This window comes from Watersipora subatra, chromosome 6 (assembly GCF_963576615.1).
Source record: "Watersipora subatra chromosome 6, tzWatSuba1.1, whole genome shotgun sequence".
In the NCBI taxonomy this organism is placed as follows: domain Eukaryota; kingdom Metazoa; phylum Bryozoa; class Gymnolaemata; order Cheilostomatida; family Watersiporidae; genus Watersipora; species Watersipora subatra.
In genome coordinates, this window is record NC_088713.1 from 13,344,077 (window position 1) to 13,488,255 (window position 144,179).

The 144,179-nt window shown below is 33.1% G+C and overlaps 1 protein-coding gene across 1 annotated transcript; it reads left to right on the forward strand.

Annotated features, from left to right (window-relative positions):
- Positions 1 to 14,259: 14,259 nt before the first annotated feature.
- Positions 14,260 to 108,247, forward strand: LOC137398052 (leucine-rich repeat protein lrrA-like). Its single transcript, XM_068084153.1, has 20 exons — positions 14,260 to 14,444; positions 20,981 to 21,049; positions 25,783 to 25,858; positions 32,384 to 32,518; positions 35,530 to 35,670; positions 39,256 to 39,396; positions 40,409 to 40,549; positions 46,931 to 47,071; positions 54,131 to 54,271; positions 57,905 to 58,045; positions 67,090 to 67,230; positions 69,029 to 69,169; positions 71,365 to 71,505; positions 74,004 to 74,144; positions 85,281 to 85,421; positions 88,266 to 88,406; positions 90,680 to 90,820; positions 94,973 to 95,113; positions 104,359 to 104,499; positions 108,190 to 108,247. The coding sequence occupies exons 2-20, from the start codon at positions 20,983 to 20,985 to the stop codon at positions 108,245 to 108,247; spliced, it is 2,451 nt and encodes an 816-aa protein (XP_067940254.1). The 5' UTR covers positions 14,260 to 14,444; positions 20,981 to 20,982.
- Positions 108,248 to 144,179: the final 35,932 nt, after the last annotated feature.

Here is a 144,179-nt window from a genome sequence, read left to right on the forward strand (position 1 = left end):
AAAAACCGCACTAAATTTGCATTAGTTATGCGAAAACAATCTGCATACAAGCTGATCATAAAAACTGCAACCTGCTGTACCTCTCTACCATGACAAGATGTTGCGTAAGAGAGATAATTCATTGTGTATCAGCAGCTGTGTAATGCAGGTTGGCATGATGTTTAAGCATAGCCAGTAGAAGCTTATTACAGTTCTTGTAAACTCCACTTACGCAGAAGGAAACAATCATCTGTTTATGATGGCCAACTAGAACTGTTTTTACATACAATGATGAGCTTTTGTTTACCTCGCCAAAACTTCCTCTTTTATTGCATTTTCTACCTCACAATTACCAAACATGATGGACCCTTTACAGTTATTGAGGTTCCGCCATTTGTAGATGAATGGACTTCTGATGATTGTTTATTGAGGGATGGCGTGAAGAAATTTGCTAGACTTTTTTAGGCATAATCTAGAATGTTGCATAAAGAAGTGATAATAAGTATAGTTTGCATTAGCCTTCATTTGGGAAAGAAAATCCATTAATGGAAGAGCTTGCGACCACTGCTCTGCTCCCTTATCAAGTGCGCTCCAGCAATATACAATTATTTACCTGTTTTGGACAATGGAACCGAGTAAAAAAAAACTGACTAAAATTGGCAATAAATAAGATCAATAATGCGTTGACATGGTTATAATGCATTATAACGGCAATAAAACATAAACCAAGGCAAAACATAATAGCGATATAGTATAACAAACAAGTTGTTACCAGTATATTAAAAAGAGCAAAACAACATGCAAGATATATAAATATAGAAATATTTACAAGAATTACAGAGTAATGGCCCACGATCTACCACAGTGGAACTGTAGATGGTGATTATTTATTTTTAGCAGTAATAAATTTACGAGCAATAATATTAGTGTCATCACATATGACTAAAAACAGCCTAAAGTTGTGGTAGCATGGTTATAGCAATGAAGTAAAAATACTAATTATATCAGGCTACTGCTGAATGACCAGCATGACTTGAGTTGTAGTTGTTGGGATTAAGTTAGTTTAATGTAATTTCATTTGAGGGAAACCAGAGTAAGGCACTTGTAAGCTGGAATCCTTAGCTTAGTGTGTTTTTGCGCTTTTAACTTGCCTTATATGCTAGAATCCCCACCATTTTTATTTTAGAACATTTGTTTTGTTTGTTTTATTTCATTAGAAAAGAGCAGTAAAAATAAGTTAGCATGGCATAAACTAGCTGAAATTGTGAATTAAGGCTTTTCTCAAGTAAGAATAATATATTATTTAAAGCAGAGATGGAGAGCAGAAAACTTTCCAAAATATTTATTTTCTCAGGTCAGTGGTTTTTTGCCTGTGCTAGCAAGTTTCCATTGTTTGCTACCAATTGCTGATAGTTAAGTTTAAAACCTAACCAGCCTTACATGTTTGTACTCACTGCCTTCATAATAACTATGCCCTTTTTTGGTAAGATCAGTATCATTAAAAGGAACAGCTTGTGCCTTTTTAGTACTTATTAAGTTTTTTTTACATTTTACTCCCTTAATATGAAGTAATGAAAGTTTATAACAGGACATTTCAACTTACTAATAAACACTAACAAATTTTGCTGTACAACTAAAAATTTGAAATATAACTCAAATCAAAATTTATAAAAGTGTTTTTGCACATTATGAGCTATTTGTAAAAATGGCTAAAACACAAAACACTAAAACACTACCTGCAATTCATGAATTTATAAATTATAATTACACATCGATGAATAATATTTGAGATTTCAAGAATTATGACACTTTGATTGCAGCTGCCATGTCTAAGGTATATATTAAAAAGAAAGCTACTTAAGCAGTTTATGAAAAAACATAACTCTGGCCATCATGACCTGGTCCTGACCAGTACACTAAACCTCTGCTGCCAGCAGTGAAAGTTTTTTTCCAAAATATATCTGATACATGCACTCTTAGTCACTTTTTATCAGTACTTGCAGCCTGACATTTGAACACAGTTTAATATCAATAGTTTGCAGGGTTTAGCCATTACGGATTAATTTTGTTTTTCACTCTAAGAAGGCAGCCTGTCTCGGCTATTCTAGGGAAAGTTAATTTGATTGGCCAACATGACTGTCGCAAGTTAAACAAATACTTTACTACAGCAGCTTTGGTTTGGTGGTTAGTGTGCTGGAATACAATTTATAGCTCAGTAGTTTGAATCATTGAAAAAGCATTGATGGGGTAAAGAAGGCTACTTCCCGACAACTGCTCCTGCTCTAGTGGACAAGACCGTGGCGCTGTATAAAAAACTCTCAACCTGCTTTTGCTGATCAAGTGTTTTTATTCTTTAAACCATAGCAAAGGGAAAAATTCGAAATGATTTGGGCCATTTCGTTTTCAGCATTTGCATTGATACTGCTAATGGGTGTCAGAGGAACATTCACTGTAGGTCAATTCTAGTTGATAATTAGAATCATTATATGTAAAATCCCTCTTAAGCTCTCCCATTAGAGATGAAAAAACTCAGAGCATTTTATCACACTACAATGTGGGCATATTCTAACTACACTGCCAATATATTTCCAAAGAAAAGTTGATTCTACCACTATGAAGATAATGTTTTTTTATTATTTATTTTATCTTCTTTTTATTCATTACATAACTGAATCTCCCAATTATACAGATTTCTGCTGTACTGGTGCTGACCAGTTTCTAGGATCAACTCTTTTAGTATAGAAAGTATAGTATCATTCATGAGACCTTAAAAATAATCATTGTGAAGTGAGTAGTATATTCAGTTATTGTTTTTAATGCAAAAGTCAACAATAAGAAAAATTTAAGACTAAATTCTGACCGGTTATTCTTACTGAGTTAGTGTGACAAGGGTACATAGAATAAATTAAAGAGTGACCGTGACTCGTGGGCGAGCTTACATGTATTTCACCAAGCTCTGTTTCAAGGAGTACATTGATGGTCAAAGTTGAGTGGTTGAAACTCTAGAGAGAAAACTTGTCTGCAGATCAAAATCTGAATTCATTTGAAGCATGGAAACCCGCTAAATATAAATGTTTACTAAAATATGCAGCGGTGACTCCACAAATGGGAAATGCAAAAAAAGAAAGTGCTTCAATTTCCTGAAAAAGTGAGTTTTCATATATCAACTAATTTGTACCATAGCTTTACACTATATATGTCATGAAAATGTGCTCAGTTGACGTTGTCACACTTTTATGTTATGTTTATATTTTGATGAAAAAGATCAGAAATAGGATGATAAATCCTTTAGAAATTTTTTTTCGTTGTGACAAAGAAGTTACCTAAAAAGTTGTAAACTTGGTTATTGGTAAAGATAGGCAACGTCAAGAACTCTCTTTTTTAAACTTATTTCTATGTGTTTTGAAATCTGTAGTGAATTATGATATATGTTAAACCTGTATCATGATCCATTTCAGGCATCATTACCATGCTTTTTTTACATAAGTGTTTGTGTTATTTGACAAAACGTTGGCTGTGTGCTTATTTGTTTGATTCTTGTTTGATATTTTATTTTTGTATCAGGTTTTGGTTTTCAATGTATCTATTTTGTCTTAATAGTTGTCTCATTATTACTTTTTTGTTTAAAAACCATTGATTTATGCCGGGCAATCATTTCCAAATTTTAGGGTTTTCTTTATACTGAAATCAGACATGTGAATGGATAAAAAAACTATTTTTTGCTGGTCAAATTTTATTTGCGAGCAACATAACTGGTGTTATCTGGGAGCTCCATGATTTCAGTCCTAGCAAGGAAAAATAAATGAGTGGAGCGAAGTATTTCAATGTAGAAGTGATGGTTATTAACTAAAATACTATCTCTCTACACATATAAATACAAACACAAATAACATGCAAAATTACTAAATAATGCACCAGCAAAATAGTGTTTTGAAAGATTAGCTAGCCAAACACAAATCCTATCTTACTGTGTCTCATGAATGTTGGAAAACATTTTTTTGTAAAACAACTGCACTTTTTTTGCGCCCATTAGAACAGCCCACCATTGACATAAAGCATTTAAAAATATTTTCAACAAAAAATAATAGCTTTGGTGATTTTAAGAATAAGGTCATGGCCCTTCAACAGTCATTAAACATAATAAGTCATGTTCAACCACAGGACTAAAGTTTTCTGATTATTTCAATCAACTTGTAAAAATTTAACAAGTTTCTTACTTCTTTGACATTGCTACTTAAAATTGAGCTTGCACAAAATTTTAGCAGGTTTTATCAAAATTCTTATTTTGTTTCTATCATTTGCCATTGTTTTTGATGTTTGGGGGCCTCAGGCTGTCAATATGTTTCAAAACTAATATGAACAAAACTTGATCCCCCTTGAAAATGTTGAGAAGAAAAATGTGTGCAAATTTACTGCATTAGTTGCTATCATTGCTGTAGCTAATGCTATAGTTTATAGCTATAAACTATAACATTAGCTATAGTTTATAGCTATTGCATTTAAGTTGCATCACTCAGAACCCCTATACCGACAATTGTTTAGCAAATATACGCATCATAATTGCAGTTTTGCTTGATCTGAGCAGTTTAAGCAAAAAACAATTTAATGATGTTAATACTAAGATATCCTTGTAGTCAGACATGAAAACATCAAACATCAAAAACAATTGCAAATGGTAGAAAAATGCAGATACGGTCTGTTAAATTCTGATAAAATCTCATTTCATGACAGTCAATTTTTAGGTTGGTGTGATCAAACATTTTTAACAAACTATATCAATAAAATAATATTTTTTGTTGCATAACGTCAGCAAATGCCAAATGCCGCACAACTAAATTTTAGCACCTTAATAAATAAGGAACTAAAAATGAGAAACTAGAGATTTAATAAGCAAATAGGAAAACGGAATCAACTACTCAAATATACAGAAAATGAGCAGACAGAACTTTCTTCAGCAAATCTTAACTACTAATATTTATGGTTTTGAAATGAGTTGCTATTAGGATGGATATCTTTTAAATACTTAAGATGGTAAAACCATGGTATTAAGATGACCCGATATGGAAGCTTCCGGGCCAAATGAGCAACAATTGTGAGCTGCTATGAGCAGATTCTGCAGCAAAAATTTTAAAACTTGTTAAGAATACTTTGAAACTATGCGAAGTGTCTGTTAAATTCAACCATCAATTCGTGTTTAAGTTCTTTTTGGGTTTTTTAATAGTTGCATCACTTTGCATTACCTGAAATGGTCTTTCTAACATTTTTGTCTTTTAGCTTGTAATCAAATAGCGTTTATGCAATCATGTATATTGATTATTTAAAATTGTTATTACTGGAGTTAAATTAATACAGCTAGTGTGTGTCTTTTTATTTATTGCAGGCTGGTAGATTTAAAGCGCCTCATTTTTGTAGATCATGAATTATAACTAGGGCAAATTTTTTACTGACCTCAAAATTAGAAAAATTGACCTCATTGTTTTGGGAAATTGACTTTTTTGACTTTAAACTTAAGATACATAGTTTTCTAATAAATTAACAAATCGAGCTGTGCAAGTGTAGTTTGAAAAAATAACATTAATACATGTAACTACATATTAGATGCATTGCATGCTGCTGGTAGGAACTTTTGCATTGACTGGTTTGGCTGTTCCACTTGGTTCTTATGCTTGGCAGTTTTTTATGGCTTTCCACCAAAAATCGTTTAGAAGAATTTACCACACAACTGCATAGTTTACAATACAGCTCATTGCCTGGTGTCTTGGTGAACTCGGTAGAAAACTCTCGTATAATCTGAAGAACCTTCCTGATTGCCTAGTTTTTGGCATCTTTGCTAGTGTGAAACTGACTAGTCATATAATTGGGCAGCGCATGCTATAATTTTCAACCAGTGGCTTGCACAGATTTTAACTTGCCATGCTGACTCATCCCATAGGCCTATTTAACAAAAAAAGCACAAGGAAAAAACACACTAAATTTCCATTAGGGAAGTGAATTAACAAAATACTTTAGTAAGGGCAAAATCTGAATTCCCAGTATGCATAAAGAATGAAAATTGACTCAAAAATATAAAAAATGACCAAAAAAATAAAAATTGACCTAAAAGCTAAAAATTGACAATTTATTGACCTTATAGCTTGCCTATTAATGTACCTAGGGTGCTCATATGTGGGATTTCTGTGTTTTAAAGTGACCTAAACATGTAAAAAAATTGACTTTATTGACATAAGTTTGCCCTAATTATAACATAGGCTCGTTGACTTGTCACAAAATAGTTTATGTTTCAAATTCTCTCTAGCATCTTCCACTTTATGGGGGAATCTGAGTAGGTTACTTTTTAACTGTGGTTTTTGAGTAGATCAGTTATCTTCAGTCAGCTAAAAATAAAATATGCTTTTGTAATTTGAACCTGTATCAACTTCTAACTATCGCTCATTTTCTCCAGTTTAGGTTTTGAGTTTTCAAGCTTTGTAGCAAATTAGTATAAAAAACCGCAGCATTTCGTAAATTTAATTAATTATATTTTACTGAACTGCAATTTTTCAACGGCTAAGCTTTTGTCATTCATCGGTTTTGGGTCTTGTTTTCACAATGGCTAATAATGAACAACGTTGAACTTGTTCCATAACTTAGCAGTCATACGATTTCTTTAAATTTTAGTATGCTCAGCCTCCTCGTGTAGTTTGTTAACAGTTAAATGGAAGTTTGGGTTGCGACGTCTTCATTTTCTTTTAAATTAACTATGCCACCAGTAATGTTCAGTAAAGTAACTATAATATTATTTATGCATTTGTTTATATGTTGGCGTTGCCCTCTTTTTATGGTGACATGATTGTGACTAATGACCTCTGTTATAGTTTTTATTGCCTGCGCTTGAATTTAGAATTAAAAATGTATCTGTCAGCAATCGAACTTAAATCTGAAACTGTCGATCATTAAGATCAACTAGATTCTACACATTCAAACATATCTACTGAAATGACTAGCATGCCCGCTATACTCTCTTGTTAACCTTTTTGACGTGCCCTTTTTTATATTTTTATATATAAAACATGTAAATGCTTATGTTTGCCAAAGCATGTTGAGGACACCCACCATTGCTAAACCCACCATGATGAAACCCGCCTTGGCAAAAACACAAACACTCACTCAACTTGTGTTTATAGACAGGAGTTGTAAAGCCTTGCTGCTGGCGCATCACTGTCATCAGCCAAGACCCATATATCTCAAGCTTTCTAACACAGCCTAGTCCAATCAGCTATCTCTGTAGTTCTGCTAGTAGCCTTAGTGACTAAAGCTCTATTTTCCTTCATGAAAAATATTAGTAGCAGTTTTTAAGGTAACAGGTATGTACTCTCAGGACAGGAGCTGAGTTACTTCAATACTTTGAGAAGTGAATTGGTCATAAATCAGACATAAGGCATAAGGCAATGCGAGGATAAAGTTCCTTTTTAATGTGGTTGTCTACCGGTAGGTATTTAAAAATTTGATTCTCAGGAACCAGACAGAGTCCTAAATCTAAAAACATGTTAAGACCTGACGGAAAACATGAACCATATGCTTGTGAAGTCACAATAAAATTGGCCAAAAAAATGGGGGCTCATAACATTTATGCAGACCACCTCAACCCCCACACATCAGACCACACATCCCACGTACTAGAACTCACATCCCGCATGTCATGTGTCACACGCCACAAACAGACCACATATCCTACATGCCATGTGTCACACGCCGCAGACACCAAAATGTAAAAAAGTAGGATTAATTATTACGGATTATTGTGTCTAGGCAATACCCTACAGGATGAAAATATTCGCTGGTCATAAAAATTCGCGGTTTCGCGAACAGTCAATCCCGCGAATTATTAAATTCAGTGAATAATTAGTTCTATTTTTAATCACAAGACCAAATAACTAGTGCATCAAATTGAAAACCAGTCGCTAGCCTAGTTTTTAATGTAAATACTGAAGGTAATTGAGTTCCAAAACATTTTTAAAATCATTGCCTGAGCTTTGAGCTAACACCATTGGCAATGCATCACATTTATTTACAAAATTATTCGAGGTTGTCACAAGATATGCAGAATGGCGTCATCGCAAAAACAGCCGCGAGGCAGAAGTACTAGACGTAGCCAAGTTCCAAAACTTCTTTAAAATCATCGCCAGGCTTCAAGCTTTATTGCCATTGCATCAAACTTTATAAAATTATTCAAGGTTTTTAAAAGTTATTCGGCATGGCTTCAACATAGCAAAAAAAAGCTCTCCTTGTCTTTTCACATTAGAATCAACTTCATCAATCTTTAATACCGAGGTCAAGGACGATAATGATTCTGATCTGGACATTATGGTATGTATTTGATTCGCAGTGCAGATACGTTTTTCCATAATCAACTGCATTAGTTAATTCTTTTGTTTAAAAACTGATCGCTTTCATCAAATACTTCAGCTATTGTTTTTGTACTTCCTCAACACTCGTTAATATTTTTTCTTTTGTTGTGTTTACTGCAGGTTGACTACGAAAACTAGAGACAAGTAGTAATAATATTCATCAAGGCAGGAATATTGGCAGAGAGGCAACCAGTCAACCTAGACCCCCTTCATCGGCAACAACTCCTTGATATCGCTGTAGCAAACATGATTAAATTATATATTTTATTTCATGTACAGCTGTATTATAATTTATTACAAACTTGGGTGTACAAATAAAATATTTCAAATACAAATAAAATTCTACAAACGATGAATGGAGTAAATATAAACAGTTTAGTCCATATGGCGGTTGTCTAGCTATAAAATTAAACTGGTACTCTTGATATGTGAATACTAGCGTGTAATGGTGCTTTCTGACTAGTTATTTTGGTAATAGCAGCTCGGTCGCTGTCACTGTCTTGGGTAGGTGTTGAAGGCGATTCTCTCGCTACTACATGGCTAGTAGGAAAGTTATCATCAGAACTCTCCTCGTGGCTTACTATTGCAAAGTTCTGCCGGTTGGCCAAAGATTTTTGCTCGTAAAGGCGTTTTTGTTCCTCTTTTAAAACAGATATATTCTTCTCGTAAGTAGCTGCGGTCACTTCAACCTCAATTTCCAGACCTCCCTGAATGATTGGTGACCTTCTAAGAATGACATCTACCACCCTTGCAATCATTGTTCTTCGGGGTATGATGAAAAATCTCTCTCTCACACTAAGACAAATAATGAAGCAGTAGGGAAAAAAAAATAATATTGCGTTTTACCGAAGAACCAAAGTAAAATTCAACCAATATAGTAAATGTAAAAAACTCATTACTTACCACAAGTTATTGGCTTATCAAAGGCCACCAAAGCAATGAATATTCGTGAAACCTCTGGATGCAGCAAAAATTGTTTACCGTAGAATAGCATGATCGCCACGCAGTTGTAAGCTAAATATAGACCGGAAAACGTGGTGTGCGCATGCGTAGGAATAACTATTACTAGCCGCAATAGAGTTAACTTTACCTAGAGAGTGGCAGTTTTCAGCCGCGAATAAATTCATCCGCGAATATGCATGAAAAGACAATTTTTGCGAAATATAACTCCGCGAATAAATTCATCCTGTAGGGTATGTTGAATTGCACTTATACTTTTATTGTGTGTCATTATAGGTCTCTTGGACTATACTAATTGCAAAAGCTGCTGGAATCGTGCTCGCTAACACAATTCTAGCAGCGCAGAATAATTCTGTGCGTTTCAATCATTTCGTGATTTTTGTTAGAACCGACGAAAAGTTTGTTATGTGTAGCCATACCTTTACTAACTTATTATTTGTCCATAAATCAACACGTTCAACAGAAACTTTACTAGTTTGTGTTTGAAGCATCTGGCCCGGCATTTATAGACTGCCATATAATTAAAGTAAACAGCAATGAAACGCTACGACATTGACAGCAAATCCGTTTCCAAGTCTGTGACTGGCAATGATTATGAAAGACAATCTCGGTCTATTTTCAGTAAAGAAATATAGCCCTAAAAACCCAAGACGGCTGTCACTCTTCGTGGAGTAATCAGCAACACTCCCAAACATCACTAATAAGTTTGTGAAGATCGCTGGTTGAGCCATGCTTTTGATTAGCAGAAGTTCAAACTGAGAGAGTTTCAGGTTTTTAATGCAACCCAGTGCTACCAGAATGGATATTTGTATTTAAATAACGAATGTGAAGAAATAGGTTGTTTTGGTTACCAACTTAAAAAAGTGACAGTGATTTTAAGAGTGACAACAGTGATTTTAAAAGTGACGACAGTGATTTTAAAAGTGACTATTCTGATGATAACTTTGTGTGGTAGGACCCTCTATGGTGGTTTTCTAATGTATTCATTAGGACATTTGGTCTGAATCTTATGGTGTTCTAACTTGGGGTTTCTTGATTTGGTGTTCATTTTCTAGGTTGGGTGTTGAGCTGCACTGGTGTTTGCTTGTGCTAATCATCAAAATAAGTTGTATAGGTCATTTCCATTCTTTGCAATTCTTTAAAACCGTGTCACAATACTGATGCTAGGGTTATTTGGTTATTGTTTTGACAAATGTCTAACAGATGTCGCTCTTCTCTGTTCTGCTGGGTTTAATTCATTATGGGAAACCACCTACTTGCTAAGGCACTCAAGGTGGCATAGCATTCAGACTTTTAGACAAAAAACTTTTAGACCAGGGGTACGTAATTGGCAGCCTGCTGACCACATCTGGCCCGCGAACCTATCTTTCGTGCTTGCAACACCATTCTTTCGAGGTGGTAATTGCCGTAGAACTTGCCCGTTTAGGCAAATTCTAAAGATATCCCAAAAGAAGATATTGCAATACGTGCAATACATGCAATAAAGCAGTTTCTGTCGGCTTGCCGGTGTGAAAGGCGCGTGGTGCGTAGAATTAATTCTGTCCAGAACGCTTAATAGTTTTTTTTGTTCCTTAGTTCATAAGATGGCTTCATCTTATAAAAAACGAAAATTTGACTGCAAAAACAGGCAATTGAAAAACGAATTCATGTCTAAGTTTAGTTTTATTTTGTCCGTGAAGTCCGCGCGCCCATTTTGTCTCATCTGCCATAAAGTTGTTGCAGTCATGAAGTCCTCAAACATGAAAAGACATTTTGAGACCGAGCATGGAAGCTTCAACACAAAGTATCCACCAAAAAGTGAAGCGAGGACCGACAAGATAACAGCAATGATAACAGCATCCGAGAAAAGCAAAATTGGTATGAAGAATGCCTTTGCTTTGTGACAGAAAGCATACGTGGCTTCACTTTGTGTATCATGAATTTTATGCAAGAAAATGATCCCGATATCTTATTCGGAAATTGTGAAATATTGTCTTTTTGCTGTCTCCACGGAAATGCTGAAAGATACACAACATGATGGAGTGATCAAGATATTTAAATATATTCCCTTGTCGCATGACACCAATCCACGGCAGTTAGAATATATTGACAACAACCTAAAAGCGCTTATACTTGACGGCGTCAAAAATAGTGAGACTGGATTTTTTAGCTGTAATTGAACCTGATGATATAAACAGTGCTGCTCAACTGAGAATATGTGTTCTCTATTTCAAAGACCGTATAAGTGATGAATTGCTCGATCTTTTACCTAAGCATGCCAACATTAAAGGAAAATATGTTTTTGAATCTTTGGTAAAATTATTTGATCACTATGAAATGTGCATGTCCAATATGGTCTGCATTGTGACTGATGGTTGTCCTATGACAAGCACTCGTGAACGTCTTGTAAATAGACTTTGTTAAATGAATTCGAATTTTCTATCCTATCAATGCATTATTCACTGTTCTGCTTTAGCTGCAAAACTATAGGATGACTTCAGCAATCTTATGGGTAAACTTCTGCTACTGATTAATTTTTATGTTACAGCTTCTCAGGTACAAAGGCGACTGTTACGTGCCATTTTAGAAGAAGTAGTGGCAAAACATACGAATCTCCTCTTACACAATGATGTAAGATGACTCAGTTGCGGAGAGTGCTTCAATCGGTGGTAAACTATTCGTAGTAAATTACTTGCCTATTTGAAGGAATCAACAAAAAAACATGTGACAAATACATATTTATTTTGCTAGAGAAGAGAATAATTCTACAATTTGCATTTTTGATGGATATTTTTCCTCATCTTAATGGTCTGAATGTGAACCTGCAAGGTAAAAACTGCAGTGTTTTTGAAATGTACGGTGTGATTTGTTCTCTTTAAAATAAACTGTTATTATTTCATGATGATCTGAGTGAAGGCGATTTTACACATTTCGATGCCCTCAATGCGTTGAACAAGTCCTCCGATGGAATCAACAGATCGGTCGTACAAGAAGTGTGATGCATATTTATTCAGAAATTAAAACCTGAAATAGAATCTCGCTTCGCTAACTTCGACAGTCAATGCAAGGCTGTCAATTTATTATTCTCTGATCCTTTTACGGTTGAATTCCACGGATTGTGGAAACAATCAATTAAAAAGTTGGTGCCGGATATAGACACAAAGAACATTCAGGTGAAGCTAACATTTTACAGGAATATGAGGAATTGCAACGAAATCACCTGTTACAAACGCTAGAAGTTTTCTATTCTACCATGAATAGGGAAATTTATCCCACTATTCAAAAAATGGGAATTCAATCATTAATTCTTTATGGAACAACAAGGACCTGTGAAAGTGGATTCAGTAAAATGAGTTATATTTAAAGCAGACACCGCTCAAAGCTCGCATAAGGACACTTATCAGCCACATTACGAACTGCAACAATGTCTCAAAAACCAAATTTTGAAAAACTAATTTCATCCAAAATAAGACACTTCTCACATTGATTCCGTATGTTAAAATTATATCGACCCCACTTTGGTTTATGTTAAATATACCTTTAGTGTCATTTCAATGAACATGATTTTTGTATTTTAATGTTCTATTGTTTTCTTCATTTGACTTATCAATTATATGTACTGTCGTGACTGCCCGTGCTATGCCTTGAACCTACAATTTTGGCCAGCCAGTCAAACTAATTGCGAACCTCTGCTTTAGACCATTACTCTTCTCAATAATTTAAATCTACCTAATTTAATATCACATCTGTTACTTGCAATAATTCAGCTATCAAGGTTACAGTCATATGTGTTCTCAATGCTTGACTAACTTTGTGTAGTATTATAGCGTGTGATGAGGCGCCTTCAGTGAAATATTATGATGGTGTCTTTTCCCAAAAATAATGGCAAATGCTGCTGAAGGTGGTTTTCGCTGAAGGAACATTTTAGAAATGTTCTTGTTCTGGTTACATTGCGGCTGCACTTATGTGTAGTTTACTTATCACCTCACTTCATGGATTGTGTGGCTAAATTTGGCTATGTTTGGCTATATTATGAGAAAGCATTCTTATGATTGTATGTTCTGGAGCATTCATTTTGCAGTAAAATACTCTAATTATGTTCTTTCTTTTTGTGCTGCTTTTTGTATCCCTAATTTTCCTCATCGAAACTTTCTTAATTTAATAAGAAGGTTAACTGCTGGTATACTGACTCAAACATTTTTTTTTCAAAAACACAAGTTACCAGTTTGAGGTGGGCAAAATAAATTGTAAATGTTCACAGTTGTCTGAAATAGAGATGTGATGATGTCAAATAGTAATTAATTACGCTTCTGATTATAAACCCTATACAGAAAGGCTGAAAAAAAATTGAAAAACACATAAAATGGCGACAAGGTTTGGTGAAATCACAACCCTGTGAGTAAAACTATATATTATACTGCTTTCTGAGAACAACTGATGGACTAGGACAGTGGGTAACAGTGTAATAATATGTGTATAGCCAAATCAATGGCTGAACCAAGCATGTAGGACGCCATACTTTTATATTGGACAATGTTGGTTTTAGTAGAGTTATATAGTCAAACCCTTTGGTTCATGGGTGGCCGTAGCATCAGGTAGTATGCATTTTAGCGTGGTAGATAACCTAAAATTAGCAATTGTGTGCCCAGAATGGTCTATTTTTGGAGCTTGAGCAACACAAAAAGACAAGTGAATGAGGTGATAAGGTTAAAATCATTGACCTTTTAGTTTTACCACTGGAATGCACTGGGTTGACCTCTGGTGGTCGCGACGGGTGATGAATTGTCATGTTACTTATGCTTATTGAAGCGTCAACATTGCTAGTGCTTCCTTCATATATGCTTCTGCCTGCTTGCTAGTTGGAGTGAGCTACAGCCAATTTTCAAGTATCTAGTTCATCAAATCTTATGATGGCATACGCTTTTTCAATCTCACCTCAGTGTTTATGACTGGATTGTTCTGCACAAACCTCTCTACTAGCACTGTCAACAACGCAGTACTCTTTAACAACTGCTTCCTGAGCTGCCTCAACACTTTCCATGCTCACCCAGATATCCCTTGCCTGCATAATCGGCTTTGTAACTAGAGATACCGCTACCCGTTTAACCACTGCTGCTTTTGGATAACTGACTTCTAAAGGTAATATTTCTACTGTTAATATTTTCTGCTTTTAACTATGGTAATTTCCACACAATATATTGTCATGATGTCATATATGACTGTTCAAATTTCACTTACCTTATTTTATGTTAGAATGTTATTAATAGGGCAAGTGTCGGGGGCTGTTGGTGGCAATGTTGCTGAGGCATATGTAACATGAGGTTTGAAGTTACACGTAGTTGGTTGAGGCAAATGAGTCAAATGTTGTTGAGCTTACAACCAACTTTGAAACCATTGTGACCTTTTTGCATGCCTTTATTTTCATGCCAATTATCAATATGACTAAGATTGAACCTACCTTGTTGAGCATTCTACCCATTAGGTTCACTTCTCAAATGACTTTGGTTTAATACCTCATTTTTCCTACTATATATTGCGAGATGATTTTTGACTAACCAACAAATTAATTAGTAATCATAGGTGCCTAACTAGGCGTGCTATACTGAAAGACAATTTCAATTTTGCAATATAAAGAGCATTGATCATGCGTCAATCAAGCAAATGTGTGCCCCTGGGCCATGATGCCTGGAAATTGAGCTTTCTAATTTTGTGTTTTGACATTCAATTAAAACGCTCCTATCACATGAGTTATGCATTTCCCTGATTGGATAAACTTTGGCAGACATGTCTTGCAAACACGAACCTGAAGTTGCTAACTGTCAATTGGTTCAAAATATGTAGGTGGTTAGTCCCTTGTAGGTGTTTAGGGCTTCAATGGTTGTTTAGACTCATAAATAACCATTAGCAGACCACTACTGCTCAAATTTAATCAGATATTTTTTGTTTCAGCTGTCGCTCTCACTTATAAAATTTTGCTAAAGTAATGTGAAATGTATCAACCATTTCTTTGTAATAATTTGCTCAAATCACAAAGACTTAATCATGAGCAGTTTAGAAAGAGCCAATAAGAGAAAATCTATTTTCCTGTGGCAACTGATACAAACTTTAATTCCTGCTCAACACGTTAATACTGTAACGTTGATATGTTAACTTTTAGCTGAATTTGGACATATAACATTTTACCTTATTCTAAATGGTTCTCCAATCAGAGTAACATAAAACATTTTTTTAGTATCTGTCAAGGTAATTGTAAATTTAGGATATCTTTCAATATTGAAGACCCAAAATCATTTTTTCAAAATTTTAAAACTCCTTTCGAATGAGAATTTTGTATATTGTTGTTCTATCGTCAGATCGATGTGCCTGAAGGCCAGCATAAACACAGTAGGCTCATTTTTTCATGCTAGAACGAATCGTGCCAATTCATAATATTCACTAAAGCAATCCATCTAACTGACTATGTATGCTAAATTTGATAGACTATGTGTTTTCAGATCACTCTATCTAGCCAGCCAAATCCTGTATCAAGTTTACTTTGATCGACTAAATTCATCTGTAGAGGTACGTGTAGTCACGTGTGCAGTAAAATAACTTGGTTTGACATACTGGAGCTTTGTAGATTCCATAAACAAAACTTGTGAGTAATCATATATGACTATTGAGCTATCATTTTTGATCTGGTCAATGTACTGTATTTGAGTTGTTGTTCCTTTCTTGAGTCTGCATCAATGTATACCCAGCCTGCCTGAAGTGATAATCTATCACCTGCACCATCCTGTCCAGTAATGTGACTAGAGAAAAATCAAATGTACATTTGATTTATTAGTGATGGCGTAAGTTTTTGTTACATAAATATAGGCGTTACCTAGGATAACAAATTATTCATGCTAATTTTCTATGATTATCTAGACTCGTTATAATAAAAAGCATATGTTTGAAAGTTCATTATGTAGACTTTTCCAATATTCTCTGATTTATTGTATTTAATAAATGTGTGCTAACCAAGCCTTGCACCATTTTGTTAAGGAAAGTGACTAGGAAATATTCAAAGTTATACTTGATTGGTTAGTGATGCTATCGTGTTTAGCACATAAATACAGAAGTTACCTAGGATACCAAATTGATCATGCTCATTTTTCATCTAGGCTTGTCATGGTTATGTAGACTTGTCATGGTTCCCTGAACTCCTCATAGTTATCTAGACTCTTGATAGTAAAAAAGGGCTGGTTGAAAGTTGAATAGACAACCAGTAATGTTTTCTTTATTGTACCTAATAACTGCTCTAAGCCATTCCATGGCTTAAGAGAAAGATTTATTTGAACCCAGTTGAGGCAGATCATGTTTGTAAAACTGTAATGACAGTTTTGTACCTGTCTCGTTACTATTTATTTTGTTTAATATATAGTTTTTGACATTAAAGCTTTCATTCTACATAGAGCTTGTGACATGTTCTACATAGAGCAAAGTTCTACAGACTCAAATACAGCTTCCACTGCAGCTTCCTTGACAACAGTGGTGTTTAGTACAAATCCTGTTCTGGTTGATCAGATGGCTGCATAACTTGACCTCTTTTTGCTGAAATCACACTTGTCTTCATTAAATATGATTTGATTGTTAATTTAATTGCCTAAACTAAACATTATGTTTTTGAAAAAATCATCCATCATACAAGCTATGGGCGATATGCTCTACAATATTTTTTGCATAGCTCGCAGAAAAAATTTCATGTGCAGAACTTACTTCAAAAGGAAGGCCATTACAGACATATATTTCACGAGGTGTGGTAAAACTTGTGATCTAAGGAGACTGTTTACTAAATTAAACCTGACAATGTGGTTGTTCTTCACCATATGAATTTTACTGGTTTTCGTGTTGGCATTGTAAAGTAAAATGGTTGTATAGAGAGGTATAAGATATTGTAGGGTGAAATGGCTGTATAGAGATGTATAGAAATCCATAATACATGTAAGTATCTAATGCAAGCCCCTCCTTTAAAAACATCAAAGTTTTATAAACACACTGTGCACATTAGGTTTATTTACAAAATATTAAGTTAAAGTTAGTAACTAGCCTAGTGATTAGTAACTAGCCTATAGTTCCTACATTAATTTTAGTGTATTTAATGATCATTTTCAGATACAGATTGTATTAGTACAATATACTATGTGCACTATGTACCATAAAAATCTTTGAGCTTCGACTTTAGTCGACGACTTTCTTACCTTTAAGACATGCATGTAACATAGATGTTGAGTTTAGCCTAAATAAATTCAGCTTACTAAACATATACCTAAAGATAAGTTTTAATGTGTACTTTATTAAACCAAGTCTAACTTTTGTTGACCCCTAAAATTATATTATCATTATCTTTGGTGTCGTTTTACCATAGCTTACAACAAAGGAGGCTGAACTAACCTGTCGTATTCCTTGCAGGCGTTTCATGAAGTAAATTTTTGTCTAATATCTTATCGGTATCTTTGTTATTTTGAGGTATTCAGGACACCAACTGCCAAATTTTAATTTTGATAGTATATTTTGTTGATATTGTATGACAAGAATGTGTTTTATGGTGGAGATCGAAAAACAACTGAAGGCAAAATAATCTTACAACAGAGATATCATATGTAGCTTGAGGGCGCACTGTACTTACCATTGACATTCAGCAGCATGTAGTTGGTGGACTGACCAAGGTCGATGAGCGTATCTTTCCTTGCCAAAAGTGAATGTTATTTGCTGCTGAATTTTTCCACCATAGAGAAATTGGTGTACAAACATGGTTTTGCTTCTTATGCATTTTAATTTTTTGATGTTTCACCAACAATAAATTTTACTCGATTTAAATTTTATTATGGTAATATTATCTACAGTGCCTTGTATTATTGTTATATTACATAATGTTAGCATGCTGACACTTTTCTCACAGCATCACAGCCCATACTATAAATAATGGAAACATAGATATATTTCATCAAACATTAGTGAGGGCCATTTCAGTTAGCTAGGCTTTATTTGGGTTTATAATAGGCATGCTGTTCCCCATTCACCACAAATAGAGCCTAACAAAATTTTAACCAGCTTGCCACTTTCCAAATATTTAGTTGTTGTCGCGGTAGTTGCCATAGGTTTGGTAACGCTGTGCATAAGAAATTAGATCATCATATTTTTCAAAACCATTTGATTTTGAGTCACAAAGTTTTTAATAAGACCCATTTTTTAGCTCAGTCTATAATGAAAGTTGCAATCTTTCTTGAATACTTTAACGTGTTTTGATGAACAATGAAAATATCATTTAGAAGCGCTCTATGGTGAAATAGCATCCATTTTAATGGGATACTGTAACGTGTTTTGTAATTTCAAAGATTTACAGACTTTTCTTTCAAACTTTGAAACCGATATCATTAAAATGATAAATAATGGCATTCAACAAATACGTTTGTACTCAGAATAGTTTCTTGATTAAATTGGTCTGATAATATGATGTGTATAAATTGGTTTAGCGAAAGTTCGGGTGCCAAAGGCAGTAATGCTGTGTCACTAAAAGGAGAATGCCAATAAAGGCAAATTTAGCATGTTTGCATAATTCTGCAGGCTCGTTAAAACACAGGATACACGAATATTCGAATAGTGCCTTTAATTATAAGAAAATACTCAGAAAATACAGCACTATAACGTTCAAATATGAATCTTCCAGTACATATCAGGTTGCGTGAAGTGCTACAAATTAAAAATTTTAAAAGTTTGTGAAATAGCCCAATCATTGTACCATCTAGATTATATTTTTCCTGAGTTATAAATGTATATAACAATGTGTAGTGTGATTTTATAGATGGATACTAGATTGTGTGACTCACTTTCAGCTTAAAGTTTTTGTTGAGTGATTGTTCAGATTGGTGTGTTTGGGTTGATCGCCTGCATAATCATTGTTAAAAACAATAACAGCATCCTGGCAAAACTGTAGCCAGAAAAAAGTGTTAATACCTATACTTAACTATGAATCTCCACAACACCAAAACTTTTTTGTATGTTCAATCTTGACTTTTGGAAATAAATTAGTTTTTGCAAGTAGTTGTTGTAATTCACATGTATAATATAACTCTACATTGAGGCTGTTTTTATTGTACAAAGCCAAACTTGTTCAAATGCAACAGACTAGGCTAAAGAAGTACAACATATTGCTGTGTGATGCCATTTTATGCGAATTTGCATTGGTGTACTTGATGCCAAACGATAACGCTAGACTTGCTCAATCAGCGTTTATCTCACACAATATGCGGTTTGATTAGTGTTTTATCCCATAATGCAATTTTTTGGCTAAAGTTTTTCCAATGTTTACCAATTTCTAAGAACAAAATTTTACTATTTCATTACAATTAAAACATGAAATGAACAATGAACAGGTCATAGGTTTTACAATCAGCCCAGTATGACACCGCACAAATAATTATAAATATAATCAGTTGAACAATGTTGCAGCTACACTGCATCAACCTAAAAATGTTATAAACTTGCACCAAGAAGTGTTTTTTCTTGTAGAAAGAAATTTGTTTAAGTGACTGCAGTTAAACAAAACCAGAAGTTGTTTACATCGTTGTCTAGAAGGCACTATAGTTACTTATACTGGTTATACACAGGCCCGTATTTCCTGGAGCGGTGGGGTGGCTGACCTGCCCCAACTTTTTAGTAATTTTTAATTGCTGCGTACTAAGAATCCCAGTGTAAACTGATTTACTTGAAATTTCCAACTGCTAATTATGAGCGCAAGATGTGTTCTAGCTCAACTAACGATGAGGCTCACTAATTTGGTATTGGTTTTGCCTGCCACTAATGCAGTGAGTGAGAGACCCTTATTTGCATTGAATCAAATGAAAAGCACGAATGTTGAGTACTATATTTTTGGCTCACTACTCATTCTAGCTCTTCAGCATAAGTTTATATTGACTGCACCAAAATATCACACGTACTCATCAAATGAGAAACCAAACCTTTCAACAGCAAAACTGCATAAATTATAAATTGAAAGTCCAAAAATTCAAGCAGTTATTTGGAGAAAAGTAGACAGCTAGTATGCCAATCAGAATGAATAGAGCTTGTGGAAAAATACCATTGTTTTTTCAATAATCTCGCGGGAAGCTCGATTCTTTGACTGCAATAATTTCTGTGTGTCATACCTGCATCAAACTGGTCCAACATGATTGTCACGAGTAAAAAGCTACCTATGCGTGCACAACACCGACTTGCAATCTCTAAATTGTTTATTGCGTTATTATAAAATAACACACTTGTGATAGTGAACAAATCATTGGTTTGTCATGGAACAATAATGTTCCTGCAACACAACAAAATATTTAAATACTTACACGACAGATTACTAACCCTTAATGAACAAACACTAATGTGGCATTTTAGCATTTCCTTCCCACAACAGGATCTATTCGGACTAGATGTTTTGCCACAAAGTTTTATTTTATATTTAAAATGTTTGTATACTTTGAAAACCTTTTGCTATGAGTGGTATACCTTGTGTAATCCATTAAAAAAAATTTGTTGCAAATTATTTTTGATCCAGATTTTACTTATAACAATAGTTTGTCTCAGAGATGTTTACCTAAAATAGGTAGCTCAAACTGTTTACAAAGCATTTATAAAGCATGATTTAATGTTAGGTATGTTTGTAGCTATGGCGAGCAAAGTACCTGACTCAGACTCATCTGATGATTTGAAGAACATTAAAGAGAATTGGTCAGGTATGGTCTATTTTATAGCAGCACTTGTTTTGCCTTTAACCCTTGGAACCCTAGCGGCCGGTACTCTGGCATTATGTAAGAAGCGCCGTGAAGCTTAACAGCTGAAATATCTACATTCAAATGGCCTTGCTTAAAACCTCCGTTTCTAGGTAACAGAGGAAACCAAACCAATTATTTCATGCACAGGGCATTAGACCAGAAATTTCACTTCCGTTTTCAATTGTTTGCAATTATCTATATCTACTTCCTTTGGTACACTAAAAATTATTTATCATGTCATGAAAGATCGATACGACTCATTTGTAGACAGGTCATGAATGATTGCGTTGCAAATGATGAATTATATGATAATAAGTATAAATTTCTAGTTTGTTTTCAGTCATGAACTGATGATAAATGTGCTCTTGTCAGTTATGATGGTACTGTAAAGTTTTTTTAATTTTTTTAGAATCATGCAAAATCTTATCAGTTAAACTGGATAACAGTTACGGTGAAACCCATTTTTTTCTTTTTACTGACATTTGCTGTGTTGTCAAACTTTGTTTACAAGTGTTTTACCAAACATTGTTGTAATACGAACACACTTAATTATATTTAATGAAAGTTTATAAACTTCTGATCGTTGGAATGATTGCCCAGGGTTAGTGATACACGTTGACAAAGATGGTCGTGTTGAAGGTTTATTAATGGTCAGTAAATGCTATGACTCATATTGGGAATCCCTAATATCTGCTGCACCAGCCATATCAGCTATATCAGCCAGCATCTGCCATTGTTAGAATACATATCCAAGCCGCCACTTTAGAAAACATAGATGTTTGTTTGTTTCCTTTTACATTAAATCACAACACAAGAAAATGAGAGAAATAAAATAAGGTGCAATGAGCGCCCATATGCCTAGTATCATGGCTATTTGAGGCGCTGAGCCCGAGTTATCAAAAAAGATAAAAATATATAAATGCTCTCATAATACAATGATATTTTGTAGAACATTAAGAAGAGAGTTTGATAACCCACAAAAAATGCCATCAAACAGAACAAAACAGTACTTAGCCATTATTCGGGATAAAACTATTAAAGTTTGTAAAAATTTAATAAAATTGTAAAAACATTTATAGTGGCATCCTTTCCGGGTTGCACTTGTTCATCTTCAATTCATGACTAAAAATATACTAAGCATTGTCACAGTTATTTTCTCTGTTGTTCTATGTGTCTTGACCAATTCTGTGCACTATCTATATGTACTGTAACACCTAAAAAATTTATGTTATCTGTTTTTGTTTTTTTCTGTTCATGGAAATTTTTGCTAATCGATATTTATTTTTATGGACTGTAAATAACTAGCAAATTAATCTTGTCAACATTCAATGTTAGCTTGTTTTGATCACACCGATTTTATCATGTCTAATTCAAGTGATATTGTTTGACTGCTTCCACCACCATAATTGCTGGTGGAGGCAGTCAAACATTAATACCTGATATGTACATGTACATATACAATGATACAGCTGGACGCAATGATTCACATGCAATTTTATGTTATAAAATCAATAAATAGATTTGTGTAAATTCACAGTTGTACAGCAAAGTTTAAGCAGTGCTATCTTAAATATAGAAAATAAATCTTAAAAGCACCATTTCACTATATTAAGTTTAGATTCATAATTGTATTAATCGCAAAACAATCAACTTGTGACGACTACTTGAAAGCAAAATAAAATTGCAACTTGCAGACCAATTTTATTTTACCATTAATTACACAGTTGATGATTCTAACAAAAATGTTTGCTAAAAAATTGTCTTCTTGATCATTACAAACATGATATGGTAATTATAATTTGTATTTCTCATACAGACATTTTTTATGCACGTTTGATTATTGTCCAAATCCATTCTTGATTCATCTATTTTGGTTTACTGTTATACAACTGATTGTTAAAAAACTACAAACTATGTTTTGTAAAACAATTAGCAAATATTGTACAAAGTCATTTTTACTAAGAGAAGCGGTATAATTGATGTGCCTACCTCCATTATGTTTATAGAATTTAACCAGAAAGCTAAGAAATAGTGTAGCCAGTAGAATAGTCTGACATAAGCAGGAATTAAAATATAATTTAACCTTTATATGATTTAAGTAACCTTGTGATAGGAAAATGTTAATGCTTACATTAATAGACAGCTGGATGTTGACTGGAATTGTTAAGCATTTTTTTCTGAAACTTGTGCCCATGTGCAATTGCACACATAACTTAACTAAGTTACCTAATATTCTGCACAAGCATGCTACCCTATCATAATGTGTCCTATGAATAAATGGCATTTTACAAAGACAAAAGTGGTAATTTTATTAAAATCCACCAACGTTGCTACCGTCACGTCTCCTTTAACAAGACATTTCTTGTTGGAAAGAGAACCTGTCAAGCCGAAAAAAACTTCAGGAAAGAGATGGCTTTGTATTCATCCTTAAATGCTTGTTTGCTTAAATGGAAGAAATTGCTAACTTGGTGATTTGTCTTATGATAGTGCTGTACCATACCACTACATATGCTTTGAATGACTGATGGCTTTAATTTAGAAAGGGTTTCTACTTTACCATCTTGCAGTCAGACGTCTCAAAAATTCATCTATCAAACAAGATTTCATCACAGGTGATTTTCATCCCAGCATAAAGTGGTTATTGAAAACATCAATAAAGTTGTGGTCGCTCACATAGTTTCCACTCATATAATAAGACAAAATGCTCAACTGTAATAAACTAAAACCAAACATATCATGGTTTGTGCAGTACACATTCACGTCTCTTTTTCCCATGTATGGCAGTTTCCACACTGACACCACTTCCCTGCTGGTGGTCTGACATAAACATATTTTAATCAATAAAACAAGTGTAATAAGAGTGTGTCATTCACATATATGTCACTCTAACGGCGTATCTACATGTACACAAAGCTTTCTTTTTAGGAATTTGATTGTGAGTGTAAATGTACAAAATGAGCGAATGTTTAATTAAAGCATGAGTATAGCAAACCATCAATTTGAAGCTTGGTTTCTGGTAATAGAAAATAAGCATTGATCTATCATTTTTTTTCATATTTTACAAATGAGAAGTGAACCAAAATTCTCATCATGAATCTAATCTACTAGCTAAAACGACCAAAGAAACTTTGAAGTGAATATTATAGCTAGGTGAAAGGATAAAATAGTTATGATACAATGATTAGTAATAGCAAAAACTTTTAATTTCATTAGTTATTAAATGTATTCATGAGTACTATAATTATTACCTTTAGTTTAGTAAATATATAATAGACCAATATTTAAAGATAAATTTACCTCCACTCTCCTATCTTCCTCCGAAGCATGGTGCTGCTGACACTTGTCAGCTCTAACCATAAGCTATTTGCCTAAAACTTTAATCACTTGTTGCTCAGCAAACTCTGAGTCATCTTTGCTGAAACTGGAAGCATTATTACATTTCTGTTTTTCGTCAATAAAAGGTGTCGATGCAGTAATTTAGTAAATTAAGGATGCCAAATAATTCAATAAAATTATTAATTATCGTATTTTGATGTGCAAACTAGTAATTGAGTAAAATTGCTAACGACAAGAATTTTCAAGATCACCGACAATGTGTTTTAGAAGCGATAGTTTTTAATATGACTTATATAAACAAATTCATGTTAGTGATTGGCTAAAGAAGAGATGCGATATTTATCACTTCTAGACACTTTTTATATGTATCACTATACCTGTATATGACACAAATGAAGCACCCGCTCGAAACTGAGCGTTTCAAAATATGATCTCCTTGAAATGCTTATATCTCTGTACAGGGTTATTCTACAATGACAAAAATGACATCAAAATAAAGGTGATGTTTTAGCCTTTTATATTTCTTAACTTAATTTGATAAATTTTTAGATGCACTTGCATCTTTAATGTCATATTAACTTTTCACTTTGTTGTGACTATGTGTTTATTGTACCTATCAAGAAAAAATGATCATACCGACTTAGAGCAGTTCTGTAGCCAGCTTGAAAAAGTTACATGCGTATCAACACCTTCTAACAATTATAAAAAACTAAAATGAGAGTGTGTACAAATACCAGTGTATGTAAATCTGTGTACATGTGTATACATGTATAATAACATACACATGTATATCGAATTGGATGTACCTGTGTGTACATAGATATATATATATATATATATATATTTATATATATATATATATGTCTATATATATATATGTATAAACACCTATATATGTATAGTTTTACGGGTGTGAATACGTTTCCGCTCTCCGCAACAGCGCAGCGTCATGAGGCGGTAGCTTTCTTCTCTCGGTCTGTTATCTTCATGCCCATATTATCCATTGCTTCGTTTGCATATTCTTTTTACTCACAAGTGTTCGAAAACTCCGGTTCAAACACTTTCAAAGAAACAGAAAAAATAAAAGCACCCTGTAGCCATGCTCACTAAATAATCAACTATGTGGCTTTTTCTGAGTTTTTATTAGGGATTAAGTTGCTGAATTTGCTGAATATTTTAGTTTTTGAATTTATAAGATTTTAATGTACATGAAGTTTACAGCTATAAGCAGCCATGTTTTGTTACACCCTATGACTATAACTATCATCACTTTGAGAAGTTAGGAAAATATTAATGGTAAACGGCATCACTGTATACAAGGATTAGTATGTTTGACATAAATTATTACTATTGTATAGTTGAAGGGACTGAGCAGAATTTTGAGGAATACCTTTGCATATCAAGTGAAGCTGAGTTCAGAGAAGACAAAGAAAGGTAAAAAATCACAGTGAAATATTTATTTGAACGTAATGGCCCTCTTTTTTCAACCTTTTTTCTTTAGTGACGTTTTTTAGAGGTGACACTCAAATCAAGGGTGGCATTGTACTTTTCAGGTAGCTCATCAGAGTTTTGGTTAGCTAAATTTATCTTTTTACGGGCAAAACAAATGCCACTTATATTTTGCACTTACCTTCAAAGGTAGCGACAGTAACCCATATGAGTGCAATAAATCGGCTAAAAAGAATTTTGAAATTGTAGTAAGTTTTTTAAGCTGAGAAATATATATATCAGTTAATATTTACCTTCTTTGCAGTTAACCTATGATGATGTTATAGCCTGTATTGCAATGCATGGAAGTTTTTAGTTTCTATTATTTTTCTAAATATCAAAGCACGTTATTATTTTATAACTACGTATATAAATATATGAACTAGCTGTGATACCCGACACTGCCCGAGTAATGAAAACGTCTGGACATAAAAGAAATTTGTATTTAATATGTAACAACATTTCCCAGTCTAACCTTGAAGCTAGATATCATGAGAGTACACACAGTACTCCAGGACGTTGTGCCAGCATTTTTGTCCACCTAGAGTTATTCTAATAATGGCCGTAGCCAGGAATGCAAAAAGATATACGAACCTGATTTGACAAACATATATATATATAAAATTGTTTCCTCACTCCGGATACCCCATATGGGTGGTAAATTATGCTCTAACTCGGGTCTCCTACCAGAGATCTGGGAGTTTGAGCACTCGCCTCAAGATCCTAGCTGTTCCCAATAGCGCACTTTTCTGCAACTCACCTGAGTGGATTGTTGTTGGTATTTGGGCAAGCCACATTTTATGCGCTGGTGCTATTGCGCCCAGTGCCCCAATGACCATTGGGATTACAGTTGTTTTTACATTCCAGCATTTTTCAATCTCTTCTCCAAGAGGGAGATATTTTTCTACCTTTTCTTTTTCTTTGCTGGCTATATTGTAGTCATTGCGTACTGCTATATCTTTTATAGTAGCCCTCTTGTTTTCCTTGTCTACCACCACTATATCTGGTTGGTTTGCTAGAACATGCTTGTCAGTTCGAATGTAAAAGTCTCAGAGGATCTTAGCGCCGTCATTTTCATTGACCTTACCAGGAGCTTCCAACCAGTTTTGTGGTTTATTAAGGACATACTCATCACATAGACTTCTATACACAACACCTGTGACATGATTATGCCGCTCAGTGTATGCGTTTCCTGCTAGCTGCTTGCATCCACTGATGATGTATTGGATGGTCTCAGGTGCATCTTTGCTCAGTCTGCATCTAGGATCGTCTCTAGTGTGATAGACTTTCGTTTGGAGTTGCCTTGTTGGGAGCACTTGCTCCTGGGCTGCCATGATTAGCGACTCTGTATTGGCCGTTAGGTTTCCTTTGTTCAGCCACATATATGTCTGGTGAAGATCGCCAACCTTAAACATTTGTTGGTGGTAACCACCATGAAGAGGTTTTGTGTGCCAGTCAATTTCTTCATTCTCAGGGCGTAGGTCCGTTGTAAGAGCAGCTGTTGAAATTCAGCTAGCAACTTATCTGAAATAGCCAAGGAGGCTGCATATGCTTTGATGCTTTGCTCCTCTTCTTTCACTGTCAGCTGTACACTTTTGAGTCCCCTACCGCCATCTTTCCTATCAAGATACAATCTAGTAGTATCAGATTTCGGGTGAAGTGCTCAATGCATGGTCAGCAGTTTACGAGTTGCTATATCTGTTTCTATGATGGCTTCCTCAGTCCACTTTATTATGCTTGCTAGATATCTTATTACTGGCAGTGCATAGGTATTTATTGCCATGACTTGGTTCTTGGCTTTGAGCTGGCTCCGTAAGACCTACCGAAGGCGTTTCTTGTATTCGGTAACGGTTTTGTGACGTACCTCGGTTTCGTGGTTGATGTTGCTTTGCATAATCCCCAAAGTACTTGTACCCTTCTTCTATATCTTTGATGGTACCATTTGGCATTCTTAGGCCATATGTGAGCATAGAATAGCCTTTCTTAAGAATTAGCCTTCCACATTTCTCAATACCGAAGGTCATTCCGATGTCCTTGCTGCATACCTGAGTGAGGTGTATAAGCGAATCAATGTCCCTTTCTTTGTTAGCGTAAAGTTTGATGTCATCCATGTAGAAGAGGTGGTTTTTTCTTGGTGCCAATTTTAAACTGGTACCCATATTGAGTCTCCTCGAGCATATTGCTTTGAGGGTTAAGGCATATGCAGAAGAGCAGCGGTGATAAGGAGTCACATTGATAGATGCCTCGCTTAATTTTGACACTCGCCAGCTTTTTGCCATTAGCCTCCATAAATATAGATTAGCCTAGTGTATATATATATATATATATATATATATATATTTATATGTATATATATATATATATATTTTGCTGTATTCATCATTTTCAAGTCTGTTTGCTGTTGTATACAACAGCAAATACAATACAGTTTGCTGTTGTATCCACAAGAGTGGATACAACAGCAAACTACCATATGAAACCAACAGGAAAAAACCTAAAAAACGTAACAGACAGAGAAAGATCACATGGTACAACCCACCATTTGGCGCCAATGTTGCAACCAATATCGGACAAAAATTCTTCAGCATATTTACAACATGCTTCCCAAAGAAAACCTCACTCCAAGCAATATTTAATAGACAAACCTTAAAACTGAGCTACTCAGTAATGCCAAACATGAAAACAATCATTGATGGGAGCAACAAAACCCTTAATAAAACCAGTACACTACAAAGAGAAGACAACGAAAAAAGTTGCAACTGCAGACAAAAGAACAACTGCCCTTTGGAAGGAATATGCAGAGCCAAAAATTTGATATATCAAGCAACAGTAAACAACAACACAAACAACCACGTAGCGACCTACATAGGACTTTGCTCAACCAAATTTAAAACTACAGATACAGTTGATACCTGTAGATACAGTAACCATAAAGCCTCGTTTAACCGCAAAAACAAACAACACCACACAGAATTGAGCAAGCACATTTGGAAGTTGAAAGAAACCAACTCAACATACAACATAACATGGAAAGTATTAGCTCAAGCACAACCATACACAAACTAAACAAAACGATGCAAATTATGTTTACTTGAAAAATACTTCATAATACGCAAACCACACTTAGGCACATTAAATAAAAGAAATGAATTGACTTCTAATTGCAGACATGCTAGGAGTTATCTTCTCGGTTACACTTAGCACTGAATTACATGATTACGACAGCGAGCCCATTTCTGATATTTTGGCACATTCGGTAAAGCTTTTCATTTTAGTACAATCGCCTCTGATGAGTGCTTTGCACGAAACAAATTTGTAACGCCAATACTAAAAGTTTACTATTTTCGCAATAATTTTTCAAATATTTTATACTCCACTAATAATCTTTTAGGTTTTTAGTGTAGAGTTCTCTTTTTATATGCTTTTTCACTTGCTTTTAGTTAATATATATATATTTGTCTATATATATATATTTGTATATATATATATATATATATATACATGTATATATATATGTATATATTTATTCAAATATTCATATATATATATATATTTATATATGTATATATATAAGTATGTATTTATTTATATATATATTATATATGTTTATATATATATAGATGCGACATTAAAGTTCATGGTACTCATTGATATGTTGGCTACAGTTTGCAGCCAAAACAGGCTGTTCGTGTTCAATAGAAGGTGAGTCCTAAAAGTTGAAACATAATCCGATCAAATGTTAATGATAACTTTAACCTTACTTTGGCGACTGCCTAAACAGTACATTTTTATTCAAGTAAAACTAATCTAGCTGGCAAAATTAGAGTTTCATAAAAAATCAAACATTGCAAAGAAGTTTTAGTTTGATTTGTGCAGTCTTTCACTGTCTCAAAATTTCTGAATCTGCTTATTTCTTGATTTGAAAAAAGTTGATCACCAATGATAAAACTTCAAATCGGCAAGATTGTTTCCGGCATGGGTTTAGGATTTTGGTTATAACTTTTGCCAGAGATATTATTGAGGCATATTTGTAGATTTTTTTGATTATTCAGGAGTTTTTCTTAATTATTAATCATACAAAATTATATTACATAGAAAAAAACTGTACATAAATTGGGTGAATTTCCAAGGTGGAATAACTCACGGTATTAGTTTAGCTACGATATAAATTTGCTAGTTACTTTGCGATGGTTGCCACGGAGTTAAATGTTTTCAACTTACTAAACACACACTTGAAGCTAAGATGTACTCGGTATTTTTAACAATATATCTGAATTCCTACTTTTTATCAGTAAAATTCTAACACGTTTCAATTTCAGGTTCTATTTTCAATACAACTCTTAGACAGCCAATTGAAAGGTTTTTCAACTCGGTTAACCTTAACTTAACTTGACCTAAAGGTTCTGTTTCATACATAGTTTAATGGAGTTGTTGTTAGCATGTTAAGAGAAGCTGTCTGACAACCGACCTTCTGTTTGGAAGATTGTAGCTCAAACTTATCTGCTAATTTTAAAGACAAAATATTATAGTTATAAACATGGGAAATGCTGAACTGAGAGAAATTGGTCATTGTGTCCGTTTCAAACATTTAAAATTTTTTTTTGGTAAACAGCGATATGGTGTCTTTGTTGTTTTGATGTATGTAATAAGCACGCCAATTGCCAAATTTGAATTTGAGCGAAGATTTTTCAAATAAAATTGTAAAATAAAGTTATTTTTCTGAGTTGAAAAAATTGTCATGTTCCACTTAACAAGGTGAAATAATAGCATAGCGGAGGAATATTATTCTGATTAATCGTGCACTTTATTCAAAGAAAGGTGACATGAACAAGCCATAAGTGTAATATATGCATGAAAGAAATGAACACTTTTGAAACATGAGTGTTTGCCCCATTTCCTCAGCAGAGTGCAATCTTATTGTTGATATTGTTTGGAATCTTTGTATCTTCTTGTTACACAAACTTTTTAGTGTCTACTGACCTCAACTGTTTATATTTAACGCTGGACTGGCTCAATATTATGGTTATTCTCAACACAAGTTTTCAACAAAGCGCAACTTTCATGCTTTGCTTTTAGAGCAAATTTGAGCATAAACAGTGGTTAACATTTAGCGCAAGTTACAGTCAAAATAGTCAGACAGTTTCTAATTTCGTCAATAACAGGTTCCAAACAATTTTTCAGCCAATCAAAATTTTCATGCAATGCTTTCAGCGTGAAAATAGAAATAAAATTTATGCAGAAAATACAGTAAAAATAGTGGTGCAGTTTCTATTGTCATTTTTAACCGTTTTTTTCATACATCAAATTGTTATGAACACTTTAAACAAAAACTACTTTCAGTTTAAGGCAGTTAATAATTATTTTTATGGCCGCTGTTTTAAAATCATCTAAAAACACTGTAAGCTTCAGAGTTAAAAAATCAGACTATGATGCGAACAACGACCACAATAAGAGTCCAATGTTTGTAATGTAACCGAGTCACTATTAGCGCTTTGTATACACTTTTATTGATCACGTGCCATTTTGGGTTTGTAATGATCAAAGAAAGTCAAAGTGTGGATCCGAAAAGGTAGCGCTTAATTAATAGGTGGCGCTCTATTTTTTAATCATTTTTCCTATTGGACCGGTCTAATTGAGGCAACATTCAAATAGAACGGGTGTTCAAATAGAGGTTATTCGGTATGCTAGATGTTTTTTTGAGAATGTCATAACATATTAAGAATTTACTACTATGTGGAAGAGAGTGGTTTCTATGTTAAGCTAATTTATTAATGATATCGGGCTAAATCTTGAAAAGATAGTAAAACAGTAAAAAAGTTTTTTTTGCTGTTAAAATGTCTGTGATACTGGTGTTTGTGAGAAGTTTTTGAAAAGTCTGTTAAGTAAAAAACTCGTCGCTGTAACTTTTTTTTCATTTGAACTTTCTGAAAACCCAAATGTCTGAATTTATACTAGGGTGTTATTAGATGAATTAATGGCCCTGCCCTTGATATGCACAGGCATTGCAGTGTTGATATTATAGATCATCATTCATTCGAGTGTCTTATGACCTGAACTGTTCTTTTTCCTTGGCTCCGAGTTCATCTATGCAGCATATTTTTTTCTTTTTTAAAGATCATCCTGCCCTAAGCAGTCAGTTTCTTTATTGGTCCACTGTAGGAAAGTGTCATAGAAAAGTTCAAGCGCACATAATTTTTTTAGTGTATTATTGTGTCTATTATAATGCACAACATCAACAGCTTAACCAAAAACTTATGGATATCATTAGTGAGTATCCACATAATTTATGAACATTAGAAAAGTAGTGAAGAAATGATGCGATGGTTGTAATACTCTGCATGAAAGGAAATGTTTGCAACAATACCTTATGCAAAGTTTGAGGCTAGTTTTGAAAGTATTTGCTGTTTTGAAATTTGGTTGTTATTATGTTTGTGCACAGTACTGCAACTGAGTCCCAATTGTCTGTTACAGATTTGTGTCACTTACCAGTCTAAAAGAGTTGAATGTCAAGGATACCACATTGGATAACAGTGATGTTGACGTTTTAGAGAGACTCACATCACTAGAGAAGCTCAAACTAGAAAAGTGTAGTTTCCAAAAAATCAGGTCAGTCTATAAAAAGGAAACAATTTCCATTTAATTGGTTTATGGAAAAATATTTTGAAAAGCTTGATGACAATATTTGTTTTACAGGTAATATTGATTAAATATCATTTCTTCTCCAAATCATGTTTTTAGTTCTCACTTCAAAAAATTTGCAACTATTTTTTAGTCTTTCAAACTGTTTTTGTCAGTATTATTTTAAAATACTGCTACTTTGAATTACTGTAGAAATTGGCTAACCTCCAAAAATAATTTCATGATAATATAAAATGAAACCAAAACAATGCTCCAAGTGTCCATAGACCTGCCACTGAAAAAATTCATTTATTTATTTTTGTAATTACAAGGGTAATACATACAGTTACATCCTTAATTTGAACATCGCTACCATTTACTTCTCTGTTCTTCATAAACCAATAATAGACAGTGATCAATGGAAAAGTGCTCAAATATAAGTACTAACAAGAACAAATAATCTTATAGTTATTATATTGTTATATTCAATAATTACAATAATATTAACAATTTTTATCAGTAAAAGTTATATATTTTGGGTCTGTTGTGATGGTTACAAAAATTTTCATGACTGTGTACCTGGGAAGATCCATTGTCACATTAGTCAAACTTAGACCTTTATTCGGAGTTAGTTAGGTCTAGACTCAATTCATTGTCTTAGGTTTTCCCTATAAATAGAAAAGAATCCCACCTAAGAACTTTAAAACAGCCTGATGAACAATGAGACTAATCTTCAAGATTATTCTACAACATTCATGCAACAACAGCAATTGTTATGGCCTATCATAACCGATTTACAAACCTCAAAGCTTTACATTTTTTTAAACTTTGAAAACCACACTATAGAGATATTTATTAACTGTATCTGACTATTTTTTGCTCAAAATATTTTAGGGGAGCATACTAATCTTAGACTCAAGGAAGGCTTAAATACTCATTTTAAGTTTAAATTGTTCACATCTTCATCCATCTTGTTTCAGCTAAACTTTGAATGTCTTTTGAGAATATTTCATTGGAATTTATCTAATTTTACGTTCTTTTTATATACTTATGTAGCATGCTTGTTATATCTGTGTGTTATATTAGCATAGATTTGTAACAAATTTATTTATATTGTAAAATTCAGTCTGATACCTCGACATTAATATAATACATTTTAGAGAATATTTATGAGGTTAACGACATTATCTTTTCTCGGCCTGAAAATAAGTTACAAAGTATTGGCAAAATTATCATTGGTTCGCTAAAACAGCCAACTATATGTTTCCACATTCTAATCAAAATATACTGCACCACACTCTACTTGATCACCATTTCAAGTCAAAATTAAATTTTTAGAAAGGTTGTAAAAGTCAGAGCTAACGTTATTAATGAGTGGGTTTATGGTAGTTTGAAACACTAAACCATGTGTTCCATCCGACAAAGCATGTTTCACGAATATAAGGATGAAAAGTATGAACACATCCAACCTTGGCAATATAATTAACATTAAATTCTATTCGGCTGATGCAAGTTTTATTTTTGTTAGTGTTATACATCACTCAAACACACAAACACAGGCACACAAACGCACATGCACACGCACGCACACACGCACACAGATGAACATGCATGCTCAAACGTAAATGTACACCAAAATGCACATGGTCACCTGGTGACGCGGTAATGCACGTGAAGACACACATGTAGTCCTTTTGCAGTCATTTGGCTGTCCTTTAGCAGTCCTTTGGCAGTCCTTGTGCTGAATGTGTCAGAATAACAAAAAATTGATTGATTATTCACAGTATTTTTTTGTACAAAACAGAAACTTTCACAAAACAGAGATACGATGCTCGCTCTTACTCAGCTCTGTTTCTTTTTCCTTAGCTAAAATAAAATCATAACCAGCAAAAAATATGTTAATGAAGTTTTAACCAATGACAATGATTGATTTTAGCAAATAAATTGCAAAACTTAACTTTTAGTATGTTTTAGTAAGTTAATTTTATTTAAGTGAAGTTCAATGACTATTGTATACGTCTGTCTTAAAGGAAAAAATTGCTATTGTATGTCCTGCACATAGTACATTGCAATATTAAACCTTATTACAGATCATAAACACTAAATAAACTAGACACACTACATATACTGTACATATAAATAATTACTAAAATTAACTTGTGATTTTGTTACTAAAATTTTATAGGTATGGTATTTACATGTATATAAAATTTAGAATATTTTTATTAGACGGTGATTGCATTAGACATATAAGTCATTAGTCAATAAAATATTTTTGTCTCACGATCAAGGCACTGGAATTGGAATTAAAAAATTGTGTGATCAAAATAAACTGTCTCATGATTTTAATGACAAGCATCAAACTGTGTGGTGGTTCTTAATTTTGGTAACACTGATGTTAACAGATTAAAATGCTTGTGAATAATGTTTAAAGTGTGATAAAAGCAGTTTACTTTGCTTAGAAGATCTTTTAGAGTATATTTTTATTTATATAAAGAAAAAATATCAATAAACATTAAATATACAGTACATCCAAACCCGTAACCGTTGTGATCCGATTAGCAAAAAACCGTTAGTTTCAATTTTATTTCAAGTTAATACTCATGTTGTACAGTTCAAAATTAAACAAAATGAGGTGATAAAAATATCTTAGATTAGAAAGATTTTGTATTTAGATTAGATTCTGCTAATCAAAAGATTCTGCGAATCTTTTGATTAGCAGAATTTTTTGTAAAATTACACGTTTAAAAAAGTTTGGTGATTTGAATAAAATTTTTTTACTTATATGTATACTTTGTATAGTTACACCATTTGAGGTACAGCTGCAAATATATTGCACTGAATTCCTTTATGACCAACTAACTCTCTTCAATTTTTATAGTGGTTTTCCTAACAACTAAATGTTATGAGAAAAATAATGAAAAATCTTTACATGAACTACTCAGCACTGGTTGATTAAAGTTAGTTATATTATAGTTACAAATGTATTTTTGTTACAGATTTGATTCACTGACCAATCTGAAAGAACTGGATATCAGCTCGCAGAAACTGGATCCTGATGTACTAGTTGGTTTGGATAAACTGATGTCATTAGAAAAACTGGCTTTGCGTTTATGTGTCCTGAAAAAACTTCCAATTAGGTCACTGTCAATATAAACTCCGTATAACAACTTAGTCGGGTTTATCCTGACCGCAGTTTTCATTTCTTAGCAGTGAGGTTTTTTGATGAGAAACTTGTCTACAATTTGTTGAATCTTTCTTCAGTTTCTCGATTGCTGTAAATTTATAATAAATTTCCAGCATTATATAAGATGTTACATAATGACATACTATGATAGCATGTCATTATATAACTTATTATATATACAATGTATATATATATAAAACATGGGAACTTTAAAATATGCATCATGGTTAATGATAAATTTACAATTTTGCGATCTATCGAGATGATGCAAATTTGTGCGGAAAAAGGACCACATCATAGCCGTGACATACTCATGAACGCATGCTAAAATGCAGCACGATGTGTCATCTTATCGTTAGTGAGGTGCAAGAGTATATAAAGCTGTTGTTTTGAGTACTTAAAAAATCTCAGTTTTCCTTTTATAAGTCAGTTTTTAGTAATAAATACATAACGGGGGAATCTTTGGATTACCTTTAGTTTCTCAACTTTTACTCAAACACTGACTTATGATTTCCAATGCCATTTAACTTTTAAATATGGCTGATGGTTTTTTTAATGACTATTTGAAATGGCATATGGTAGTAGCAGCAGTTGCATATGATGCCAGTTAGCCTACATAGCTGTTGTATTACTTCATTCTTAAACCGCTTAATCTAAAACTCTTATTCCACAGTCGGTATGCAGATATTATCACCATTGGTGCCTGGAAGGCAAAAACTCACTACGGTATGTTTTGCACATAGTAGATTATAATGTTACAAATTATTGCGAATTATAAACACTAAATAAACTAAATACACTAAATTTACTGTAGCTAACCAAACTTACTAAGGTCAACATATATGATGAACAAGGTGAATATTGTTCAAGAATAATTTATGACGTGTAATAGCAGCTATTGGTAACAAAGCCATTTTCAACTTGTATGCTTGATGTAAATAGTTTTAGGTTTAAAGTGACTCCATCAAAATAATTAATACAGTGCGCCCTCAGGATATGACTACCCTGATATACAATATTTTTCACCTTGTGGCGTGTAACACAATGATTTGTTTACTTCCCCATTTGAATGCTATTTAACTTTACGATTTCAGCAAAAAGTTTTCCCGAGTTCAAATTTGGCAGTTGGTGTACTTATAACATACATCAAAATAATGAAGACGCCAAAATTCTATCTGAAACCTTTTCCACAATGGTCGAAAGTGATGTTGTCACCAGTATTATCGCAGTTCAGCAATTATCATGTGTAAAACTATAGTCCTTTCTCTTTACAACAAAGAGCGAATTTTCAGTTGTGATCTTTTTCAATAAACTTATGGTCAGAAAAATTATCTTTACATGTCAACAAAAATCCAATTCATTACAAAAATCACATCGTTCAGAATTTTTTTCAAAATTAGGTTGAAAAGGTTTTAATGAGATTGGTTAAAATTGTATTGAAAACAGAGCCAGAAAATAAGAAGTGATAAATATTAGTAATGAAACGTTTAAGTTTTTAAAAATAATTAGAAAATTAAACTAAAATTTAGCTTTGAATGTCCGTTTAGTAAGCAGAACATATTTAAAGTGTATGCTTATGTTATATGTATATCTGTATTAAAGGTAGAAACTCTCTATGGTACATACTTCACATAGTACGCTGTAACATTATAATTTAATACAGATCAAAATCAGGTAATACACCAAATTTAGTTATGCGGTATACTAAGGCTATTGTAAGTAACTATAGTTTCTAATGTACCCAACCTATTTTATTACTAACTTAGAATTATGCTGTAATTGTGTAAAATTTTGATGATTCTTACCAAAATATGTTTGCATTTTATAGTTATTATGGTTTTTATACTCTGCTATCCGACTTTCCGACCATGCGATGCCAACTGGGAAATGGATTAAAATCATATCCTGAGTGTGCATTTTACACCATATATGTGTTCATGACAAATAATATGAACATGAACATTACTATGTTTTAATGAAAGCCGTTCCTTGTTCAACTTGATATGATACTTGGACTTTAAATGATAAACAGTCAAACATAAGTGTTGATGTCCAGATTATAGGCAATATTAGTATTGCTTTGTCAAAATGGTTTATTTTTATATTTTTCAACATTTTGAAGAGCTGGTCAAATTGTATAATTCTAAACTTTATTTGAACTTCATCTAATAAAACTTCACTGTAGGAGAAAGGTTGAAAAATACAGAATCTACATGTGAATCTCCAAAATGTTCAATTGTTAGTTTTACAGTTATTTGAAGCATTAAAATTTTATCGATTTAACAGAAATTATTTTATTCAGGTAGTGATAAATATTATGAACTCAGCTAAACATAGCCCAATCGTAAACATTAAATTTAACGCAGATGATACATGGTTTATCAGTTTTATTCATCACATATCTTACAATTCAACAATTTGCTTATTCAATTTGACAAGCGTGGTTTCACTAGACAGGTAGTAGAACAAATAAACTCAGCTCGCCAAATATTACGCCACTCACAACTTATGAAGTTTGATGATATATGTAGAACACAAGTTAGCTCTTTCGTTACCACACGCCATATGATACGGCTTGGTCAATTGTTTGTAAGCTACAAATAGAAAGTTGAGTTTATTAAATTTTATACAATTATATTTTTTTGGATATATTTAGTCAATATATAGTACATGTATGTTTACAGTTCATCCTGATTATATATTATTTTATTTAGGTCATCCTAACGCAATATCTTATTAGCAACGACTGGACATGCCACATGCATTAAAGCTGAAAATGTTTAACTAATGTTAAATATATGAACTTTGGGTAATTCCTGTTGACTATGTGGACAACTGAATAATGATAAACTAATTAGTTTTGATAAATCATTGACTTTTGAGATGCTCACGGTTATAATCAAAATGAACAACGAAATAGCTAAGCTCAATCTGTGTCATAATTGTGGCGTTTTCATAGCATCAACTTTGTGGTTTGACAAATAATGCATACCTTTTCCAGGTATTAAATCTTTCAAAATACGGAATTAAGTTCCACAAAAAATTGATTTATTGGCTTAAAAGTAAGGGCAATTGTTAGAAACCTTTATTGTCAACCAGCTTCACACAAAAAGTAAGGATCATATGAAGTAAAGCTATAGAAAATACTGGACTTCATGCTGAAAGTAATTTTAATATGTGACTTGTGCAATTTATCCAAAAAATTGAAGTGTTGTCAGTTGCGCTGGTAAAAATTACTCAAATTTTTCTAAATTTTTTTGTAGCGATTAAAACGTATATAGGCTTGTGAAGGTGTGACTAATTATTGACAGAAAATACTGGTTGAAAAACCACCCCCTTTCATGTTTGTTTTTTTATTGAACATTAACTAACACGTGAAATCCGTAAAAATTATATATGCCCCTTGTTTAATGGTTGACCTGTAGAACCAACAAACAAATTATAATGGAATCTCGTAGAAAGATTTGATTCATCATGCACCAAATAACTTTGAATGCAGAAGTTGAAGTCATTGAATAATTTTGACCGTTTGTTACAGCCTTGCTTCACTGCCCAGCTTGAAAGAGCTGAACCTCACTTACAGTAAAATGGATTCTACCGGTCCAGTTGTCATCGAAAATCTGGATTTCCTAGAAACACTCAGCATGCGTGGTTGGCACTTCTCTGAATTGCCACTGAGGTAGATATAAAATAGTATGACAAAAAATCTCTGGAAGACTCTACCGTGTTTATTAACATTACTGTCTGAGTTTCAAATTTTAATCTCCTTAAAGGTACTATGGTTTATCAGTTTTATGCATTACATATCTTATAACTGAACAAGGAACTCGTTTAAGTTGACCAGAGAGGCTGTGCTAGGCAGATGATATAAACTTAAATGCAATTGACCCAAAATTAGGACACTCAAAATTCTTAGAAGTTTGATGTATTACATTTATTTTTAGCTGTAGCAACTTTGGTAAATGGCTCATTTCGGACATGCTCCCAGTTGTAGCAAAATTGACCAAAGGACTGTTCAAGCTCAACCTGCAACACAGCCATGACATTTTCATGGCATTAGGTTAATACAACAATTATACATAGCCTTTATAAATATTAGATTTTAACATGTATGTACTTAGGTCCTATTAAAAGAATGCATTTGCTAGAGAAAAACATAAGACATGCATTAGACACCCCTACTCTTGTCCTGGTTGCGCCATTGTATGCTGAATCTCATTGTTATTGCGCAAAATTTGCAGTTTTTAAATTGTTGAAACTGTCATTTTACTCAACAGAAGTTGTGAGGAGCAATAGAAAATCAACAAAACATAATTAGTAAGTTCCGATTACTTGAAGTCTTTCTGAAATTAAATATCAGCCTCATAATTTGGTCAAAACTGTGATTGTGTGCCAACTCTGCATTTATGGTACTGTTTTATAGTAGTTTGACAATAAAACTAATGTTCCTTAACATTTACTACTTTGCTCATTTATTTTTATCAATTTAAGATTTAAAATGCTAAATATGACATGATCATTATTTTACGCTGAGTGATTACTCAACATACACATGGTTGGACTGTTGAACTGTAGAACCAACTAACAGAATATGTTGTATTCTTATGAAAGTATTTATTCCAACGTAGAACAAGTAACTTTCCATGCAGAGTTTGAAGTCGTTAGATAACCTTTGGATTTTTTTGTTACAGACTTGTATCACTGGCCAGCTTGAAAGAGCTGAATCTTTCTAACACTACATTCGGTTCTGTTAGTCCTGTTGTCATGAGAAATCTGGGCTCTCTGGAAAGACTCAACATGGGGTTTTGCCAGTTCGGTAAATCCCAAGTAAGGTAAGAACGAAATAGTATCCCAAATAAACTTATGCAATACTTTATTTTGTTAATGAACATTACAGTCTTGTAACTTCTTTGTACGGTTCTAAATATTCAAACTAACGATGTATAAATAGGAATTCTGCTTTCTTTTAAAACCATTTGTCTGTACTGCACTTTAACCCACCTATATTGTAGTAAGAGACTTGTCCCAACATTACAAACCTATGCGAGTCTATGTGGTTTTGTTTTGTGATGCACATTTTTAAAATCAGTTTATTTGATTGTAAATTTGTCTTATGAAAACTCATTTTTGGAATTAGTAGTTACAGTAAACTCTGTACTATTTTTAGTACAACGGTATTTAATTTGTTTTGTTAGGAGTATTGTATTGTTATTTGTTTATTAGTATATATTGGTGTCACATGTTATGTTCTTGTATAGCTTACAAATTGCACCTATAAATTAAATTGTATGTAACTAGATTTTGATTGCACACAAAAAGCCAGCTTTGACTCCTAAATCTAGCAAAGCTAAAAAATTAACTGTAGTTACTATGTGAAAATATGCCTGCAAACTTGGATTGATGAACCGTTTTCCCAGTTTGGTTGTTTCTTACATAGATAGTTTTTCTGGATATGCTACTTGCCATCTTAAACCTTACACTAGAAGAGTTAGGGCCATGCCATTTTTTTCTCGCTTGCTGATCCTGCTTCATCCACTGTGCAGCAGGGATGTTAATAGGTTTAAAGGGCGATATTTCAGTATTGCCACTTCTTTGGCAAAATCTTTCTCACTGGCTCAAACAAAGATCTGCTGGCGTTCTCCAGACCATATCTTGAAAAATCGATGTTAGCCTCAACCGCGCCCGTCAGTGCCGAGGCTGGTAAAAGCAGTAACTATCTAATGTACCTTATACTTACATCATTGTAAAAAACATCTACTCATTACAAGTTTGACGAAAACTCAATTTCCATCAATAAGTCGTGTGGTGTTGATATTATGACAAGAACAACAAAGCATAGTAACTAAGTCACAACTAGTCATAAATTAGCATTAGTAATGTGACCAAAAGAAGAACAATAAAACCAAAATGTCAACTTACTTCTGAGTTAACTTCGACAAAAATAAAATAGGTTTCAAATAATCTCTGTCAGGACTTTTTCCTCTTGCATAACCTACGCTTGAAATTCAATGTTTTGCTACTAAATAGAAAATTAAAATAAATTCTACTTATTTTAGTTACTTCATTGATTAATTACTAGTACATTGAATTTTTGTGTTATTATATAACACGCAACAATACGCTTCAAATTGGTCTGTCCATGCAACCCAAAGTGTGAATGATTGAAATTGTGACCCAAAAATTGACATAGAGTACATATACTTTTTGCATTTCTATAAATATTTGAATTGGCGAGGTACAATCAAATTCATATTGAGATAATTTTTTTATAACCATCTGTGAGAGAATTACAACACTGTCCACCCTTGACCATTTGATTGTGCTAAAATGACTCCGCTAGTAGGGTTGTCACTAAAACCCTTTCAGGCTAGTTCCCGAATATTTCAAGATGAGTTGTGTTCTCTGGGGGCCTCATCTCGAATGTTTTGAGATAAAATTTGAGTCACTCTATTGCTTAGCCTTTTGGCTACATCAGTTTTATTAATTCACCAAACAAGATTTAATAGCCTGTGAATAATTTTGATACCCGATATGTACATGTAATTGGACAATACATTTTTGACGAACAAATTAGGTGATTGATATAAACTGTTCTGAAAGTTTGTTGATACCCGTTTTGGAAAAATTTTATCTGGACGATGGCCAACTTCTTAATGAAATAAGATGTGGTAATCTGCTCAGCTGAACAAAATATCAATGAAAGTGATGTTAAGAAGAAAATGAGCAATTTTGCATTGCAGAGGGTATGTTTTATGTAGCACTGTATAGAATTAAACCTAAAAAAATGAACAAAACCAAAATTTTGGTAATGAATTTCAAACAAACTATATTCTAGCAGATATTCTAACAGTGTAAGATTTGGATTTTTTATTCTTCACATAGTTATAACATTTTAATTAACCGACTTGCAGGCATAGCGACATAATTGTCGTTTTGTGATGCTGACGCTAATGGGCGACTATTTTTATAAATCAAAGTCTGGTTATCTTTATGCCTTCTTTGTTTACTTTTTTATCAAGAGTAAGCTGCAATAGAGGTGTTTCTGTTAGCAACAAAAGCATCAGCTGTTTTGAGAAATAAGAACAACCGTTTTTGCAATGCTAAACAAATGAAAATCCAAAATAAAAATTTTCTAAAATCAAGTTTGGAATTTTGTGGAATGTAGTAAAATGATTTTGGTATATTGTCTAATGTATAATGAATTTGGAAATTTAGCTTGTGTTTGCCTTTTTTTTTGCTTTCTAAATGCTTTCCCAGAGTGCAACAACTTTCTTTTACCATCGTTGTGTTCTCCAAAGGCTATAGGCAAAGGCAAGGCCATAAAGGAACAAAAATAAGCGCTTGGTGTTTGGTAGTGCTGTGACGGAGTATTGGTTAGAAGCTCATAATACATGTTCTATTGCTTGGAATTGAGAAATTTGCATTGATTTGCTGCTGATAAAACTTCCTATCAATCTAACATAGTCTAACAATGTCAGCACTAAATATATGCTTGTGAGCTGCATTTAAACAAAAATAATCAACTTGATCAAACAGATTTTTCAAGGATGTACTATGAATTGCGATTAGTGTGATCTGTAAAGGTACACAGACATTTATCTCAAATTGTAGCCTGGAATAATTCCTTTAAGCTGCAAAAACAAATCTAGATTATTTTGAAAGTTACTCCAGTTATAATCAATTTTGTCCAGCTCCATTATAATTATAAATCTACTAAAAATTAATTAGGCTTGAAGGGCAGACAACTGATAACTAATTAGTACTGAATTGGTTAAATATTTAGATTCATTTAGGAACCTTGACATGCACTGTTACAACTTATTGAAATGATCAATCAGGTAAAAACACATAAGTTTACATTTAAATGGATAATCATTTTTAAAATCTCATGCAAATATATTTATTGATGCTTCATGTTCAGTCAGCCTTCTTAGAGAATAAGTTGTGTATATAAGATAATAACCATACTTGGAGTTTGGTTAATGATTGTTATAAATTATTTCAAAGCTCGATAGAGGTGATAGAATATAGTTCAATCTGTATTTCTAATTCACATCTTGATGGCTAGCAAAGTTTCAAAAATTTGCATTGAATCAGCTTTTAATATTTAGTTTCTATCTATTGAGTGTGAGCAAATAAAAGTCGAATTAGCTCTGAAAATATTTCAGTTATTAAATTTTTGTAAAGTTTAATGGCAAATGTTGAGTGGTTATATAAGAGTAATAGACCTATTAACTTCTTTTGGTAAAATTTTTCAGCATTGGAAAAACTAAAATTTGATTGGTTCTAGGAATGTAAGTGAATAACAATGTAAATTCCTTTAACACTCATGTCAATTTTCAATAAAATCAAACCTATGCTCCAAATGTCTACAGCTACTACAGAATAAACTTTTCATTCATTTTAGTATTTTAATGGAGTTACCTACCGGTTGATGGAGAATACTTCGCCATGGGTTTTATTTATCATACAACTTTTATTTCAATGCCATTTTTGTCTGAAGAATGTCTTTTTTCTGAATGCGTCATCTGATATGATGCCACAGAGATGAGTGGAAAATACGATGCCATTCTTTAACTGTATGACACTGCTAATGAACTTTTTGGATTTTGGGTGTGATTACAAGATACTTCAAAGCAGCACAAATGGCGTGGTAGTGATTACATTATTATTTTCAACATCTGTAATAATACTATTAATATTTAATTACTACTATACCTGTTACTACAACAATTATTATTAATATATACTTTACTATTTATATTTCATGACTGCATGTCTGAGAATATTCAATTCCATGATAGTCCAAACTAGAAACTGGTTTGAAGTTGCCAAAGCCTAAATCTGGTTCAGGTAAAAATATTGTTTCAAGTGTTGCTCTTACTATGAATTAAATCTGGTTAAAAAACTTCTAAGCGTCTGATGAACAATGATAAATATCTTAAAAATCAACGTACAACATCTTATAGCGATCATTGATACTGTTAAACAAAGTATATGTTCTAACTTTCAAAAATGATGTAAATTATTGTAATATTTGAAAGCGACTTCATGGAGACAATTATTAAATGTATTTTACTAGATTTGACTCAACGCGGTTTCTTGTTTAACCAAGACTGATACTTTAACCTAAATGAAAAAAACAGTTTAACAAAATGTAAAATTTCTATTGATTATAATGACCACTGAAGAGTGCTTATTTAGTTTTTAGCTGTAAATATTTGATGAATCTTTTATCTCAGACAAGCTCATGGTTGTAGCAAAAGTGACCCAAAAAACTGTCTTAGCTCAATTTATGTCTTAGTTGTGGTGTCTACATGGTTTCGGTCACTTTAATGGCATCGGTTAATATTATTGAGCTTCAAGTGTCAAAAAGGTACATGTAGTTATAGGAATAGCAAACGAAGCTGTGGAATGAATCGTTAAAATGGATGCCATAATGTTGAAAAGCTCCTCACTTGCATCAGTCTCGTGCTGTGTCATCTAAATCTAAAGGTCTTTTATAGTTATAATTCTATTGTATTATAGACTATGTTTAGCAAGTTTGTAAACTGGCAAATTATACAAACCTTTTTCAAATACTAGATATAACAGCATATGTAATTTTGGTCCGGCTTAAATATTTAATTTGATAGTCATGAGGTTAAGGTAATTGTTAGAATCCTTTCTGCCTGACCAAATTGACATCAAAAGCTGGCAATATATGATGAAGTAAAATTATGGTAACTATTTGACTCCATGCCAAAATTCTATTCTAAAGGATTACAAAAAAATTTACATTGCAGTAATTTGGTATTAAAATGTTTACCATGGCTTAATCTGCTGTGTTGTGGGTCAAAAATATGTAGAAATGTAATTAAAAGCTCTTAAAAGCACAAAACATGAACAGTTTATCACAGCCATCACGGAATTGTCATATGATGGAATCCCTTTATTTCGATGACATACTCATCTCGGCGTAATTATTTTTTCACACATGATGTTATCACATGAAAGAACGGTGAAAAAAATGCTCAAAATAAAATGTCTCGTAACATCAGTTTACAACAAACTTTTCCGCTTCTACCTTAAAGCCTTTATGATTTACAGATGCTCGCTATTTTAGGTTTTGTTTCTGTTTGGTCTAATCATCTAGTCGTAATCTGATCATATGACCCATACTTCCTGCCAAATGGCACGAACATTTTCTGCACCTTTTTCAACAATCAAATGTGACCAACAGGCTGCTCATGCTTATCATAATATAATAGGATCTCTTTCATGCTAAAATTAAAAATTTAAACTTGAAGGTTGTTTTTTTAGATATCAGTGCTCGAAGTGACAGCATTACAATGATAATCAGACATATGCATAAGCGCAATAGACATGGCTTATTGAATGTGTGAATATTGTTGTAAAATATTTCGACAAATGAGGTTGCACAAAAGCGTAGACAGAAGCCATCGGGTTAAGGTATGTCCTTTTTGAACAATTTTGGAAAGGCATTTCAACCCACAGCGTTTTTTGCAATGGCTGCAATTAAATGTTGGTTTTTTAGCTTTAATAGCTTGTAATCCTATTTCTACATATTTTGGATTTACAACTCAGCAGAGTAAGACATGGTGAATCTTTTAATACCAAATAATAGTAATGTGAATTTTGTAAAGTGTCAACCTTTAATATGGGACTCGCGCAGTTTACTAAAGCTTGTAAGTTTGGTTAATGGAGCTGAAAAAAATTCAAGAGTTACTGAAGCTTTTTCAATTGTTTACAGCCATCAAAGCATTTTTGGAACGGTGAAGCTTTGAAAAATAATTATCGGTTTTAGAGGCAACAACTTATGTGCTCATTTTTTATTAAACAACAGAAAATCAACAAAACCCAATTATCAAGTTCTAATTATGCAGAGATTTTGTAAAATTAAGTTTCACCTCATCTTTTTGTCACAGTTTCTAAACCCTGCCAAATCTGCATTTATGTCACTGTCTCTCTATTGTCATTTGGCAACATAAATAATTTTTTTGGCTGTTCAATTATTTATCCTTTAATCTTTTTCACTATTTATATGCAATGCTCAATGTCCTCTACTTGCGCCTGGCTGAATGGTTGACCTGTAGAACTTAAGAACTTAAGAATATGTTGTATCATTGTAAAAAAATTTGCCTCAACTTGCAACAAATAGCTTCGAATGCAGAAGTTGAAGTTTTTGGATAAATTTTTCTTTTTTGTTACAGACTTGCTTCACTGCCCAGATTGAGAGAACTACACCTCTCTCACAGTAAAATGAATTCTGCTGGTTCTGTTGTCATTGAAAATTTGGATTCGCTAGAGAAACTTGTCATGCGATGGTGCAACTTCTCCGAATCGCCACTCAGGTTGGTGGCAAAGAGTATCACAAAATACTTTTGCAAGATCTTGTCATGTTTATAAACATAACTATCTGAGTTTCTCTTCCTAACCTCCTCTCATGAACCTGAATGTGTAAATTGAGGACCAGTTAATAGGAGTTTATATTGCTAAATAAATAATTGAGTATATATCACAGTAAGATTCTCGTCTTAGTGTAATGAATCAAAGTCAGCCCTTGTGGTTTCTCTTTGTTCTCATTTAATAGAAATTATAAAATCATTTTGTAAGTAATCAAATTTTAAATATGCGTTACAGCAACTGACTGTTGATTTTATTAACCCATTCAGTACTAATAAGCTATCAGTTGACTGCCCTCCAAGCCTAATTAATTTTTCAGTAGCCTTATAATTAAGAAGGAGCTGCACAAAGTTGAGTATAGTTGGAATTCTTTTTAAAATAATTTAGATTTGTTTTTTGCAGCTCAAAGGAAACATTTCAGGCTACAATTTGATTTAAATATCTGTATACCTTTACAAATTCTACTAACTGCAAATTATAGTACTTGCGTACAAAATCTTTTTGATCAAAGTGAATGTCTATGTATCAAAGTAGCTCACAAGCAGATTTTGGGTACTGACTTGTTAGACTGTGTTAGATTGATAGGGAGCTTTATCAACAGCAAATCAAAAAAATATATCTCAATTCCCAGCCATTGAACAGATGTTACGAGCTTCTAAACAATACTACGTCTTATCACTACCAAAACTACCAAACACCGTGTGCCTATTATTGTGCCAATATCGTCTTGCCTTTGCCTAAAGCCTGAGAGGTGGCATTATGAAAAAAAATTCAGAAAACAGAAACAAAAGCAGAAACAAGCTACAAACAAAATTCCAAACTTTATCGAGATACGTTTGTATGTCAGATTTTTCGTTTGCCAAGTATTGCAAAAACGATTGTTTTTTATTTCTCAAAATGGCTGATTTTTTGTTGCTAACAAAAATAATTTTTTTTTAATTTGTTGTTGGTATAAAAATTAAACAAAAAAGGCAAAAATATAACCAGAAACCGAGTTATAACAACGTTCGTGTCAAGTCAAATCAATTAATCGCATTCGCCCCATAATGGGGCATTAGAGCGATATCTTTATTAGGTAACATGAGTAGATTACTCTTAGTTTCAGCTTCTTCCTTCCTATTCCTTCACTTTATTTTATCTCAATTTTTTCCTCTTTTTTTGTTATTTTTAATGTGTCTTTTAAGTTTGGTTGGGACAAAGTTGTTGTTAAAGTGGATTGTAGGGATTAGGCGAGGGCAAAAACTTTTAATAATAGTTAAGGCTCTTATTAGGATTGGCGACATACTAGTGGCTGTGCCCATTTGCGTCAGTATCACAAAACTAAATTATGTTGCTATGCCTGCAAAAGAGTTAATTAAAATGTTATAAACATGTGTAGCATAAAAAATTCCATATTTTACACTGTTAGAGTATCTGTTAAAATACTTAGTTTTTGGAAATTCACAACAAAAATTGTATTTCTTTTTCTGTTTTTTTACCGGCTTAATTATATACAGTGCCACGTAAAACTTACCCTCTTCTCTGAGAAAGTTCTAACTTTCTCCTTGAACATTAGTTTTGTTGCTATTTTGTTCACCACATCTGATTCACTTAAGAAATTGGCCAACGTCCAGATAAACTTTTCGCAAAAAGGAAGTCAACGAATTTTCAAAACAGTTTATATCTATCGCATAATTTGTTAGTAAAAGATATATTTTCCAATTACATATTGGGTATCAAAAAGATGCCCAGGCTCTTACATTTCACTTGGTGAATTATTAAAACCAATGTAGCTAGAAGGCAACGCAATGGAGCGACTCAAAAATTATCCCGAAACATTCGGGATCAGGCCTAAGAGAACAGAACTTGTCCCGAAATATTTGAGAACAGGCCTGAAAGGGTTAAATTCTATAAACTACATGCTACTGTTTTAGAGTAAAATATCATTTTACCACGGGTGTGCAAGCTAAATATTCAGGTGAAAGTATATCTTTATATATGCAAAATTATGTATTCTCAATGATTGCTATACAAAAACATTGTCTGAAGCGCACTATCAAATATTTCAGCAGAGCAAAATGGAGTTGAGATCAGAAGCTATGTATTGCATTCAAACAACAGCAACAATCAGATTATAATTAGTCAAGCAATCGGCACACAAATTTTGATCAAAATTATAAATTCAGTTTAATTTTTCTTTTTAAGTATTGCTTTTTATAAACATGGTTTCTGACTCTATATTTAGATCAATTGCTTGTCTATTATTATATAACTTTAGGTTTAAATAACTTTAACACTTATAGATTAAACTATTATATAATATATAACTCTTTTTCTATTGCCACAAAACTTCATTCATAGCTTCAAAACCGAGCAAACATATCAATGAGTTCAATGAATTTTATATGCATTATTATACCAATATAGTTATAAAGTGTAAACATGCCTTGAAATTTAGAATACTGAACCGTTTTCCAATTCAGCTGTGTAATACAAAAACAGTCCCTCGGACGTGCCCCTGGCCTTTGCAAACCCGACACTGAAGAGGTTAGGGCCATGTCGTTATTTTTGCACTGGCTGAACCTGCTTTGTCAGTTGCATTGCTGCCACTGATTAGTAAGCCTTTTCTTTTATGAGCAATGCAGAAAATTGCGGGTATTTTCCAGACCATATCTGAAACATATCTGTGTCAGCTAGAAGCACATCGGTAAGTATAGGAGTTTGTATGAACAGTAACTATCTAATAAAACTCACTTTTAGGCAATGGTAAAAAGACATCCGCTCTCGACAAGTATTGTTTGAACAAGGAATGAATGTTCAAAATAAATATCTCAGTCTGAATAGTACTGAAACCGGCAAAGTGTAGTAATCAAATTGTAGCTCATCATTCGTTGAAAAAATAATAATATGACCAATAGAAAAAGGGTAAAACAGAAATGCTAAATTACTGTTGAATTGACTTTAACAAATTGGATTAGGTTTAACGAAATCTCTCTTGCAAGACTTTTTTCTCTAGCATAGCTAACTTTTGCACTTGAGTGTGTAGTTTAAAAGTTGAAAATCAAATTCATGTAGATTTCTTTTGTTACATTAATAGTAATCGTTAATGTAACAAAATAAATTTACATTAATTTAATTTTCAACTTTGTTGAAAATGTTCAACTTTCAACAAAAAATCAATTTTTGATTTTGGCTTTTGTATGATTTTTTAATATTTTTGTAGTTTTTTGAATAATTTTATTTTGTAGAATTGGTTATTGAGCTTGAAGTGTCAACTTGGGAAATCATTGTACAGGCAACCAAGCTGTTGATATAATCGTTAAAAATAACGCCATTATGTTGAAAGCTCCTCACTTGCATCGGTCTCGTGTTGTGTCAGCTAAATCTAAAGGTCTTTTGAAATTGTATTTTTATTAGATTTTAAACTATGTTTAGCAGGTAAATGTGATATACTTGTTTCACCTATTTTATATTAGCATTAATTTGTTAGCCTAAATATAATTTGAATATAACTAGTTTAGTTGACAATAGCTGTGAATGTCAATAAATAAATTTCTGGCTTTTATTTTCAGTCAGCTTCTTGAGAATAAGCTATGTATTAAACATAATAAGCTTCTAATGTTCGTAATAGTAGTAACAAAATAATAGTAAGCATAATATTTGCTTTAAATTACTTCAAAGCTCAACAGAGGTGATGTAAAATAGTTCATTGTGATTTCTAATGAGGTTTTTAATGGTTCAATGCCGAAGATTCAAAAAATTTGGTATTGAACTTTTGCTTTTACTTGAACTTGAGCTTTTACGGTTTCATCCCTATTTAGCAATTGGGAGCAATCAAATATTGGACCACCTGAAAAATATTTTTATTACTACATTTTGGTTGGATTCCAGAACAAAAAGTAGGATTATTTAGCAGCAAAGAACCAAATAACCCATAATTATAAACTTTTGCGGCATTGAAAAGACTGGATTTCATTGTCATGTACTAATATAAATGAAAATCTAGATTACTCTGTAAAATCAAGTTAATACAAATCAAAATAATCATTTAACAGTCTAGATCTATTACTTAAAAAAGTAGTTCACTGTTGGTGTGATCAAATGGAAATATGTACCGACGGTTTAACTGGCAAATCAGTAAATTTAGATAAACCTTTATTAGATTGTTATATTTATATAAAAAACGTCTTTATCTGAATGACACCTTTATAATGGCACCGCAAAAAAAGGTAAAAAAACTGTGCCATTTTTAAATGGAGTGACACTAGTATTTTACTTTTCTGATATCTAAGAACCCAAAAGAGAATTTGATCAATAGAAAAGAGTCCACAAATTGCCAAAAGAGTTGAAAAATATTATTACAGTGTTTACATTCTTATCTTTTTTAGTTATAATGATACTATTATTGTTTATCATCACCAATTAGTTATTTTTTGATATTCTGTGGTTGCTGCCATAGTTTTAATGCCCATGTATCTGAGAATAATCAATGTCACAATAGTCGCAGCTAGACCATGGTTTGAAGTTGCTAAGGTCTAAATCTGATCCAATGTGTCAACTGTTGTGCAGAATGTGGATTACAATCATACTAAAACACGTAAGATTCAGACGAGCAATCAGAATATTCTCAAAAAACTACACACTACACCCATGTTATAGCACCCATTAGTATGGTGCATCAAAGTTTATTTTCTAACTTGATAGCTTTGAGTATTCTATTTGAAACTTTGAAAGTGACACACTTGTGACACAAAGTGACACAAGATATTTGATAATTGCATCCTTCTATATTATACTAGATAAAAATCTATGCCAAAATTGGACACAATTAGTGTTATGGTGATTACGTTATTTTCAAAAAATATCATAACGCTAATAATATTTATCCATAACAAATAACTATTTTTACATTTGCTGTTGTTGCTGCCATAGTCTTCGTGACCGCCTATCTAAAAACTTTAATAATTAAGATAGTCAAAACTAGAGCCTGGTTTGAAGTTGCCAAATCAGATCCATCCTTTTTACTTCGGTTTACAGTTTAGATTATAAATTGATTAAAACATTTTGAAATGTCTGATGAAGGATGGAAAAGCTCTTCACGATCATCGTACAACATGCATGTAATAGCAGCTATCGGTATGGTGTATCAAAAGCTATTTTCCAACTTGAAAATTTTGGGTTTTGTCTTTGAAACTCTGAAAATCACACCATTAAAATAATTATTAATTATCACTGTAAAAAATAATGAGAAAACAGTTAAGCAAAAGCGCTGAGGTTGACAGCATAAAGAAAAAAGCTATCAAATATAGGCAAAAATGACTTTGCAAAAAGAAAAATTTCTTTTTTCCGAAAGTCTGTTGAGCTTTTTTGAGATATACAGAGCCACCATCTAGTTGACCTTCACCTCTAAAAAAACTTCACCCTGAGAGATGAGTTGAAAAATACAAAACCAAGGTGTTCATATTACGGTTTTATGGTACTTTGGAGCAGTAAAACATTTGTTCGATTCAACAAGCAATATTCCACTAAGGTAGTGGTAGAGTGTGAATATAGCTAAACCTAGCCCAAGAGTAAACATTAAATTTAGCTTAGCTGATGGATGTTTCAATAAAATGTGTGTATCAAAATCTTATAATTTGACAATGTACTTGTTCAATTTGACAAGCAGGATTGTGCAAGGCAGGTGAAGGAAAACATAAACGCAGCTCATCAAAAGTTAAAACACTCACAATTTATAAAAATTGATATTTTGTATAGAAAACAAGTAAGTTAGCTCTTTCGCTACTACAAGCCATATAATACGGCTTGGCAAAGCCGTATTATATGGCTTATACGATGCGCCAAAACAAGCATAGCCAGACCCAAGCAAGTTTCATACAAATACAATAATCTGTTTACGTTTAGCCTATATGAAAGTGTCTAGAGCTCATCCTGATTTTGTTACTTCAGTTAATCAGGTCATTATATTGAAATATTTTATTAGGATGGCCAGACATGTCAGATCGACTACAACTACAAGTGTTTTACTAGTTTTAGATCTGTGAACTATTGGTAACTCCCATTAAAAATTAAGATTACTAAAGTGTGATTATTTGGTTTATAGCTGTAATATTTTTGCTGAATCTTTTATTTCTGACAAGCTCATGGTTGTAGCAACATTTACCCAAAAAACTGTCTTGGCTCAATTTGTGTCATTGTTTTGCCGTCTAGATGGTATCGGCGTATCATGGTATCAGTATAATATTGAAAATTATGCATACCTCCAACAAATATTAAATTTTTTACAAAAAAATGTATTTAAGTTTCGGCAATAAATTTAACTTGATAGTCAAAAAGTTATGTAATCGTTAGAAACCTTGATTTCTGACCAGCTTGTCATAAACATTGAAAAATATATGAAGTAAATATATAGGAAATATTTGACTCCATCCTTAAAGTAAGTTCTAATATGCGACTTGTGCAGCTCATTAAAACTTGAAAGTTTTGTTAGTTTAGCTGAAAAAAATGAAAAATCACAAAATCTTTTCCAGATTCATTCGATAGCTATCAAATCTCTCACACGTCTATGAAGCTGTAAAAAAACTCTTGCTGAAAAAAAAAACAATTTTGTGTTAATTTTCTATTGAACAATACAAAATCAACAAAACATAATTGTCAAGTTCTGATTATGCATAGTTTTTGTAAAATTAAATTTCCCCTTATGTTTTTGTCAGTTTTTTTCTCAGGCCACATCTGCATTATGGTATTGTGCCTCTATTGTAATTTGCAATAAAAATCTTTCTGCTTTGATTTTTGCTGCTTCACATATTTATTTTTGGCATTCTGAATTTACATTGCTCAATATGATGTGATGATTAATTTCCAGTTATGATTATTCCATAGTTGTCTGGTTGAACTGTTGACCTGCAGAACTAAAAAGCGGAATATGTTGTATTCCGTATAAATACTTGCTTCAACATGAAACAAATACATGTAACTTTAAATGCAGAAGTTGAAGTCATTAAGTCATTTTAAAGTTTTTGTTCCAGACTTGCTTCACTACCCAGCTTGAAAGAACTGGACCTCTCTCGCAGTAAGATGAAATCTGGCAGTCCTGTTGTCCTAGAAAATCTTGAGTCACTGGAGAAACTCAACATGGGTTATTGCAACTTTGTCAATTCACCACTCAGGTAAGACAGAAATAGTATAAGCCAATATATTTTTGCAACTCTTTGTCATGTTTATAAACGATACTGTCTGAGTTTTTGTTTAACTTGTTTGCACAATTCTACATAGATGTTCAAGTTAAAGATTTGTAAATAGGAAATTGTAAAATGAATAATACGCCTGTACTGCATTCTAACCAAGTATATATGGTAAAATATCTGTTCCCGCATAACAAGCCCATGTCAGCCTGCGTATTTTAACTTTTAAATATACATTTTTTAAGTTCTTCTATTGGTTTGCCAAAGTGTGTTAAAAGAATCAATTGCTGACTTCAGTAATTACGATAGACTCCATACAACCGTTTCTGTGTTAAATCTTTTTTTAGCACAAATGCACATGCTGTACATGTGACTAAATGTTTTTTTTTATTTACAAGAGACATAAAATGTCCAGGTTCCACGTATGTGCAATGACCATATCAGGAGCAAATCTGTGCCAACCTGAACCACGTCAGTCAGTGTAGGGGTTAGTATGGGCAGTAAATATCCAATGTACTTTATTGTTAGTCGAATGTCAAAATAAATTTACTCCCAAACAGTTTGACAGAAAGTAATTGTCCAAAATAAATATGTTGGTGTTGTTATTACCAACAACACAACAAAAACACAACAGTTAAGTGCTAAATTGTCATTCGTTGACTTTAGACGTTTACTCGTTGACTGAGTTTACTTTGACTAAATTAGATTAACTTTCACAACATATCTTTGCCAAAACTTTTTTTTTCTGCATAATCAATGGTTGCATTTTAATGTTCTGTTAATAAATTGACAATTCAATTCGTTGCAATTTATTTTTGCACCTTTTTGAAAAATGTCATGTCTTCTTATAACTTTTTTCTATTTTCTAATTTCTTCATTTGAAATTATGTAATTTTTTATTAACTCTTTTCCCAAGTTTTAAATGTCAAACGGTTAAATCTTTGAATCAGAAACCAAGCTGGTGAATTACACTCTGTATTTGTTAACTTTCGCGGGCAGTGCGACGTTTTTGTCGCTTTGCAATACGGCTGCTAATGGGCAGTGCGACTTTTTTGTCGTTTCGGTAACGTATTTTATTATTGCCGTTTCTGGTTAGCTAAATGCCGTTTTTTGTTTACTTTTTTTACCAATAGCAAGCTACGATATAGTAGTTTCGGTTAGTCTCAAAAATTGACTTCAAGGTTGAAAAAAACGATCGTTTTTAGCAGTGTTGAATAAATAAACTTTCGAAAAAAATTAGAAAATTGTTCTAAATAATTTATCAACTTTTATTTTTCTTGCTTCGCTTTTAGCTTTTATTTACCAAATTTTTTGAGAGTTTGACTTTAGTTTACCGTCATGGCGACTTCTAAAAGAACCTCCCGAAATTATTCTAATAAAGCAAGTACTAGTACCGAAATTACTAAGAGATTCAGAGATGACAGTGACTTTTTAGATTTAGTAGCAAGAGATGACAGTGAATCAGGTTTGAATTGTGATTGTAATGACTTTACATCTGGAAGTGTCAGTGATGAAAAGGCTGGTAGCAGTAATGATGAGGATGTGAGTAGGAGTGATGCCAGTGCCTGGAAGAATATGACCAACATAAACAGAGATAAATCTCCTACAATTCAGCAGTTTATAGCAGTGACAGGCCCAGTATTTACTCCAGTAGATGCTCAACCAGTAGAGTATTTTGAAAAGTTTTTTGAGCCTGTCAATCCAGGAAGTACATTTTTGTGGGATCTCTTTGTTACACAAATAAGTACATGATGCAAAGACTGTGATGTGGGCCTTTGTAAAGGAGAATGCTTTCGAAAATATCATTCGTAAATAGACAATTATTATGAAAAACATATATTTTATGTTGTACATTTTTATTTGTTTATAATATATATATGCCTATGAACATATACATGTATACATATGCACCTTTAAACATAGATATATGCACATAATAACACACAGAAAATTGTATGAACCTTTTAAAAAAAATTGATTTTTTGGAAAATTAATTCGCCCATGGGAGTCTGATTTAGTTTTGAAAATTCTCCCGCGAAAGGGTTAAAAGCGTCAACACATGAATCAGTCTCATTTAGGTTCAGCTAAATCTAAATGTATTTGAAACTACCTCACAGGTTTTTATTATTATATTCAGACTCTGTTTAATAGATTATCAGAAAATACTGGTTTTATTTGCATTCTATATCAGCCTAAATTTGTAGCGATTAGAACTGGAAGAATACAAGTTTACTAGACATGTACTAGACAAGGAAAGTTAACTTCCTGGCTATTTTATTTTCAGTCAGCTTCTTATGAAAATAAATAATGTGTATAATATAAGTAGGTTATTTGGGGATTTTAATGGTGATTGTAAACTTCTTCAAGGCTAAATAGAGGTGATAGAAAATAATTCACTAGACTTTGTAATTAAGTTTTTGATGGCGACCATTGGTCTTACAAAGATTTGCATTGAGTCTTTTATGATTATGTATATAGGACCATCAAATTTATTAAACTATTTTAGAACTTTTTTCAGAATTGAAAAATTTTTTTTTGGCTATTTTGTTCCAATAAAAGAAATTAACCAATATATTATTTGAAATATTTATGTTAAAAATAACATGAAATCATAACAATGCTCTAATCGTCTAGACTTAATGCTGAAAATTTTGTATTCTTTTTATTTTTTAATTAATAGGGGTTAATAACCAGTTCATCTAAAATATTAAACTCTTGATTTTACTTAAAGTGAAACCACCATGAGACTACGCTACTTGCTGCACAGACATGATAACAAACGCAAATAAAGTTAATTGCGCCTTTATACAATTACAGTTATCTGTGTACATGTATATTTAGCCAATGTAAAATATGTTTAGATCCCATCCTCATTACGTTATTGTATTTATTTATGTCATCTCATCACAATATCATATTAGCAATGACCATTCATGGCAGATCGTTTGTAGCTACAGTTTTTTCACTGATTTTAGTTCTGTGAGAACTGTAGAACTCACATGTCTACACTCTTTTCAAATATTTGACTCCATGCTTAAAATATTGGTTAATATGTGACTTGCACAGATGATTAAAACATGAAGTTTTGTTAGTTGAACTGGAAAAAATGTAAATTTTTTCTAATTTTGTTCAAAGTTTTTTTATTAGGTCAAAGAAGTTTCACTTCTGAGAAGCAATGAAGAATGCTGGTTAAAAAAACCAACAATGCAGTGTTAATTTTCTATCGAACAATATAAAATTATCAAAACCTAATTATCACGTTCTGATTATACAAAGTACTTGTAAAATTAAGTTTTAACTCATCTTTTTGTCACACTTTTTACCCTCTGCGAACTCTGCATTTATTGTACGGTGTTTCTATGGCAACATAAGTCATTTTTCTTTAAATTTGCTGTTCAATTATTTAGTTTTTTCATTATGGATATACGATGCTCAATATGATCAGATTATTGTTTTTCAGTAAGTTATTATTTGATATATGCCTGATTGAATGATTCACTAGTAAAACCAAAAAACAAATACATTGTATTCTCCTAGAAATGTTCATTTCAACATAGAACAAATAACTCTGAATGCAGAAGTTGAAATCATTGGATATTGTTGAACTTATTGTTACAGGATTCCTTCCCTGCCCAGCTTGAATGAGCTGACCCTCTCTTATAGTAAAATGGATTCCGCGAGTTCTGTTGTCATTAAATATGTAAAATCTCTACAAAAATTAAAAGTGAGATGTTGTGGCCTCTCCAAAATGTCCTTCAGGTAGGTGTGAAATAGTATCCAAATAAACCTTCACATAGCTTTGTCGTGTTTAGGAATACTTTTTGTCTGAGTTCCTTTTTTCAACCTTGCTGAATGTTTAAACTCAAAACCTTGAATAGGAACATGGATTGCTGGATAAATAATTGGCCTATACCAATCGAACCATGTAGTAGTAATAGACTCATTCTAGTGTAGCAAACCCCCATCAGCCGGTGTAGTTTCATATGGTGAAGGAAAATTTCAAAATAAGTTTATGGCTCCTTCCATATACAATGTATGTTTCAACAATCAGTCGTTGAGTTTAGTAATTAAGATAGACTCTGTATTACTGCTTTGAAGGTCAAGTATGCATTTATCTTACTTGTAAAAATTTAAACTTGCATTTAAAAATTTTATGTTTTTCTTTGCAAAATATGTAATCTCAATGTTTATGCACAAAAGGTTATGCTCCGCTAAACAATGGTTTGTATCCTAATATCAACTAGTCCAGCCAAAAGTTGTTGACATCAGAAGGTATGGAATAGGTTCAAAGAAGCCACAATCAGAATGCAACTAACCAATCAACTGGCAAATACTTTTGTTCAAAAATTATAAACTTTTGTTTCATCATCTGTCATAAAAATATAACTTAGAAGCTGCACATATAAATTAACTTATGTCCAACTTATTTTTGATTGCAAAAAAACGAATTTCAAAATTGAAAAAGTTACATACCATATTTTACCAAACTTGGTAAAAAGTCTAAATTCAAAGTAATTAGATGATTTTGAGGGTTTTAGACCAATTTTGATGCAAATGAAAAGGTTTGACAGTGAATTCAACCAAATCTGGCTAAAGCGGTTCAATTTGGCGTAATTATATATTTTTGAGCATTTGATACTACATGTAATTTGATGAAAACAAAAAAAGTGGCTGGCCGAAGTTGACCGCACAAGCTAAAAAGCTTCAATTTGGCATAATTAGATTATTTTGACATTTTCAGGCTAATTTAAGGACAATGAAAAAGGTTATGACTCAAACTTTAGCAAACATTTCAATGAGTTCAACCTTTTATGCAATGTTGTTGATTATAGTTACAAAATAAAAAATACAGTATGCCTACAAGTTGAAAATGGTCATCCATTTTTTTTGTTTTGGTGTCTTTTGCTAAAACATACCCTCCGAACAAGCCCGTGGTTTTTGCAAAATCATCAATTGAAAAGTGAAAACCATGTAATCTTTTCCACAAAGGCTGAGCTTTTATGTCAGATGTGGCAACAAAATCCAAGCAAGTGGATGATCTGATTTTGTAACATATCACCTGTTTAGCGAATGCTGTGTTTGTAAAATGGGCAAGAAACTTTTCTCATGTTTCAAATCATATCGAAAGAAAATCTGTGTCAGTCCGATTTGCATTGACCAGGCTAAGACTGGTTTCGCCAGTAATTATGGACTACAAATTATTGTCAGACGATTGTAAACAACGACTGCTCATCACAAATTTGATACAAAGTCATTTTCCAAAACAAATATGTCAGTGTATATTTCAGTGTTATCATTTCAGTCTGTTGTTAACCCTTTCACTGCCGAGCATGTACAAATTTGGGTATCTGCCAAGTGCCAGCCATTTTACCGAAAATTGCCGATATTGTTTCATGATATGTAAACAGTATTTTTTTTCCAATTTCAATCTCTATTCAGAACAATTTAGTTACATATTTTAATTTGCTAACATTTCAGCCATCATTGCTATGCTAAAATCCAACGGATCTATACTTTGTGCGATGATAAAGCTGTGTGATGCTATGATCGATGCGAAGCTAAAACGATCTTCCATGTTTTTTACTCTTACAATATTATTACTTTCACTACTCTCAGAGGCAGTGCTGCTGCTTTAACTATCTGTATAATCACGAAAATTTGAAACTGAAATGGCTATAATGCCATCAACATTACTAATTACCTGTTTTCTGACTCGCGCGTGGTAATTAATGAACTCACACAAAAAATGTTCGTTATTAAATTAGAAATTCTCTAACAAAAGTTTGAAATTGATTCGTTACTTTAGGCTAATTTTATAGACAAATCTTCAGACAACACTGTCAATTTCATAAAAGTCTTAAAGACCGTGGGTTATGCTGTCAACGAATAATAAAATGAGGTAACTACGCAATGGCTTGGAAAGTCGCAATAATGCGTCTACGGCAGTCGTCCCATGAAAACGCATTTATGCGTCTACGGCAGTGAAAGGGTTAATAAACTGACCACTGAAACATGTTTTAATGCTTTTTTGTTACTTCGTTTATTGTTATTATGTTTTCTCGTTTTACATTACAGTGTAAGTTGTAATTATGGGTTTCATTTTGGTTTGACCACAAAATCTTAAAGTAAATTTCATTGGATTTTTGACCTGTGAAACTAACCTAAAGATTACATTTTTTTCAGATAATTTGGTTGTATACTAAAATATACATGTATGTGTTTATGCGTAATAGAATTATGACACTCTATCCTTAAGGTGTGCCATTGTGGTAAAAAACTTCACTGGTCGTTTTGTCTTTAAAAATGAAAAATGATCTGCTCAACTAAAAACTAAACATACATAGTTGGAAAATATTAAATATTTATTCGACAACCTGTAATAAATCACTTTTTGTATATTTTTTTTACATTTGTGAAACTCTGCGTAAAAATTTCTGATATAAACGCACTAACTGAGTTTGGGATGGCAAAATTGTAGTTTTTAATAAGAAACCAACCTGTTGAATTATTCATTTGAAATTTTGCCTTTATGGTTAATAAGTTATTATTTGACTCAGTTTTGTTCAGCTACAGTAATTCTAAAGGTATTTTAAAAATACATGTAGTTCACGGATTGTTGTTGTATTTTAGACTCGGTTTAACACATCGCTAAATAAAAAGTTTAATAAATCAATGTAATGTTCTTGTTTTATAAACATGTGTATGTTTTATATCAGCCTAAATTTGGAGTGAATAGAACTAAAATAAAACAAGTTAACTAGGTGGATAGTTCTGGCTATTCTTTCTCAGCAAGCTTCTTTGGAAAGTTAAAAACTTGTATTAACATTGATTTACAATGTATTAACATTGTTAACATGATTTTTCAGTGATTATTAATGGTCGTCGTAAATTACTGCGTAACTAAACAGATGTCATAAACGATAATTCAAGGCTATGTTTAATTTCTTCATGATTAGCTGAGGCCTTAAAATTTATGCATTGAAGCCGTTTTTATGATGTCAACCCTCTATAATGACTCTAAGCAAATAAAATTCAGATTTACACAGCAAATGATGTAATTAGCAAAGTTTAGTTAGGTTTCATGTTAAAAGTTTAGGAATTATTTAGAGGCGATAAAACCGTTAACCTCTTATCAGCTTTTCCAGCATTGATAAACTTAAAATTAAATTGCTTGTATGCTAATATATGGAGTCAACCAAATATATTATTGTATATATTGTTTTTACATAGAATACAATAAACGCATTGCTTCGCCAAGAATTACCCCTGCAAAAATGCTCAGGTCGACGTCATCAATGTTTCTCAATGTTGCAAAATGTAGGCAGCATTATTATTCCTTTTTGAAAGAGGCTCTATTTTTTTCAAAAAAAATTGACAGGTTAGTCAGAATAAACAGCGGCACCTTTTAATTGAACGTCACCTCAAACAAAATATCACTCAAGGGAAGGTTTTAAAGACACATAACCTAGGTGTTTTAATGGCAGTTTGATGGTGATTTGAAGCAGTAACATTTGTATTCAATCCAACAAGCCATATTTACTAAAGGTAATGATAAAGAATGTGAATACAGCTAAACACAGCCCAATAGTAAACATCAATTTTAACTCAGGTGATGGATATTTAATTACTTTTATATATCACATATTTTATGATTAAACATATTACTTGTTCATATTCACAAGCAAAGGTTTTACTAGGCTGGCGATAAAAAACATAAATTCAACTCACCCAAAATAACTACACTCACCATTCTTAACTTTTAATATTAAATATGGAAAACAAATACGTAATTTATTTTGCTACCACACGCTATATCAGACGGCAGAGCAACGTGTTTGTGTATAGCCACCATTGGCATAGTGGGGATTAGTGCACTTTATAGGAAGCATTTCTGATTAGGAGTAGCTGATTAATTATCCTATTGTATCTGCACTTGAAAACAAATAGAAAACATATTTATGCGTTGAGCCGATGTAAATTAGGTATATTGCCTATCATGTTTTTGGTGTTACATAGATTCTTTTATTGCAATGTCTTGTTTGCAAGGACCTGCCATGTCAGATTTATTTCAGCTACAAATGTTTCCTTAATAAGACTATGAATTCTTTAGAACTTCATTAGTTCAAAATATGACACAATAGTGGTTGTTTTGGTTGTAATAACTCAGATAGTTTTTTGCCTATACAGGCTCATGACAGTAGCAAAAATAACCCAAAAACTGTCCGAGGTGAATTTGCAACGCAGTCTTGGCATTTTCATGGTATCAGCTTTGCGATACATTATGACAAAGTATACACACTTTTTTGCAGTTTATTAAAAAGTTGAAGCTATGTCAGTGTAGATGAAAACAAACATGTCTTCATCTACATAATTTGAAAAAGGTAAAGGTTATTTTAAATTGTGAGTTATGGTTGTTGGAGAGAAGTTAAAGAGACAGAAGTAAATGCCAAAACAGTGTGATGTGTTCTATTGATCATTACAATATGACTGAGAAACCGAGAGATATGAAGTATGCCAAACGTCAAACAGTATAACATATTCTTGCAATTCAGTCTGCACAAGATGTCACATCAAGCTGATTTACTGTGTTTTCATTAGAACATGTATATTATGGCAAATAAAAATGTTAACCCTCTGACTGCTGCATGCACATTTTTGCAGAATCTATGTTTAACTACTGTTTGTGCATTTAAGCAATTTTTATTGCAATCGCGTGGTAATTTCATTTTATTATTGTGTTATTTTTGCCAAAATAACCAACGATCTTCAAAACGTATATCAAAATGACCGGGTTATTTAAAGATTTTCTATGAAAATGACCTTATAGCCAATTTAGATTACATTTTAGTGATTACGCTGAAAATAAAAAGTGGTGAAAGTAGTACTTTGGTATGAGTAAAGAACATGGTTTAGAACCGTTTTAGATTTATAGTAGAGCTGCAAAATGATCGCGTTGATTAAACGATTAACGCCACTAATAGAAATAAACGATTAACTGAGTTGGAGCAACTAATCTTCAATTAAAATGCAACCGAGGCGATGATCTTGGTGTGGTTCCTTTCCTTTGTACTGTTTAGTACCATACGCTAGTAATACTACCGTAGCAGGTTACTACCATTTAATTTACTAGCAAATAAATATTATGACAAGCAACGCTTTCTTACCAATAAATTAAACCACAATTATTCTGCACTCGACTATGAAAACACAGTGAGTCGCTAACATTAAACTTGTTTATACAATATAATGCACAAGCCCATGCGATCTAGCAGCCATGTTGTTAGTTGTTTGAACATGTTTCAAGGTAATAACAACAAAATTTATTTCAGTATTATTTAATATCTTACAGTTTGTTTTTGTTTATTTTTAATAACTTTCTTAAGTAAATTAAACATGTATTTTAATTTTTCAAAAAAATCGCAATCATATTTCAGCTTCAAAATATCAGTAATATAAGATTGACGCCTTAATGGAAAATGAAAGTAGCAAAATGTCTTCCACCCTAAGTAACAAATTTCTGTAAGTTGTTGGAAGCCTAAACAAGAAAGCGAAGGGCAGTATATGCCAGAAAGAATTTGCCTACCACTACAGCACATCACCATTAAAATATATTTTAACTAATTCTCATCCTACCGCACAAAAATCATCACCAGCTGTCGCAGACAATAACTAATACTACTGACTACTGGCACTACTGTCCCCTGTGAGCCGCTATTCTCTATATCAATCACTTTTTGCTATATATCGCTATTCAATATTGTATGTAGGAAGAGGGCATCTTTTTATTCAGATAATGTGAATAAACTGTGCTGCCTCAACTCTTCGCTGACTTAATCATAGACTTTCATAAACAGTTTTCATACTCATAATAATTATTACATTTTAACCTATGTACATTGTACATAACATGTACTACTGCTAACAATTGTTAAAAATATAATTATTCTATATGTAGTTGTCATATTTGTTTTAGAATATGCAGGTTTTTGCTAGGTTAAGTATAAGATTAATCAAAGATTAACTGGTTCAGACCAGTTATTAATCGCGATCACTTTTTATAATCGTGGTGCAGCTCTACTTTATAGTGATAAATTCTTCACGTAGCTTTAGCCATGCACACATCATATACACATTGAATCTTTTGCACAGCAATGTTTGTTAATCTTTTGACAAAATAAATTACATGAAAAAATTGTTCTAGATAGTTTAAACTTGTAAAACAGTTGCATACACCTAGTGAAGAAAAATCGGGACTTTCAGTAAAATCGCTGGCAGTAGGCCAAAATCTTAATTTGTACATTAATGGCTGTGAAGAGCTAGAAACAGATAAAACAAGGATATTACATGAGTCTTTAAAGTACAGTTTAAAGTAAGCAAACTGAGAACCTGGTTTATCAATATGAAGTTGTAGGCATATTTTAATTTGACAATTAGGTTTAAAAATATTTTGTAAAAGAAAATGCACCAATTGATATGTTTGCCCGAGTTTTGAGCCAAAACTTGTTTTCTATGTGCAATTGAGAATTAGTTATATAAAAGTTAATTTATGAGCGCAATATAAAAGCTATGTAATAATAATAACCTAACAAGTGACCAAAATATGTTACAAACCAATTGACATGAGACAGTACATATTACATTGTGCTTCTTTGTGCAATCATATGAAGAAGCAGCAATAACCAATTTTAAACAACATATTTTGTTAATTGCTTGGTCAGTTGCGTGTTGATTGTCGCTTTTAGTTCATTTAAAAGCACATCGTTTCACATCGGGTATCTTTTTACTACTGAACTACTTCAAATAAAATTTCAAAAGTTTTTTTTGTGGAGCAAAACTCAACTCAACTGTTTACGTGTAGCTATTAGGAATATACACTTTTTTGGGAGATGAAGTCAAACTTTCAGCCACATTTCGCACATGCATGCTAAGCATCTACGTAAGCCGTAAAAAATTAGTAGATAGTTTTTGTATTTTTTAATGCCAATAATTATGTAATTGTTGAAACACAAGCTTCAAACTGATAAACTGAGTTTAAAAAAGGTGCATCACAAAATGAATCAACATAGACTGGTTCCCTATGCTGGGACCAGTCTCCAACTGCAATATAGTCAGTTACAGCATGGTCGAAGCTAAGTATTTATCTACATAGCAATCTAATATGTTTTAGACAGTTTTTTGTATTTGAACATTCAATACTGTGCAAGAAGTTTAAAACACAAGCTTGTATGGTAATGCTTATGAGAGTTACCTACATGGTTACCTTTTAGGCTACCTTACATGTAAGTAAAGCTCTCAAGTGTCTTACAACAAATACAAGGAAGTATATAGAGAAATGCATATTTTATTACTTACTTTGACAATAAAATTGTCATATTATATTATAAATAAAATATATATTTTTTATATATAATATGATTCTAAGCTTGTGAAAATGTTTATATCCGCTGAACCTGGACTTTGAAAACAACACAACATACAATGTAATATTCCATTTCCTATGTTGTTTGAGTCCAATAACATAATACAATGGCAAGCAGTGGATAAGTTTACATCATTATTGACTCATAGAATTCTATTGACTGGTCAAATTTTCTTCGCATAACTAAATTTCAAAGTTTTTATATTTTCTCTGTAAATAAAATTTCTGTCACATTTCTGTGCCATGAACTAAACTGTGCAATAACTTTGCCAAGCATTGTACAATTAAAAAAATGTTTGCAGATTGCACCATAGGTTTTTATTTGTTTGAAACTTATTCTGTATTTTTTTTAGTAAAACTTGCTCTATGATGTGTCAAACAATAAGCACTATATATTATTGTTATTAATTAATATTTCTAATGTCAATGGATATTTCTAATGTCTGCTATCTGTGCGATCTGTTTGAGATAAAACAAAACATAAATAACTTTTTACATAAACTTTCTTTCAATTAAATGTTAAAAATTTTGAAAACATTTGTGCTATAGCAACAGATTAGATTTCCATAGCAATTTACAACATTTTCCAGCTTCCAATGAATTATTAAGATAAAATAACTTTGTTATATCAGCCTGCATTCAGAGTTTTTGGTTGTTTCTTTGAATCAACTGATTTGACAGCTCGTTGAGCAACAGTAACTAAGTACTCTTTCTAGTTGATGAAGTCAGGCATTTGTGTTATGTTCTACTTACATAAAAATTAAAAGCTCAGCTCATTGTTAGTTTAAATTAAAATAAAAGTATGCATTCAGAAGTTTCTATTTCGTGTTTTTACTGATATTATAATTACATCTCTTCGATAGATCCTAAATAATATAAACTGATGCGATGGCTCACAACTCTAGACGTTCAGTGTGAAAATAACATAACAACATGATATCTCATGTTTTAACTAAGATAAGCATGACTTACTGACAGTTTTAGAAAATTATAAAATGTGTATCATCAGTGGATTGACTTTTGGTTTACAAGAAGTTTACTTTGTAAATGGTAAGTGTAGCCATACTTGACAAATATGTCATATTATTTTACATATTTGATTGATTGACCAATATTTCATAGTTGAACATTAATTGCAATAAACTCTATATTTCTACATTTGACACACTGACAAGTTGATGTCACCTAAAATGATGAACAAAATAGAAATATTTATTCTTATTGAATAATGCAGTATTGTGGCTATTTATAACTGTTTGTTATGTAATCAATTCACTTACTAGTTTAGGAAAGTCAAATGTCAGTTAATTACAGGTTTAATTAAACTCTGACCAAGTTGACTATGGTTACAAATATTATGGTTGCATATGCCTATTTGTTACAGCCTTAACTCGTTGACCAATCTGAAAGAACTGGATATCAACTTGAATGAACTAGACTTCGATTCGCTTGCCGGTATGGAAAAACTGGTGTTATTAGAGAAGCTCAACTTGAATTCTTGTGACCTGAAAAAACTTCCATTTAGGTCAGTATCTATACACTCGATCAAACATTCTAACAAGGTTTCATGCTAATTATTCAAGCAAAACTTCAATGAACATAAAATGCACTGAGTAGAAAACAAAAGTTAACTATTATTGTGCTATTTTTATATTACCCTAAAGATAATACTACAAATACAGGTAAGTATTATAACCAGCATATCGTAAGTATTATAAACAATATATTATTGTTTCTTCTGAATATATTTCATGATGCTGTGGTACTATCATAAAATTTTAATGTGAATAGTGGTGAATTTTAAACACTGATTATTTTAGTTCTTGAGTCATCAATCAATGGAAACTAAATTAGTGATTAATTTACAGAAACTATTTTGCAAATTAAAGTAACAAAGTTAAACCAAAAAGCATTGAAAAGCACGCTCGCTGACAAATGAATCAAATATCAAAATCGAATTCAAATCAAATCAAAATCCGGCATCAAATAATATTTGAGGTTTTTTATAAAGAAGCAAACTGCGAGTTATGTTTTTTGTTCTACAGTACCTTTGAAAAAATCGGTTTAACTCCATTACAGCAGTCATGTAAATTTATGTTGGAACTTTTCTGACTAAGCTATTATGGCGATAGCTGTCACCTTTCTCAGTTTTATATTGTTAGTCCGATATTTATTTTTGATGCTCTGGTACCCCGATGCTGGTGTCTTTATTGTTTGTAACAATAGCGTATTTTTAAAATGGTTAGTTTTCTTGTTGCTTCACCGTGTATGAACGTAAATGAGTAATTAGCCAATGGAAACACTGTTCCTAAAACCAGGAATCAACTCCATTTAATTTGAATCATTGCCTAATGATACATCTAAAACAGGTAAGAACTGTTTTAGAGGTACCATTAGGCATTGATCACAGTATGTAAGTGATTAGAATATGTAATCAATGCCTAATGGTTAACTGGTAATATGTTGTTTACAGTCTTAAGAGTGTGAACAACAGATTAAGGGGTTTGCATGTTTACAAGGTATACAAGTTGACAATGTGCAGTGTTTACGTGTCTACAACTAGTTTTTTATGTGCGAGCAAAGGAGATATATGATCTCCAATTCAATTTAGGCTATGTTAAGATGGCTGCAAGAATGCTTGCAAAGAATATGACATGAATTAAAAAAAAAATTTAAGGTTCATAATGATAACTGATCAATTGACTCAAATACATGTACATGTATGTTTATTTATGAACAAGTGACATAAATGAACCATACTCAGATGTATATTACATACAAAAACAAAAAATAAAGTTTTTAAAACAAAAACATTCACATCGTTTGCTTGGAAAGCTGCGTTCTGATTGCTGCTTTCAATCAAACAAGCTTTTTATGGCCCAATACCTTCAATAATGGCTTCTAACATTCATTATTTTTCCACATTTCTAAACTAGTCGATTTTAGCCTACAGATACTTATTTGGGAAAACCACTTTTTTAATACTTGACAAGTTGCATTTAGCACAAATTCAATGCATAAAGGTTTTGCTCAATATACAGCAACTTTGATCCTGAAAATAGTGATTCAGCTACCATCCCCAATTTATACTGTTTTTTATAATCATTTACATCCTTTCGAAGTTTCAAGACCATGCTAAACGAGGAACTACTAGCCTGAGGCATTTATTAATTATATCTATGTTGTTGTTTTGATGTTTTTTCTCAACAATATTCCCTGCTATATAATCCATGATAAGTAGAATCAATAATAGTTGCACATAACTCTGGCTTGATTGAACTGCTATTACATATATTATGGTTGCATATGACTGTTTGTTACAGCTTTGATTCACTGACCAATCTTAAAGAGCTGGATATCAGCAGTAATAAAGTGGATTCTGATTCCCTTGTTGGTATGGAAAAGCTGATGTCATTAGAAAAGCTGGATTTGCAATTTTGTGAACCGACAAAGGCTCCATTCAGGTCAGTTTCTATAGAAACTCTGTAGACCGACTTGTTATAGTTTCGTGCTGACGGATGTTTGCTTGCTTGCCGGTGAGACTTTTCATGAGATTTTACGTAGAGTTTACTGCATTTTTCTAAACTTTTCAATACTATAAACATTTAGTAAGTCAATATATCAACTTAGTTATCTAAAACATAAAAAGAGTTTAAAATGGAATATATTCATGCATGATATACTTACAATTTCATTTATTTCTTTTATAATTTTCTTGACAAGCAGGGCTTTGCTAGGCAGATGATCTAAAATTTAAACTCAACTCACTCACACTTTTGCAATTCACCATTTATAAATTTTAATCTTTATATGAAAAAAATTAAAATCAACATATCGCTATCATAAGCCATATAAGGTGGCCCAGCAAAGTGTTTTTTCTGCCAAAAGTAGCAAAGTGCAATTTAAGTAGGCTCATACAATTACAATTATCTGTGTACTTTTAGTCAATATAAACTATGTATACAGCACATCCTGATGTTTTGTTCTATTTATTTAGGTCGTTTTGACGCAATATCCTATTAGTAATGACTAATAATGCCAGATGCATTCCAGCTACAAATGTTTTACTAATTTTAGTTCTTTGATCTACAGGTATGTCCTATGGAATATTAGGACTACTAAAGAACGATTTTTTGGTTTTCATGCAGCTGTAACAAGCTCAATCTAGGTTGTGGTGTCTACATGATATCAGCTTTATGATTGGACTAATTATATATACCTTTTTCAAATATGTGACTTAAAAAGATATGTAAATATTACCCGCTAAATAAAGTTTATGCAGTAACAAAAAGTTAGGGCAATCTTTAAAATACTTTATTGCTGACCAGCTTGATGTGGCAAAAGGGCAATATATGTAATATGTATATGAAATATTTTAATCCAGGCTGAAAATCATTTTTAACCCGTTCACCGCTGTATGTGCATTTATGCAAACATTATGTTCAACTGTCGTATGCAAATTTTTGCGAAATTCCATGCAAATGCATAGCAACCTCATTTTATTATTTGTTGACAAAATAGCCTATGAATTTCTGCACTTATATAGTACTTACAGTGTTGTCCAAAATTTTTTCTATGAAATTAGCCTAAAATAATTCAACAATATCAAATATTTACCAGGGAAATTCTATCTTGAAAATGCCCAAGCTGTTTTGTGTTACAAAGGCTTTCGTAAGTACCTCCCGAGTTAGATAATAGAGAATAACTCATGTTGATGACATCATAGTCAAATCATATTAAACTTTTCGTAATTAGAAAAATAATTTAAGTCGTAGCACTGACGCTGACGGTGATGAAAATAATAGTTTTGTAAGTGTAAGGAACATTGTGGAGGATTGTTTTAGTTTCGTAGCAATCATAGCTTCATATAGTTCTGTTAAAGCATAAAAATAGATACATTGGTCTTTTTTTGCATATCCGTGTTTGTTATCATGTTGCCAAAATAAGATATACAGCATAAGTCTTCTAGATAGAGGTTGAGGGTGAAAAATATTGTATACAAATCATTAAGCAAAATCGGCAATTGTTGAAAAATGGCCTGCACCAGGCTGAAGGCTAAATGTGTACATGGATGGCGGTGGAAGGGATCATATGTGACTTGTCCAGTTTATTCAAAAGTTGAAGTTCTGATAGCTGAGCACAAAAACTAACAAACTATCAGACTTTTTTCAGACCATCTTGATAGTTATTGAAGCATTTCTACGGCTGTAAAAAATTTGTTGAAAAACCAACTAATGTCGTGATAATTTCTTATTGAACAATAAAACATCAACAAAGCATAATTATTAAGTTCTTATTAAACGCTGAATTGCTATAATTATGTTCCATCTCATCTTTTAATTACAGTTTATGTTTTCTGTAAAATTTACATTTATGGTACTGTGTCTCCATTGAAATTTGGCAATAAAACTCATATTTCTTAGATTTTTGCTTCTTCATGCATTTGGTTTTGTCATTTTAGATTAAAAAATCTGAACACAATGTGATGATCAATTTTTATTGAGTGATTACTTTATATACACCTGATTGCACTGTTGACTTGTAGAACCAAAAAAATTTATATGATGTAATCTTGTAGAATGTTTGCACCAATGTTCGACAAAAAAAATTTGAACGCAGAAGTTCAAGTCATTGACCAATATTGAAACTAATGTTACAGAATTGCTTCGCTGTCCAGCTTGAGAGAACTAAGCCTCTATCACAGTAAAATGGATTCTGCTGGTCCTGTTGCCATTGAAAATCTAGATTCACTGGAGAAACTTAACATGAGTTATTGTAACTTTCTCAATTCACCACTCAGGTAGGTGTAAAGTACTATCACAAAAGGCTGCATTCCATACAACCCATACCACTGTCTTAGCGTAAAATTCACATTTAGTACAATTTTTCAAGCAGTACATATGACTAAAATCATCTTTTTATGTACAAGAGAAGTAAAATATGCGTGTAGCATGCAGGTGCAAGACGTGCTATTGGCTGAAAGTTTTTTTCCATCCATGCAAAAATCGGTATTTTCCAAGGCTAGCCGGAAAAGTTTTGCTCAGCTATAAACATTATTTTGAACATAATATCAACTAGTTCAGCAATTTGAAAATGAGTTGAGGTCAGAAAATATAGATTGAGTTTGACAAAAGCAATCATCAGAATGCAACTTTCTCCTAGTAATTTGGAAAATATCTTTGTTCAAATGTTTTTCTTCTCATTTTTTATGAGTTATGAGTGTTGTTTTTTTTCTAATTTTATTTTTAATATATCATGTGTATGTATGTATATGTATATACATATATATGTATACTTCAATTACAGGTTAGATTATTCCTATTATGCAACATGTATGTTTTACTTCGAAATTAACTTATATGTAACTCATTCACAATTTCACAAAGAAAGCCATTTATAGCTCCTAACTTTAGCAAACATCGACGAGTTCAATGAACTTTTACGCAATGCTATTAAATATAGTTATAAAGTAAAAACGTAGCTGCAAATCTACAATGATGAACCTGGCTTTTGAAAACCCAACACTAGAAAATATAAGAACCGCTCGTTTTTGTGAACAAAAAGGTAGGTCAGAAAATATAGAAGGAGTTCAACAAAGTCCACCACTGGAATGCAACTTTCTCCAGGTACTCGGTAAAATATATTTGCTCAAATTATATTCCTACTCATTCCTTCGTGTGTCATGAGTATTGTTTTTTTTAGTTTGTTTTCTATTATATATATTTGGATCACAGGATAGATGATTCTTATACGGCATGTTCTTTTTTAACATGTCCATGAGTTCAATGAACTTTTATGCAATTCTACTAAAGGCAGTTATAAAGTAAAAATAGGATTGAAAATTTAGAGTGCTGGACAGTTTTTCCGGTTCAGTCCTTTCTTGCTAGAACAGATCCTCCAGACAAACAATAACTATCTAATTTAAATTAGTTTTAGTCAATTGTAAAGAAAAACCGCTTCTGTCAGGAGTTTTTTCCTATTTTAAAACCTGCTTTTGCACATTAATTTCTTGTTAATAAACTGACTTTCAAATATGTCCTTATTTGTTGTTGTTAATTTTAATTTTTTAAAATTAATTATGAATATTTGTATGACGTTGTTACATTTGTCGATTTCTTCACATGAAACTATGTATTTGTTTATATAAACTTTTTTTCCAAGTTTTAGTCGTCAAGCTTTTAGATCTGTGAATGAGAAACCGAGCTGTTGAATTAATTGTGAAAGATACTGTCATTATGTTGAACAAGTCAACGCTTGAACCGGTCTCATATAGTTTCAGCTAAATTTAAAGGTCTTCTGAGAATACTGCACTGACAGTCGTTATATTTTAGACTATTTCATAGGTTCATGTTATATTTTTTATCTTATTTGTCATCTATATCAGCCTCAAATTGCCCTGAACAAAACTGGATTTAAACAAATTTACTAGACAATATTTTTGGAATTGAAGGAATGCATTTCGGGCTATTTCATTTTCAGTCAGTTTTCTTGGAGAATAAGTGCTAAATATAAGGGAATAAGCTTGCTTGGCAATTTTTAATGAAATTTCAAAATTACTTTAAAGCTCAACAGAGGTGATAGAAAGTAGCTCACTAGGACATTGATTTAATTTTTTCATGGCGACCAGAAGTCTAAAAAAGTTTTGCATTGAATCTGACTTACAATTTTGTCCTTGTCTAGTGGCTGTGAGCAAATAGAAATCAGATTAACTTTGCAAATAACTTCATTAATAAATTTTGGTTTGATTTTGAGTTAAAAGATTTGGGGTTATATTGGAGCATCGGACCTATTAACATCTTTTCATAATTTGTTTTTTTTATGGTCGGAAACATAGATCAACTTTTCTACCAAAAATATAGAACCACCTAAATTATTGCAAATTTTTATGCTGACATAAAAAAAATCATAACAATGCTCTAACTGTCTAGATGTACTATGAAAAAGCTAGTTTTTTATTTTTGTAATGAAATGGAGTTCTTTGCCAGTTTATGTCATTTTTCCCGCTGTAAAGCTGCCACAAATATTAGTTGAATATCAACCCAAGCTGTGTTGTTCTTGTATTAAACAACAGAAAAGCAGCAACCTCTACATATTAATTTCTGATTATACAATCGGCAAAACTGAGTTATCAGGTTGTCATTGAGTGACTACTCTGTATACCCATTGTTGTATTGTTAACCTGTAGATCCAATGAGCAGAATAGGTTGTGTTATTGTCGAAATATTTGCTTCAACATTGAACAAATAACTGTGCATGCAGATATTTCAGTCATTTGATAAATTTGGCCTTTTGTTACAGACTTGTTTCACTGCCCAGCTTGAAAGAGCTGAACCTTTCTGACAGTAAAATGGACTCTGCTAGTCCTGTTGACATTGGAAATGTGCATTCTTTAGAGAAACTTGACATCAGCCATTGCAGCCTCCCTAAGTTGCCACTCAAGTAGGTTTGCAATAGAATCACAAAATACTTCTGCAATATTTTGTCATGTTTCTGAACATTACTGTCGGTGTTTCTGCTTTTAACCTCCTTCCACGGTCTTGAATGTTTCAATTTAAAACCTGTAAGCTGGAACTTAGATCATTGAATAAATAATAGACCTCTACCTTCCGTCTATAATATTTAAGTCAGTTCAGATTAAGTCAGTTTTATGGTCAGTCCATGTGGTTTCACATAGAGATAGACATTATTAAAATAAGTTTTTTGGTTTTTCGTAATATGTTACTACAACCAATTGTTGGCTTTAGTAATTACAATGACATTTTTAACAATGTTTTCGGTGAAATCTGCAATTAGCACGCATGCGAATGCTTAACATGTAGCTAACAACTTTTTTTTTCTATGCGAGAAGTACAAATGTATGTATTCTCAATGGCTATGTGTGAAATGTCATGTTCAGCAGTTCTAACTAGTGACTAGTAACTAGTGCAGCCGTTCAAAAAAAGCCGAGACCAAAAGATATACATTGAGCTCAAACAAGCAAATGTCAGAATGCAACTATCCAAGCAATTGATAAAAAAAGTCGATCCAAAGTTGTTGATTTTAATTTCTCCATGAGGGATAAGTTAGTAGTTTATAAATTGCACTTATAAATTTACTCATATCTAATCTATTCTCTATTGCACAGAGAAAGGCAAAGTTGCAAAATGAAAAAAGTTAAATACTGATTTCAGGCAAATTTGCTAAAAAGCCTGATTTTGGCGAAAATAGATAATTTTGAGCATTTTATACTAACTTTACAAAAATTAAAAAAGTTTCGTATGAATTCTACTAAGTTTGCTAAAAATACTCATTTCGGTGTAATTAGATAATTTCGAGCGTTTTACACCAACTTGATGAAGATGAAAAAGTTATGACGGAATTTTAAGAAGTTTGCGAAAAAGCCTACATTCGGTGTAATTAGATGCTTTTGAGGCTTTTAGATCTAATTGACAAAAACAGCTAAATTTAATTAAGGTAATTTTAATTAGTTAGCTAAGAAGTGCCAATTTGGTGTAATAACATAAGTTTAAGCGTTGTATAGCAATTTGATAAAAACAAAAAATTACTGATCAAAATTGACCCAACTTGCTATGAAGCCCAAATTTGGCATAATTGTATGATTTAGTTCATTTATATCAATTTGATTGAAAATTAAAAAGTTATGACTCAGAACTTTAGCAAAAAGTTCATGGCGTTCAATGAACTTTTATACAATATTACTGATTAAACTTATAAAGTGAAAATATGCCTAGACGCAAAAAAAAGATGAAGACTTTTTTGTTCCGGCGTTTATTGCTAAAACAGTCACTCCAGTAACGAACCTAGCTTTTGCAAGCTCAACTCTAGTAGGATTAAGGTCATGTTAATTTTTGAACCCTGCTGAGTTTGCTTTTTCAGATATTGCACCAGGTTCCAAGCCGGCTGCCGATCTGGTTTCGTGATATAGCTACCTGTATGGCAAGCACTTTTTTATAGACTGGGCAAGAAGTTGCTCACATTATAAAACAGTATCTGGAGAAAATCTGTGTCAGCCTGAACTGCATCGATCAGTGTAGGGTAGTGTATAGTAGTGTAGTGTAGTGTATAGTAGGTAGTGCAGGGGTTAATAGGGGCAGTAACTATCTGCTACAATCTATTTTCATACGATTTCCAAAAAAATCTGCTCATTACCTTTTTGACAAAAGTCATCGTCCAAAATAAATATGTTCGTGCTGATATTACCAAAAAATAGGAAAATATAGTCCCTAAACCATTAATAGGCATTCATTGAAAAATACTAGCATCACCAATATAAAACATTAAACCAAAAATGCAAGAATGAAGCTCGTTTTACTCTAACAAAGTTAGATTAAGTTTCGTAAAATCTCTTTGTCAGGATTGTTTCCTTTTGCATAACCTACCCTTGCACTTTATTGTCATTTTAATCAATTGACAGTTGAAACAGTTTAATACCTTTTATTACTACCTTGATATATTTTTTGTTTTGGTTTTTTGCATTACCACATAAAATGCAATATAGGCTTCTATTTGGTTTGACCAAACAAATCTAAAAAAATATCATTAGAACTTAGACCTGTGAAACTAAATTACTGAATACATTTGTTCTTTATAACATTTTATTGTATATTAAAATTTGTTTCCCTTTAACAATTTGTTGTAGAATTATAAAACTGTCCATTCTTAGAGTGAACCAATGCAATAGAGGACTCCACCAGTTTTTGTTATTTTACATGTGGTCCAACTAAAAAACTAGACATTCATAGTTGAAAATTATTCAATTAGCCATTCAAGTATGTGTAAAACGATCAATTTTGTAAGATTTGTTTCCATTTGTGAATTTATCTGGATCAACTTATCATATAAACTCACCTCTTGTGCTTTGATTGTAAAAATGGTAGATGTTTGAATAGGAAACCAAGCCAATGAATTGTTCATTGAGGATTCTACCTTTATGTCTAAAATGTTATAACGTGCATTGTTCTTATTTGGCTTCAGCTAACTCTTACGATCTTTGAAAAAACCTCACTGCTTTTTTTCATATTTTAGACTTTTTTAATAAGATTCCTACAATATTGTTGTTTTAAATCTGTTATATATCAATGTAGGTTTAAAGTAAATAAAACTTAAATAAAACTAGTTCACTAATTAATGGTTTGAGATTAAAAAAACGGTTTCTGCTAATTTATTTTCAGCCAGCTTCTTTGGAAAATAAACAATGTATACAAAGTAAAAAAATAGTAAACATGAAATTTAACTCAGCCGATGCATGTTTCATCAGTTTCATGAATCACATATTTTCTAAATTAACGTATTACTTGTTTAATTTCACAAGCGAAGTTTCATTAGGCTGGCAATAAAAAACATGAACTTAACTCGCGCAAAATAACAAGATCCGCAATTCTTGAAATTTAAAAAGGTATACCGAAAACAAATAAATTAGCTCTCTTTTTCTACCACAAGCTATATAAGACGACTCTCAAAAGTGCTTGTGTATGACCAAAATATAAATAGACTGACTCTAGTAGGCTTCGTAGAAGATTTTCCTGAATAATGAGTAGTTAACTAATGAGACTACTGTACCTGTACTTAAACAACAAATTGAAAAAATTATCTCTGTGTATTGAGCCAATCTAAAGGTTGTCTACAGCCCATCATGTTTTGATTTTTTGGTAGATTGTTTTATTTCAATATATTGTTTGCAATGACTGACTATGTCAAATGTATTTCAGCTGTAACCGGTTCACTAATGTTAGGACTAATAACTTATTCAAACTTTATTGGTTTACAGGACTATTATATGGGAGTTGTTTTGTTTTTGCTGTGATGACTTTGATAAACCATGATACGTCTTAAACATGCTCATGGTTGTAGCAACAATAGCCAGAAAACTGTCCGAGCTATATCTGCAACACAGCTGTGACAATTTCATGGCATCAGCTTTATCACTCAACTATTTATACAACTTTTTTAAATATTAAACTTTAACAAATATGTAATAATTTCCTTCTAAGATAAAAGAATTTTGTAAAGAAATAGTTAAGGCAATCATTAGAAACCTCCACTCAGGTCCAGTTGCTACATTCCATGCAAAATGTCCTTGATAATAGGTGACTTGTGCAGTTTGTTAAAATGTTGAAGCTCTGTCATTATAAATGAAAACAGCCATATCTCCATCTATGTAACTAAGTAGATTAGCAGGGGAAGTTTATTGCATATCTTAACATATGAGAGTTGGGTAAAATTTAAAGAGGCAGAAAAAGATGCCAGAAAAACAGTGTGTGGTGTCTTACTTATTATTACAATATGAATGAGAAGAAACAAACTTAGAGATATGCAGTATGAAAAATGCCACAGCGCTTTGTTATATTATTACAAACTAGTAACCATAAGATGTCACTTTAAGGTTTGTTATCATACATATTAATCAGTGGTTATTGCAGTTAGAATTCCTAACCCTTTGGCAGGGGAAACGACCAAAATGTCGTTTACCGGTTGCGTGGGGAAACAACATTTATGTCTATTTTGGTGGACGTATATAAAGCTGTCGCCTAGTAGCGTTAAACAAAGGATATGAACACTGGTAACTTTTAAATATCATTAACAAGATATCGATCGACGATTTGCAATATGAAACGATTATCTGAGAGGCGTTGCTTTGTGCTAAAAGCTAAACAAGTCGCGCCTCCTTGGAAAAGAATAAAAGTTGGAAAACCAGTCATCATCGGCTCAACGTTCAAAACGGTAAAATAAAGGATTACTTGATCCTGCGATCGATAGTGATTTTTTGTCTAATAAGAATAAAAATAATTCAAATGATAAAAATGATGTAAACTTTTTGGATTTTTAGTATGCTTGGAATATACAGAGAAAACGATCGTTATGGTGGCTCGCACGGCTATGTTATAGCGTTTGACTACCAAAAAAAAATGCTTCCAAGCATTTTATACAGGGACAATTGCACATGGTTGTATTTATTTTGAGTAGTAGATATGTGAATGAATGTTTATGTAGAACATTTTTTGTTCATTGTACTAAATTTGAAATTTCAGCTATCTATGTTCATAAAATAATGATTTTATTGAAGTTTCGAGGATCAATTACACGAGTTTCGGTTGTTTTTGGGAGGGCGTGTAATAAAAAGAGTAGATGATAAGTACGACGCTGAGTTTCCACCATTGTCGACGCAGCACAAAATCCTTAAAATGGAAATGGTGGCCCTGAGAAGGGCCGAGGTGGTTGGTGGGACTACTGGCACTCAGAAATCGATTTTGACTGGTGAGTCCAGTAGCCCGAGAGGGTCACAATCGTCCCCGACAGAGCCTACCAATGGGCGAACGATATTGGACTCCATTTCATGCCGTGGAGTAGGGCAAGCATAACGGGCTGGCCTCCAGTACAACCGTCGGTCCTCTTATGGCCTTGTGTAGCGTTGCCCTCGGTGATGGTGTTGGCGACGGGGTGAACACGCCCTGGGTTTCTAGGTTTCAGTTTGGGTAGACTGTGTTCTTCGGTGCTCAGCAGAAACATGCGCTTGCAGGAGAGGCTGAGTGGTAAACACCTCATCACAGAAGGAGCAGCGGTGTCCGTGTACACAACCGTGCCTCTGTAGGTCACGCTCCTTGTTGCAAGAAAATTTGCAAAAAGTAGACAAGCGCTTCATGCTTGTAAAAGCAAATGAACTGTGAATCAGTGTGTACCCGTATTTATAGACAGTCAGCATGCCTAAAAGAGTTGATGACGTCTTTTCTAAGCCTGTAATCCGGCAGCATCAAATTGCTGACTCAATGGATCTATATTACGTTCGTCACGATGCAGACAAATTTGAATAGTCATTTACAAGGTGCAAGCTTAACACTTGTTCAATGTAGTGTATATGTATTTGTTTGACTAGAAATTTTTTTTATGTAAACCATTTAGTACCATATTGTGCTAAGGTTTATATGTTACTGCACAAACACTAAAAAAGTTATTAATACTCGTATTGCGTGATTAGTTAGTGCCGAATGTTATCGTTTTTGTATTCTAACCATGTTATTGTGAATTTGGTTGACCTAATTACTGTGCAGACCATCAATTGTAGATTTTTCCCTTGGATTGTTATATAACCTGTCAGTTTTATCATTGATGGTGTGTTACTGCTTGTTACTGAGAGATATGACGCCAATAAAGATACCGCGTTCTTTACAATAAGCTCTGATAGATTTCCAAAAGCAAATAGGGTATAAAATTCTTGTCACTGTTTCTGAATTGAGCATAGTGATATTAGCCAGGGTATCATAGCTGCTTTAACTATAAGTGCAATTGACCGAAAATCAAGAAATATTGCGCTTGGCTTGCTAGGGTGTAATAGTTGAGAAAAGACACAATCGAGTCTGCTTATCGGCTCACTCTTGAGCCTGTTTATTGGCTCACCCACGAGTCTGTTTATCGGCTCACTGTCGAGTCTGTTTATCGGCTCACTGTCGAGTCTGTTTATCAGCTCACCCACAAGTCTGTTTATCGGCTCACCCACAAGTCTGTTTATCGGCTCATCCTCGAGTCTGTCTATTGGCTCACCATCGAGTCTGTTTATCGGCTCACTCTCGAGTCTGTTTATCGGCTCACTCTCGCGTCTGTTTTTCGGCTCACTCTCGAGTCTGTTTATCGGCTCAACCACGAGTTTGTTTATCGGCATGCCCCGAGTCTGTTTATTAGCTCGCCCACGAGTCGGTTCATCAACTCATCAAGTTGGCGTGAACTCACTCTTGAATTGGAAGTTGTCTATGCTTGTTGAGCAGAACTTACTTCAGGTTTATATCTGGTCAAAGGGTTAAGTTTGTCACTTCGGTATGCACATTAATGCAGAATTCTATGGTTGACTGCCGTTGGCGAATTTTTGCAAATACTATAGCAACTGCGTAGTAATTTATTTTTATTATTTGTTGATAACCAAATCAGCAATCTTAAAGTACTTTTATGGTATTCACAGTGTTGTTCAAAAATTTCTCTATAAAATTAAGCTAAGTTCACGATAGCATGAATACATTGTATTTTTTCGCATAGCGCTTGTTGGCAAGATAAACTATATAACAAAAATGTTCTACATGTAGATAAATAGAATTTGAAAATAAGTTTTATACAAAATCATAAATAAACATTGGCACTTTTCAGTAAAGTGGCTGGCTGTAGGCTGAAAACTAAAGTTATACTTAGATGGCGGTAAAAGGGTTAAACACAGATAAAACAATGATAATACATGAGTCTTTAATGAATAATTAGTTGATATAAATTACTCTGGTCTCGTTGTATAGCAATATTCTGGGCACCTAAGGCTGTTTATTCGTCACCCCATCACTTGATACAGCTTTGAAATTATGAATGAAATTATTTTTTTCACATTCATATCTAAATAAAAAACCCTTATTAACTAAAGCTCTACAGCTTGATATTTGCCAAATAATTATGTAAATACTGGAATCTTTCACTTTTGTTTAGGTTTGATAATGTAGACAACTAATTTTGTCAGAATTATCCATTTAAAGAATTTGCTGCAATCGGCACCATGAAACTCTGAATATTAAAATTGTTAATGAAATCTTTAATCTTCAACAAATGAGCATTATCATGTTTTAGATCTTTAGTCTCTCAAATAAACTGTGATTTTTTGCTACATGTTATCATTAGCCAGCAGTAGTGGGGACACAATTTTCAAAGAAATATGACAATGGTCCAAGGAATGATTGGCTGTTACTATTTTCAAATTAGCATATTTTTTAAAATTTCGAGCCAAGTCATACTTAAATAAGTAAAAAAAGGTAATGCTTAGCCGAATAGAGGTAAAAAACAATTTTGAAATACTTTTTTAAACAGATGGCTGTCCTGCTCTTTTTAAACTCTAATTTAAAAATATGTTAGGTGTCCACACTGTAAATTGTGGTTTGTTTGAAATAAATAGTTATTGCTTTAGTAAAATATGCCCTTTGATGTTTTAAATCACATGTATTTTACAACTATATCACAATTACCATTATATTAATAATTAATAATTGGCTCAAGTGAAACGAACTGAGCAGATCCAGACATTCCCACCATTTAGCACAAAAAAAGGATTTTTCCCTTAATTAACTTTCTTTGAGGTAATTAGTATTATTCTTACAGCTAGTGAAAATATTCACGATATAGCACCAGACTGGATTTCCGTATTAATTTACAATATTTACAAACTTTTAATGCATAATTAAATAAATAAAACTTTGTTTTATCAGCTTTCATTAACAATTTCTGCTTGTCTTCAGGAATCAACTGATTTCATATCTTGTGGAGTAATATTAATAAAGTACTTCTGGTTGATGAAATCAGGTAACTTTGTTATGTTTTAGTAACACACAGCTGATAATTAGTTTTAATATAGTATTTTATCATAAATAATGTTAAATAATAGAGACAGCATCATATTATTATGTTTTATTATTTATCTTGAGGTGTTGACTGATGTTCTAAAAAGAAGAATCAAGGAGATTGACCAAACATAAGCTGAGACATAGCCAGCCAAACACAGGTCTACCAAAAAAATAAGTGTTTTGGTGATCATCAAAATATGACGTATGCAATCGAATTGTGTGCCATTGGTCAACTAAGCCAACTAATGCGCTCTCCTATAACAATCACAGCGGTTTAATTAGTTTAATCCATGGAACTATAGAGCAATCAAATTGGGCCTAACAATCATTGATTGCTCTGAGAATTCCAAACCAGTCCCTCTGACGTGTAGATTAGTTTTAGCATAAAATAATGACACGCATCTATTATTTCGCAACATTTTGCTATCTTTAGTTACTTAGGTTGCTATCTCGCTAGTTCAGCTCAGTTTTGCTGTTCTCCCACTTAGCTTCCCTATTCAGACTCAATTTTAGCGCTGTTCAGATTTTTTAACTATAGCTAACAAATGGAATCAATAAAATCAATCTCGGTTACCATTTGGAATTTTCTACAAGTTATATTAGTTACATCATTTATTCTAGAGGCAGTTAAATTATTATTTTGTATAATATGCATTATGATTATTATGTTAATCATAAAAATCATCATAGATAAGATAATAGATAAATAAAAAAATCAAATCAAAAGTTATCGTTTTCTTTTCTTACAGGAAGAGCAGCACGGTAAATTTATTATTTTTAAAATTATGGCTGTAGTGAACTTACAGTCTGTTTATAGTGACAATAATCATGAAAATCAATTGAATGCTGCAGTAGGTACACAATAGAAAAATGATGAATGAACAAAAATTCCCATTCCCATTTATTATTCTAAACATACTGCGAATAGCGGATGTCGCATATAGACAATACACGCGCCGTTCATTGAACAGAAGATTTTCGGAGCATATCCGTGGAGATCGAGTTAAAAGTTGAAACACAATAGTCAAAATCTGCTCTTCTGTTTTGAAAATGCACGGCGAGGGGTTATGGGTAAATGCCTTTACCACACAATGTTTGCTTGATTTTCCTTAGAGACAAGAACTAGCCAGTAATTTATTTACTATCATGAGAAGCGTTTCACATCTCGTAGCCTAAAACAATTATTATACGTAATGGCGGTAAGGATGCGCAACTCTGGCACATTAATAATAAATAAATTTCATATGTAAAAGTTCTTGGGATTTTTGAAGGGTTTTCCTCTGATTCGTTATCAGGTGGACCTGTGGTTGGCTTGCTATATCTCAGCTTCTAGTGGCTCAATCTCCTTGATTCTTCTTTTAGAACATCAGTCAACACCTCAAGATATCTAATGAAGCATAATACTATTATGCTTTCTCTAATCTTTAATCATAATAAAAACACACATTTAAAAGTTTATACTTTATATTTTATTTGATACGTCAATTTCATTTTTCCACAACCAAACGAGCGGAGCAAAGTTTGAGAGCTTTCATGATAAATGCATGTGCACACAACTTTCAAAAGTTATTTATCAACAACGTCGCAAAACCTTGCATCGAAATCTCATCAACAAATTTAACCATTTTTAATAGAGTCGTCAAAGTATGATAACTATAAAAAACACATATAAACCTATTTGAATATGTTATCAATTCTTTGAAAGGTTACCACAATATCCTAAAACTAATCCATCTGATCGGATTATACATAAATAGACAGATTATTATTAGCCAAACCTTATTTCTATCAAAATTAAGACCGGCAAACAGACGCCGAGCAAAAGAGAATAGAATCATTAAGTCCTGCACATTTCACAAAACATAACTTGCACATTTCACCAGTCTATAGCATTGTCGAATTGCTGGAAGTTTTTGTAAAAACGTAGAAGTACAGAAATAGTTTCTTTTTTGCCGATTTCAAAGTAACTGACATTTTGGAAACTTTTGAGTACTTTGGTATTCTAACTGATGTTCAAAGAAATGAAAGTAAGGGAAATGATGATGATATTTTTTTCTAATGACTCATGAAATTATTACAATATTTAATTATAAGTTTGGATGACTGTTGACGTCTAATAATCAAACTAACAACATCGATGATGGGCAGTATGTTACCGTTTTTATTTTTTCTAAATAATTTTGTTAAATAGATTTTCTAAAAATATATATAAATATCACAACTTTTTGATATTGTTAGCTATGAGGTTTTGAAAGGTAAACAAAATTGTGCCACGGTTTTTTATTAATACTGTATTACTATATTAATAATATTGTTTAGTCTAATAATATCAGTGCATTTTACTTCTAATATCGCATTTCTCCTATTGCAGGATGAGAGACATAAACATATAATCTTTTTCTTTCATTATTGCTGTTTGTCATGACCAAACACTTTTTTAAACAAACTTTTTTAAAATCTATATAAAAATCACAACTTCTTGATATTTTTAGCTATGACGTTTGGAACTGTAGTCAAAATTGTGCATTGGTTTTTTATTATTACTATATTAATAATACTGGTTAATCTAATAATATCAGTGCATTTCTCAACCATCAGTACCCTTTTTTTTCCAATATCCCTTTGGTTGTAGGCTGTATGACAGTGGAATTTCTAGTTACTAAAATATCGAAATTGAATATAAGTTGGTGAGACAGTTCACAACATCTGACCTTCAGATGACCTTCAGTGTGAGAATAGCATAATGACAATCAAACAGTGATTCATGGTTTAACCAATTAAGATATGCATAGTTTGCTGACAGCTGTAGAAGTTTCTAAAAGGCGGTATCATCAGTCAACTTAACTAAATTAACTTTTAGTTGTTGTGAACAAAATTCTGAACAGGGTAACCATAACCACATTTGATAAATATGTCATATCATGTTAAATATTTTATTCACTGACCAACATTTCACAGTTGATTATCAATTGCAGCAAACTGTATCCTTCTACACTTTACACACTGACAATTTCATGTCACCTGAATTGATAAGCAAACAAGTAATAATATTTTTTCTATTAAATAATGCCAGCAATGTGAATAATTATGTTGTTTGTTACAGAATCCAACCACTTTCCAATTTAAGAAAATGAAATATCAGATATTTACATGTATTACTCTGGCCTGATTGACTACTCTTACATATATTATGAATTCCTATGCCTATTTGTTACAGCTTTGAATCACTGACCAATCTGAAAGAACTGAATATCAGCAGAAATAAACTGGATTCTGCTTCACTTGCCGGTATGGACAAGCTGGTGTTACTAGAGAAGCTCAACTTGAGTTTTTGTGACTTGAAGAAATTTCCTTTTAGGTCAGTATTTATACACACTCAATTGATCAACCTGGCAGTGTTCCACACAAAATTTTTAAACCAAAGTTTCATTGACATAAAAAGCAATTGGTATAAAAAGTTAACAAGTTGTGTGCTATTTTTTCTATTACCTTAAAGATAGTAGTACAAATAAAGGTCATTAGACTGTAAATATAATTTTTGACGCTCTGGTATCATGATAGATGTTTGTTGTAAATAGTGGTGAGTTCTTAGCATTTATATTTTTTGTTCTGAGTCAGCAAGTGTAAAACTAAATGAGTAATAAATTCACAGGAACTCATTTACAAGTTAAATATAAAAACTAAACTATAAAATGTTGAAAATCAGGATGTATTAATAAATAGCTTGTGACTGTGAACTGAATTTTATTAATCTGATGGTTGGCCTGCTCTTTAATTTATAAAATTTCATATCTAAACATAACTATTTAGGCTGCTCCATGATTGTTTATTTTTGTGAAACAAAAACTTTAGTTTTCAGTAAAACTTGCTATTGGATGTCTCAAATCAAAAGCAATACATAATAATATTAATAAATGATAAATATGCTCATGTGAAACTAACTGAAACAAATGCAGATATTATTATCATTTAGCGCAAAATGTAAAGGACTTTTCACATGTTAAACTTTCTGTAAATATTGTTTTTGTTACAGTTAATGTAAACTATCACAAAATAGCACAAAATTAGTTTTTCATTATAATATACAATATTTACTAATTTTATTGCATTTTAAAGTAATAAAATTTTGTTATATTGGTCGCTATCTCAGAAACCATGGTTAAGTTGCCAATCAAAAAGTTGCGTTAACTAACTTTGAAGCTGGACCAACGGAATTTATAATATTGGTAAATATTTTTGCAACCCCTGCATCCAGACCAAACAAAAAGTGATCTCTCTAACTCTGAGGTCAATTTAACCAATAAAAGTATTTAACCCTCAGAAAAGAAACTTCTTTAAAACTAATTTTATTCTAAACAGGGAGTAATGAAAAATGGCGTCTGTTAAAAGTAATTGATTCTTTTTTTGCTGATTTCAATGATAAATCTCACATTTTGGACACTTTTTTGGGTGCTTCAATAGTTCAGTGACAGTCACAAAATTGATGATGGTATTTCCTTAAAGATTCTTAAAAGATTATTATGAAATGTAATTGTAAGATTAATTATTCGATTTTCGAAAATTATTATAAGATTCAATTATATAATTAATTACCTTTGATTTCACAAGATCAAATTTTATAGCTTTAGATGGATCGTGAAGTCACTGTTACGGTTAAGTTCATAAATATTTTTGTAAGACTATTACAAGGTTTAGTTATAAGTTTCATTATTAATTTTTATAAGATTGAAGTTTATAGTTGTTGATGGTGTGCGACATGTTACTCTTATTATTTCCCTAAATATTCTATACATGCGATAATATAGCTGTGCTCAAAATTGACAATCCAGCCAAGCCATTTTCAATATCTACAAAGTTAGGAATAAATGACAAGTTTTGTGATAGATAACCTAGATAAATATCACAATTCATTGATATTGGTTGCTATGGCGTTTTGAAATGTAAAGAAAATTGTGCATCTGGTTTCGTTTTTCAAACTTTAACATCAGTTTTCTCAGAAGTAGGTTGTAGCACTAATGGTGAATGCACATTCAGTTTATTAACCATCAAATCTGCTGCAACTAAGCTAAAATCCAGTTTCTTTTGCATAGTAACTGTGAGTATTTTCTAAATCTACTAGTCCAGATAATTCAAATACTTGCACACCCTATTCAACCATGGTTTCTGAGATCATGACCCATATTAGTTTTCATTTAGGGTTTCTACTTACTTTTTTACAGATCTACCGACATCATATCTTGTTGAGTAATATTGATAATGCACTAAATCTAGCTGATAAAATCAGGTCATTGTGTTATGCTTTAGGTACACTCAGCTCATGATTAAGTTTAATTACGATTAAATTAATAATTAACAATAATTAATAATTAATTATAACTGCATTAAAATATGCATTTAGAAATGCAAATCCAAATCATCTGTCACTAAACATTCATCTACCTTTGTACTACTACAAAACGCTACGACTATGTACAATTGCTTATGTATGAAATGCTTGGAAGTCTTCCTTTTGGCAGAATTCAATGCCACAGCGTAGCCGATGCCTGCAGCATCGTCATCGTCTGAGCTACCATAACAAATCACTTTGTTCTGCATATTCAAAGTAGTCAGAGTTGACATCACTTTCCTCATGTGAATTATTATCATATCAAACCGACAAAAAATCACAAATGATCAAGGGATTAAATAAATTTTCATTTTTTGTTTTGAATTTACGAGTCGTACGTTGACTGGTTTTTCAACTTCCATTTTTTCAAAGGAGTCACGATTTCCTTAGCTTTTAGCAAAAAGCAACACCTCTCAGATAGGTGCTTCCTATTGTAATTCATTAGCTAACATATTGTCAATAGCATTAAATATATACTACAGCTTAACTTCTTTGTTTCTTGTTGCTAAGAAACAGCTTAATAAACACCTACCGAAAGCGACAAAAAGTCGTTTCCCCATGGAACTGATAAACAACAATTTGGTTGCTTTCCCAGCTATTTGGTCAATTACACTACTTTAAAACTATCTAAACAAACATAGAATAACTTCTTATCATTGAATACTGTTAGCAATAATGTGTTTTTTATGACTGTTTGTTACAGATTCGATTAACTTACCAATTTCAGAAAGTTGAATGTCACATAGTTACATGTATTACTCTGGCCTGATTGACTACTGCTACAGATATGATAGTTCCTCTGACTGTTCGTTACAGCTTTGATTCACTGACCAATCTGAAAGAAATAAATATGCATTCAAATGAACTGGAGTCTGACTTGCTTGTTGGTATGGAATCCCCGGTGTTATTAGAGAAGCTCGACTTGAGTTCTTGTGGCCTGGAGAAATTTCCATTTAGGTCAGTATCTATATACACTCAATCAAACAACCTGACAGGGTTCCATGCATAATATTTAAGCCAATTTTAATGAAAATAAAATTCTCTTAGTAGTAACTAACATTAACTATTTGTGTGCCATTTATCTATTACTCTAAATATAATAGTAAAAAGGCAAGTCATTATATCGCTGCCTCTGGGATCATGATAAATGTTTATTGTAAATATTGGTGAGTTTTCAGCATTAATAATTTGTGTTTTTGAGTCACTAAGAATGAAAATAAATTAGTAATTATTTTACAGAAATTATCTTATGAACTAAATACAAAAAGCAAACTTGAAAACTATTGAAAGCAGGCTCAATCACGGAAGTGTTAGATTTGAAATGATATTTGAGATTTTTATAAAAAAAAACTAAATTACCTGTTAAGTTTTCTTTTCAGCAACAATTTTCATGAAGTTGTTTTAATTCAATCAGCACTCGTAAAAAATTGTGTTTGCACCTTGTTGACTAGTTTACCATAGATAGATAGATAGATAGATAGATAGATAGATAGATAGATAGATAGATAGATAGATAGATAGATAGATAGATAGATAGATAGATAGATAGATAGTTTACCATAGATAGCTGTCAACCATTTCAGTTTTTTAGCGTTACTTCAATATGTATTTTTTGATGCTCTGCTATTCTGATGCATGTTTATTTATTGGTTTAGCAATAACAAGTTCTTGGGTTGTTGAAATATTATGTTACACTTTTTGGGATTTCCAAACTCCCTAACTTTCAACTTTCAACTTCATGTACCTCTAATTATTAAAATATAAAGGGTATTGGTCTTAACGTTGAAATGCATGGTACATGTACTCTGTGGAAATTTTGTGATTGGGAAATTCATTGATTGAGCAGCGCATATTTCACATATTACAAGACAAAATTAAGAAAATGACTGTGGCCACATAAAAATGTCTGAGAGCCACATGCAGTCCAATGAAAACGGTTGCACATCGCTGACCTAGTGCGTTGACTTTGGTAAATATTTTGTTGATGCAAATTCTGCTGGTCTGGTTGTATAGCAATATCGTATATACTTAGGGATGTTTGTTAGCTACTTGCATCACCTGGAAACCGTATCACAATGATTAAGTAATAATATTAGAGCTTTTATCTTTCATTCATAGCTAGGTGGAGGCCCTTTATTAATAACCGTTTTGTATAATTATATCTGTCAAATGACTTTGTAAAGACTAAACTATTTCACCTATTTTTAAGTTTGATGATGCATAATGCTCCAGTTAAATGAAATATTATTTTAAGAATTAGTTACAATTGGGCATCATTCAATTTTAGACATTAAAATCGGTAACAAATTTTTAAAACTTTAACAGATGAGCATCACCATGCTTTAGATTTTTATTATGTCTCATATAGACTCTGATTTCCTGCTACATGGTATCATCAGTTGTCGGTAGGGGGATACAATTCCCAAAAAATATAATGGAGATTCAATAAATGAATGGCTGTTTCTGTTTGGAAGATAAAATATCTGATATAATAATCTGAAATAATCTGATGGCTGACAAGCTCTTTGATTTAAAAACATTTATATTTAAAAATATGTTATGAGGCTGCACAAAAAGTTTTCTTGTTTTAAACAAATCGTTTTTCTTTTTGGTAAAACTTGCTCTTTGAAATCTCAAATCACAAGCATTGTACATTTATATTAATAAGAAAATACTTTGCTAATGTGAAAATGGCTGAAACAAATGCAAACCTTGATACTATTCAGCAAAAACATAAAATGGCTTGTACAATAATAAACTATCTTTCAAGTAAGTTACATTATCATTGCAATTATTGAAAAAAGTCACAATATAGCCCCAGATGAGATTTCAAAAATATTTTATTGTATTTATTACAGTAATTTTTAATGTATTTTCAACGTAATACAACTTTGTTATATCAGTTTTCTTACACAGTTTTTGTGTCATACTATGTTACAGCCTTGATTCACTGACCAATATTCAAGAGTTTAACACCAGTTGCAATAAACCCTATGCATCTACATTTTACACACTGACAAATTGATGTCACCTAAAATTATAAACAACCATAAAATAATTTATTTTTAAAGAATAATATTTGCGATTTTGTTGTTGTTTATGATTGGTTGCGAGAGATTCGATTAGCGTACAAATTTAGGAAAGTTGAATGTTAAGTATTTACATGTAGTATTTTGGTCTGATTGGCTACTGTTACAAATATTATGGTTCCTTTTGCCTGTTTGTTACAGCTTCAATTTACTGACCAATCTGAAAGAACTGGATATGCGCTCAAATAAACTGGATTCTGATTTGCTTGTCGGTATGGAAAAGCTGAAGTCCTTAGAAAAGCTCAACTTGCGTTGTTGTGACCTGAAGAAACTTCCATTTTGGTCAGTATTTATCAAAAAAAACGCCATCGAACAACTTGCAAGGCTCCATGCTAGTTATTTGCACAAAATTTAATGAACATAAAATTCACTTAGTAAAAAACTATAGTTAATTATTTGTGTGCTATTTTGGGCATCACACTAAAGATATCAGTACAAATACAGGCCGTTATGTTGTTGTCTCTAAATACAATACCTGATTCTCTGGTATCATGATAGATGTTTGTTCTAAATAATGGTTAGTTTTGAGCGCTGATAATTTTGGTCCTTGAGTCACCGTGTGAACCTACAGGTAAAATAGCAATTAATTCAAAAATTTGTTTTACAATTTACGCATAAAAAGCTATTTTTTCATAGGAACTTCAGCCTTTAAAACATTTAAAAACTAAACTCTCAATAAAGTTTTTTTGTTCAGCAGTAGCTTTCATGAAATTGTTTTAACTCCTTTTTAGAAGTCAATAAAATTTATGTTGGCACCACCTTAACTATTTTACAATGACGATAGCCGTCATAGTTGAAGTTTAATATTTTTACTTCATTATGTATTTTTTATGTTCTGGTATGATGCTTGTTAATTTATTGTTTCTAGAGTAGTGAGTCTTTAGAATTGTTAAATTTTTGATTGTATCACTGTGCATTAATGAAATGCTAACTAAAATGAATGTAAACAAAAAAGACAGATTATAGCTGCCGCCTTCAGTAAGGAAACAGCTTCTGTAGAGTTCTTAGTTTTCTTAAATGGGGATATCATTTATGGAAAACAAACAGGTTTGTTCTTTCTCTACAACAAACTATATAAGGTGGCAGAGCAAAGTAATTGTGTATGGCAAACAGCGGCATAGTTGGGCTCGCCTTAGCTTGATAAGAAGCATTTCTGATTAGTGAGTAGCTGATTAATGAGCTCATCGTATCTGTACTTAACAAACAAATGGAAACATTTATTTATGTGCATAGAGCCAATCAAAAATATGTCCATATCCTAGAATAATTATGTATTTATATTTTAAGGAGAATGATTGTATTACAATATCTAATTTGCAATGACCCACAATGTAGAGTGTATTTCACCTGCAACTGTTTCACCAATGGTAGGGCTATGAACTGTTTGAAACATTATTGGTTCAGAAGACTACTAAAGATTGTTAACCTTGTTTTTTCTGTAATGGTTTTGAATATACATGTTTATATTTTTCCAAGTTTGAAGTCTGTTGTCTGTAGTCTGTCTTTAGATATGACCAGCTGAGGCTACCAAAATTTTTAAATTGGACTAGACTTGAACTCACCAGGATTGCGAACCCAGTTTCATAAACCAGCGCTTTAACCGCGAGACTAAAGAAGCTCTAACATTTTTTTGCTCTTACTACATAACATATATATCATTTTTTTGATATTTCCTTTTAAAATCACGCATTGACTGAAACTCGATGGACTCCTTTCGCTCTGAGGAACGCGAAGCTTTTTTGTCCTCACCTTATTAGGGCTAATTTTCTTTGGGCAAAATGATATCAACAAAAGATCATCTTGAAATTAAAATCTGGCATTTTTTGAACTGATTGCAACGAGTTACTGATAGTTAATGGGTTTTTTCAGTTGGTATTAGTTGTATAATTAGAAAATCACCCGTTTCGTATTTTACATACTTGCTGTTTATTACACATCTACATTTCTTTGTTTACCTAGTTCATTTCATCTGCTCCGAAAACTTTTTTCCACCCACACTACATTTCCTCATTTCTGATAATAGCGCAGGTTTATAGGTATTTCTACTCTCATTGATGTGTTATTTAAAGCTATGAATCTTACTAACCTTTTTGAAACACAAAGCTTTTTTATCTAGTAGGCTAATTTTTCCCAAAAAACGGTATCAAGAAAAATCTTTTTTGAAATCAAATTAGGCAATGATATCTCATTTCAGCGTCATCCGTTGCAATCAAAGCGACTTCCTAAGTAAGTAATAAAAATTGAAGTTAAAAGATGACTAAAATACATACAAAAACGTTTTTTAAGTAATTTTAGTAAGCTGAATTCATATAAGTTAGATTTAGCAGTTATGATACACTTTTGTCTTGAAGCTAAGAACTCTGCAAGTAGTTCATTGTTATGTGGCATTTCTTTGCTGCTCATGGCTTCAAAAGGTACTTAAGTTATTGTAGACAATTGTAGTTTCTAAGGCTGACATATTGTTTTGTGACTATTTTAATAATGATTTTTTAAGAAACAGTGATTGCATTATATTATTACTATGGGTTTCAATACCTCTTTATATGTCTATACAATATTTTTACCTTTTGATGCTAAAACTGAAACCAACTATTATCATATAAACATATACCAAGTAATTTTTTATTGCAATCAGAGCAATTATTGTAATCTTTTATGATAGGAATTTTAAAAGTTGTGGTTGTTTGAAAAAGCTTAAAATCATTTACAGTGGTTTTTTCTCTCACCTGATTTATTTGAACTGCACAAGAATATTATCTCATGATATGAACTTGAAAAGTTAGAATGTTAATTGTTGAAAATAAATAAATGTTCAGTTCACAGAACTTTTTTATTACTCTGGCAACGCCAGATAGTCAGATAGTACAGCTAGTAACTTTTATAAATTGCCAGTCTCGTTATTTTACACAGTTGTAGCAAAAATGATTAAAAATGCTTTGAAAATCTGCTACACAGTTTGTGGCATTTTCATGGCACCAGCTTTATGGTATGACAATTTGTACACAATTTAAAGTGTTAGGTTTTAACAAGTATGTAATTATTTCTCTGTAAAATAATTAACCTTGTAGGGAAACAATTAAGGCAAACATTTGAAATCTCAGCTACTGTACAGCTACTACATTCTATGCGGAGAGTAATTGTTTGTATGTGACTCGGGCAGTTTTTGAGTTGTTGAAACTTTGTCAGTTTAGTTTAAAACAACTATTTTTATCTCAGTAACTAGGTAACCTTAAAGATAAAGGCTATTGCAAATCATACGTATTGCTAGTTGGGTAAAAGTTAAAGAGAGAGAATAAATGCCAAAAAAGTTTCTGAGGTGTCCTCTTTATTATAAAAATACAACTGAGGAGAGACAAACTTAGAGAGATGAAGTATGCAAAACATCCAAACAAATTAATATATTCTTGTGAATCAATGACCATAATATCTCACATCATGTTGTGTTACCATACATGTTTATTGGTATCTTATGGCGGATAAAAATGTTAACACCTTACCAAGTTTCTTCACTTGTATCTAGTTAGATCATTATTGGCTTATTGATGTGCAAAAAACCAACATAATATGTATCAATTCTGTTAAAGCTTGTACATTAGTTTCAGAATTTTTTCAAAGTTGTCATGATTTATTTGCAAATATCTATGCAAACTTGATGGTGCTCATAACTTCAACAGATGAGCATAATCATGTTTTAGAACTGTATTCTGTCTTATATAAACTCAGATTTCCTGCTACATGGTATTTAATCAGTCATCGGTAGTGGGGAATAACTTCCACAAAAAATATGACGTAGGTACAAAAATGATTGTCTGTTACTGTTTTCAAGTTAAGATATCTGTTAAGTTTTGAATCAAGTTATACTTAAATATGTGATAAACGATAATTCTTGGGTGATAAGAGGTAAGAAACAACTTGGTTCACCAATAATCTAATGAGACAGTTCACAACTGCTGACTTTCAGTGTGAGAATAACACAACAACCACATGATAATTGATGGTTAACCATGATAAGCATTACTTACCTTAAATTCTTTAAGGTGTTACTGTATAATCAGCATATTCACTTTTATTTTTTGCGACCATAAGTTTAAATAGTAGGTATAATCAATATTTTTTATAAAAATGTAATATTGTGTTGCAGATTTGATTAATCAACCGATATTTTAGACCTGAAAATCAGTTGCGAAAAAAAATCGAAACCTTCTATACTTTACACACCGACAGTTAGATGTCACTATAAATTTTGAACAAGCATAAAATATTTTCTTTTTATTGAAAAATGCTAGCAATATTGTAGTTATTTACATCTGTTTGTAATATATTTGATTCACTTACCAATCTAAAATAGTTGAAGGTCAGATAAGCACATATATTACCATAGCCTGAATGAATAATATTACATATATTATGGTTACCTATGCCTATTTGTTACAGCTTTGATTCACTGACCAATCTGAAAGAACTGGATATCAGCTCCAATAAACTGGATTCTGAGTCACTTTTCTGTATGGAAAAACCGATGTTATTAGAGAAGCTGGATTTGCATTCTTGTGACGTGAAGAAACCTCCATTTAGGTCAGTATTTATATAGATCCAATCAAACCACCTGACAAAGTTCCATGCAAATTATTTGAGCCAAATTTTATTTGAAATAACAAGTGCTTCGTAGAAAACTGAAGTTTCCTATTTATGTTCTATTTTTCTATTACACTGAAGATAATAGTACAAATACAGGCAATTATGTTTTTTCTAAATATAATATCTGATTATCTGCATCATAATAGAGGTTCGTTGTAAATAGTGCTGAGTTTTCAGTGCTGATAGTTGTTGTTCTTGAGTCAAAATACAAGCATGGAACTAATGCACAGAAACTATCTTATAACCTAAATTCCTAAATAACTATGAAAAAAGTCCAATGAATGATTGGCTATTACTGTTTTTAAATTAGAATATTTCTTAGGTTTTGAATCAAGTCATATAATACTTGAATAAGTAATAAAAGTCATACTTTAATATGTGATAAGCTGCAATAATTACAGTAGCTAATGAAAGGTAAGAAACAACTTATATGGGAGTTTAATTAATAAATAGCTTGTGACTGTAAAATGCATTTTTAATCAGACAGTTTGCCGGGTCTTCAAACTATCATTTGTCATATTTGTAAAAGTTTTTTGTAGGCCTCACCCTATTTTTTCATCTGTTGAAAATAATTTTTTTTTCAGTAAAACCTGCTCCGTGATTTCTCAAATCAGTAACTTAATGTAAATATATTACAAATGAATTATTTGGCTGAAGTTAAGCTCACTGAAAACATAAGCCGACAATCTTATCATTTTTCACAAAACCTCAATTACTTTTTACCAGAGCTGCCCAATGATTATAAAAATTAATTGCGATTAAGCACTGGTCTGAACCAGTTAATCTTCGATTAATCTTAGAATTGATCTCGCCTAAATATGCATATTCGAAAACTAATAGTTCAGCTACATACAAATTAATTATATTTGAGACAATTATTGTTAACAGAAGTACATTTTATGTACAATGTAAATAAGTTACAATGCATTAATTATTATGAAGACGAAAATATTCTATGAAGGTTTATACATAAGCAAGCCAAAAGTTGAGGCAGCAAAGTTTATGTACATTATCCGAATGAAGAGATGCCCTCTGCCTACATACAATAATTTTTATTGCCAGCTTTAAAAACTGGCCTCTCACAGGGGACCGTAGTGGCGGTAGTCAGTAGTAGTAGTAGGCTAATAGTAGTTGTTGGCTGCGACAACCCGTGATGAATTCTGAGCGGTATGATGCAAATTAGTTAAATGATTTTTAATGATAATATTCTGTGATGGTGGGCAAACTATTTTTGGCATATATTGCACTTCACATTTTTTTATGCTTCCAACATCGTCTGAAAATGCGTCAGCCTATACTGAGGACATTTTTCTGCTTTCATGTTACAATATAGTGTCAATCTTACCGTCTTTCGAAAGACAAGTTTGTTTTTTAAACCTGAAATATGATTGTGATTTTTTGAAAAATTCAAATCTTTGTATAATTGGTCTAAAAAAGTTTTAAAATATAAACAAATAAACTGTAAACTGTAATAAAAATAGACTGTAAGATATTAAATAATACCGAAACTGCTTTTGTTTCTATTACCTAGAAACATTTTCAAACAACTAACAACATGTCGGCTTACGGCTAGATCGACTCGGTGCTTGCGTCATTGTAATGTATAAACAAGTTATATGTTAGTGACTCCTTTAGTGTTTATATAGTTGAGTGCAAAACTATTGTGATTAATATTAATTGGTAAAAAAGTGCTGCTTGTCATAATATTCATTGGTTAGTAAATTAAATGCTAGTAAAATGCTACATTAGCAGCATTTACTAGCATTTAATTGATGTGACGAAAGGAACCACATCAAGATCATCACCTCGGTTGCATTTTAACTGAAAATTAATTGGCTCAACTCAGGTTATAGTTTATTTGTAGTGATCGTGTTAATCGTTTAATTGACGCGATCATTTGGCAGCTCTACTTTTTACCTAATAAAATATCTTCCAAGTAAGTAATGTTATTGCTACAACAAATAAAAAATTTCACGATATAGCACTGGATTAGATTTCCATAATAGTCTGCAAGATTTTCGAACTAATACATTCTTAAGGTAATACAATGTTGTTATATTAGCTTTCATTAACAATCTATGAATCAACTGATTTCATAGCTTGTCGAGTAACATTAATAAAGCACCTATTTTAATTGAAAAAATCAGGTAATTGTGTTATGTTTTACTTAAGCTCAGCTCATAATTAGTTTTTTATTATAAAAGTATGCATTTAGCGTTTCTTATTTTTATGTTAACTAACAATTTAAGTACTGTATTTCTGAAAGTTCTAAAATGAATATAATCTGGTTAGACAGCTCAAAACTGCAGACAGTCAGTGTGAAAATAAAATCACAACAATATGATCATTCATGCGTTAACCAGGATAAGCATGATTTACTGACAGTTTTGAAATTTTTAAAAAGAACGTATAATTCTCAGACTCACTTTAATTTGTGTGACCTAAAGTTTATACTCTAAATGGTAGGTATAACAATAGTTATTAAATATTGTAAAGGAATTTGCCAGTGTTCACTTGGCACAATCGAGACTTTCACATAAGAAGAGAAGGAATGAGTATGGTTTTCGGTTCAATTGTATTAAAAAACCCATATTATGCTCTGCATAACCAAGTAAGCATGCTCTTTAACATACAACAAATTCACTCATTTCGGCTAACGGAACCGAGTAAAAAACTGTATAGCATGGATAATAAACGGAGCCACATAAACGAAGACATATCAGTGTTATAGCATATGAACATACGTGTATTAACAACATTATAATAAAAAGAACAACACAGCATGCAAGAAACATGTATATACATATAAAAATATTTACAAGAATTACAAAGTCATGGCCCGGCGTCTGACACACACTCTCCTCCATTAAAGATGGTGTCTAAGTAATACAAAATGGTGGAGCAACCAGCCACAGCCACGTGTCGAGCTGCTCAACATGGTGTTTGATGCAGCTAATTAATTAATTAACTAATTAATTACTTAGCTATTATTATTTGATGATTAATAAACTGTTTGTTTTCAGTAGCTGGTGTATCTTGGTTATGGTACTGTAGGCTACCTCTTTGAACTGTCTTTCTTTTTCCTGAAGTTAGTGCGGCATGGCCTGAATACGGATGACCAGCTCGAGGCTGTCCTATTACAGTGGTCAGTCAGTCTGGACCAGCCTCTCGGGCCGTCAGTCTGTGGCTAGGTCTTCTTCTTCTTTCGTGCTCTGATAAAGCTAATTTCTGTGCCAATTGGGCTTTTTTTCAAGTACGGAACGAACACTGAATTTGCTTTTCTGTAGCAGTGGTGAGATTTTCCACACCCTGGTGGGACATCGCTAGGTGTCTGGAATTCAGATCTGTGTCAAACTCACCAGGCTTTCTTCAGAGTAAGTGTTTATTTTTTCTCCAGCCTCACTTTGGGAATGTGCAGCAAGAAGTTTGGAGCTGTTCGAACCTTCGTGCGAGTTTCGATGCCAGATCAGATGCCCTCGTGCCAGATCGTTGTCTCCAGTCCTAAACACCGACCTATAATTGGTCAGTAATGTGGCCAGCTTCTTGTCCTGCTCTGGGCTCTAGCACGAGTGCCTTGCGGTCTGACACAATTTCTATAGACGCTGGGGGATCTGTGGCTCGGCCTCGACTCGAGTGATTGGCACGGCAAAGCCTCCCTTAAAGTGAGACGCGTCGGCGATGGGAGGAGGTGTTTCCACACTAGTGTCGGTGCCTACGGTGGTTCCTGAACAGATGTTTAGGGTTGGGAGTTGAGGCTAAAACATCTCGTTCTGAGCTCATTCCTGCTTGTAGCTTTGGCAGACCTACAGAGTACCGTTTTATTATCTGAGTAAACAGAAATTTTGTGTAGTCATTCTACACCGAACCGCAACCTATGTCATAGCCAAAACCACCAAGTCCCTTATTACCCAAAAACTTTTTCTGAAGGAGCTTCCCCGTTCGATTGGTACAAGCCAATGGCTTCCCATCCAAGTTCATCATGGGTCATTTGAATTTCATTGAGCTTTGGTGTGCCATAAATAAGGGCATGCCAAGTATAGCATTTTCGCTAATCTGATCGACTATGAAGACTCCCTCGGTCTTCACTTTGCCAAGCCTTACTGGGAGCAAAACTACACCGTTAAAAGATAACCTGGTCCCATCAGCGAGCAGGCCACGGATTTCACTCTCTTCTGATTGGTCTTTTATACCCTGAAGATGTCAGTCGAACCATTGTTTTCCCAGCAGGTTAGTGGTGCATCCAGTATCCGAAAGGAAGTGCACTGCTCAAACTTCAATTTTTCCCGGGATGAGGTAGTTGGGAGAATGTGCGAGCACCGGCAGGCGTGCTTTAGCAGGTTTTCCGTGCTCAAAGGGAGCTGCTTGTGGCTTCTCAATTTGTGTGCATTGAGAAAGTATATGGGCAAATGTCTTTGGATGACGATGAGCTGACCTCTGCAAGACATGGGGGCCAAGGTATCTGAGAGAAAGGCATAGTGCTGGCTTCAGAGGGACTCATGTGTGACTCTTCTAGGTTTAGTGGTTGGAATGTCAATTGGGTAGTCGTCAGGTCTGCTTGTGGAGTTCCGGGTTGGCATGACTTTTTTTGGGTAGGTCCATCCCGGTGTGGCCTTGGCTGAATCGGTATTAAGTTTTTCTTTTGGTTTTTCGAAGATGCTTCATTGCAGCTAGTAGTGGGTGCTACTGATGCGTCTATTTTCCATTTCCCAACCCTTTTTCTTTTAACTAGAGTACTATTTTCAGATATTTCATGGGCTTCGACATCCCCAACCAATTGCCGGCACAATTTCGAGAGTCTTTGTTTGTTGGTTTTGCAGCTGCTTAGCTTGTTCTGCACGCTGCTTAACTTTGGATAACAGTACATTCTAAATGCCTTGTTTGACACTGTGTACGACACCATAGCCTGTATTGGTCTCCGAGTCTAATTCTTCTAACACAGTTTGGACTGCGCTGTCCGGGTCCGGTCTTTTCTCCAGATTTTATCTGAAGAAACTTTCTTCAAGTCTATACTGCATCCACGAGAGTCTATGTTGTTACTGCTAGTAGGTGCCGCTGTAGGGCAGGGTAGTTTAGGGTGTTCGAGAATTACTCATCTGCTATGTTGCTTCCGAGCAGTTTGGGCAGTTCAGCTTAGACTATTTGAACTAAGCATTCAATTTATGTTGTGTGTTCCTGCGGAGAGGCTTGTGTTCCTTTTTTTAAACTGCTCAAACCTGCTAGGGCTTATACGAAAGATAGTCCAAATTTGTTTAGATGGCTTCAAACATGGCTGCCACCCCGACCTCCTTTCCGCAAGACTCTGCTTCACTCTTTAAAGCCTCTCTGAGAGGCAGTGTGCTGGCCTCCTTGCCCCACCTATTCGCGGCTGTTATTTCTCTGAATCTGGTAATGAAGTATTCTGGGTCTCCGACGCCATTATACTCGGGCGTTTTGAAGAGGGAAGCCGGTTCCGCGTTCCGACTTACCCTGACATTTTGTCCAATGGCATCAGTTAGTTGGTCTGTGTCCTGGTCTACACTTCTTGCCCTACTCTGAAACATGACTTTGAGCTTCTTTCTGAGTGAGAGAACCGACATGGACGATTGTGACCTGACTCAGTCTTTATTTCCTTTTTTGGCAGTATCAAGCGTCTCATAGAGTGAGGGATGGTTGGCGTAGTGCCAGTCATCAACCCTTTTCTGAAGTGCTGGATAACCTGCCTATTCTATAACACCAGGTCTTTTTACGAATGTGAGGATAGCCGTATAGCTTTTTTAGCCAGATTGGGAACTCCTGGTGTTTGTGGTACTACTCTGGTTATTCTCTACTGAGGCTGCTTTAGCAAGAAGGGCAGGAGGTCTGCAGGAGTTTGCTTTCTAAATTCATGGATGGTGCCTGCCAGGTTCACCACAATTTCACCGTTGCCACCATTGTAAAGGAATTTGCTAGCCATTACTTGGCACGATCTAGATCAGGGATGGGCAACCTTTTTCAAGAAAGAGGCCATTTTCCAATATGTAACTATTGTCGAGGGTAGATTCATACAACCCTGACTTGGTATTTTCTGTCTTTATTAAATTTTAGCATATAATGTCAAAAAGTAGTATACAATATACAACTTGAATACAAAGCAATAATAAACGTGTATGTAAAAGATTTATAATTGATAGTAGACAGTAGATAAAGTATGGAGATACAAACAATACAATTTTTTATAATATTCAAAGCTAGTCAGAAGCTTAGTGTTGGATATGTTTAGCCAATTTGTTAACGTTAGGTTATATGCTTGACGTGCAGGAACGCAAACTATGCAGCAGCTGAATGTTAGTCAGATTGTATTTCAGTTTGCCTTTGATGCGCTTCTTTTGGAGAACAGTGGCTCACAGGTATACATACTTCCAAACATGCAAACAAATTGTCTGGCAAACAGCTTTAAATTACAGTAATCTACAGTTGGTAAGGACTTCTAAAAGTCAACTAGGCGCATATTTTTAAAACTTTGGATGAGTGTGTCATCCTCCTGCAGCGCCTTTGGTTAAAGCTGGAGCTGGATAGCTGCTGAGGTTATTGCACAAGTGAAAGGCAATAAGAAGATGGTCATCTCATTTTTCAGACTTATGAACTTTTTAAAACAAGAACAAATCTCATGCCAAAGTACTGCCAATCTCTGAGCACAGCTATCCAGGATTTCGTTGTTGTCATTAAAGACAGATTTAATTCTGGGAAAGTCATCAACTATTTTTATGCAGACTTCGCTCATACATGTAGAGCTGAAGATCTTTTTCAGATGTTCGAAGGTGCTTAAACAAATTATGTACCAACTTGTCTTGTCCTTGAAGCCTGACATTGAGTTGAGACAATTTTTGAGAGACATAATTTAAGAACGCGAAGTCCATTCACCAGAGAGGATCACACAGTTCTTGAACCTCCTTTCATTTTAACTTTAAAATATAATGATCTTATCTATTAATAGCCAGAAATATTGTAGAGTTGATTCTGCCAGAGAACCTTTGTTAAATAATCAACATCTTCATACTTGCTGGCCAGGTGTCTCAAGAACTCCTGAAGCTCACTGTGGTTTAGTACTCCGTAGTGAATGTAGTTTATTGCTTTTACTACTACTGAGTTGACATGATCCTTATTGATAATTTTTGCTCCCATGTTCTCCTGGTGTATAATGCAATAAACTGTAATTACATCTGGCTGGAGCTCATGTACCTTGGTTATAAGACCATTGTGACACCCTATCATAGATGGTGCACCATATGTGCGCAGTGACACACAATCGCTGAAGTCTTCAATTCCCATTTTCTGTAGTGATACTTGAACACCTTCAAATATATCTACACCTCTTGTAATACCTTTCAATGAGCTCAAGTTGAGCAGTTCCTCAGTTAGATCAATATTGTTATATACTGCTCAAATAAATACAGCAAGCTGTGCTGTCTCTCTAATATTTTTACCGTCATCAAATGCAAGTGAATAGCATTCAATACCACCTAGCTTTACCTTTAATTGATATGCAAGGTCCGAGTTTATATATTTTACTTGTCTGACTATGGTGTGACATGAAAAAGATAAATCTGAAACACTTTTTCGCATTTGTGATCGCTTAACTTCACCAAGTTTCAGTAAGCATTCCTTTGCTATTTCGCCATGAGAAAATTGTTTTTGGTATTTGGTGAGAATCTTTACAATCTCAAAGCTCGCTATAGTATTGGCATTGTCAACCTCATGTGATTGAGTTAACACTTGCTGCAGCGCTTTCATGCTTTTTGTCAACTTTTCTGCAAGTTGTTTTTTCTCCCCTGTGTTGTGTCTGCCATACTTCTCACCCTGATTTGTTTCAAAATGTCTTCTAATGTTGTATTCCTTCCTTTGAGCTACTAAAGTCTGGCAGATTAAACTGTCTTGATCTTAACTGATGTAAACCAAAATTTATCCTGCCAATCAGTATTGAATTTTTTGTTCTCTTTAGTGACAGTTATTTTTCTTTTAGTAGCCTAGAGGACTAAACAGCACTTATTTATTTATCAACAGTTATGTAACTGATAAAGTAAGTTGACCAACTACGGGCACGAACAGACAACCAATGATGGAAAGAAAGTGGCTATTTGCCAACAACTACATTACTGCAGTGTATGCAATGTGTAAAAAAACTGTAGCTGTGATCTAAATACATGCATAGAAATATCCCAGATCACTGATCGAATGTTAAATAGATAGGGTATTTTCAGTAAGCACATATATGTGCATGTATGATATATAACACTATCTATGACTACTCTGTTAAAGTTTAAAGCCAACAAAAAATTTATGTTGGTGAAAGGGAAACTAAATTATGTATTAACAAAATCTCACTGCTAGGTAGAATTTTTTAGTTGGTGCATGGTACTCATTCAAACGCATCTTTATACGGAAAATTACTTGGAGGAGTGAAAAGGCCGCATAATAAATGGCAAAGAGTCACATGCAGCCCGTGGGCTGCTCGTTGCCCGCCCTTGATCTAGACTATCACACAAGAGGGAGAGAATGCGCATAGTTTTCTGTTGAATTTTTATTAACAAAAGGAACCCGATTAGCCAAAGAGCATACGGCTATGTGCTCTGCTCAACTGAGATAGTGTGCTTTTTTTTATACAATACATTCCCCACTTCCCGCTAACGAACCGAGTAAAAAATCTGTATAACATTAGTAATTAACAGAATCGCTAATGTGTTGGCATGTTTATAATACAGCAATAAACGAAGACATGTTAGAGATCTAGTATACATGTATGAACAAATTAACAAAAAAATAATTAAAAGAACAACCTAGCAAGCAAAATATATACATATCAAAATATTCACAACGATTACAAAGTCACTGTCTGGCGTTCACCACGATACTTGATATTACATGTATGTTACAGATTTGATTCACTGACCAATATTTGAGAGTTGAACATCAGTCACCATGAACTGTGTCTTTCTGAACTTTACACCCTGACAAGTTGATGTCATCTAAAAGAAGAAAAAAACATATAATACTTTCTTATTAACTAACATTGGCAATATTGTGGTTATTCATGAATGTTTGTTACAGACTCGATTTACTTACCAATCTAAAATATTTTATTGTCAGATAGTTACGCGTATGTATTACTCTGGCCTGATTGCACCAATGTTGCAGATATTATGGTTGTCTGTGCTTGTTTATTACAGCTTTGATTTACTGACCAATCTGAAAGAACTGAATATCAGCTCGAATAAACTGGATTCCGATTCAATTGTCGGTATAGAAAAAATGGTGTTATTAGAGAAGCTCAACCTGCGTTCTTGTGACCTAAAACAACTTCCATTTCGGTTAGTATCTATATTCACTCAATCGAACAACTCAACAGGGATCCATGCCAATTATTTGAACCAAAGTTTAATGAACATAATATGCACTTAGTAGAAACCTAAAGTTAACTATTTGCAGGGTATTTTTATGATACTCTAAATATAATAGTACAAATACAGGTCAATCTATTCTTGCCTTGAAATATAATTCATGATTTTCTGGTACCATGATATATGCTTATTCCAAATAGTGGTTAGTTTTTAGCGCTGATAATTTTGGTCTTTGAGTCACCTTGTGAATCTAAATGAGTATTTAATTCGCAGAAACTACTTTACAATTTAAACATAAAATGCTTAACCAAAAACATTGAAAAACAGAATCGCTCACAGCAATATCAGGCTTTAAATAATTTTTTTAATATAAAAAACTGAACTTTCAATAAAGTTTTTTTTTTCAGCATTAATTTCCGTGAAATTTTTTTGACTTCTCTTTAGCAGTCATGGAAACTTATGCCTGCACCGTCTTAGCTAAATTACCATGACGATAGTTGTCACAATTTTCAATTTAATGCTTTTACTTCATTATGTATTTTTAGATGCTCTGGTATCATGGTGCTTGCTTGTTTATTGATTGTCTGAAGTAATGAGTTTTTTGAATTGGTAATTTTTTCGCATCACTGTGCATGAATGAATCGCTGACTAAAATGAATTTTAACTGTTAGGACAGGGTATATCTTCCACCTTCAGTAAAAAAACCGTTTTTGTAGAGGGAATACAGTAATGTTTTTAATACTTTACATGTTGCATTTAGCACAAACACAATGCGTAAGGATTTTGCTCACTGAACACAACATTTACCCTAAAGCTAGTCATTTCTCTATCTTCGTAAATTTAAAGAGTTGTATGTACATCTAGAGTCCTTTGAGCTGTCAAGACCGCGTTACACAATTAACTACTACTAGCCGGAGGCAGTCATTAATTATTTACATTGTGTGGTTTTTAAAACTTAAACAGAAAAACGAAGAACACTTGAAAATTGACAACAAAAGTATTATTTGTTATTGATGTAAACAGTTCATTATTAGTACAATTTTGTGAACGCTTATCTGCTAACCATTTGATATTCTTGGCTCAAAAAGATGAAATAATGTCAAAGTGGCGGTCAAATGAAAGTGGAAATCAATTCGAGAGTGGGGTTATGTACTTCAAGCGGTCTCTCAGGGTAGCCCTAAATTGTATGTGTCGTTCAAATAGAGGGGACGATCAATTAGAGGTTTTACAGTAAATCACTAAAGGCCGCTTTTTCAATCATAATTATTTTCAATTTTGTAATAGTAATTTTTCGATATACTGTGGTTGTTCTCTTAATTTAAATTTTAGCATGTTCGTAGCTCCAATTAACTGACACGCTTTGTTAAAAGTTTAATAACACTCTGCTGATGTTATGTGATTGAAGGTAAAATTGGTCATAAGTGTTTAATTACAACCTTAGCAAACAAGTGTTAACGAGGTTAAATATTTCGCTACCGGAAGCCGATGTATCGCCTTTCGCGGTAATATAAGTAAATACAGTTAGCCGATGTATCGGCTAATCAAAAGGTTTTCAATTTTTTTATCACCAGGCCCGCGTTTTAGCTAGATCAATCAAGTTTTGTCTTCAATTAAACAACCTGTTTGCTATTGATGGGAAATCCAGAACAAATATTTTTGCTTTGCAACTCCATCTGCATTTATTTTACAAAACCGGAAAACTAGACTGTTATCATAATAGCAATAAGAAATGTACCATGTTCAGTCAACACAAAAAAAGCGTCAAAAGTTTTGTGCAAGAGGGATTCACTAAAAATTTTTATACTCATCTTGCAGGAATTTTGTTGTGAGTTAGGTGCATTTCACGTAAAACAACATCTGTTTTGATAATCGAGATATTGCTTAAATACTACTGGTATTTTGTTTTATCGAAAATCCATTTGAGTAAATTTGGTCAGGATAATCATTCGGTCAGAATTTGATGCGGTAGTGAAAGAGTTGAAGACTTGTTTCCTTTCATTTACACATTGATTCTAGGTTATGTGATTGTTTTATCTGTTACATCTTGTTGTAAGAAGCAATAAGGAAAAGTAACATTACAATAGACGCTTTTATTTTTTATTGACGACTGAACCACAGTTAACACTAGCCAACTGAACACTGAACAAAGCCAGTTGACTGGCTGGCAGGTAAGCAAAAGATAAAGGAATGGCTCAACCTAGGCTATTTACTGAGTACTAGCCGAACATGTCTGGGCAGGAAAAAAACTGAACTGATGTGCGAATGCATACATATCATTTTCTCCCTCAATAGTTTTAATATAGTATGGCTTAGCATCTGTTAGTTATATCCCTGTATATGTAAAACTCAGGTCAGCATCGAAAACGTTGTGACTGCCTACAACCTGTAGGAGATTCAGCAAGCGTGTTTGACTGATTTTATTAACTCAATAGGAGTTTATAGATATACAACAGGTGTATTTGTTCTCATTTGTAATTGGTTAGAATGGCGCTTCCAGATACCTCGGTCTTTTCTCACCGCATATAGCATAACATTCAATTTCTCTACAATAGTCTTTAGTTTAAGACAATAAGCAATTTGGTTGTCTAGTTTAATTTTTAGCATAAAACAATGGCTCTTGCGTGAAAATGTTGAAGTAAATGACCGTTTATTTTTTACTGTAGTAGAGGTAGCAGATTACCATTCTGTCTTCCATGTAATATTTCAGCATGAAACTTCCAGTTTAAACTTGGTTGAGGTGGCAGCAAAGAGTAACAAAGATAAACTGTAGTTTTGTCTTAATTTTCTTTTCTCTAGCACGATAATGGTCTAAGATTTTCATTAGAGACTGAACCAACCGTTCTGGTACACCATTAAATGATGGAGGAAATTGTGAATAAATCAAAGGCTTAATGCTATGCGCTGTACAGAAGTTCCAGAACGTTTTGGCTGCGAATTGAGATTCGTTATCCATTACGATAATCTCTGGCAGGCTTTTTTAGTGAAGATGGAGTGTGAAATTGCAGTCATATCTAGAGACACGGTGTTGCCAACCCCGAGCATAGCACATATGGACATCGGGAACATCAGTCAACACATTCAAGCCACATTTTACCTTTGAATTGGTCAGCGTAGTCTAGGTGGATGTGCTGCCTCTGACCACGCGCTGTATAGACGAGCTTAATCATCAGCAGATGCTTGACAGGGTGGACATGAGCGTGCCATTTTCTCACTATCTACTTTGACGGTTGGCCACCAGAAGTAATGACGAAATAGCTGCTTTATTTGTATCCCTCCCCAATGATAAGTATGTAGCAAGCCTAGTGTCTTGCTACTAATTTACTAGGAAGTGCTACTCTGGTAATCTCTTCGTAACCTAGTAGTAGAATTTCAGTATCAACAATCAATATACCGCATACACTTCTGAAGGGGGGCATCCACTCCTGACGTTTATGAAGTAGGTAAGGCCAGGTGCTGGTGGTCCCTGCTTTAATAACCTCCTACAGATTGGCATCTGGTGCGGTTTCCAGTTTAGGTTTTCAAATATGCAGCAGGCAAGAATCTAATTCCTAGCTTACAACATGAGATACCTCCGCACTATCATGTAGTTCTATAGTTCCAAAAGCATGATCTGGACCAAAAAGAAGCCGTCTTAGCCTATCAGCATTAGTATGTTGTTAGTTGTCTTATAGCAAATGTTACACTGGCATGCCATGAGAGTGAGCGACCAACGTTGTAGACTTTGTGCTTTCAGCACAGGGATAATCTTGTTCGAAAAGAAAACGGCTGGAAAAAGTTGATGGTCAGTCACTGGTGTGGACTTGCTTCTATACTATAGATAAATTGGTGGTGCTTTGTTATCCCTTGTATTATAGATAAAGCCTTTTTTCAATCTGTTAGTACTTCTTTTGATGAATGCTTTGAGTTTTAGAAGCATGGCACAGAAGCCTTTCGACACTATAATTTACTTGCAAATGCACTCCACCAATTTCATGTTGATAGGCATTGGTTGCAAGAATCAAAAGTTTGCTGTCACCATCTACATATATTAGTAAACTGTGTAGCATCAACAATATTTAGCTTTAGTTTGTAAAACCTGTGTCATGTTCAGGCCCCTGCATAACTTTAGTGTCTCTCAGTAGACACTTAAAGAGTAAAACAGCCTGTTCAGGTTTGTTAGGTATGAACCTGTCATAGTAGTTTATTCAACCAAAAACTCTTGCAGTTGTGGTAGTTTATGATTTACTGCATTCACTGGAGACTTCAATGGAGGCTTGCCATTGTTTTGTTTCTCAAAGAAACAACCCAAACTCTCCAGAAAACTTTGTAATAAAGAACATTTATTGTTTCTAATGTTGAAACCATACTCTTGAACAAGTGTGAGCAGCTTCTAAAGATTAGCCAAACGAGCTGCCTCATTTTAAGTTCTTCAAAGTCGATCAGCATATCATGCTGAGACACCTAAGGCAAGTAAGCATCAACAATCATAGCAACTGTGCAATGCCAAAATTGTTTCAGACTAGAAGCAATATAACACAGTCTATAGTATTTGAATAAAAACAGGGGTGTATTTATAAGGCAGAGCTTTGCACAATCGTCCAAATCAAGCTGACGGTATGTATCTGCCATTTTAATTTTTTGAAAAATGTTTAGCTCCGGCGAGTTTCTCAAGAAGTTCATCAAGCTTTGGCAGAAAATGCTGATACATTGATATTAGTCAGTTTAGGGCTTTGAATTTACCACATATGCGTACTTGGCTGTTGGGGTTAAATATTGCAATCATAGGCACTGCATAGTTGCTGTAGTCGATATGTTTAAAGACAATTTTTAACTAAGTGTTCTAACACTTGTTTTACAGCTTCTCGATGAAATAATGTTATACTTCTCGGTTTGAATAGAGGTTGTTATCAGTCTTCAAGTAAATAGTTTCAAAACCGATATCAACAGTTAAACTAAAAAGCATTGAAAGGCAGGCAGGTTTGCCTGCAGAGGTAACAGACTTCAAACAATCTTTTAGTTTTTTTTTGTACACAACTAAACTTCAGGTTATGCTTTTTGTTCAGCAGTAATTTTGTTGAAACTTTCCAGCAGTCATGGTAATTTGTGGTTTCATTGTTTTAAATATTTTACCACAAATATAACTTTCAGCAGTTTCGAGTTTATATTGTTGTTTCAAATCGAACTTTGTTGATATTTTAGTACCATGATGCTTGTTTAGTTATTGTATGTATAAATCTGGGAGTTTTAGCGGTGTTATTTTTTGTTGGTCACTCACCGTGCGTAAAAGCAACTGAGTAATAAGCCATTTACTTTGTTTTTCTCTAATAGCCACAACTATATTTATTCAATTTGCACAAGCAAAGATTTTCAGCATTTGTATCGACTTACAAAAGTGGAAAGCATGAAATATTTTTCCTTTTGAAGCTTTTCAACAAATTACTTGCTATCAACAAAAAATACGTTTTTAGCTAAAATGGTATAGTTGTGTTAGCCAGGTCCAACTGTTTTTCTGTGGTTAATCGAATCAATTTAATTATCAGGTTTTAAAATTCAGTGCCATCAGGTTTCAACAAACTTTTTACGGTATGCACAATATAAATATAACAGATATTCAAGGCTAACGCTGCAAAACATTGCAGGATAAACTTCATTTAAATTTTCTTATTTTAATTTGGTTTCAAAGTGTCCCGAGCATCCATGTTAAATGAAAGAAAATTGGGAAACTGGTAAAAAATGGGAAGCTGAGTTTGTGCTGTGAATTCCATTACTTATATTTACAAAATTTGGTGTTGTATATGATTATTTATTTTGTAATAATACCTACACTAGCATAAATTTATCCATTAGTTTAAAAAAACTATTGTAAATTAAATAAAAACAGCTGAACCAAAATGCATTGAAAGGAAACCTGACAATAAACAGGAAAAGTTAAAATTCAACATCAATAACAGCCTTTAAACGAACACCACCTCTGATAGACCACCTTTACATTTATTTTATTCACTATAGAAAGTGATCAGTTGCAAATTGTCTACAAAATGGTACAAACAATAACATGGTTGCCACGAGGAAAGATAATTGTTTTTGTATCAAATGTAACTGTTTAATGTTTTCTATTATTAGCTGCAACTATATTCATTCAATGTGCATTTAAAAGAGTTAGCACACGATAAGCAATTCAAAGAAGTGGAAAAAAAGGGAAACTTGTTTTGTTTTCAAATTTGAGCAGTGTAATAAAGAAAAATTTTATGGTTTGCTGCTGGTCTCTATGAATGAATACTTGGAATTAAAATATCCAGCGTTACATCTTCTGCTATTTTAGCAGATCTTTGTAATTCTATTTGATACAATGTTGATCATGTCATAGCAACTCAGTGGAAATTTGAATTTGTCAAAGGCAATTGTTTGATTACTGAAGACAGATACATAATTTTACATTACATTGATAGCAAATTTATTAATAACTGATTCATGGGATATCGTAAATCTCTACAAAGAGTTGTGCTCTGTTGCTGTGTGTTATTGTTTACTAATTCCTAAGGTTCATTCAATAAATTACCCGCTCTGAATAAAACTTGAGCGTTTTACTTAAGTTGATGTGATTGCATTAGCTAATATTCACGGCAAGAATTACATGTATGTGGCTAATTTAATCACTTTTCATTTATTTTCTATTTGCTAGTATAATGGAGGTTGTGTCTGCCGGTCTGTCTAAAAACGAAAATAGAGGTTTAGATAAAATGTTTATTTCTGCTAGATTTGAATTCATGAAATTCCTCTTACTGTTTTACCAGTGCTAATCAACCACATTGTGGCATTTATAAATAATTGTGCTTGGTCTCGAGGCTCTATCGGCACACCTTATCATCTTTTACAGTGCACCAAACTACCCAGGTATTAATGTTAATAATGTATGCAAAGCTTATGATGAAGTGAAATAGTTGATAATGTTCACAGATAAGATTTCTTTAGTCGCAACTATTTGATGTACTTCTCTTCAATTGTTTTTTTTTATTTTTACTCCTTTCTACGTAACAACCTGAATAACTCATTTTTCTCATTGTTTGCCTCAGCGCTTTTCAATGCCTTCAAGTTTGGAGAAAAGTATTTTTGCAGTAAATATAAATTTAGCAAAATATTTTTACCATAACATTTCTTTTTGTCAAGCTTGTAGCTATAATCAACTTTCAACTGAAAAGTTGCATTTTTAGATTGTTGATCTTGCCTACCATCACTGCCCACTTCTATTTTTATTAAAATATGCATGCACTTGACACCATTTATGCATGTTTTCTCTTCTACTTTCTGTAATAAAATTTCATTTTCCTTGATTATTCAACATTCCCAAAAAGGGTGTCAATGCCAAAAACTATCTCAACACCTATGTATGATTAACCTATCTTTAACAAGAACAACAACAGTCACCGCAAAAAACAGCAAGATGACTAATATAACTCAGTCATTTAGTTCGAACTGTTTATCTCATGAAAAAGTTTTTTGAAAGCCACATTTATTATTTACAAGAGAAAAGCTTTTTTAATGTGACAAGTCTGCTTCAAATAAAAAACTTTCATATCAATTGTTGGAATCTTGTTCAATTTTCTCTTCTCATTTGTTCATCCTAAACCATGTTGTATTCAAGTTGCTGTTTTTGTGGTTTGTAATATTTTTGGGTTCTAAATTTGTCCTATAATCCAATATTTACAAAATTTTATTTAGTACCTCTAAATATGCTCATGATACCACAATATTCAGCTAACACTGACAAAAAGTCTGGCAACTCACAAAAAATCTCACTGAGCTGAAAAGATTTCTCACAGTTATTCGGAATGGAACAAATTCATACAACTTTAAAAACTTATCAAAATATTTAGAGTAGCGTCAGATCTTATGAACAAAGATTTATCGACACTTAAACATAAAGTTATTGGTGAAAAATTGTTTACAAAATGGTACTATTAACAGCGGGTTGCATTGATGACAGGTTATTTTTTGTCGTTTTGTCGTTTCTGTAGTGATGCAACAATTTTAGCGGTGATGTACCTAAATAGATTGATCCTAACCATCACCATAACTTCTGTACACTCCGGGGCAGTCACCAAAATCTAAGTCATATCCATTGTCTTCAGATTCGTCAATGATTTGGTTTAAAACCTGATCTGATAAGTTGAAGTGTTATGATGAATGGTGAGAATACTCTTTTAGAACACCGCATGACATAATTTCAGCTATTGCTGTATCATTTTGAAATCCATTTTATTCTTTGCAAAGCTTCTTGGCATTTTTTAAAATTTTAAAAGTGACACCTTGAAAATAACTATAAAATATATTTGTCTAATGTTTTACTCAATATAGCTTCTTGTTTAACTTGTTCTGTTATTTCCACACGGTAAAAATACAGTTTAGCACAAAGGCTGGAGGCACTGGCATTGATGTTGCTCCATCTAATGGATGGTAAAACATACAAGTACAACTATAATCTCTTTACCAAATGCGTTAATTTTATCTTTACAAAATCAGATGTGCTGGTCAAAAATAAAGCAGCTTCTACATGTTAAACGTCACCTTTAATACCACGTCACAATAAGGACATGGTTAAAAATATAGTGCAATAAGGTTCACATAAATTGTTTGCAATGTACACACTCTAAATAGCCTAAGTATTCAAGGCTAACACTTTAAAATGTTCTAAAATAGTTTTCATTTGAGTTTTTTTATCAAACTTTGTCGCTAACTCTTACAGGCATATATGTAAGCTGGGAACATTTAAAAATAGATAACTGAAAAGGTATGCTCTGAAATCCATTACTTTTATTTTTTAAATTGACATTGTTTTTTATTATTCCTACTGTTATAACACACATGAGTAATTGTACTTTATTTTTTACAAAAATTTTCTTGCAAATTAAATATAAACAGATAAACTAAAAAATAGATTAAAATGCAAGCTAACAGTAAACAGACGACACTAAAATTCAGCGTAAAAAACACCCTTTACTCAAACACCTCCTCTAACAAACCCCTTTGACATTCATTATATTTTGTTTGAGAAATCGATTATAGAAAGCGATAAGCAGAAAATTTTTAACAGTGTGGTACTAATAGTTGTTTAATTGCATCAAGAAGAGTTAATTTTTTGTCATTAAATTAAATGAAACTGTCAAGTTGGTGTTTTATCAATTATAACCTTATGACTTTAGCTTGCATATTAAAGGAAGTGGGACATTTTGAATGATTTCAAGAGTAGAAAAAAGGAAAGCATTGGTTGCACTAAACATAAAATTTGCATTTTTTCAACCAAAAACATCTTATCGTCAACAACAGCTTGTAGATATAATCTCCCTGAAATTAAAATTCCTATCTGAACATTCGTGTAACTTTCCTACTATAAAATTTCTGCAACTGTTTTACCAAAATATTCATGCATGTAACACAGTTTGCGTATAGTTCTTTTTCTCCCCCCTTTAATAGAACTATTTATGCTTGATTGTTCAACCCTTCAAAAAATTGTGTCAGCACCTACATATAAAATGCTTTTCTTGAAAAAATATTTGTGCTATAAAAGCAACAAGATTAATTAGTTACAACTCATTGTCATTCACTTCTAACCTTTTATCTCATGAAAATATTTTCCATATAAGCTGGTTTTCTTAACAACCCAAAAATTTTTTTTAAACTTTAGTAGTCTGCTTCAAATTAAAAATGATCACATCAGTTTTATGTAGTTCATACTAGTGCTTTGCTCACTTAATTCTTTGTAGAACATATTGTTTTAAACGTTGATGTGTGTGTTGTTTGTAAAAAGTTCGAGTTCCTTTAAAGTATTCATGAATGGTTTTTATTTTTTGTAAGTCAATTTTCAGCTTACTACTCAAACCTTTTATATGTCAAAGTCACTTGAGAATGATAAACAAGGTTACTGACGGCGCTAAAAACAACATCTCGCTAACCTTTAAACTGTTGAATTCTGCAAAAGTTTTGCATATATATTCTCGCAATCAATTAAAACAATTTAGGTTACCTAAAACTCCTATTTCTTAACATTTACCTAAATAAAGTCAATTGATTTTTAAGAAAAGCTGTGGGCGGCTGACCTTAAACCGAAAAAGCTGAAACTCAATTCACAAAGCAAAAACCTTTCCTAAATGATAAAAATTGATTATAATTGACACGCACATCAAACAAAAAATATAATGGTTGTAAGCATGCTAGTTAGACTAATAACAATTCTTTTAATATTCAATTCTATTGGTTACACTAACTCATGGAATCTTCTAGATGGGATGAGCAAAAAAAGAATAAAATTTTGCGTACAATGACTGCAGCAAGTGTGGTTCAAATGTTTATTTGCAGTTTTAAAAGGCTGAAAAATCTGAGAATTCTTCTGCTGCTAGAAAACGACTTTGAAGAGTATCCCTCAGTGCTCAGGAGTTTGCCAGAACATATCATCATTGACATCAGAGAATTTAAATTTTCAAAGACAGGCATCACCAGAGGTATTACTCAGCTTACTGTTTTAGCCAGTTCTAGCTACCCCATCAAACAAAGTGGTTAAACATTGTGAATGCACCACATCACTGCTGCGTAACGTGCAGTAATTTCGCAGTGTGTTACATATTTCTAATGCATGGGATGCATTTAATGATCATGTGACTGTGACACTTAAAAAGTAGAATTAGTTTTGTGCACTCAAAATTTATTTTAAAATATTTAAAATCCTTATAAAAAATCTATATAAATATAGATTTTGAAATATTTTGAAAACTCAATAAACTCCACTGAATGAAAGCATCGGACGGTTTCATCTGCCACTGCAAGAGCCAAAAATTTCTAACCTAATGCTGTTGTCCACTCTATTTTAACTTTGAGCAGCATTCAGATTTTGCAGTTGTGTTAGGGTTGGGTTGAGATTAAATCACCACTTCATTCTGTGATGGGTTTTCATGAACCTTTTTGCGCCTGTGTGTACAGATTAATGCAAAATTTGCATTAACAACAGTCCCACAGATCCCAAACTGTTTACCGTGCAACGTAAAAGTTTGTAGTCCACCGCATCTACGCGTACACTAAATAATTGTGCAGGCTTGAAATATTGCCATGCACTTATAAAGCATTGCATTAAAAGTAACATTTAACTTTTGAACACCATCCTCCTTCATAATTATGTTGAGGTATGATTGCACTGTGGTTTATAGAGTTTAAAACCAAAGTCTAATGTAATTTCTTGTAGTCTCTAGAAGCTTTGAGTTTGTTAGTATCTGTAGCTGCTGATGACGATTTGCTTTTAACCTCGTCGATTCAATCACAAATATACATGTAGAAGTGGTTGATGAAGTCTGGTGGATTAGTGCAGAATCAAATCAAAACCGCCAAAGCTATAAATAAATTGGACACGCTTCCTCCTTCTGGAGCAATAATAATACACCTACATTGATGTAGGCATCCAGACAAAAACTTACTGCAGGCGTAATGCATTTTACCTTTCGGAATCAGAGAGTAATTATCGGGTATAGCTATGATTTTTTCTCTGAAGGCCCCAACCTGAAAAATGAATACAGGTCTGATATATCACCTTGAATATATTTATTCATAATTTATATTTTGCAGTTTACAATATCGGTGTCGGTGTATCTGTTTAATTATTGTATACAAAAATATACATGTACACGCATAAATGCGGGTAACCATAGATCAATTTACATATGTATATAATTTTCTATTTAAATACGTAAGCTGATTTCTAGATTGGTGTTGTGCGAATTTGGAAGACACTTATATATTAACAAAGTTCCGTAATATATATTTCCGATGCAGGTTATGGATTTTATACAAAGAAATTTGTAATTATTAGATTCTTTCTTGCTGCGATAATTAGTGTTATCACCTGCTATTAGTTGATGCACAAGATTTTGTTGTTTAATCATAGCGAGTAGACCTGTTAATATGGTAGCTGTATATTAAATTCTATTTAAGTAGTTTATTGCTGTCATACATATTATCAGGATTAGTAAAAATTGTTTAAAATTTCCAAATTAGCAACATATATAGAATATAGACTGTATTGTTCTAGACAGTTTCCATCATCCCTGCTTTTTTTGGTTTGCCTGAAATTGGTATGTGCATCTCTTGAAGAAACTGAACTTGAGCTGACTGCTGATATCATCTGCTTCTAATAATCCATCAGATAAAGTCCGTAGCAATATAATAGTGATAGTCATATTACTTATTCAGTACAGTTGTTCCATGATGATATGAGTGGACTATTCAGGTTTTTATATGTTTCAATTACTTTTGCTTAATTTTTGTGTTTAGAAAAAACACATCATTCATAAACTGTAGCAATACTTTGTGTTTTTAGTTATTAGAACATATGTATGAAGAAGTACCTGCGAGCAAAACAATGAAAATTTGAAAAGGTAAATTACTGCATCTCTTGAAGAAACTGAACTTGAGCTGACCGCTGATATCATCTGTTGGTAATATTCAATCAGATGACGCCCGTAGCAATATAGTGATAGTCATAGTACTTTTTCAATATACAAAATGTAATTGTTCCATGATGAAATGTGTTGACTATTCATACTCTCATATATTTTTCATTAATTATGCTTAATTTTTGTGTTTAGAAAATCCGGTCAATCTGGACATGCTTTCCTGAATGATGTTTACTTTGTGATCTTTAAGTGATGGTTTTGGGCAATATTATCTGTAAAAAATGTTTGTAATAAAACACTAAAGGTTTACCTGTCACACCAACCATATGTTTATTAAACATTGCCAAATAAGTCAAAAGCATGGTCGATGGTATCATACTACATTTACTCGTTCATAAAATATACACTTTCAGCAAAATTCATCAAATTGTTTTCTGTCTGTTTATCTGACATTGTCTGGCACGTGACAAAACAGGATATACCCTTAAATTAGCAACACGACATGGTTCTCTACAGCAAAAAAGAGATGAATCAATTTTTCAAAGTTGCAATTGGCTTTTGTGTAGCTCATGCATATTAGTTATCTATGGAAAAGATATTTAAGGTGGCAGCTTGTTGCTAATTGAAAGAATGCTGCAATATGATGAAATTGTGTTATAGGTGTCTTAGCATAAACACAGATTGAAATATCTGATTACTCTGTAAATATCTGGTTACCTTGCAGTAAACACATGAACAAAAAACACCTATGAAAAAAGCATTAATTTTTCATAAGTGTTTTTACATATAACATAAGAAAGTATTTATGTGATTGAAGTAAAAATGCTAGCAATGAGATAAGAGATAGAAAAAAAAATTTGCATCACAGAGTTTAATATGAAATATAGCATATGACAGAAAAAAACGGTTTTAATCAAGATTTTTGTACAAATTGAACATCCTAAAATTAATAACTTGCAAACATATTTGTATGCATCCATATTTAGTACCAAATACCAACCAACATACCAGTGCAAACAAAAATTGCATGTTAGTTTTTGTCAAACATTACCAAAATATAAATATACTTTGCGTAACTTTTTGCCCATAAGTCTATTTTGCTTACAAGCCGACCCTGCAAGAAAACTTCACTAAAATTACAAAGTTTAGGCAAAACAAAATCTGCATGCAAACTGAAAATGAAAACTGTAACTGGCGGTCCCACCTATCACAACAACATGTTGCATAAATAATTAATTCATTGTGATTCATTAATTCACGCTTTCCTGAATTATATTTAATTGATTGTTTGTAAATTATGGTGCTGGGCGATATCATCTGTAAAAATCATACACTCTAAGCAAAACTCGTCAATTTTTTATATGTCTGTTTATCTGAAATTGTTTTACATGCGACCAAACAGGATATGCACTTAAACTAGCAACAAAACATGGTTCTCAACAGCAAAAAAATCAAATAAAACTTTCAAAGTTGCAATTGGCTTTTGCGTAGCTTCTGTATATTAGTTATCTATAAAAAATATATTCAAGGCTGTGGCTGGTTGCTAGTGGGAAGAACGGTGCAATATGATTAAATTGTGTAATAGATATGATGTCTTTGCATAGGCACAGGCTGAAATATCTCGTTACTCTGTAAATATCTGGTCACTTTGCAGTAAACCCATGAAAAATACATTAATTTTTCGTAATTGTCTTTACACATAAATATACTTTGCGTAACTTTTTGCCTATAAGTCTCTCTTGCATTCAAGCCGACCCTAGAAAAAACTTCACAAAAATTACAAAGTTTTTGCTAAAATATTCTGCTTACCAGCTGACAATGAAAACTGTAACTAGCTGTACCCACCTAACATTACAAGATGTTGCATGAAATAATTAATTAATCCAGCAGCTCTTGAAGTGCAGATCAAAATTATGTTTACACAGAGTTGTTAGCTGCTTGGTACAGCTCTTGTAGCTTTACCTTTTACACTGGCTTTACACTGCCAGCCTTTGCAGGCTTTATATGTTTCTGATTAGTGGGTAATTGCTGAATTAGCCTATCACAGCTGTATTTAAAAAACGGAAACAATCATCTGTCTTTGTTGAGTCATGAAAAGCGTTTTTACAGTCTATACTAAACTTTGTTTCACTTTGGTATAACTTACTTTATTGCAATTTGTTGTTCATGGTGACCAATCATAATAGACCAGTTAATGATATTGAGGTTTATTCAATTGTAGATAAGTAAACTTTTAATGATTGTTTATTGAGAAATCGTGCTAGTGACAGTAATTATTTATATTTAGCTGTAACAGTTATTCGGCAAGTAATAATAGTAATTTCATCTCATCTGACTGAGAGCAGCTTAAAGTTTTTGTGGCACGTTGATAGGAAAAACAAAAAAATACTGATAATAAGAAACAACCCGCCGCACGACTAGCGTAAATAAAGTTTTAGTTGTTAGGATTTAGTTAAAATAGTGTAACTTTGTTTGAGCACAATCAGAGTTAAGTATGCATAAGTCAGACCATTTAACTTAGTAATTTTTTTGCATTGTAAACTTATGCTTGAATCTACACGACTTTTATATTACAGCACAATTCTTTTGTGTATAAAATATTTTTAGTAAACCTATGAAATACGCTGCTTTTTTGTTTTGTCCATACCAAGGCACATTTGTTTTTTAGCATATAAACTCAGCCATAAACTCTCTCACAATTAAAATTTGGAGATGGTTGTACTGATTTCGATTAAAAACATTTTATTTCTATTATATTTTTATAGTTATATTGTATTTTATGGTTATATTTCTGTCCCATATTTTTACTGCTCGCCTATATTGAGAACAACATAAATATTTTTGTCATTATTCACTGTGCATGAATGATCAGAAATTTTTTTTACAGTAAACACTATAACATTTTTGCCAATTTTTTGCAAATGAAATTTTTTGAAGGCAATTTAGCTGTTAGCTTGTCATAAGAATGAATGTTTTTAGTAGATTGTCAAGCTCCTAAAACCCAACCAATTTGTAATGACAAACTTGCTTAATCTTAAACTCTGGAAAACATTTACCTTTTTTTGAATAACATAATATTACTTAGAGTTTAACATTGCGAAATATTTTACAAATAGTCATAATCAATGACATTTTATTTATAATGAACTTTCAGAAAGTTTTGGTAGCTTTTATGAGAGATTATCTATATCTTCTTACCATTTGTGATTATGTCTGAAGTTTGAAGTGATCTGACAGTCGAGTTGCAACAAAATCTAGCTAAAATTGATCACAGTTCAACGGCTCAAGTTAAGCAACAGTGTAGTTACCATGTCTATTAGTTGCCAGAGATAGGCAGAACATAAACGGGTAGCAGGGCAACTTTAATACAACTGCTAATATTACCTATAGCTACGATCGCAACTAGTGATGCAATTTCACACTTATTTTAGTTATGAGCATTCTAATCACAATCATTTTTGTCAAATTTAAATTTAAAATATCCCAATATTCAGATCAAATCAGATATCAAAAATAATTGCAAGTTATTAACAATTCTGATACTGATGAAATCTAAGGTAGATATTAAAAGTAGCCAAGCCAGCTTTTTAGGTTGACTGTAAGAAAATGCTGTTAGTTATGAACTAATTAATATCTTGGCTTTATACAGGTTTATGGCAGTGTTGGCAACAAAAATATTTCCAAAGAATCTGTTTCCTCAGGCTTACATGTATATCTTTTAAGTTAGAGTCACAGTTGTCTGACTTGAAAATTGTGATCAACTCAAAACTCATATAGGCATGATTGTTTGTTTGAGTAGCATTGTCTATTTGAATATTCTATCCAAATCTAACTATTGTCCATATAAATGCCTTGCGAGGCTCAAATCTCTCTCGGCCAAACCAAGAGATATTTGAGCCAACCCTACAAGTCCAAGCTTGAAGGAGACCAAATCAACAAAAAAGTACAGTACGACCTGTTGGTTGCTAGACGCCAAAGATTATAACTGATTAGTCATAGAGTTGGATCTTTTGAAACTGATCAGCTGTTGAGCCAGCAAAAGTCAGCTATTTAGCCACTTAAATATGAACTCACAGCTTAACCCTTCTCTCATAATTTAAAATAGGCAAGATGATTGATTGCCAAAATGGGCAAGAGAAATACCAAACGCAGTATAAGTTATGTCCAAACATTAACTGTCCTTTTATGTACATTGTAATTGTTTATATAGGTATATCTAAATATGTCTACTCAATCAAGAGGTGGGTTATTGTGGAGCTGTAAAGTTTTCACAATTGATCATTTACAATAGTTTCATGTACTTTGATAACTCAAACTAGACAGTTATGCATAATGTCTTTACACAACATTGAGTAAGTCATGTTAAACTCCTTTTTACACGGTAGAAATCGTTACATCTCATTATGCCATTTGAGAAGCTGGATAGCGGTGCAATGTTTGTTGATTCACACTTACAACGCTTTTAAACTTTCTAAATGTACATGAGGGTATAAATTTTTATCCCTAATAGTTTTTGGATTTTCATTATACATAGTTTTGAAATATTTTTTGGAATTGTCTCTCTTTGCCTTGTTACCAGTGTCTTCCCATTATGCATTGTAATGTTCCCATCACCATGCTAACATATTTAGTATAATAAAAGTGTAGTTGCTTTCAATTCGAGAATTACAATAGGCCATGGGCCCAAAACACTCTTCTTAAATTAATATCAGCCAACCTGTCGTCGTGGAAAAAAGATGAACCGTATCTAAGCTGGACACAACAAATTATACAACAAAGAAAATATAAATGAAGCATCTGTTTATAGATAAGGCTTTTTACGGCTTTACAGATGGAAGTATTGCTGTTTTGACAAACACAGCTGAAGCTTTTGCAACAGCATAATATAAATCTAAATTAGCTAAAGCCCTCTTTAACATTCTGTTGGTAAGTGATAAGGTGTTATATCCAGTTTCCAAATGCAAAGCACCCTAAGCTGCCTGGAACAAATTACAATCACAATTTGAGAGTGTATTAATGGCTAATCGTTTAATTTTCATAAAAGCGTAATTTTCGTTTGGTGATGTCAAATGATACATCAATTGAAACACATTTAAAACACATGAAAAACATCACTGACAAATTAGCTGCTAGCAGGGCTGCGGTATCCAAGAAGAATCAGGTCGTCACTATTTTTTGCAACTAGCCCAACATTTACCACGTCATGGTAACAATGCTAGAATCTTGAAATGAAGGCCTCACTCTCAAATTAGTCTAAAATGCATTATTGAACGAAGAATAAAAAAGTGGAGAACAAAGAGCACCTGATAAGACAACTGTCTCAGGTAGCGTTAAATACTCGGCAAACTCCGACACTGCCCTAAACGCTGCCTCTCTGACAAATAATATTCCAGATGTGAATTTTATAACTGCAATAATACTCAACATCTCATGAAGACTGTCCAAAATCTAGGCAGAGCTATGGTCAATGGAAAATGAATTGTGGATGTGTCTTGCCATACTCTCACAGAACAATGTATGTAGTAGAAGTTGATAACAACCATCACACTAATGAATCTGCTTTCCAAGCTGGTAACAGTAATGATCCTGTACAAAAACGACTAGTGGACTTGGGAGCAGCATGTCATAGGACACCAAACAAGTTGTCATTCGAGTCCTACACACTACTAGACTAACAAGAAAAAAATGATGATTGCTGATATACGCGCTGTATATGCTAATGCTATTAGTAATATAGACATCACAGAGCGAGTAAATAAGCGTTTGACCAGAAGATCCGTCTTCTATGACGTACTTCATGTACCTCATCTGAAGCATAGTTTATTCTTAATCAGTTCCACCACAGGTAGAGGTATAATCATTCGATTTGGGCGTAACCGGGCTTGGGTAAAGAATAAGATTAGTCAAACACGGGCCATGGGCACACATGTTGGGAAACTATACTATATAAGTCTTGAATTATCCAATCATCGCACGAGTCTGGCATTTCCTAGCACCCTATGGCATCAGCCTCTAGCTCATTTAAACCTGTCAACTATTCATTAAAGTAACCGAAAATCATAAGCAATTGGTACCAATCTATCCAACATATCGGTAGGTCAATGCGAGCTATATATCAAGGGCAAAATAGCGTGTAAACCATTCAAATCTACCGGTGGTATCAATTTTAAAAATGTACTAGGGCTTTTATATGGTGATGTTTGTGGCCCCATGCAGAATCAGTCTATTGGTGACAGTAAATATTTGTCACCTTTATAGATGATTACAGTAGGTTAGTATATGTGTAGTTCATTCGGGATAAATCTTATGTGTTTTCAGATTTCAGGGATATGAAGCTTCTGTTACAAATCAAACCGGCAAAAACAATCAGAACGTTACGGACTGATGGGGGTGATGAATATGGATATGAACAGTTTGAATAACACATTTGTTCTCAAAGTATTCAGCATCAGTTGACAACTCACTACTAACCCCAACAAAATGGCGTAGCAGAACCATTCAACTGAATCGTATGTGAAACTGCTTGAACGATGATCATTGAATTAGAGCTGCCAAAGTCATTTGAGATCAAAGCGACTAGTGCAGCCGTATATGTATGCAATCGAGTTGCAGCCAGTGCTCACAGAAATTGCATAACTTCACACAGAATTGGTAGGGCAATAAACCATATTTAAACATTTTTCGTACTGTTGGCTGGGTCGCTTACGCCATGTTCGAAGATAATTGAAGCAAAAACTGGAAGATAAAACTGAAGCGATGATCCATGTCAAATATAGCCTCAGATTCAAAGCGTAATGCTTATACGACATGATAAGCTAGCTGGTTGTTTTGCGCAGAGATGTTGTTTATGTATAATCAAAATTGTGCCTTCAACAGTTGTGGTAGCTCACAACTACAGCGATCAAGTTGATTTCGAACCAGCATATTGCAATTATTCCATGCCCATAAGGTTTGGTATACATGATTACACAGGTGCAGGACATGCCACCAACTATGTAGCAGAACTAATTAAACCAAAATCCTTCAAGGAAGCCCAGTCTAGCTCTCAGTTTGATGAATGGTTGAAATCGGCCCAGAGAAGGTATGAGACTCAAATTGAGAATAAAACTTAGACGCTGGTAGAGTTACCGGCAAATCTACCAGCCTGTGTTTGCAGTTGGGTCTTTAAAGCAAAGTATGATACTGATGGCAACTTTGCAAAATACAAAGCTAAACTCAAGGAAGGGTTTTGCTCGGCAGCAAAGAGTAGACTAATATGAAACTTTGGCTCTAGTTGTTCAGCGATCATCTCTCCGTTCCTTGCTCTCCTTTGGAGTAAGCCGTGGCATGATTGTTCACCAATGTGCCATTGTTAAGTTCTTTTTCAACATTGATCTTACAGAGGAAGTTTATATGAAACAACCTGAAGGATTGGTCTTTCCTGACAAATGAAACCTTGTGCTAAAGTTGCAACAATGTTTATACAGACTCAAACAAGCTTCACAATGCTGAAACCAAGTGTTGGACTGATTCTTCCAATTCATTAGCTTAACCCTATCACACAAAAAAATGTGTGTATATACACCAGTATGGTAATATCCAAGTCGTTGTAGCAGTTGTAGTAGATGACCTAGTTCTAATCTTTGACAATCAATAAGTACAATGTAGATCCTATTAAGTTGTCCCTTAGCACTCGATTCCAGATGAAGGACTTGGAAATGCTTCAATTCTGCTTGAGTATTCAAGTGGAGTTCACTCCGAGTTCTCTGAAACTGCCCAAAAGACAATACATTGAACAAATTCTGCACAAATACAACATGGCAGACTGCAAAATTGCTGCTACCCCCATGGCTGCAGACGTCGAGCCAGTGGAGAACGATGGAAGTAAACCTGAAACCGAGCCTTGTATCAATCCATAATTGGTAGTCTTCTCTGTGCTGCCACTTCCACCAGGCCAGACATACAGTATGCGGTGAGAGTGTTGTCTAAATTTAACTCTGCTCCTACTGACACACGCATTACAGCCATGACAAAGGTTATGTGTTACCTCAAGGCAACGCCAGATCTTAGCCTATATTACAAGAAAACAGATCAACTGTCGATTGCCTACACTGATACTGGTTGGGGAGAAAATGAAAGTCATCACTCTACTTCAGGTGTACTATTTATGCATTGTGGTGGGCCCATTAGTTGGATCAGCAAACAGCAAAATGTTGTTACCTTATCAACAGCAGAGGCCAAGTGCATGGCAGCTCATGAAGTAAATAAAGAAGCCGCCTGGCTACGCCAACTTTACCTGTGCACCGAAATCACACCAATGCAACCAACCAAACTCAACATTGATAATCTGTCTGATATGAACAATGCAAACAAGTCTGAGACATGCAAACACTAAAAACACATAGATATTAAGTATTACTACATATGTTAGGAAATCAGGGACAACCATGTTCGAACCAAACATTGTTACATCGATCATATGGTGGCTGACATTTTCATGAAACCACTTTGTCGTGATAAATTCGGGAAACTCAGAGACATGTTAGGTGTAGCATAGGTTGCTAATTGTTTGGCAGGTTAGATAGGTTAGGTAGCATTATCTCACAACTCTAGTAATTTGTATTCTCTGATTAAAATTCTACAACTAAGGGGCAGTATTGTCAATAATAGTTTTTGAATTTGCATTATACATGGCTTTGTATGTTGCATTTTGGAATTGTCTCTCCTTGCTTTGTCATAAGTACCTTCTCATAATGCTTTGTAATGTTCCACTCTGTTAACCGTGCCAGCGCCTTTAGTATAATAAATGTATAGCTGCTTTCAATTCAAGAACTGCAATATAAATGTGAACATAAAACCATTAAATAATCCAAGTTTTAAGACGATGGGTTTTGCCCATGATCGTTTATTCATTTTCAATTAAACCTTTCCGACTTTGTTATTCTATACTTTAACCATGGCAAACTATCATTATGTATTTTTTTTAAACTTGTAGAGTAGAATCTAAGCATTTCTTAATTGCTCCAATCATAGTTTTTATTAGAGTAAGGAGTTGCTCCAGCTGTTGTGACAGACACATCCCAATCAATTCAAACTTTGTAGAAACCTCTGGTGCAATCCACTCAAGGCTTTTGACAAAAGCTACAAATTTTTTTATGGAGTTTCATGAACTTGCAAAACTCTTTGCTTGACTTGAACAATTTTGAGCAACCAGTAGTCTACAGTTAATCTGGACCATCATAAAATCAAAATACCTCGCGTTGTACATTAATGAGTTGCATTGTGCTTAGATTAGTAAGCCTTTGTCTAATCAAAATTTTTTTTTTTTTATAAAAAAAGTTTCTAAAAAAATATCATCTTAATTGTAATCTTGTTCACCCATATCTGAACATAACATAAAATGTGACAAAGTCAACTGAGCACATCTTCCTGACCGATATAGTGTAAAGCTATGATACAAGTTAGTTGAAATATGAAAACTTACCTTTTCAGGAAAATCAAGCACTTCATTCTTTTGCATTTCCCATTTGCGGAGTCGCCGATGCATATTCTGGTAAAAAATATATTTACTGAGTTTCCATGCTTCAAATGGATTTACATTTGACATCTGCCAACAAATTTTATCTCTACAGTTTCAATGATTCAACGGTGACCACTGAGGTACTCCTCAAAACAAAGATTGTTGGAATAAGCTCATTTACGAGTGGCAGTCACTTCAATTTATGACTTGTAACCTCTTTCAACTAACTCAGTAAGGATAATCAATCAGAATTGTTTTTTTCATTTTGTTACCTTTAGTATCAAAAGCAATAACATAATATACTGCTCACTTCACAATGATTTTTTCGAGGCTCGCATGAACGATATTACGTATATTTTCTATACTAAAAGAGATGATACTAGAAACTGGTCAGCACCAGTACAGCAGAAATCTGTATAATTCAAGTTCAGTTATGTAATGAATAATAAGGAGGTAAACAAAACATATTCATTGTTGTAAAAGCAACCTTTCTTTAATAATCATAGTTAGAATATACCCAAACGGTAGTGCGATGAAATGCTCTGAATTTTTTTATGTCCAATGGGCGAAATAAAGGGGATTCTATAAGAAGGATTATAATTATCATCTAGAATCGACCCGCAGTGAAAGTTTCTCTGACACCCAATTGTATCACTACAAATGCTGAGAAGCAAATGGCCTCAAACCATTTCTGATTTTTCTTTTTTATATGACTCAGAGTGGAAAAACTCTCAATCTGCAACAAGCGGATTGCGAGTTTTTTCTACTGCGCCACTGTCTTTTCCACTAGAACAGGATCAGTTGTCGCTGGATGGCCTTCTTTACACCACCGATGCTCTTTCTGTGATTCAAACTACTGAGCTACAAATTGTATGCCAGCACACCGACCACCAGCACCAAAGCTGCTGTAGTACAAGTATTTGCTTAACTTGTTACAGTCATGTTGGCTAATCAAATTAATTTGCCATATAATAGCCGTGAGGTGCTACCTTCATAGATTGAAACACAAAATTCATCTGTATTGGCTAAACCCTTGCAAATACCTAATAGTAAACTGTCTTCAAATGTCAGGCTGCAAGTACTGATAAAAAGTGAATAAGGGTGCATGTTTTGCTAATATTTTGGAAAAATATTTTCACTGATGGCAGCAGAGGTCTATTTTACAGGTCAGTACCCGGTCATGATGGCCATAGTTAGGTTTTTTTCATGAGCCACTTAAGTAGCATCCTTTTTAAAGTAGACCTTAGAAATGGCAGTTGCAATCAAAATGCCATATTTCTTAAAACTGTGAAAATTGTTCATCAATGTGTATTACAGTTAATTGAGTTTTGGAATGCAGGTAAGAAGAATTTTTGTCTTCAGCCATTTTTAAAAATAGTTCGTAAGGTGAAAAAATATTTTTCTAAAATTTAATTTGAGTTCTATTTCAACTTTATAGTTGTACAGCAAAATTTATTAGTTATTATTATTATTATTATGTTAAATTGTCCGGTCACAAACTTTCATGATTTCAAAGCAAGGGAGAACAATGCAAAAAATCAAATTTAACAAGTGTTAAAAAGCACAAACTGTGATATTCAATGATACTGATCTTACCAAAAAAGGAATAGTTGTTATTAAGGCAATGAGTAGAAGTATGTAAGGCTGGTTGAACTTTCAACTTAAGCATTAGAAATAAGTAACAAACAATGAAAACTTGCTATCACAGGCAAAGAAAAACCACTGACATGAGAAAATAAATATTTTGGAAAGTCGTCTGCTCTCTATCTCTATTTTAGATAATAGATTATTCTTACTTGAGAGAAGCATTAATTCACCCCTTCTGCTAGTTTATGCCATAATTAGGTGTTAGCCATAAAGACTGCTCTTGGATAAAAAATTCAAGTGCAGTAGTAAAAAGTTGTATAAGTTGCTGAGGCTAACAGTTTAACAAAGAACTTGTAACCTACAGAAGGTTGGCTCTATGAGCACTCTTATCAGTTGTTGGGGCTAAAATTATGACCAAGAACTTGTAATCTGTAAAATTCTGGCTCTATGAGCACTCTTATAAGTTGCTTAGGCAAACAGTATAACCAAGAGCTTGTAATCTGCGGAGTGTTGGATGTATGAGCATTATAATAAGTTGTTGGAGCTAAAAGTATAACCAAGAACTTGTAGCCTGAGGAGTGTTGGCTCTGTGAACACTTTTATAATTTGCTGGGGCTAATAATATAATCAAGATCCTGTATTCTGTAGATCGCTAGCCCTATAAGCACTCTTATAAGTTGCTGGGGCTAGCAGTATAACCAAGAGCTTGTAACCTGCAGAGTGTTAGCTCTATGAGCACTTACATAAGTTGCTGAGGCTAACAGCAAAATCAAGAACTTGTAACCTGTAGAAGGTTGACTCTATGAGCACTGTTATAAGTTTCTAGGGCTAACAGTGTAACCAAGAAAATGTAAATTGTAGAGTATTGGCTCTATGAGCACTGTTATAAGTTGCCAGGCTAACAGTTTAATCAATTACTTGTAACCTGCAGAGTGTTGACTCTATGAGCAATCTTATAAGTTGCTGGGGCTAACAGTATAACCAAGAACTTGTAACCTACCAAAGGTTGGCTCGATGAGCACTATTGTAAGTTGCTAAAGCTAACAGTATAACCAAGAACTTCTAACCTTCAGAGAGTTGGCACTTTGAATCCTTTTAGATCGACTTTTGGTAAATGTGAAGAACCCTTATTTTAACTAAAAATTAATTTTATTTGGAATTGAGTTTTTTATCAAATTAATCCATAGTTATGAATTGTTGTTTTTTTTTGTTATTGTTTTGCTGCTCTGTTTACTTCAACCAGATAAGTTGTTTCACACATTAATTCAGTATGTGCTAAAACATTTAAGGCAACACTTTGTGAGTTCATACAGGAACAAAACATGTATCTAAAAAGTTTCTAACTTTGCAGCATTTTTTACCTATTTTTATAATCACAACCTTCTGTACCTTAAAACTGGTGTCCATAATTTCCCAGACGTTATCTGTAGTTATCCACAATAGGCAAACTATGTTTCTTTACAAATTTGTAAAAGTTATTTATGTTTTTGTTGCTGAAAAAAGCATTTTGCTGTTTGGTTTAAAGCTTTTCTTTTTAAGAGACTTGATGAAATCACAAATGGATGAGCATTACTGGGAGGGTACAATTAATTGACCTGTGAATGTGGTTTAAAATATAAAATGGTGTGAGAGCAGTGCTTTTTGAGACTTTTGATTAAATACCGGGTCAATTTGATCACACACTCAGTATTTTATTACAAACAAATTCAATGGAAAATATCACTCGCAATAATCACTTGTACCCACCACATTTATAGTAGTTAAAAAACAGTTAGAAACTAATAATTTGTAAACACCAAAATTAGGCATGGGTAACTAAATAATATGTATATGTATAGATAGCATAGATAATAGATATTTATGGAACAGCTATATCAAAGATATTCTAATGCTGTACCATTACTACTACAGGCCTCCATTGAGTAAGAGGTTATCAGCCCTCGTCATAAAAATGTTCAGAGTCCTCAGGAGCAGCGGTATCTTACTCTTCTACTTATCCCTCAAAGTCAATCACTTCTCTATCAGCTGAATTAGCTTGTACTTCTTCTTACTTCTGTTCTAAAACAGCACAAAATCAGAAAAAAAAAGTTACAGCTTGTGTTATGAATTAATGTAAGTAGCTGTAATAAATGGCAATGGAAAAAACCTATTCATGATCAATGATATGTCGATGAACAATTAACTTAACTCGTTGCATACCGCAATCCACCAGGTGGTGCCATACAAAATGTGGGTATGACCGAGTGTAACATGGTGTGCTTTCAATAGGCTTCATACAAATGTTACAGATAAGTGAGAAGTTAATTAATTAGCTTCTTGCGACTGTACTTGAAGAAAAGCAAACAATCATCCGGCAGCATTAGGTCAATAAAAGCTCATGCTGAGCTGAGTTTCACTTGGCAATAACTGAAGAAGATTGAAGATTGAAGATTGTTCTTTGATAGGATGGGCTGTGTCAGCCTCATTATAGCAACCAGGGCTTCAAAAATTGTGGATCCTTGAACTGTTTTGTTAAATCTATCAACTAGCACAGCTAGTTCAATTGATAATTTTTTTTTAATTGAATTTGAATCTTGAAGGCTAAGATAATGATTAAGAATTAAAATGAGGCTATTGTAATATTAACAAGTCTGACACAAAAAATGGCTACCTCATTACTCACATTAGTGAAGAAACAGACTGCAAAAAGTATACAAGTATATTGCTTACTCTGCAATGCATTTATAGTTTTGTTTTCATACATCAGCAGCAGCTGCAGATGTGTACTAATGATGCTAATTAATTTAACATTAAAATCATTATTAAATTCCTTCTGGTTCAAAAGTTCAAACAACTTACATACACCATTTTTAAATGTTAGGTTTCAGGAATTTCAAGAGTTTTTAAATTATTTTTCAAATGGCATATAATAGTAATTGTTATCAGACATTATCGTAATACTGCCTGATAGCTAACAGCTCTTTTTACAATTATTTGTTTGTGATTTGTTTGCAAATGCCCAAAGTTCAGAACGTTCTAGATTATTCGACTTCTCATAAATACGGGTACCAATTTTATACCAGGATTATTCAACATTTCAAAGGTTTACTCAGCCCATCAAATAGAATAATAATTCAAAAATCTTTCACAACGGGATTGCCAAAATGCATTGCAGTGGTCAGGAGACTTGCGCTTGCAGGAATTTTTTTTTCTAATTTGTCACATACTATCACTGAGGTACAGACTTTGTGACACCCAATTATGTATAATTTTTAAGTAAAGATAATAATTAAGTGGTAGAATGGATGAAAAACTAGTTTAAGGCAAAATACAACAAGCTCTGTTTCATATAAATAAATACATATGTTTGAATGTATACATGTAAATCTATATTAATACGATTTATTCATATATATAAATCTTAATGTTAGTCTGTCATTTTTCAGTCACTTGTCGTTCTTCTGTCCAGTTATACGTGGCAATACAGTTTTAGCCACAAAAAATACCTTCATAGTGGATTTGAACTCGCTACATTCAAATCACAAATCTACTAACAAGTGTGCTCAATCATAGGGTTTGGTTGATCTTATCACACCCATTTCTCGAATGATATATCTCAAATTCGCGAATACACACGCTAAGTTATTAATTAAAACATTGCAGCCATGAGTTCTGACGCCCCTGTTATGTAAATATTTTTGCCTTACCAAAGTGGGATGAAAGGATAAATTTTGTTCTTGCCATTCGAGAACAAAAAATATTTCTTTGAGAAACAATTCTCATTCGAGTTTTTGATAGTTTTTACCAGAGAATGTTTGCATTGGACTATAACTATGGATTTCTAGACCACTCTATACAACAATTTTACCTTACGATGCCAATAAGAAAACAAGATAGAATCATATGGCAAGAGTTCATAGTATCACATTCAGTGTTGGTTTCTTTAAAGTTTTATAATAGCTAACTTTTTACCGTACTTATTTTTCTAATTTTTAATTTAAAGGGATCCGTTTCAAATTCAAACATGTCGTTACACTCCTACTTCTAGTTGTTTCGAAGGATCAATCACTAAATTTGTAGCAGGTAAATACTTTTTAAGTGGATGTTTGTAATATTTGAAGTATGAGCTGTCTCTCCATTCTCTCTCCTTTCAGACAGACATAGTACCACGTAAAAAACATTCAAATGTGTCATTTTCAAATTTGTACCAGCAAGGAGAAAAACCAGTATCATGTTATAGGTTTTGATGGATAGCTTTTGCGGCAACAGTAACCTTTTCATACACACGCTTCTAGGCAATAATTGGTACTATTAATTTTACATATTCATGATTTTTATTTTGTGTTCTTAGTTTGTATCAATTATATCATCATTAAATCATTTTTTGTAATGGCACCAAACATACTTTATTTATTCAATACTTGCGAACTACTTCACATCTACATTGAAACGTCTTTATTGCTCTTAAATTTTTTTAAATGGTTTCCATTCCATAAAATAGTTTTTTGTGATATGAACTTTGAAAGATACAGTTGTTGAAAACGTTTAAAAATCTTTTTCTTTTGTTCTGTATTTTATTGCACTGAACAAAACAATTTTCTTATCATATGAAGTTTGACAGATGTAACGGTAACTGTTGTTATGTGTTCAAAAAAATTATGTGGCAAGATATTTTTATTACCCGGCCAACGCCAAGCATTCAGCTAATATAAGCATATATTTCAATATGCTCATGAATGCGGGTAATGTATGTGTAGTGCAGTGTAGTGTATGTGAATATATACATGTATATTTATATATGTGTATACATGTATATTTATATATGCATATAAATATAGGCATGTGTGATCACTTGTGTTTGTAGATGTGTATGAGCTGTGTATGGCAGTATATGTGTGTATGCATGTGCTTAAGCAGGGTGAATTTATATAACCACAAATCTTTTTAATTTTACAATAATCCCTTCACTGTCTACATTGTGTCTTCCACTAACGTTTTCTGTCAGACTTAGTCAGTTTTACATGCTTCCCGATGTCGCTGTAAAAGATTTGGCTTGAAAAGATATTCGAAAAATGAAAAAAACTTAGTGCTCGATTTGGAACGTATATATATACAGTCTAGGCAGCGCAGATTTGCAGACTTGAAACAAAGTTGAGCTACAATTTAGATTTGTGTATCAATTGACTCAAATACAACACCAAAAGTCCCATTTAACTCACAAAATGTTGGAAGCTGTAAACACTTTAGGCCTTAAGTGCATATCTGCAATTGCTGTTGTTATACAGTAATAAATTTACTGATACCTAACTGCTCTATCGGTTATCACGATATTCATGTTCTACAGTTCATGCTAAAACCTCATTCACCAAGTACCTATATCAAAATATTCTAGTAACAATATCCTAAACTAGCAACAAACTACCAAAACAACATGATTGTTATCTGATGAGTGAGTCCTTGACATGGTGCCTGCTATTGATTTTACTAGCTGTCGGATGTTAACCAGCACTGGTCGTAAAACTCAAAGTTGTGACCAAAGTAAAACCCAGAGAGAAATACCTACATGTATTTAGCAACTACCATAAAATGTAATAGTTTGCTTTTGACAAGTCTTATTAAACATTGTTAAATCTGTTTCTTTTTGTAAGCCAACAATTTCCTGAGTTAATATTTCAAATGAACACCTAAGAAAGTTAGCAAACCTTTAACCATTTTTTCAACCATGCCAAACTACCTACATGTATACTATTTTAGCACGCATAAATAACACATACTGAGAATCAGTAAACTTTCCAGTAAATTCTATTATTTCAAGGTGGTCAATCCCAAATGCTTGCTAAAATAGCCAGAAATGGCATGGTAGAAGATATGTAGTTTGCAGTTATAGTTTGTAGCTTGAGGAATACCTTTGCTGAAAAGCTCTTTGGAAAGTTCAGTATCAGCAATGTCAATGTAGGGATGTTGTGGCAAACTTCTTAGTACTGAAGGAAACTTTTCAAACTTGTTACCTTTGAGCAGAAGCGTTTTCAGTTTCCACAGTCTCTCAAATCTACAAATAAGTATTTCATACATACTATAGTTTTGGTATGCATAATCCTTTAAGTTTTTTCAAAAATTTAGATTATTCACATTTTACCAGACTCTCTGAGCTGGTTAAAAAATTGAGTTTGGAAAACTAAAAAGGCCTATATAATATATATATATATATATATAATATATATAATCATTATATGAATGTTCATATATATATATATATATATATCTATATATATATATATATATATATATATATTGATGTCTATAAATACATATGTACGTATATACAGTATATGGATATATGTATACGCTAATGTATACGATATATGTATACGCTAATGTATATATATATATATACATACATACATACATATGTATATACATACATATCTATTGTAGTTGAAAAAGTATATATAGGCTATGAAATGTATTAAATTTCAAACATACTTATGATTTCAATTTAATGTGTAGATGAAAATCAACATTGATGAATTCGCAAAACTCTTTTCGTAACGCTAACTTATCATTTAGCAGATGTTATATTTTGTCTCACTTAAGTTTTAAATTTGGTTTAACATCAAATGCTCATACTATCCCTAACTAAAAAAAGTCATTCGCTTTTAGTGGGCTAAATATTACAAGATGTGCGCTAAGAAGGGTTACATGCTTTAAAAGGTGTTTTATAATATCATTGCATTCTATACATAAAGTTGGTGGCTTTGACCTCTGCTTACATTTGAATCTGCCTTATGGAGTGTTTAAAGAGCAAACTTAGAAACCTTTCTAACATTCAACAAACAATAAGAAAAATTCAATGGTTTACAAACTATATACACGACAAAGTTTAAAGGAATGTAGGCCATTCCAAAAAAACTGAATAACACAAGTCACCTATTTTTAAAACTGGATATGTTATTTTGTAAACAAATGTCTTGAGATATATTTTTGTTAGTGTTTATAAAGTTTGGTTCTGAGTAAAATTATTGTCCCGAAAGACCAGTTTTTATAAATCCCACATTTGAACACGACTTTTATTCAAGCCCCACCTTTGTTTGAGTGTCACTATGTAGGAAGGGTTGACAAATAAAACAATAACACTACACAAGGTTTTCAGCATGAGTATAAAATATTGCAAATTTAATCGATAAATAAAGAGTCATTAAATGGTGAATATTTTCTAGAGTTTAAAAATGGTTAATTGCTGTACATTTGCCCTTAATTGAAACTAGTAAAACACAATTAGAGTTCAACTTTCTCGAAACCACCGGAGTAGCACAAAAACACTTTTCCAAACCTGGGTGTCTATATACAAACTTACGGTAACGGAAGCTTTGTCAGACCACAATAACTCATGTTGAGCTTCTCCAATGACACCAGGTGGTCAATATCATCCAGAGAATACTGACCCAGTTCATTGCAACTGACATCCAACTCTTTCAATTTGATCAATGAAGCAAATCTGTAAAAAAGTTTTTGGTAATTGACATTGCTCACATTTTACTATCAGGATTAAAAAGATGTCATAAATATAATAGTGACTGACTAAACTTACAATTTTATCACTCTTTATCAACAAATGTGTATGAATATTAAATTATTTATTGGATAATTTATTTAGAAAATGGCAAGTTTTATTTGACTGGTAGAAGGTTATATAAAATTATATCAACGCAAAATTAGGAAAAAGGTGAAAATCATCTTTAATATAACAGTATTTTTGATTACGTTCAACTAATAATAAAACAGTTTGATTTACAATATAATAATACATTTGGTTTCAGTTGAAACCTCAAGCTATTTATCATATAAACTTTATTTGAAAATTAACTGAAGAAACTGGAACCGTAAATAAAAATTAAATCAAAATTAAACTTTTTATGCTAATCAAATAGGGCTTAAAATTTTTTAAAGTAACTTTAATTAAAATTTTGAAAAAATATTTTGCCATCGATAATTACCAAGTTTGTTTAAAATATAAAGTAATATTTAAGAAATAAGATTAAAAGTAGCATCTAGATTATTTGCAACGAACAAAGTAAATAATGTATGAAGATTACAAACAGGACTTTTACAGGACTTTTTAGGAAGTTTACATAGTCAAGCAGAATCTACAAAACTAAAATGATTTAACGAGACTTAATCAGCGAGCGCATGTCAATATTCAAAACAAGAGGTAACAAAATATGATACCATGAGCTATTACGTTGTCGTAGCCTTATAAGTGGCGAACACTTTGAATTGTTTATACTGAGATATTTACAGTGTTTTGCAGTTGGGGACTGCCTCAACAGTCTACGATTATCCCCTATTTTTACGGAAAATTATGATCATTGCATTAGGTGATATATAAAATGATTACTTCAACATTTCTTGGTGGGGGCCAGCTGACCCTGTGTCTACCCCAACTTTTGAATCGTTTCGGGTTAGGTCAGTTCAGGCTGAACAGCTGAACTTCCAAAATAATACTTCCGAATGGCTTGAAACAGGGTAAAGCCAAGCCAGTTTATAAAGATACTAGCAAAAAACGCCAGACATAACATTTTGGCGCCATCCATATAATTTGTACAACTACATTTTGCTATCCGCGAATACACATACATTGATCTTAAACACAGGCTTGATGTTGAACGAGCTTTGGCATGGTGCATCCTCTGAAGATATACCTTCAGCTCTTTCCCAAAGGTGGCAGCAGTGGTATCTGCTTTTGATCCTTAGCTCTATGCTGAAGACTTATTTTTGATGAATTTCTCTATACTACCTCAAACGTGGCACGAGAAAAAATCTAGATTAACCACATAAAGTTTGCCTGAATACCTACGAGAAAACCCGCAAGATGACATGAAATGATTTGAAGTTGGCAGCTTAGCAGCCTAACATAAGGTTTCTGAGAAGCAGCAGCACAAGCCCAACTGGTGGCACACGCCGGTATGCCTTAAATTGGCATTTAGCATTCTAGGAAAACATTGCAGAGAAAAGATTGTCAACAGATTTGCCAGCACTGACCGGGCATGAACAAATTAGTTCAGATCGTGGTGTAGGTGATATGAATGTGCTTGACTCAGATTTCGGTGCATATTTCATAACTATTCAGTATGACAGGTCTAATGATGTCAAGTATTTTATCATTCATTTCTAAAAGATAGCAAAAGCAAGGCAATGTGCAGAAGAAACAACTATGAGAAACCTGAAAGAGAAGCTGAGAATTGCATGCAAAAATGACCCAGTGATTATGTTTCCGGCGTGCACCAGCCTTGGTTCAGCTTGTCCCCAACGCAAGCCTAAATTCATCTGAGCTAGGTGAAACTTAGCGACAAGAGTCTTTCCAAAACTATACCAAGGAGGTAAAAAGGCTGATTCATATTGCCTATGGAGGCTTGCCCAACACTCAACAAGCCAACCTGACCATAGAAACACTTTGTCACTTGCTCAATTACCCCTTCCTGCAGAATCTACTCACACACTGCAAACATCGTAAGTGTGAACACAAAAAGTTTAGATACTGCAAAAGCTGACCTGTAGTACCGCAACACTAACTTTGCCATGACTGTTTCTGTTGGTTTTGTGGTGGAAAAAAACATGTCCATAAGAACTGCCTGAACCCCCAGAATCATTTCAGAAAAAGACTGAAGACCACAACAGTGGCACTGGCTGCTAGCTGTAGTAAAGTACATGTCTCCTCAAAACTAGACAAACCTTTCAGGGGCTTACAAAATACCGAAGCAAGAATATGCCCTGAAAAGGACAAAAATAGTATTAGGCCAGACCAGCCTGTATACCACCTTGAACTATAATTTGCTCTTGAAAGGACTGAGTCTGAGTAAAACCACAGCAGCAGACTAAGCCTATGTCTTCACTCCCGCTTGCAAATAAACAAGTGGCAGGCAGAGGCAGAAGAAATATTTGGGAGGGGACACATGTTTACCCTTCTCACAGCGACATTTACTAAACTTGCTGAGCAAAAAAAAATTTGTTCAGATTCTAAGGACTCTATGGAGCAAATTTGATAAAAAAAAGCAGCAATCGGCTGTCGGCATAAAACATAGGCTAAATTTTTATGACGTGAATCTGCTTCCATGCAGCTGTGAGCCATCAAGACAAAGTAATCATGCGTGGGTAAGCCAGATTAATAAGTAAACATATTTTAAAATGTAGTTTTGGTAACTAGCCAGTGCCCACTGAAGTTTGTGCAACGGCTGTGAGAAATTGAGTGCACTTGTTTGTTTGAGCATAGCGAGCAAAATGCTTCAACCCAAATTTTGAAACCCGACCGCATCATCAGCAAGGACAGAGTTTTGACTGCCCTCGCAAAAGGTAATGAAAGGTTGACTAGCCCCGTGGAAAACCAATGATTTGCATAGATTCTCGGATGCTATTGCTACCACTAAGAGTACATTCTAAAGATAGCTATACTGTCTCAAGCTCTACATTTAAATAAGATGATGGACACAAGGAAGTCATGTAGGTAGTCCAACAAGGAACAAGCAGTCATTGAGCATCATGAGGAGAGCATCATTACTGCGTCAGTTCTGGAGTACTCTAAATGTGATGTATGCGTTTATGGACATTATTGGCTCCAGGATTACACATGGCTAACTACACATGATTGGGATCAATACGGCACATGACATAAAAGCTATATTTTGTGAAAAATGACCAGAAAAAAATTGACATAGCATTGTAGTCATGCTTAACAGAGCCAAGCAGATTCACAACTACATGTATGTTCTACAATTTAATTAAATTAGGTAGTAAACTATCAGATTAGCTCGCGCCCATTCAAATAATTTGTCATCAAAAATCCAAATGGTTTCGGAGACCATACCAAAGAGAGGCACTTTTGAAGGTAAACCGGAAATGTTCAAGCAGCTTGTGTTGTATACATTGCATCTAGATGCTATGCTATAGCAGAAGAAGAATCATTTGCTCTTACATAACATGGCAATAAATTTTATTATTATATTTCAGGCTGCCAGTCCGAAATCGAGAGTAATGCAGACTCAAGCTAGTTTAAAAACTATGATATAATATATGCTTAGGATTAAAGTTGGTTAAGGAAGAAAACACAAAACCAATAATTATCAAACTGTTTATTTTGCAAGTTGTGCGTGTATGGCTCATATTGACATAAGACCTAAAGATATTGTGTTGAGAGATCATATTTATTTTCCTAGTTACAAAGTGAAGGTGAAACAAAATAAAATTCCGAGTAGCATGAAATATCTTTCGTGTTGCACCCAGATCCTATTGGTTACTATGATTGGTCCAATAAAGTCAAGGGCAGCAAAAGTCAGCCCCCAGGCACCCTCAGAAATATTGATGCTGAAGTTTTCTTCCCTAGAGACGCGCAACAAGTTGAGGATGTAATACAAGCTAGAAGTTTAGAACAAGAAAAATTCAATGACGAAGGCATAAACAACTGTTTGATAATGCTATGTCAGCAAGGAATGGGTTACTATTAGGTGGCAGCCAACCCAAGCGGCTCATAAGTGATCAAGGTGCAAGCCAAAACAATGTTCCAGTAATGAGATAAAACAGAGTTGACCAACCTCCCAGTAGATTGAGAAACCAATATGTTTGTCAAGGTATATTTGTATTTTCAGCAACAGATACACATGTCAAGCTTTAGACCCAGTGAACGAAAAAAACAAGAATCCAGCAACACAGGCGCATCTCCAAGGCAATAGACAAGTTATTCATGGCAATTACAAGAGAAAAGAAGTTTTTGACTAGGTAGCTATTTAGTGAGTTAGGAAATAACTATTTTTTTCTCTGTCAGGCTTTCAAATACCATGTTGCAGCCACATGCTCTAGCAACGTTTGCAATGAGCATAACTAGTCAGGGCACTGGATTAGGGAGTGCACCAAACGGGTTTGTAATGGGTTTGCCAAGGAGAGAGAGATACGATGAGTGTCAGCCTCAATGGAGATCAGGGCTACCTGGCAGGTGGTTAAAGCAAGGCAAAGCCTTCCTCAGAGCCAGCAGCCAAGATCACGCCTAGTTCTAATTATTTCTCCAGGATGAGCTATGTCCAAGCAACTCATGGTAAGTCTTAGCTTCTTTTGCTCATTATTTTCAGTCAGGTTTTATGTGACATGAAAGTTATTAAACAGCTAAAGATTGTTCTGGCTAAATTCAGATTGAAGGATGAGGAGCAGTACAGGAGGGCTATGACAGCAGTAGAGGTTGACGACCATGTCCATTTTACAACAGTTTTCACTGAGACACAGACAACCTAGGTGAAACCAAAGGGTACTAGTCAAAATAGCATTGAAATGTCTGCAGTACAAAGGCGTAGACCTACGGCAATCATGCACCGAGTGACAATGAGCAGAAAGTTCAGCAATCGGTGTAAAGTTTAAGCGTTCCTAGACAAAGTACTAAGAGCTTGGGGAGTTCTAAAGGCTCACAAAGCTGTGCACCATTTGCTCACTGCATTGCACACGTACACATATGCGCACACATGCACACACATTCACACCAACATAGAAATAGTTCACCATATGGCAGTACACAACCTGGACTGATCAGAAGTGCCAATTTCAGCAGGCTAGTAAAAATTATGATAAGTGCCAAGCCGGTAAGCATGATGGAATAAGGATGACCTGTGGATTTAACTTATAGCCCTTAATTGCCCTTAGTGATAAATAGCCATCGACTTAGTCATCTCATTTCTTCCCACTTGGGGGAAACATATGGAAGTAGGTGGTCACAGACCACTTCACTTGTTGGCAAGATGCCTAGGCTCTGTTTGTTTCAACAGAACCAGTAGTGGTCAACACGCTCCGCAATAAAGTTATGTTGCTATCAGGAAGTGCTACACCAGCTGCGCACATATCAAGGAGCAAAATTTGAAAAAATGTTTTTAGCAGAATCTACCTCTAGCATGTGGACTAAACATTTTCCACCCTGTTTTACCATGAATGAATGAATCAATGAATGAATCAATGAATGAATCAATGAATGAATCAATGAATGAATCAATGAATGAATCAATGAATGAATCAATGAATGAATCAATGAATGAATCAATGAATGAATCAATGAATGAATCAATGAATGAATCAATGAACGAATGAATGAACGAATGAATGAACGAATGATTGAAACAATTGCTGCCTAGGAGACTCAATCTGAACACCGCTGCCAGCGAGATGCTACTATGGGTAGAATCTCCTCCTCCAGGTAATGAAAACACACCAGAACATGGGACGACTGAGGATGTGGCCAACATTATTGTACAGGACATTGAGCTAAGACGGCTAAACCTGATGAAGCAAACATCCAACGATATGATTCATTCTAACTCACAAACACGTTATCCTGCTGTAGGAGGGTTGAGGATTAGTTCTCAACATGTTACAGCAACCACAAAATGTGATCTGCCAATAAGATAAAGATAAGCTGCTCGCATTGGCCTCTAAAAACTGGGGGAGGCTATTGCAAAAACGTCACAAGCATAAAAACACAAACTGCCAGCCATATTCCAATACCTCTTATGGGTCCTAAAAGCCTGACCAAACTGCATGTATTTGGCAAAATGACAGAGTAGTCTTCCATTCAGAGTGCAAATCTATCGAAAACGTATCATGCCTTTTTGGAAAAGTTAAGACAGGCACCAGCTGTTAGTTTCTCAGTTTGGACACTAAAGAAAGGTGTTCCATACCACAGACTACAATTAAGTCCTTTGTGGCAGCTGTGTTTCACCATGAGCAGCAGGAGTAGCAGGCACCATGTAATGCAGTACTTTGCCTGTCTTTTATGATAGGTATCTGTTGCTTTCAGCACATTATCAAGACTAGGTGCTGAAACATTAAGTCAGCAGCAGACTGGAGATTTTGGCATTGGCGTTTACCTGTTATACCAGCTATCCAGATAGAAATTAGTCAAAGCATGCAAGCTATGGCAACACAAAACCAGCTAAAACTAAGCAAAAAAATATGTCTGAGTCGATTCAGTCCACCTAAAAAAGGGCTGCCTAATCATACCACCAGTTGACTTTGCGAGGACAAGATCAATTTGACTCTAGTATTTTTATCGTAGTAATTTTTTCCCATCATATTTTTGTTTTTGCTTTAAGTTTACATGCTTACCTTTTAAATGCCCTGTAATTAATAACTTTTACAAAGTTGGGGTCTGCATATATCTTATGCTGGGTATCAATTTTAGCAAATCAAGCAATGTGAAGTTGTCCAAGTTTGCTACCTGTACCTTGTTTGAGAGTTATTATTACTGTAAATCTTTTAATTGAACGCGATGGTAGTCTACTTTTCAACCCTTCTATAGTGGCGTTCAATTGGAAGCGGCGTTCAAAAGGAGGCTGGCGGCGTATTTTTAAAATGGTTTGTCAGAATTTTCGGAAGACAAATTTAGCCCTATTGCGGATGGAGCGAAAGTCGCATATATTTTGCTTTCTTTTTCCAGTGGAGCAATATTAATTGTTTTGGATGCAATAAATCTGCTAACTTACCTACAGTTAGTCAACCATCTTTTAATAAATGTGTATCAAATACTGAAAAATATCTCTACCAGTTGACATTTATTGCTTCCTATTGACCGATGATGATAATATAGTCTGTGTCCATCTTTGCAATTTGTAGGCATTTTTAATGTTGTTTAATTAAAATTTGATGAAATTTTTTTATATCCATTTAACCATGCTGAATATAATTTCGTTGCACTTACTGGTATGTTTGCTACAGTTAGGAGCCAAAATCAGTGTTTTCTGCGCAATAGAAGTGCAGTTACGAGCATTGATTCATTGTAAGCTGTGTTCAGATAGTCGCAATGATGCTATCAAATAACATGCATAACTCTTCATATTTGTAAGGTATACAGCAATAATCTATCAAATGATACAAATATATATTCATGAAAAGTTTCATAAACGAACTATACTTGTATTACATGCAGAAACCAAATTTAATGTTTTGGAACAAAAACAATTCCATTGTTTGCTCGGAACGCTGCGTTCTGATTGTTGCTTCTGATGGAACGGACATCCTTTAGTTTTCCAATACCTTCAACAATGTATTTAGCTCAAGTTTATTTCTACACTGCAGAACTAGTCAAAATTAGCGTCCAAACAGTTTTTTTTGACAGAGCAAAACTTTCATACGTACTAATGCATCAAGTTAAAAATTTGTTCGCAATATGCGCAACATTTGGTCCCAAACTTGCGAGCTGGTTTTTATATGCATGTCCTTCAAAATATTAGGACCACAGTTAACAAAAAACTACTACCAGCCTAGGGCAGTTAGTAGTTATTTTTATGGCTTTGTTTTCAAAGTTCCATCTAACATCGTAAATTTCAACAGTATTTATACTTTGTCACCGTTACTTCGAAGTATCTGGACCCCGTTAAACAGGGAACTACTATTAGCCTGAGGCAGTAATTATTTTTATGACATTGTTCTGAAATTTCATCTAACATCATACATATAAGCCGTTTTACATACGCGTGTAAGCTACATCAAAGAAGAAAAACCGTGTTAAACAGAGAGTTACCATTAGCCTAAAACCATTATTGATTGCCACTATGGTGTTGCTTTCAAAGTTTTAACGAAAGATAAGCAATACACTTTGGAATTGGCCAACAAGAGAATTAGTTGTTATCAATATCAAGATTCATTATTAACATCAATTTCATGGAAACTTTTCTACTGATCAGTTTATATTGTGGGCTCTTAAAGATCAATTAACATCAAAGAGGTGGTCAAATGGAGGTGGCATTCAAATGAAATTGACTTTCAATTAGATGTATTACGTTAAGTGTTGAATTATCTGTAAATTTAATTGTCTGGCAGTTTTAGAAAAATTTTGACAATGACCTATCGTTAAGTTTATTTTGTGATGTTGACTCAACAACAAATAAAAACAACAGTAAATATTTGGAACTTCTTACACACAAAAAACCAGTCTCACTTTTAAATTATGTTTTGAACTGAGTTAATGTTTTAGTTCAAACACTTTAAATACCAGTATAAAGAGAAACATGAACTAAAAACTTACAATAGTCTCTCAAGCTGTGTCTATAGGTTCCAAAATTTATCTCGAAGAAAGACCATGTTCATTGTTTAAAGGTGAATGTTTTTCTGAGTTTTCAAATAATATATGTGTGTATCACTGTAATTTCATG

Excerpts from the sequence above, each read along its gene's own strand:
- LOC137398052 (XM_068084153.1), top strand. The coding sequence starts at position 20,983 with ATGGCGAGCAAAGTACCTGACTCAGACTCATCTGATGATTTGAAGAAC. Across the intron at positions 25,859-32,383 it reads TTCAGAGAAGACAAAGAAAG|ATTTGTGTCACTTACCAGTC; the intron begins GTAAAAAATCAC and ends TGTCTGTTACAG. Across the intron at positions 90,821-94,972 it reads CTGAAGAAACTTCCATTTTG|CTTTGATTCACTGACCAATC; the intron begins GTCAGTATTTAT and ends TATTTGTTACAG.